Below are 144,179 nucleotides of genomic sequence, written 5' to 3'. Positions count from 1 at the left end.
CTCATTTTGCAAGGGAGATGATGAGGTTCAAAAGTAAAAATTGACAACAATGTCAGAAGCCAGTATGAGACTGAGATCTAAGACTGTATATAGTTACAAAAGCAGCACAATTTCCATAAGCCTTGGTGTGGGAATTAAGTTTCTCTTATGAAGGATATTTCAGAAATATTTATTTTAAAATATGCCATTAGAAATATTTAGACTCTAGTCCTGTTGTGTTTCTAGGCAAATAAAACATTCCTCGGAAGGAAAGTGCTCACTAATGTGGGGTAAATGAACACTTGAAGGGCGTCCGGGGACCACTTAGTCCTCTGGCGTCAGTAGTTGTCCCCAGTTGTGATGTTTCAGGTGCCTGGAAGAAATTAATTTGCTTTGCCTGGATGAGCACTTTATTCCCTGGGAAGGTTTTACTCAGCAGCATGATAGAAATAAAGCCGACTAGGTTACAGTAATTACAGCTTAGTCCTAGATTATGTAAAAACAATTTCTCATATTGTAGAGATTATATTTTCTGTATAATTTCAGAGATTACACTGCTGATGTAGAGTTTTGCCCACAGAGGCTGCAGTGGTGTTATCTTGTCATCAAGTGTAGCTTCATCTGAAATCTGTATGACAGCAGTCATGTCTCCTAGAGGTCAGATTTCCTTGCCTGGAATGAAGCAATGGAGCATTTTTGTATCTCACCATAGGATATAAGCATTTTCTTACTGGCCTAGACGAGAAGAGGTGACATGGTCTCCAAAGAACTATACTATTAAGAAAGATCCCTAGAAAGCCAAATCAGCATCCTAGTAACATTGTATTGACTAATAACTAGTTTTTAGAGAGCAGCATGGTAAATGCTAGTGATAATTGCACAGTCTGAGGGCTTCATATTGCAAACAACTTGATTTTTCTTCTATAATATCGCAGCATGAGGAAAGCTAATGTGAAAGTAATTTGCTGGCGTTTTATAAGCAGTTCTTAAAAAATGAAAAGCTTTGTGTGTCTGCACCCATTGTCTTGGATTTGAATATTCTTAATGTCTTACTTCCTTATATCTAAATTGATTTTCCTCCATACAGCATTCAAAAACTGTCAAGGTTCATCAAAATGTAGCACTCACAGGAGTTGTTGTTGTTTTCAATGAAAGGTTACAGAAGAATTAGAGAAGGTGAAACAAGAGATGGAAGAGAAGGGCAGCAGCATGACAGATGGCAGTGAGTACACTTTCCCTTTGGGGTGAACTCGGGAACCACTTTCCACAGCGCCTCTGTCAAGTAGGACCAGCCAGCAGACGTCTGTGTGTGTCAGCGGTGCGGCTCCATGGGTAGAGGTGCTTGCCACTTAGCCTGGCATCCTCAGTTCTGTCTCAGACCCCATGATGGAAGGAGAGAACCAACTCCTGAAATCTGTGCATACACACAAGTGTGTGAGCACATGCGTGCCTGCACACACTCGCACGCAGATCTATCGAGATAATAGTAGTCTATTGTTGCTTGTTTTAAGAGAGATGTGTGGTACAAAAGTATCTGATCCTCAGAATATTAAGTTCACTATGAAACAACTGAGAAAAACTATTTTTACTGTAATTTAGATTGTGTTTATTCAAGCTAATAACTCTAAGAGTGGGAAATATTTAAGTATGTGCTTTCTTCCAACAGTGTTTAAAACATATTATTCTATTTTCATCATTTTATGTACAAAATGACCTTAATATCCCAAATCACACCAGGACAGTGATGTGATGACCCTTGGGTTTTCCCCCTCCTTCCAGGAAGTCCTGACTGATTAGGGTTCAAACAGGAAAGAATTAATCTCTCAGTAATTATCCTCCATTACAAACTGTTTACTTTGACACAGGCCAATGGTCGTCACCTCAGGCTTGTTATGTCAGTAAGATTGTCTAGGGTTCTGATGCTCTGCGTGCAGACTGGGGATAGAGTGGGATGTGGGGATTTTCTTGCAGTGTTTTCAATTTGTATTTCAAATGTATCTTTCTTCCCTCTCTAACTATTCTGTTCCCTGTTCCTGTGGACAAAACCATGTTGAACACATCTTTAAATACCCACTTAGCACTTCTTTTCCTAGAAAAGTTAGAAAATTCAGCCTCAGGACATCAAATATTGAACCAGTTCCCATCTGCAAAGTCTCAGGTGTTTAAAATACCAGTGCAAAGCTGTGTGAATGTCAGCGAGTCACTGGCTGCATTTTAACCCTACTTCTGGCTGAAGACAAAGTGAGGAAATGTCAGGCAATTCTCTAACAAACCGATACTCCAAAGGAACATTTTTATCCCATGCTGTTTGTCTTCTACAGCTCCATTGGTGAAGATTAAGCAGAGCTTAACCAAACTGAAGCAAGAAACCGTTCAGATGGACATTAGGATTGGGGTTGTGGAGCACACTCTACTGCAGTCCAAGCTGAAGGAAAAGTGCAATATGACTCGAGACATGCACGCGGCTGTTACCCCGGAATCAGCGATTGGCTTCTATTAAAACATGTGGGCTTTCATGCTTCTGATTATTTGTTTTTATATCAGATGATTTTTTTAATGTTGCATGGATTTCCAAACACAATCTATACCTCTCAAGCTTGTTCAGTGGGTGTTTTTGCACAGGTATTGTATCATGGTGATTATGACGGCTAAAGCCTTTACAATGAATATAGTATTTAATAAAGTACTTAAAAATTCTCATGTTTCAAGAAGCTATCATTCCTGGTGCCATACTCCTGCCTGGTAGCTTATTTTCTTAGTGTTCCTTGTGTATGTGACCCATGTATCATATGTACACTGCTACTGTCATATCCTAGACTACCGACACAGGTCTGGTCACTTTGAGTACAAATTAGATAAATAAATAATATAAAGTTACACTTAAAAAAACTTCTACATAGTGAGTTTGAGGCCATCCAGATGTGTATGAGATCCTGTCTCAGAAAAAGCAAAAACCCAAGAACAGTCTTTAACCTGGGGAGAAAGACAGGTGAGGAGATCACAAAGCAAGAAATAGCCTTTGTACCACTGGTGATCTCCAGAGCTGATCTCCCCAAAGTGACCAGTAGTACTTATGTATTAGAGAAGCCGAGAATAGGCGGTGGAATTCTTCATAGGAAGCCAAACTCCCCTAGTTCAGCTTTACAGTTATATGATATTGCCACCTTCTTAGCTGTACAAAGAAAGAAAAATCAGTATCCATGTTGACATGTGCAACCTATTCCTTTTCTAGTTAATGAATAGTTGAGCCCTATTTGCTCAGCTGCTGGAACGAGGGAAAAGATGAGCATGCCTGTGTCTGCATCCCACCCTTTTGTGTGGTGTCAGCTATGCCAGGCAGTGTTCTGTGGAACCTGCCATAATGAGGCTCATGATCAGCTGGTACTGACACTGATTTCCTAGGAACCTTCCTCAGCAGTTTTCTAGACTAGAATTTCTAAATCAGCCAAATAAGCAATATTGAAGAGCAGCTTTTAGGGGCTGGGGTGTAGCTCAGTTAACAGAGTGCATGTCTAACAGGCACGGAGCCCTGGATTTGATCCTTAGCACTATATAAACCAGTTAGTAAGTCACACCTATTATGTAGCACTCAAGAGGTGGAGATAGGAAAGTCACAAGTTCAAATTCATAGACCTGTAAGATGGCGCAGTGGGTTAAGATACTCATTACTAAGCCTGCTAACTGGAGTTTTATCCCCAGATCCCAAAAATTGTCCTCTAACCTCCACACAAGCAACGTATTCCATATGCATTCATTCATACACACACACACACACACACACACACACACACACACACACACTAATAAATAGTATAAAATTAATCTTTTAAAAAGTTCAGGGTCATCTTAGACTACATAGTGAGTTTGAGGCCAACCAAGTGTGTATGAGATTCTGTCTCAAAAAAAAAAAAAAAAAAAAGCAAGAACAAAAGAACAGTCTTTAACCTGGGGAGAAAGACAGGTGAGAGGATCACAAAGCAAGAAATAACCATCGCTATTTTTAGGAAGCAAAAAACACTATTAGTAAATTTTGATTTAAAAAATGTTTTATGTTTCAAAACAACATATTAACATATTATCATTTTAATCCTAATACCTTTCTCCCCTAAATTATTACCTTAACATTTGCTTTCTAGACATATACCCCAATACACACACACACACACACACACACACACACACACAAGCACATCTTTTGTGTTCACTAAACTCTAAGTTTGGATAAGAGAAAATTTATGTCTATCATAAACTACCACCCAAGAGGATGACAATAAACACAATGGCAAGCAAGGCAGTGTATTTAATTTGTAAAGAGGACTAATCCACAGTGGGACCATAGGCAGTAGGAAAGTCTAAAATTCTCTTGCCCTGTGCTCAGTGCAGGAGCCTGGTGGAAAATGTGAAACAGCAGTTGGCCCTGGGAACTTCCTGGCCTAGGTTCTATCTTAGCTGTGGATGCCAGAGGCCAATATGAAGTGTCTGGGTATCTAGCTCATGGGTTTCCACCTTAATTCTGAGATAAAGTCTCTCACTGAACCTGGATGTCACCAATAGCCTAACTAGCCAGTGAGCCCTATGGATCTTCCTGTCTCCTTTGTCTCCCCTGGCTGGGTTTACACACACATTTGATTGGGTGCTGGGGATGTTCCTGCTTGCACAAGCAGTTTGCCCACTGAACTGTCTTTCCAGCCCCTGTTTCCTGGTTAGCTGCTCTACAAGAGTCTAGAGGCCCAACTACAAGTGTGTGCAATAACTAAATTTCAGAACTTGATCCCTAAATTCTCTACTTAGAAAAAAAAAACTTTAAAAATAAAAGCCCGTCCTTTTTGAAAACTCATTCCCAGACTAGGAAGGAAAGCATGTATGTGCCAAAAATATCTGTCTCTGTCGTAAAGAAAATATTCAGAGGATGATGGGGAAATGCCCAATAGACAGCCAGAATCAGAGACAACTTGAGCACCAGAGTGATGAATTATAGCTGCAGCATAACCACCAGCCCATACAGATATAAATAAATGAGTGGATAAATGAGGATATGGGAATGGTCTCCTTACAATAGAATGGCTGATAAGTGAAATGAATGCTGGATTTAGAAAAATACCAACTGGTAGCTACCATGGTAGCTAATTGGAATGAGACTCATCAGTGAATTCTGCAACTCCTAGGTGGAAGTTTGATGAGAAATAGAGTGACTGTGTGGTTTCAATATAGGGAAAATAATATACAAAGAGAGAAAATTGTCAGTTTTTCACTAAAAATCTGGTGCACACCGCTTACATTAAGCTGTTCCAAGGTAACATCACCAGCCCACGGGCAAATACCATTTTTCGCCTGTAGAGAGCGCACATTTGTGTGGGTCATACTGGAGATGCATAACCTGAATCTACTAACAGACTGTCAAGACAGACAGCTGACAGGCTTGTACAAAAACGACTTGATGACAATTGAATGTAATAGTCATTCTAGATTGGACCCTGGACCAGAAGAATATAGGGATGGTAGCTATGAAGTATATTTGACATAACAGAAAAAAGTTGAGTAAGTCTGTAAATTTGATAATTTTACCTTAATTTTGTGAGCTGGATTATTTGAGCTGTGACTATTGAAAATAATTTATGTGTAATAATACACATAATGATTTAGATATAATGGGTCATTTTTGACAACAGCTTAAATGGTTCAGGGAATGAAAGAGAGGTGTGTGTGTGTGTGTGTGTGTGTGTGTGTGTGTGTAGTTAAGCATGTACAGAGAAATATGAAAGTCATAAATCATGACATAATACTTAGATCCCAATTACCTTGATTTGATTTCTGTGCACATTATATTCATGTGTTGAAATCAGAAATCATACACTGTACCCCACTAATATCTAAACTAACATGCTAATTAAAAAAAAACATAGCAGTAAAAATGTTTCTTTCCTAAATGGCTTTGGGTTCTGTTCCTCAAGTCTCTTCCCAGCAGGTGCCTGGGATTGTACTGAATTTAAAAGAATCACTGTGACATAATATTGTTAACTAATCATTAAATGCTTTCACTAAAAAACAATGGAAATTATGATAAATTGTTACCATATTGAGAATCTGGGAAAGGATTTGTAGAAATCTGTTGGATGGTTTCAACTTTCTTACAAATCTGAAGTAATAGTTCTTGCAGGTGACACAGGCTTCATGCAATTTGGCAGCCCCTCCTTCATTTAAATGCCCAATCCATTTATTACAGTATGACATTTCATTGAAATTCTGAAGCTCACTGAGTAAAAACAAAGTCATAATTGTATTCACTGACCAAGCAGAACAAATTCTTGATCAATCCAAGTTTTTTACCAGTTGTCTTCTTCCTTAAATTTGCATGTGGTGCTTAGGTATTATATTGTTGTTGTTATTATTATTATTAGTTTTTAAAATAATGTCAGGACATCTTTCATAAGAATTGACAGAGAACAAGCCTATGTAAATATGGCTATGTGATACCCATATGCAATCTGGTTCCTTCCATCCCTTCATCAGTTCCAATAGCCTGTGTGAGAAGATGTGACACCTGAGGATTGGACTCAGCTCCCAACATGGATGATGCATTCATTCCATGCTCCCTATATGTAAAAGCACAAAGATGAAAGGTATTTGCTGATCAAACTGTGATTACAAGGCCTTAAAACTTTGTGTACAAGGAAGAAAAGTCTTCAGGGGACTGTGGGGATAACTCATTGGCAAAATACAAGACTATCACCACCAGCTGAAATCCTAGCAACACCTCCTTCTGTCGTGTGTGTGTGTGTGTGTGTGTGTGTGTGTGTGTGTGTGTGTGTGTGTGTGTGTGTGCTAAACAATATTATAATAGAATTTTAAAAGGCAGAATATGTGACCCTGTTTGTGGTCAAATTGCAATGATTATCATAGCCTCATTTTTTTTTCAGCATCATGTGTCTAACAACCAAACCACAAACTTTACACGATTTATTTTTAAATTAGAAATTTACTCTCTTAAGTAAAAAATGGTTTGAATTCACATTTTTACAAGCTGTTTTTATCACTTAAAAATTCAGGAGAGGAGAGCATTGATGATCATTCTCATATTAACATATCTAAGTAATGTCTCAAGCATTAGAGTTCTGTAATTATGTGCTTTTAATTCAGACAGAACTCCAGCCTGATTTGCTGCCTCATTTCACCCCACTAGTACCTTGTATCAGGCCTGGGCTGTCCCCTTTGGTAGGACACTGCCACTTTCAAACTAACATCAGACTACACCCTACAGCCATCACTGCCCGAACTGTTGCTCTGAGAAGTTCTTGGACATCTTTAAGGTCCTGGGCATGGTCCCTTTAGTATGATGCAGCAGTTACTGCCTGGCTACCTCTCTCCTGCCCTGCAAGGAATTCTTTTTAATAAGCTGGAAAGTCCTCACATTGCCTGTGCATCAAAGTCAAGTGGGCAGCAAAAAAAAAAAAAAAAAAAAAAAAAAAAAAAAAAAAAAACACCCGTGTGCCCTCATCCCCAACTGAGGAGCTATTGGCAGTTGTTAGCTTCCAGGAGGGAGTGCTGGTTTGCACGAGAATGGCCTCCAGAGGCTCCCAAGTTTGATTGCTTGGTCCTATTGGTGGAAATGTTGGAAAGGATTAGGAGGTATGGTCTTATTGCAGGCGGTCTGTCACTGGTGGTAGGTTTTGAGGTTTCTAAAGCCCACACCATTCCGGTTGGCTCTCTCTTGGTCTCCTGATGGTTGATGTCTCAAGATGTAAGCTCTGTAAGCTCTCAGCTACTGTTCCAGTGCTGTCCTACCTCCTGCTACCCTGATCCCTACCAAGATGGTCACTGACTCACCCTCTGGAATGGAAAGCCCCAATGAACTCTTCATAAGTTGCCTTGGTTATGGTGTCTCCTCACAGATATAGAAAAGTAACTAAGGCAGAGGGGTCTACCATGTTCTAGGAGATGTCCCCACACCAAAAAGTGTTTGGATAACACAAACTGGTCTCAGTGGGTTTAAGAAGAAATCAAGTTTTGGTAAGGAGGTGAAGCAGGATTTAGGAGGAGTTGGGGGAGGAGTGGGTGTGATCAAAATACATTGTATGAAACTGTCAAAGAATTGATAAAAATACTTTTAAAAATACCTAAGTACATAAGTCCCCTTCCCAATTGTACCTCATAGCAGTGTGTGTGGTTTTTTATTCTAATTGGTGGAGGGTTATCAAGGATTTTAAAAAAGCTCCTCAGCTAATGTTGATAGACAATTATCTACAGAATCACCCATCCAAAGATCCACCCCCTACCCCCCATGCCTCTGTACCAGTGAGCAAAACATTTCAGAACCTAAAGTCATTTTTCTTAAAACTTATCCCATGGATTGCATTAATATAACCCCACCTTGGGAAATAAGTATGTTAAAAATGAGAGTCAGAGAGGGAGAGGAGGGAGGGAGGGAGACAGAGGAGAGAGACAGAGAGAGAGGAGGAGGAGGAGGAGGAAGAGGAGGAAGAGGAGGAGGAGGAGAGGAGGAGGAAGAGGAGGAGGAGGAAGGAGGAGGAGGAGGAGGAGGAGGAGGAGGAGGAGGAGGTAAGAGAAACGGAAAAGAAAAAAGAAATCAGCTGCCCATTTAGAAACAAAAGTCTTACTATCTTCACGGTTGCCAAGTAGTTCTCCCAGTTTGCCCCCCTGGGAGAACTTCATGTCCACACCTCCTCCCACTCACCATGTCCCACCACACTCCTTATCAAGATCATACGTCCTGTTTCCATTCATGCCCCTTGGTGACCTTTCCAGTTCCGCCCTCAAAGCTTGTGCATAGAGCACCATCTCAGTAGTCCAGCCACTCAGACTCCAGTTCCAAGTCTGATAGTAAGAAAAAAATACTTTATATTCACAACACTTCTGACACCAAATATATGGACTTTTCCACCCCAATTTTCATAAAGCTAATTGGTGTCCATTCGATTCTGACAGTACATACTCAGAGTTGGCAAGTCCTCTAGAAATGGGCTCATTGTCACAAGCCTGTCCCCACCACAGACACCAGCCAAGAGTCTTTCCCTCCTATACTTCATTTCTTCTGTCTTGCACGTGTTCACTTTCCCTTCTGCCATGTTGTGATTCGGCATAAAGGCTCCTGTCAGACAACAGTGCAACAGACATTCTTGGACTTCTCAGTCAGGACCATAAGCCAAAAAAGCTTCTATTGTCTCTCAGTTACCCAGTCTTTATTGTTCTCTTAGAGCAACAGAAAACACACCAAAACTGTTTTTGTACACCAGCTAGATTGTAAGAAAGGGTGAAAACCCTTTTGCCGTCATTGGGCACACCTCTGTCCTAGCATTTCTGTGTGTTCCCAGATTTGAAACACTCTGAACCCTTTTACTTTTTTGTAGAGGTTTCATTGGGTATGCTTGGAAACCTCCAAGTTTCAGGAAATTGCAACCTATTTGGAAACTCCTGCCAGGAATTACAGGCCACAGTCAAATTTATTTCTTTCCATGTCACAATATCTCAGCTAAGAACTTTCTGCTTGACCTTTGAGCCATCACTCGTCCTCCATTTTCTCCTGCAAGGGGACAGTCATGTTTTCACTCATGTTCAATTGCTTTTCTTTTATCGTATGGAAAATCTTCTACATGGGACACTATACCCCAGGTCCAGATGTGCTAGTGAAAGCACAAAGCCCTCCTTAAGGGGCTCGTAGTGCTGGGATAGTCTATAGGTGTGTAGTCCCCAAAGTGTATGATTTCCAATCTCTTGCCATTGGTGCATCAACTTATAGTTGTCTTCTAGTCAGTTGTGCCTGCCATCTCCAAAGCTCATGTTGGACATTTAGAAAAAAAATTTTTTTTGGTTTTTCGAGACAGGGTTTCTCTGTAGCTTTGGAGCCTGTTCTAGAACTTGCTCTGTAGACCAGGCTGCCTCAAACTCAAACTTGCCTCTGCCTCCTGAATACTGGAATCAAAGGTGTGTGCCACCACCATCCGGCAATTTTGAGAGCTGGGTAATTGTTAATAGTTTACCACCAGCCCATTATGCATGTTTACACCATGGAAAAAGAAAATCACTGCAAATCAGAGTCTTAAACCAACAGCCAATCTACTCACATAACACTGACAACAAGCAACACAATATTCCATAAACCACATCTAAACACAGGAGATACATAACAGTATGTTACACCACACTTTAAGGTAAATTATTATAGTGTTGGTTGAATTAGGCCAGAATTGTAAATTGTTCTAAAAAAATCATTAAGTCTACATAAAGCCACTCTGTGTATCAGATGTGTATCCCCTGAACCATTTTATTGATATCACTTCATGGCCCTGCCTAACTGTCACCTTTTACTGCTTCTCAGATCAATAGGCTAGAGCAGTCCAGGCATCTTCCTATACGATAGATTCCCAAGATCCTGCTCGTACAAACTGAAATAACGTAGAATGCACAGCTAGCCCAATTATTTGACTATAAAAAAACTAATTTAGCTCACTGCATCATTGATCCATTTAATTGTACAGCAGTTTCCTATTGATAACAGGAAACATCCCTGACCCAACTGTCCTGAAAATGGATAATCCAGTTTTCTATATCCACGCATTTAAATAAGGATTCTACCTTACGTGTGGTGACTAAAAAAAAAAATCATAACCAGGGTTTGTTGAGTATTTCTGATCTTACTGCTCCATTTGTCCTGCATATGACCTGATTTCTCACATACAGTCCATAATCATTAAGTGTTAGCCCCTGCTTGTGCTCATGACTGGACATTTTATTTCAGATAGATAGTGTGATGAATTTAAGCCATCATATTCATTCTGCCCTTGGGAACCATTCAGCAGTCCACCAGCATCTCAGAGGTTGCTGGTGACCTAGAAAAACTACTTTCAGTTGTATTCCAGACTCTTGGTTTAGGCAGCTGCTGCTTAGTACATATATGGGGCGCAGATTCAATAAACACTTGACAGATAACCACTTTGCTGAGATACAGTATGAGGTATTAAAGGAGCCAGATACAAATGAAGCATAATCATTTCCTTCAACAGCTCACAGTCCGATGGGAAAGATACATTCACATAATTAAAATGTTTCTAACAGTAAGTTTCACGATCCAGAGACTAATGGTAGTTGAAACTGGGGTGAGAAAAGAATTCCAACTTTATGAAAACAAAGAAATATTCATAGAATTTGTCTTGAGAGATGGTAAGATTCCAGCAGCAAGGAAAAACAGGTACATGCCACACAGACAACAAGACACGAAATCATGAAGGTGGCACCGTGGAGTCACAAGGGTGTGTGTTAACAGAACACTAGAAGAAAAGGGAGATGAAAGGGAGGGACTTGAAGGTCAAGAAACCCAGCAGAAAAAGTTCATGAAAGAAAGGGACACTGGATAATAAATTATGATACTATGATGCTGGAGCTACCTGCAGCAGAAGATAGTTGAAGGAGTGTAGAATTGAGGCTTCTAAAAGTTTTCCAATTGGTAAAGATATCAGTGCCAGGAAATAGAACCAGCATGAGAGAAGATACAAGAATAGAAACAGTGATGATTTTACTGCCCTGTGCTATCCATGTTATTATTATGCTTTGGATTTTAAATGTCTTCTGAAAGCTGTATGCTAAATGCTTGGTCCTCCAGCTGTCAAGATGGCTCACTGGAGTAACAATGCTTGCTGCCGAACTTGACCTCTTGAGTTCAGTCCCTAGGGCCCACATGGTAAAGGGAAAGAACCAGCTCTTCTGACCTCCACATACATGCTGTGGCAGAAGTTGACACCACTACCCCCAAAGTACACACATACAGGGTGGGGGGAGAGATGGAGACAGAGACAAAGGGAATACACAAAAATATTTTTTTAAAAAAAATAAAAGCTTGTTCTGAACCTGACACCTGTATTGGGAGGGGAAAGAACTCCAGAAGGTGGGACCTGGCTGGAGATGTAAGTGTAATGGAGGCTCAGCCTTTGAAGATTGTAGTTGTCCCTGGTCCTAGCATTCTCTGCCTCTCCTTCTGTCTGTCACTCTCTCTGTCTCTGTCTCTGTCTCTCTCTCTCTGTCTCTCTCTCTCTCTCTCTCTTTCTCTGTCTCTCTCTTTCTCTGTCTCTGCCTCTCTCTCTCTCTCAGCATCTTATGCTTTCTGTTTTTCCCTCTCCCTCTCCTCCTCTCTCTTTCAAGGGCTCTGTGACGCTTTCTCCATAACCCCTTCTCCACCATGATATCCAGCCAGGTCTCGGGCTCAAATCAACAGAATCAAACAACCATGGACCTCTGAAACCAAGCAAAAATAAATTTTCTTCCCTATAAGTTGTTTTTCACGGGTATTTTGTTACAATAATGAGAATCTGACTGACACATCTACTGTCTCACATTTTATTGTGTAACTAAGGGAGGTGTTATTTCCATTTGCAAATATGAAAAAGATCCAGAGACGCTAAGCTAAATACCAAAGGATGTAAGCCCATCATACCTCCGATGTGATACATGAGGATAAGAATAACTCCAATTGTTTATAATGCAAAAAGATTTTTCAAGGTATAATTACCTTTTATTGAGTGAATACTGTTTTACTAGACTTTGTATATGTATTGAACCATCACAGCAAACTTAAGTGGGGGAGACCAAATTAGCAATTAGAAATTGTCAAAATTAGAAAATGGTTCAACACAGAAAAATCAGAGGGCTTGGGGATGGGAGAAAGGAATGAAGAATAGCATCAATTATGGCTGTCCAAAGGGGTATAAACTGAGAAGCAGCCAAGAAGTTTGGCGAGAGATTAATGACTACACTCATATTCTATATTCAGTGCTATTGGCTCTTCTTACATAAAGCCCACAGCACGGGAAGTTCCACAGAAAAGGAACCTTGTACACACACACACACACACACACACACACACACACACACACACACACACACACACTAATATTCAGGATATTTGGCATGGGAAGGGATACCCTGGAATATGAGAAGTTGGACCAACCTTCCATTTCTTTAGATGAGGCCAACAGAGCAAAGAACAAATCTGCCCAGGGATGTCATGATTAGCTCCACAATCAAGAAGTGGCAGTACCAGAATTTGAATCAAGGAATAAATGAACCAGGGATCAGAGTCAGCGTGGTACAAAACACTGAGCTTGAGGTAAGTCCAGCATACAGAATGGAAGTGAGATGTGCCTTTGCCAGACCCAGTGCTGGTAGGAAAATAGGAAGTAAGTAGGGATATTAAGGTGGGTATGATTCCCTCATTATTAAATTGTGCATAGCCCTTCGAAACCATTTCCCAGCCAGGAGCTTTCTGGGTGATGATGCTGGTCTAAAAGTGCTACCTTCAGTATTATTCTGACCGCTTGGTTTAAATAGATGTTGTTTAGTAAATTCTCACTGGGGCTGGCTCCAATGCACACCACTTATCCATGAGCATTTAAGCCCCACACATTTACACATGCCGTTGGTGGCTGAGTGTGACAAGGGTTGGCCAGACTTTATGGCTTTAGAACAGAGCCAGGGCTAGAGACAGATTTTTCTACCTAGAAACTACATCTTTAACTAAGAGTGAAACTGCTCAAAAAATGCACCTGGCCAAGGGCTGGGACTCCCTGCTCGTAAGGACTGGTCACAGGAAGTAAAGGGCTGGATTTCGGCAGACAAGGTGAAGAGAACACGGCTTTCTAAGTCATCCTTGTCTTTTCCCCTCCTTTCCTAGGTATCATGTTATTTGTTTCAGCTTTGACTTGTAATTGGAACAGAGCTTCTAAAGGAAAATCCCTTCACTGTAAGACGAGAGTGACGAGCCTCTATCACAGGGAAGTCACATGGGAAAATGTGCACAGTTGTACTTTCGACTTGTGTTCCTTGGAACCACCTCCAGTCCTGGGGCCCTCTTCCTCCTTCCTTGGGGTTACACTTCTTACTCATTGTGGTTTATTAGTCCTTTGATCTTATCATAAAGCAGAAACAGGGTTGATTTCACTGGGTGCAGGTGATTTCTAAATACTCCGAGAGAAAAAGTAAAGAATCGAGCCTTTGGTTCCCAGATCACAATGTAAAAACCATACATTGGAAACGTGTTCTTTGCCTCTGCCCTTTCATGGGTGAGAAAATGAGGCAATCAGGGGAACTGAAATGCCTTCTTCCATTTCCTTCCTGTTGCTTAGCGTTCAGAACATTTCATGGAGGGGAAAAAAACAAGACAATGAGTCGTTTCGTGCTTCTTATCCTTCTAATACTGGAACAAGCCAGAATCACTTGGGAAGAAGTCTGTTGTTTAGCTGCTCAACTTCAGGGCCATTGCCCAAGTGCAAAGGTGGTAATCACCTACCTATTACCTTCCCACACACTAGAAGTAGCTTGGTGTTCATGATTATAGACGTGATCATTAGTTCTGCTTCACAGTCCCACCTTTCTGATAATCTATCTCATGTTGTTTATTTTAGAAACTCACACAGCCTTCAGAGCACGTTTCCATTACACACATTAATTCCCCATAGCCAAGGGATCCAGGGCAACTGACAAACCATAGAGAAGCTAAAGCATTTCTGAAATAGCACCTCTTGTCTACCAGCCCCTAGAAAGGGACAGGTTTTTGCATGATGGCCCAGAAGACCTCCATGTTGTCCCTGGAGGTTCAGATACATCTCCTGGAAAGAAGTGAGAACAGCAGGTAGAGTCAGTGCCACCCTGGGGCTGAATGATAACCAGGGTCCCAAGCTACCTTCTCTCCCCCGCCACAGGGCCCGTAGGTCCCCCAAGAAAGCCACTTCAGCTGGTTACACATGACCATCTGTGATTGCACAGGCACTTGTACACACACGCTCATATTCAGAAAAGGGAAAATTCCCATTAAAATCCAGATCAAGCAAGCAGCTCAATGCTCTGCACTCTACTTGAATCCGCCCCGCTCTCTACTGTCTCCTGGAAACAAAGCAGTTGTGATTTTGTGCACTAAATACAATGAAAGTGGATCATACAAATGCTGTTCTTACTTGTTTTACTGTTCTGCATTCTCTGCCTAGCACTAAAGGTGTTTAAGTGGAATCTGGGGAATTCTCACTTGCCTACTTGACTATAAGCTACACCACAACTACCAGCCAGCCACTGAAGTAAAAAATATGTACATATGGACCAATAGGTTATTTTCCCATTATGTTTCCCTAGAATTCTCACACGAAACATAGTACCAGGCTCCTGAGACCATTCAAAGGACATGGGACTGTTCTCCAGGAATGTAACACATTCAGGCAAGACTCCACTACATATGTGTGTATGTACACATAGTTTAGTTGAAGGCAGGGAGTCTTGGACTAAACATATAGGCCTTGCTTCACATTTCAATTTTCCTTATCACTTGAGAAAATATTCTGTGTAGACATCAATAATAATCTGAATCTTTAAGTGATTCTCCACTGAACACATTTGTGTAAAAAGTTACTCCTCATTGATCTGTGAGTTGCAAGGGGCATGTCCCGTATTTGTGCCGAAGTCATTGATATGATTCACCAAGAAAGGAACTCATGCTCCTCTTCAGATGGTTGAGGTGGAGTCAGAGAAAAGAAACTCCCTAGGCTGGCAGACCCTGGCACTTCCTGAAACTGCTGCATCCACCAGAATTAAGTGAGCATTTAAAAAAAAATGTCTGAATGGATAAACTCCACGGTTCCCAGAAGTTAGCAAGTAAGAAACTAGAGAAGAATATTAAAAATTCATATGCACACTATTGGAAAGTTCATAGATGTTGTGTTGGCATAAGAGGTTTAAAGCAGCTGTCAAGGTAGTCTATAATGAAAAATGGTCATGGTTTGAATGTATTCCTTTATCTCAGTAATTCCATAACCCAATTTTATCAAGAGCTTCAGGCCTGAGGAGCTCAAGAGATATTTGAAGCATCTGTCCTTAATATTCATCACCACACCCTCCAAGGGTGTGGGTGTGTGCCTCTATCTTTCCATTTCACTTGGAAACGTGGCACAAAAAAGAAGCATAGCATGTGTGTCTGGCTTAAAAACTTCTAAGCCTGTTTGGTTTTAGTACTGTCACCCATGTCTGATTTGGCTTTGCTCTCCCTCGCAAGAAGAAATGCTGAGATAAAATGAAGTGGAGACTGTCATTTCAGCCTGATGTCCCCAGAGCCATAGTCTGATCAAAATAATAAGCTCAAAGCCCCAAGCTAGGATGGAGATGAAAGTCTATGATGAAGGAAGGGTGACTAAACAAACATTGTGGATTGGCCTGGATACCCAAATGTCTTGGAAAATATTAAAATCACAAATGTGTAGTGTTCTACGGTAGCATTAAAACCTAAACCACACTGTGCAAAGCCAGCTCAGTGATCCAAACAGGGACCACCCAAGAGCTTGGCTTTCAGATTTGATTTCTGTTGTAATCTTTGCACGTGATCTTGAGTATCCTGGCAGCAACTTCACCAATTCCAACCTGTCACAGCCTTTCAGATGAGAAGTGTCATGCAAGATAAATCTGTGCTTATCTGATCCAGACCCTTACCACTGGCGTTTGAAACATTTGTAGAAGGGGAAATGTTATAGGTTCTTAAAACCTAGTGTTGTAGTTGTAAGAACTTTACTTCACTGATCCAAACATCACAAAAGTATTTATTGTAGTGATGTTTGTAATGGCGAAAACTTAAGAACAAACCAAGTGTTCATGAACAAGAAATTGATTGGGTAGAATGTGGTTCATCCACATGATGGAATGTAAATCAGTTCTTTAAAAAAAAAAAGTGATCTTTTTATACCATTAAAAGTGATCTCTGGGATAGACTGGTAAGTAAATGAAAGAACACGAACACATTCAAGTGTATATGTACTCAACTGAAAGCCGTGAATGAACATTTTCAGTCATTTCACAATAACTTACTAGACAGCTACATCTGTGGAAATGTTGTGCTAGTGGGGACATAACAAACAGCAAGTAAGAAAATGAATCAAACTTCCTGATCCTTAAGAAGTCAATACATATTTGTTCTGTAAGTATTTTCAGTATCCTAGAGAAGACATAAGAAAACTGTAATGGTGATTCCTCCCAAGAAAAGCAGAGACTGGACATATATTGAACTTTTATATCTTTAAAATAATTAAGGCACGGAAAACATAAATTAAAAAATGAATAGACAATATTAAGTAATTTTCATTAATTTAGTATGGAGTTTCATTCACTAGTTTGTTCAAATTTGTCTTGATTAATTTTTTGAGATTATAATATAATTATATCATTTCTATCTTCCCTTTCTTTCATCCAACCCCTCCCATATACCCCTCCTTCATCTCTTTTAAACTCATGTCCACTTTTTAATTTTAATTTTTGCTGTACATGCACATGAAAATTGTATGATTATGTCTGTGTGTCTATGTCTGTGCCTCTCTGTGTGGGTGCATGTGTGTATTCCTAAATGCATAAATATAACTGTACTTGTTTTTGTTTAATCTTTGTGGGCTCACTACCCAGTTCCCAACTATATACACAGAAACTTATTCTTAATTATGAATGCCAGGCCTTAGCTTGGCTTGTTTCTATGCAGGTTTTCTAACTTAAATTATTGCATTTCTCTTTAACTACATTTTGCCTCTGGGCTTTTTATCTTTCTTGATTCTATATATCTTTCTTTCCTTCTTACTCCATGTCTGGATGCATGGCTGTTTGGCTGTGTGGCTATGTGGCTGGCCCCTGTTGTCCTCCTCAACTTCTCTTTTAATGTCTTTCTGTGTATGTTTATCTTATTGGTTGTTGAATAAAGTACTGTTGGCCAATGAAGAAGCAAGTTAGGTGAGACTAGGAATCAAAGAGGATTCTGGGTAATGTAGTAAAGAAGTGTTGTGATCCAGGCAGAAAGTGACATAGCAGGGAAACTCAGAATATAAGCAGGGACAAACAGAAAATCGTCCTCTTGCTGTTCCTCTTCCTCCTGCTTTCTGTTCTGGAGCTGCCATGTGAGCCATTTGGGCTGATCTTCTTGATGGAGTTGCATCAAGCACTATGTTCTATTAGCATAGCTTTTTATGTATTTCCCTGTGGGAATTAAATAAAGTAGGATTCTTCTTGTTTACCCCTTTAGAAATAAATGTTTTTCTAAACCCCCCTTTCATTTAATAGGCTCAGATTCAACAAACGTATGCCTTTTGTTGCCCTCAACCCATGCATTTTTCTATAATGCTTAGTACAATTTTTCCTTTGCTTCCTGTCACTGAAGAGTTTTTGATTCCTGATGACAAATGCTTTATTTCCATCATGCTAGCTACACAAATTGATTTAAGTAAGTTTCCCTACTTGTGACAAAAATGACTTGGATTCTATCCATTCCTCCATTGAAACCATCAGCCATTATCTTCACCTCCAAACTATCTCACAGATTTATTTTATCCACAAACATTTTTTTTAGAAAATATCCATAAAATGATCCTTCTAGTGAGAATTCTCACACCAAATTTTTACAGTTGACCCTCCTTTTCTATTCTCCATTCTCCCTCTATCTCCTGGTTTCTGGACAGCCTCATATTCTCTTTAAATCTACATCTGGGGATGATGATGAGTCTATATATTGCTGTGTAATGTACTCCATCCCAGCTCTTAGGGGTAGCATGGTGCTTTCTTCCCATTCCTCACCCATGCTTATATCTGTGGAACTAAAAGATGTTTATCACATTCTGCCCTTCTACAGTGTTTAAAACTGTCTGGAACCATCTATACCTGTCACGGGTGGCAAGCTATTGTTGTTAGAAGTGGGCTCAGTTCCCTGTTCGCCTCTAGCATGCATTGCCTTCTACATGTGACCTCTAAAGAAGTCTCAGTTCTCATTCTAGTTTGAAAAAATTTCTGCAACCATTGTAGATGACATCATCAAGCTCTACCCACATCCCCTCAGATGGTTTCCTATAGTGACAAAGTATTCCATTTGCCCAGGACTGTGAATTTCCAGAATAATGACTTTGGGAGTTACATGTGAAAACTGTAAAGATGACCAGTATATACTGCCCATCCACCCTCACTGCCTAGGGCACATATCCACCAAAGTCTGTCACGTGTACCCCTGTTAGAGGGCTTCCTTCCTGCAGCCCAACCCTCTGCACTTACTCCTCAAAGAACAAGAAGTGAGAGTCTGTGCATCCCTGGGGTAGCCCTTAACCAATGACCAAAAGTTAAGGTATTTGAGGTTCTCCAGGGTCTTTGACCTTGATGGGGACACAGGTGAACATGGCTGATACAGTTGCCAAGGCTCCCTGAAGGACTCAGCCAAACTTACCCTCAAATTTTCACTTGATACTACTGGGTTTTTTTTTTCCCCTCATGTTGTTGTCACTCTTCCCCCACGCTGCTTCAAGTTTTCTCCAAAAATATCTCTAAATAACCACTTCCTGTTTTCAGAACCAGCCTTTGAAACTTAAACTGTTCTCATCAAAAAAAAATGATCATTTTTTGACCTTCCACAATTTAGTATATTGATTTACTTTATGGGATGTTCCTTCTATGCCATGTGATGACAGCTGGAATCCTGGTCTTCTGGAGGACCAACTGAACTAGAATCGCTAAGACATCTTATGCAGGATGTTCATGTGTTTGAAGCCCTTAACAGTTTTTATTTTACTTAGAGTTCTCTCATATAAGTGTTTGAGGCAGAAGTGGGGCTACAGTCATCTAAGAGATTAACCCCAGGTTGCTGTAAAAAAAAACTGGTCTTTGTTCATTTTCCATGTAGTTTCAAGACTTCTTATTTCCTGAGGAACCACAAACTGGGTTATTTGAAAAAATGGTTGTCTACCCTTTCAGTTCTGAAAGCTAGAAGTCCAAAATTAAGGACTAGCTAAAAATTTCTTCCCTGCTCTTAGCTGCCAGTGGCTGTGTGCAGTTGTAATGTTTCCTGGCTTATAGAGATAGACACTGGACTGTCTATCTCTGATACCGCATGGCTTTCTCCTCATGTGTCATGATGCTGCTTTCTGAAAAGGAAACCAGACATTGGATTTGGGCACATCTATCCCAGTTGGACTTCATGTTAACTTGATTAAATTATTTTTAGAAACCCAATTCCCAGTACAATTGCATGCATAGATAGGTTCTGGATGGTCAGGAATTTGAGGAGGATGCTATTCAATTGAGTACAGCTAAATGGACTCTCAGACAGTCATTTCTACATTTTAAAAAGCACCAGAGTGGAAGCTACCAGGCCTTCTGGAAATTTGCCAAGTGAAAAGAATGTATCTATCACTATACTACTTGCCAAGGTTACCATAGACAACACTACAGGCAGCACACTTGAACGAGAGACAATATCATCAAACATGACTTGTGCCTGGAGCTCTTTGCATGACTTTAGGGCAGTGTAGAAAGAATAATGAACTACGCTTGGCACCTAGACTCTAGCTTTGTTTTGGGTTCCAGACATAATAATAGATAATGCATTCATATCCTTGTTTGATCATGTCCCCAGACCTCTATTTCTTCAGATATATAATAAAAGGTGTGAATTAGACAATCTGAGATTCATCCAACTCCTGATACATCTACTTTTCATACACATGCTTCCCTTTGCTCAAACATCTTCATTAAGTCTTTGGAAATCTAGGAGTTGGAGCACATGTTTATAATGCTAACTTTCAGTAGGCTTGAGACAGTGAGAGCCAAAAACAATCAAAGCCAGCCTGGGACACATAGTGAGACTCGGTCTCAAAAAAAAAATAGATATAAGCAAACAAAATGTAAGTATTTAATACTTATAGGAGATTAAGGCGAGAATGGGAGCTTTAAAATGGGGGAAATTAATGAAGTTCCTGGGTGGTTTCAAAATGTCTGTCTCCTTCCCGTTTTGTGATCTTCAATTGTGATGTTTCCCAAAATTAATAATAGACATCTGCTCAATGTGTGGCTTCCATCTCAATTGACCCATATGGCAGGAGTGACAGGCTGCAAGTTGTGATGTGGGCTGACATCATACGATTTTTTTTTATCTTTTCAATCTCTAGTATATAGAGATATACTATATAGAACAGCAGGTGTTGGTCAACAGATGTTCCTGGATTAACAGCATAAACAGGTAACTGCTCCTCTGTGCATCTTAGAATGAAAATGTAATGATATCTGTTAATACGCCTTCTTGGGAGGGTCCTAGAGATCAGCCAGTGTAGGGCATGTATGCATGTGGTGCCAAGCAAGTAAGCTGAGAAGAAAATATAGAAACGAGTTTTTGTTTTCTGTCTTTTCATTTTGTTTTGTTTTCAGAATATGTTGTTAACTTTGTTTTGAATAAAATTTATCACTGTGGTAGTGTTAGTTCAAGCTGCAATAAAGGAACCATGTATATTAAAGGGACAGGGCTGAATCTGAATGCAGATTTCCAGACCAGTCTCAGAGAAGAGAAACTCATGGGTCATTTCCCCAACATACAGTGAAAATGATTATTCTTACTAACATTTCCTCCCACCCTGTGTAATTCTATTACTCCTCTTGGATTTCAGATCAGATATTCATACCCTCAGGAATTAACCCAGCCATCCATATCACCAATAGTATCCCATCTTCATCAAATCCACTTTCCCCATTCTCACCAAAGCTGCAGGAACCCAAAATCCAAGAGTAAAATAAGAAAAGAATCTTAAGATTCTCCCCAGTCAAGTAGGTCCCAACATGAAGGCAGGAAATTGGGAATCTAGTGATGGTGACCCGGGCCAGCTGCTTCATGCCACCACATGCTGAAGGATATTGAGAAAATAAAAAGGGTTGTAGGAGCCTTTCAGAGAGTTATTCTTCCGGAGATATTTGGAGGATGTTTAAAAGGCCAAAAGGGAAATTTTTGACCCAGAAAAAAAGTTAAATTCCTTGAAATTGAGGATTGTTACTGGTGTTTAAAGACAAAAGCTGCACTCCAGGAGTCCTAACAGATTAGACTCAGCCACTCATCTAACCCACCAATTAAAGAGACCAGCAGCAGTAAGAGACAGAGAAAGAAGACTTATTTAATGCGCTCACACTGGATAATATAGATTAAAGGGCTCAGTGACCTCAATTCTATGTTTGAACTACTGACATGAGCTTCAGGTCGAAACAGAGGAAGAATCGTGCCAGAGCTAGAGGCTGGTCTAGTAGCACATTCTTGGTCAAAGTGTGGTCTGGCTAATTATTAGCTCAGTTCTTGTTCAGCAAGGAGGTCCTGAAGAAGACCTTAATACTTGAGGAGAATACTTACTTCCATGATATGACTGTTCTTGCTGGAAGAAAGTCTAGAAATCTCTGCCATTCCTGGAATCCAAGATAGCTGTTGGTGTAAGACAACGAGCAGAAGCTGCCAGGTGTATTTGTGGGATTCTGGAACAGGTGAGTGATGTTGTTTAAGTGTCTGGACAATACCACCAAATGCAAGATGGCTTCCATTGCTGATAAAGAAAATTGGGAAGAGAACCTGAGGCAGGAAATTGTAAGTTCAAGGCCAACCTGAGCTACAGGGCAAGGGAGGTAGTGTGGCACCAAACCAAACCAAAGAGAAAAGTAGATTTGGAGAGAGGAGTAGACTTTCTCACTTTTGGGTGTGTTTTGCTTGTGTTTCTGAGACATTGGAATACGGATTTTTTGAGGTGACTGAAATCTGTTAGTCCTTGGTTTGAAGATACTTGGACTCTCAAGCGTAACTGAAATCACCTCAAGATCTCTTCACAAATAAATGTCAGTATGCTGCTATGGTTCAGAGTGTAGAATCTGAACTAAACAGCTTGTATTTCTATCTACCATTACTAGTTCCTTGCCATGTGACCAGAAAAAAATTACTAAAATATCATAAATGAAATTTCCTGTATCTATAAAAAAAAGGAAACAAAACACTCACTACTGTTGGCTAATAGAACTGGGAGTTCTAAATGGTTCCATTCATTTAAACTTTTAGCTTGGGTCTGAGTATCTAGTAACTACTTAATCAATAACTCAAGAAGAGAAGATTCTGTTTTCAGAGAGCACCCAGTAAGTATGACCCAAGGCCAAGATATGAGGTGATCCAATGCTTCATAGTTAGTTCAAAAAGGATTGATGTATGCTAAATTGCATCAATAATCAAAGAGTCACAGTATGTACAGTAATGTAAGTACAGATAACAATGATGCATTATACATTTCAAAAAGCTAGAAGAAAGGATTTGAAAGTTTTCACCATAAACAAATTTAGTCAGTCACGTCATGTCTAAAATGGTTTAAATACTACATAGTGTATATATGCATGAAAACATTGCCTAGTGCCTTATAAATATTTTTATGTCAATGCATCCATTAACAAATTTTAAGTGTCTATATCATATAAATTCTGTTATAACAGTATGAAACTTTTATATTTATACCTTGTTCTTATATGCTATCTTTAAAGGTGTACATTCTATTCCTGGTTGTATTATGTTAACTAAGAAGTTTTTATTTGATCTAAATCCCAACCGAAGGAGAAATTTAGACTGTTCAAGAAACGAAATGTTTATTGAGATGTTGATTATGATAGGAGTAGCATCTCAGCATCAACAGTAGCCTAGACAAATGTGGTATCTGGAGAGAGAGAAAGAAAAAGAGGGGGGAAAGAGAGAGAGGGGAAAGAGAGAGGAAGGGAGAGAGAATTTGGAATGACAAGAGAACTTAATTAAAATCAAATTTGGATTGGCATCAAAGTATAGCAGTAGAATTGGCATTAATAAACAAAGTGTTGATATTAGCTCATGTTCCTTGAAGTCTACTCCCATTATTATGAGAGCTTTTATTTTTCCCATTAGATTGATGGATTGCTGAAGGGAGCAAAAAGTGAAAATGTCTTGGTAAGCAAAACTCGTTTTACTGCATGTGAATTTCTTTGGGTTGGGTCCGATGCTGAGGCACTCAAAGGTTGAATATTGAGTGGTCTCTAGTGTAAGTCATTACCAGAGGCAAGCAAGGGGTGAGGGGTACTGGTTTAAAGGCAAAAACAGTGTCACCGAACTATAACAAAGATCTTGAGGAACATTTAAAGAGACTAAAACCACTGTTAATCTGTCTTTTTTTCCCCCACTGAATGGAAATGCTTTTCTGAAAGGTCTTCAGGCTGGCACTGTCTGTTTACTTATTGATTGCCTGATTCCCACTGTGCCAACCATATTGTGGCCACAGGGAACACTGTCAGATGCAGCTCTTTCATTTCCTTAATTAGGACAATCTAATGTGTTAAAGTCAGGCAGCTACGGGAAAGCAGCTCTTTACACACACACACACACACACACACACACACACACACACACACACACACACACACACACACATGTATATTAAGAAACCCTTCTTCCTCGTTCCCAATCTCCTTGCTGTCCTAATTCTTCTCTTCAGAAACCCTTGCTTCTGTTGGAGTTTGGGTGCAGGATAAAAGTCGCTTATCCAGCCATCATGTTGCTTATAGCTACGGACCTGGCAAAAGGAAAAGGCAAATATCAGCTTTACCAATGTTGAAGCTTGATTAGATAATATGGTGTGCGGTCCAAACATAGGATCAGCTGGGCAAAAACACCAGAGAGTGCAGGTCTCTTGCTTAAACCATGCAGGAAAACCAGCTGAACCCCAGTTTCTTTGTCTGCTCATCAGTATCCAAATTGCTCAAAAGCCATGCCTAGTCACCTACCTGCAAGCAAAAAGCAATTCAAGGGATGGAGCTGAAGAAAGTTGACCATGGGCAACTTGAGACAGGCTTATATAACTTCTACAAGACCCCAATAACAAAACTAAACCCAAGAATGACTCCTGGAGAAAACAGATGAGTTACCTTGGAAAGGTAATCCTTTCTTATGTAAGAACCCTGATGATGTTGGTTGCATATGGAGATAATCTTGCATTTTTGTCAATGGAAATAACATACTGTCTTTATTTTTTCCTTTTAATATCAAGTGCTGTTTATAGTGGGATTGTGAGGTGATCCAGAACTCTACAATGGGCAAGACTTTACTGGGGTAATGTTTAATTTTTTTAGGTTCATTGTTTTGGTGGTGTTAACCTTCTTTTTCTCTGGAAAACAAAGGATTTCTAGAGATTGGCTAATTCAGCCTCTCTGTGAAGCTGCTGCAGTTTGCTGTAAATGTGTTTTGCTCTGCAGACAATAGTGCTGTGATGGAATGGTTAGTCAGACAGTCTGTGAATAAATGAATAAATCACACACCTGTTAAATCATGTGCTGAGCAGAATGAGGGGTTTGTGAATAGTTTGGTTTTTTTTTTTTTTTTTTCTTAAGCAAAATGTTTCTTCTCTCCATTTGCCACTCCTTAAACGCTTTCTCAATGCAATGTCTTATGTATCTCCTCTTTAGGTGAAGCTCAAAGTACTTCAAAGTGTTCACATGTATGCAGTCTTTTTTCTTGTTTATCATCACCATCACCATCAATGAGATAACCCCATGCTATATAGCCCTGGCTATCCTAGTACATGCTATGTACCCAAAGGTGGGATCAAATCTGTGGTAGTCCTCCTGTCTCAGTCATCCAAGTGGTGGGATTGTTTGCATATGCCAACATGCCTGGCCCACGCATATGAATTCTAAATTATTGGTTGTCATCAATTATGAAAGTTTCAAGTAAGAATACTAATTTGTCATAGAAGCATATGAAGCGATAACAATGTTCTGATGTTCTGACCCTGTTCTGGATTGCAGATGGAAGAATAGGACCAACAGGATTTGTAGTGGTACCTGAAGCAGGACACTCACCTGGTAAAGTAGCCTATGGAAAGCCATGAGGTATGCTGTGCTGGAGGAACCCACCAAATCCTTGGAACCCTAGACTCCAGTTCAGAAACACTGGTGTGGCTAACCTCTCCAGGCCAGGAAAGTGAGCATTCCATTCAACAGTCAAGAGCAGTCTTAGAAATACACCAGGAAGCTGCTGGGTATCAAAATACTTTAGCTTCTGGGTCCTTATGTATATCTTATAGTTTTAAGAACAAGGTTCTCATTCCAAATTGAGATGTGTCCACCACAATGAAAACATGGACTCATTATCCAAGGCAAACAAATAATACACCATTGAATTCTGGGGATGAGACTCAGTAGTAGAGTTCCCAGCTAGCATGGATCAGGCCTGGGTTCTATTCTCCAGTACCACAAAAAATAATTGTTTGTTCTTTACCTACTGTGTATCTGTTATGTCCCAAGATACAAAAGAAAAAAGGGGGTGGGGTCAGGCTCTGAAACCAGACTGAGTAACTTAAAATTCATGCTCTGTAGTCTAGTAATTTTTCACTGTCAAATCAATTAACCTGAATTTGTTTACTAATTCTAATGACATGGACATGAAATTACTAGAGAGTAAGACTCTTGGGAGAAATTAAGTGTATGTGCGTGTGTGTGTGTGTGTGTGTGTGTGTGTGTGTGTGTGTGTGTGTGTTAGTTAATGTTTCTATTGTTGTGTGAAAATAGCATGAATGTAAGCAACTTGGGAAGGAAAGGGTTTATTTTGTTTGTTCCTCCACATCACAGTCCATCCTCAGGGAAGTCAGGGCAGGAACCTGAAGGCAGGAGCTGATGCTAGAGGCCATGCAGAGGTGCTGCTTAGCGGCTTGTACTGGCTTGTTCCTCAGAGCATATTTAACCTGCTTTCTTGTATTTCCTGCTCCTCCAAGATCACAACCCACACACACATGGTTTGAACCCTCCCACATCAATCACAAATTAAGAAAATGCCCTACAGTCTTCTTTACTGACTTATCTTATGGAGACATTTTCTCAACAGAGATTTCTTCCTCTCATATGAATCTAGCTTGTGTCAAGTTGAGATAAAACTAACCAGCACAGTGTGTGTGTGTGTGTGTGTGTGTGTGTGTGTGTGTGTGTGTGTGTGTGTGTGTAACATGTAACAGACTGAAAGAGAGCTGCAGTTAACAGTTTGCCTGGGTTTTATATACTACGTTATTTGTGGTATACCACTTCTGAAGATAGTTATCAATTGAATCACTGAGAAAGCCAAAAATGAAGACAAAGAGAGATAGAAAGATGGAGGAGGTAGTGATAAAAACAAGAAAGAAAAAACAAGGGTGGGTATCAAAAGTGACAGAAGGCCATTTACTTAGAAACACATACCTAAGCCACAGTTATGCTGCGGAACTACTTGTTACAGACAGCGAAACTCTAGCACAAACTGCAATCTTCCTCACCAGGGACTTGAGAAGACTCCATTGGAGCATTTAATACCACACTGTCTGGTAGGGAACAAGCTTCCCTTCCCTTCTTTATGAACCTTCCCTGCGTGCTCTTGGATGCCAAGTTCATCTTATCCACTCATATTCTAATTCACTTCCCTACACATACACTTAACTCTCTGAGCCAGCCAAAACTGTTGTTAAGGTAAATTCATGCTTATAGTACACTAAGCCAAAATGCTAGGTTTTTTTTTTTTTTTTTTTTTTACCTAAAATACCACCAAAATATTTCTCTGTTGTTCCCACCCCCTGCTGCCCTAAGATTTGTGTTATGATTGTGGGCCATGGGAAGATTTTGCTTTCATTTTTTTTCTGTTTTATACCCCGTTTTGGCAAAAGGTATTATTTCAACTTACAATGCACAGATCTGTCACGGGATAAAACACAGCCATCAAAACACTTGAGGAATATTTTGTGTGTATTGAAGGTGCTTATGCATAGAACAGATCAAGGTTATGTTCCTTAACCATTTACCTCTAATGCTGAGGGGCTTCTAAAGCACTTAAGGGGATCTTGAGATCTGTTATTTTCAGAAGTTCATCAGCAGGACTTTTGAGGCTTATAAAATAACTAAGTAGGAGGCATCAGGAAATGCCATCTGGCCTTGAAATACCGCCTTTCTTTCCCCCTAACCCATCACTTTCCTATATAGTTCCTGAGATGGTCAACAGTGTCCATGTGTTTGTCAAAGATATTTATTAAGATCCTCCAACCATTCAATCAAAGAGCTGGGCAGCTGGAATTAGCATAATGGTATATGTATATGAATACACAAAAGACTGCACACAGGGCTCACAGCTGAACTGGGAGCAGGAACAGTCATACAAGTGATCTCATCCATGGGTACCAAGTGTCTGACAGGAAACATATGGGGGACCCTTAGTGGCAGCCTCCAACCCAGGAGATAAGGGGGTGGGGCTGGAGAATGTTCCTAGAGGAAGCGATATTTTCATCAATCTCATCATGGATTTATTTACCTTTAAAAAATAAATACCATTTGCTAGAAATGCTAGGAGAGCATAGGAATTCTAAAAATATTAGCAAGGGTTAATGTCCATAAGCCAAGTCCCTGAGTAAATAAATATTAGAATCATTACATTTTTGATAGCACCAAGAAAGAGATTAAGCCAAGGGCTCTGTTTAAAGAGCAGGGAGCATTTCTGTGGGTGAGTTTACATCTGAAGAGGTGAGGTGGCCAATGGAACAAATAGGCCAAACCACTGAGACAAATGCTAACTGCAGCAACAGTTTCACCTATGTCACAGTTTTGCCTCCAGCCTGCTCTAATCTTGAGCTTTTCCTTACACTCACACTCAGCAGGGAAAACACTCAGCTTGGTTTCCATAGTGGACGTAAAGTGTATGAGGGAAACGGTTTTTAAAAATCTGATGAAGTGTCTACAGTTGGTGTTGCGCCAAGACAAGTCTGCCTGGAAATTTTCCCATGCTGTCCTCCTTCAGATCATCTCTTGGACTCCTCCTTCTCTTTTCGTATCCTTTGTGTATCTGGAAACTCAACATAAAACTTCATTATCCTCTGTTTGACAAGAGCATATGACAGCACCTCTGTGTCCTCATTCCCACAATGCTTCAGAAGAACTAGTAAGTGAATCCTCTATTTGTTTTATACAAGCTTGCAACTAGAAATCACCACAGTGTAATTATATAGGCACTCGGAGATGTAATATAAAACCTCTAACCCTAATCTTAACCCATGTCCTTTTTTTGATACAATTCGGAACTCTTGTGGAGTGATTGACTACAAATGTGCCCTCTATTAAGCAAGTTCTGGAAGGTGTTTTCATGCAAAATGAAAGGTGTTCACAAGCAATCCCTAATAGAAATTCTCTTCTACTTGGCCTCCTGCTGTGAGAGAGGCCACACTTCTATGAATCAGGGCCTTCTCTCTCCCATCTTCAAGGAAATCCAACTTAGAGTTGACGATTCTGTTGCGCCGCAAAGATCTGTTCATCGTGCCTCAGTGTGGAACTGTGGGAAAATTTCAGTATCACTTTACAGTTTGGATGGCATATACTTTAACCCAACAATAAACCTGTGAAATTTAGAAGATGAGTTACAGATGTTGTTCTGATTATCAACTTTTAGCCTGTGGATGGATGTCTTTAAATAAAACTGAATCTATCTATGAGAAAACATTACATGGGACCGCAATGATATTAGAATCTCTACTGCTCCTTTTTGAGTTGTTCATCATCAGTGCATTCCTTACATTTGAAAACGTTGGTGGAGAAAATTTTTCCAAGCATCAATAACTACATTCGGTCCAAAGTCCAAGAGCAGGGAGATGTTAAAGGTCCTTGTTGAATACATAGTTACCATGGAAAACAAAGAAAGTTTTTAAAACGAAAATGATAGGCTGAAGAGATGGCTTAGTGAATTAAAATGCTCCCAGTGCAAGAGTGAGAGCATGTGTACATACCATGTTTGTCTTTTTGTGACTGGGTTACCTCACTCAGGATGGTTTTATCTAGTTCCATCCATTTGCCTGTGAATTTCAAGATTCCGTTGCTTTTTTTCTGCTGAGTAGTGCTCTATTGTGTAAATGTACCACATTTTCTCTATCCATTCTTCAGTTGAGGGGCATCTAGGTTGCTTCCAGGTTCTGGCTATTACAAACAACACTGCTATGAACATGGTTGAACATATGTCCTTGTTGTATGAATGTGCATTATTTGGATATATGCCCAAGAGAGGAATTGCTGGATTTTGAGGTAGACTGATTCCCATTTTCCTGAGCAACCGCCATTCTGACTTCCAAAGTGGTCTGTGGATCAGTATTTTTCCAGGGTGTAAGAAGGGACTTTGAGAGCCCATCCCACATGAAGGGATGCTCTCTCTCTCTCTCAGCCTGGACACATCTGGGAGGGTCCAGGCCAGGCACAGGATGATGTGGTGGACTATGGGGAGCCCCTATGGAGGGCTGTATCCTCCCTGGGAAGCCCAGGGGAGATGGAGTAGGGAGCTGGCAGGGGGTGGGGGGAGGGGAGGGAGAGGGAGAAGGGATTGACATGTGAAGCAAGCTTGTTCCTTATTTGAACTAAAAAAAAATAATAATAATTTAAAAAAGAGTGAGGATATGAGTTCAAATACACAGAACCCATGGAAGGCCAAGAGAGGTACCATACATCTTCCATCCTAGTACACCTATGACAGGGTGGAGACTGCGGAATCCCTGGAAGCTTGCAGGCCAGGTAGCTGGTGTTTACAGAAGGAAACAACAAAAAGAGAGTGCCTGTCTCACACAAGGGGGAAGAAGAAGATATTGGTAGAGCTGTTCACTAGCCTCTCCTGACATGCTGTGCTCCTCCACACACATATGGTTGAAAGTGGTGAGGAAAGAAAGATGTTTCCTGTGAATGTAGAATGAATTATATGAGAGCAAAATGATTCTGAGAGATAAAATGAAAATCACCCAGCACACCAGCATGCCACACGGGAGCTAATGGAAAGTGCCAGCCACAGGGTGATAGAGGGACAGAATGGAAAACTTTTGGACACTTGTGTATATCGACACTTAGTGGGTCCCAGCTTCAAATTAATTCCAGGAGGGCTTAATCCATAAGGAAGTCAATTGTCTGCCTCCATAAATTTCTATTAGAGACAAATGAGAATGATTTGGAGCTTGGGGGTTGTTATGCATATTCAAAAGAAATAGACTGTTGGTGCCTTCAATATGCTATCTTTTATTCTATAACCTCTAGACACACATGGTGCAGAATATATATGAACAAGAACACCAGCCATGGGTAAGAGCTTTGAGAATTGACTCAGGCTCCTACTCCTGAAATCACATTTAGAGGAACCAACTTGGGGATTTTAGAATTTCCAACAAATGGCTCCACTTAAAACCTACTTTTAAATAGATTTTGTGTTAGTACTCTTACCTGGTAAGGAAATTAGGCAACAAAGGACTTCAGGGGTTTTCCCCAATAGTCAAATGTGGAATGAAAATTCAATTCGAACCAGTGCTTTCTTCAAATACATCCTGGTTAGTTATGATATGTATAGACCCCAAACTCTCTCTCTCTCTGTCTCTCTCTGTCTCTGTCTCTGTCTCTCTCTGTCTCTCTCTGTCTCTGTCTCTCTCTGTCTCTGTCTCTCTCTGTGTCTCTGTCTCTGTCTCTGTCTCTGTCTCTGTCTCTCTCTCTCTCTCTCTCTCTCTCACACACACACACACACACACACACACACACACACACACACATACACACACACACACCGCACAGACACAATGCCCTTTCTTCAGCTCTATGAAGCAAATGTCAGGAGACAATGTCTTTAGCTGTTCTATGGAGGACAAAATGCTTCTCTCAGTAGTTTACTATGTGTAGCTAAACATTAAGTGTCTAAAATGAATGAGCATGCTAGAGTTTCCAACAGGACTTAGTTCTATATTCTACAAAGATCACATAGCACTAAAAGGCTCTTCATTTTCCTATGTGATCCGTTTAAAAATTTGGAAATGTTTCAGAATGTCTGGAAGTTGTAGTAAATACGCTGTATATTTTGAGTGTTGTCACGTGTGGGATGAAGATTTCAATTTCTGCTCTTTAAAGCATAACATATTACTAATTTAACCTTTAAATTTTCTTTTAGTTTGTGATATAATGTTTTGGTAAATTACATGAAGAATAGTAACATACTAATAATAGTTGGGCTTAGAACTACTCATTGATTAGATTTTTAAAACATAGATGAACTGAAAATCAAAATAGGTATTTTTATTAAGTACCTCTCTATAGACTCTACCCTTGTCCAATAACATCCAATAAACACACAATGACATGTATCTCTATCTAGTTTATTTTTTATCAGAAAGTAGGAATTAGTACAAGAATGAACAGAGAAGATTTTCTACCCTTGCTCAAAAGTATCTGAGGGTCATTTTCACTCTAGAATATAATTAGATCTGTCTTTTATTTCTAAGTACCTTCATGTACCAGTTAACTATTCAAACGCTACTCCTAACATTTTCTATATCAGTGCCTTTTACCACAGAGACTGGAAAATAAAATAAGAATTTTATTAATTTTTTAAAGCCAGGACAGTTCTGTGATTCTGTTATGGATCATGAGACCTAAATGGAAGTCCCTTAGGGAGAGGCTGAATTTCTCTGTCACTGGAAACAATGCCTGGAATAGCAGACACCATTCTACAACTGTGAAAGGAGCAGTCACCAAATTGTAAGGATTTGTAATTAGAAGCCTGAACCCATAAGTTCTTGTCCATTATGGTCAATGAATTTTGAGGTTTTCAGGATCCAAACGCACCTTGCTGATGTATATACTGTAGACTTTGCGTATAATTCTTATTACAGAATTGTTTCTAGAGAAAGTTGTTCTGGCTCCAAGCAGATGTATAATTCTCTTTAAAAAGGAAATAAATTTTGTTCAACAAACTCAAGTGTTCGTTTTTTTTTTTTTTTTTTTTTTTTTTTGTTCTGTCACCCCCAAGCTTAAACTTTTGCTCAAACTCTCACACACACAACACAACACACACAGACGGGGGGGGGGGGGTGGGGGAGGGGGACTGACAGGCAGACAGACAGACAGACAGACAGACAGACAGACAGACAGACAGACACACACACACACACACACACACACACACACACACACATCTTGCCCCTCTTAACTAGTGTTAGGATGATAAATTGGTTTCATCTCAGGTGTCAGCATTGATAGATGGGACATGGCTGTCTGGATCACTGTGCTGAGAATAATTTTGAAGCAGACAACACAACTTATAAGGAAGAGTGTTGTGATCAATTGACCAACTCTGCCATGGATATGAAAAATGGAATTTGTGTTTTATAACAATTGGCCTGGTCCAGCCTATTCAAACTTAATTGCACAACCTGATGTAATCCTTTCTCCCCTGTTAACCCTGCAGGTGGGAGTCTGGGGTCTTCAAACTGGGACATTAAGTTCCTATGTGGTCTCCAGTTTACAAACTAGGAAGCAATAATACGCTATCTAAAACAATATCTTACTGATCTATCTCAGTTGAAATTGTAGAGAAAATGTCATGGTTTAAGTTAACTATTCTAGGCTGTGATGCTGTGGGAATATGCCACTTGCCCCTCCCTTCAAAAAAATGTATCATTCATTTGCAACAGGTCAATTGGGTGGTGGCCCAGCAGTTCAGAGTACACACTATAAGCAGAGGACCCCAGTTTCATTCCTAGAACCCAGACCAGAGAGCTTACCACCTCCTGTAGTTCCAGCTCCAGGGGAATCCAATGCCTTTCACTCCCTTAAACACCTGCATTCATGTTTGTACACACACATGTACATACATGCACACACAAAATTTAGAAAGAAGGAAAGAAGGGCAAGGAAGGGAGAGAGCAGGGAAAGGAGAGAGAGAGAGAGAGAGAGAGAGAGAGAGAGAGAGAGAGAGAGAGAGAGAGAGAGAATCGCAGCTAGCTGTGACCTCTAGCCACAGTGCTGGAGAATCTACCTCAGCTTCACACCAAGGCCATGGCTGTGTCTGGAAGAAGCAACACTGAGGTGCTCATGACCTTTTTATCTAGTGCAGGAGAGGGGGAGAGAGGGGGAGAGAGGGGGAGAGCGGGGGAGAGGGAGAGAAGGAGAGAGGGAGAGAGGGAGAGAGGGAGAGAGGGAGAGAGGGAGAGAGGGAGAGAGGGAGAGAGGGAGAGGGGGAGCTCTTTCCCTCTCAGCTGCAGACAACCTTTCTCTGTGACTCTCAGTGTATTGACTAATAGCTCATTAGAGCTACAGCATAACCCACAGTATTCTTAGATCAACTCTACTTCCTTCTACCTCTCCTTCTATAATTGAGAGGTAGTTGGCAGGTGAGCAGAAACCTGACTCACTCCCATTGTAGCTCCCACTCGGAAACCTCTCTTCTGTAGCTTTGGAGCCTGTCCTGGAACTCACTCTGTAGACCAGGACGGCCTCGAACTCACAGACATTCATCTGGTTTTGCCTCCCAAGTCCTGGGATTAAAAGTGTGCCACCACCACCCGTTTGAAACGGTGTCTTCCTATTTTGGCATTTTTATTACAGTAACAGAAAGCCTACCAATGAAACACCCCCTCAGATCTACAAAGCTTTTATATCAAACATTCAACATGCAAATACAGGCCAAGTGCAAGGCAGCTTTGATATTAGCGAATATTGATTAAATCCCAGACATTTGCCATAGAGTGATGTGGAACCAGCATTCTCAGCTTTAAAATGAAAAACACACCAGTGATATTTGATGGAACTCTGTAAGGATTAAGTGAAATAATAGGCATGAAATTGATTTCTAACTATTAGGCATAATATATTAAATTTAGTAATTAGTGTTGCTACTATTTCTTTCCCCCCCACTCCCTCACCCTCCCATCCTCCCATGTTCCCTACCCAACCCACCCCAACCCACACCCCCAACTCCTCCCCAGGGATAGTGAGGCCCTCCACCAAGGACCTTCAAAGTCTGTCATATTGTTTGGGGCAGGGCCTAGCCCCTCCTTGCTGTGTCTGGGCTGCAATAGTAACCCTCCATAGGGAATGGGCTCCCAAAGTCCATTTGTGCTCTAGGGTTGAAGACTGGCTCTGCTGTTAGAGGACCTGTTGACTGTCTTCGACTCCTAGCTGGTACCCACATTCAGAGGGGTTAATTTGGTCCAATGCTGTTTCCCAGCATTGGACCATGGGTGTGGTCCACTGTTTCTGCAGGTCTCTACATTCCCGTCTTGGCTCCTTTGCTCAACCCTCCTCCCTCTCCAAAACTGATTTCCAGTAGTGTGGTACAGTGCTTAGCTGTGGGTGTCTGTTTCTGCTTTGAACAGTAACTGGATGAGGACTCTCCTTCCTCTCCCTGCCCCCAGGCTCCAATTTGGTCAGGGGTTCTTGTCCCCATCTCCTTCTTTGAGGGACTAAGCAATCTTCTCTTAGGGTCCTCCTTGTTTCCTAGCTCCTCTGCAGTGTGGATTGTAGGCTAATGACCCTTTGCTCTATGTTTAAAAATCAAAACTGAGTGAATACATACCATGTTTATCTTTTTGTGATTGTTACCTCACTGAGGATGATGGTTTCTTCTAGTTCCATCCATTTGCCTGCGAATTTCAAGATTCCATTGTTTTTTTCTGCTAAGTAGTACTCCATTGTGTAAATGTACCACATTTTCTCTATCCATTTTTCAGTTGAGGGGCACCTAGCTTGTTTCCAAGTTCTGGCTATTACAAATAATGCTGCTATGAACATAGTAATATATAAGTAATATAAAATATGAGTGCTGCTACTATTTCAAGTAATTTCTTGTGAGTGTGTGTGAGCGTAGTATGCTTGTGTCCTTGGATATGCCAGTGTGCACTGACATGGGTGTATGTGAGCCTGTGCATAAGGATCAGAGGTCAACCTTGAGTTTCATTCCTCAGGAGTCATCCATCTTGCTTTGTGAGACAGTCTCTCACTGGCTTGTAGCTTGCTGATTATGCTAGCCTGGCTGATGATTGAACACTGGGGACCCACCTGTCTCTTCTCTCCAGCTTCCCTCACCATGCCTGGCTTTTTAATAAGAGTTTGAGGGATGGCAATTGGATCCTTGTAAAGCAAGTCCTTTACTGGCTGGACTATCTCCCCAACTCTTTCCAGTAATTCCCAATAGCAACCCCCAGGAGGCTGTTTAGATTCCTTTTCAAATATGTGCTGAGACTCTCCAAGGCACTGGGCTAACTGAGAAAATGGGAAGGAAAAGAAAAGGCCCTGCTGAAATGGAGATTACATTTTCTAAACTAACCAAGTGAACATGAGTTGGCTAAAATTTACTAGTAGGTTAACCATAGGACAGTAACTGACAGCCTTAGTCCTGGCTTCCTTCATTTCTAACAGTAGCAGCCTGGCTCCATTCCAAGATTTATATCTGCTGAGCATTCCAACTGAATGGCCTTGTCTTTCCCTCTATCCTATTCTACCTGATCCAGGAGATTAACAGCCTTGTGCAATAGATTCTTCCCATACCCTCACTTCAGCGGGCGCAGCTACTTGTTTTACTCACTCACTATTTTTCACCTGCTCTCTGGCCCTCCTCCTTGCCTGGATGCTTGTTCCATCTCACTTCCCTACCCTCTTCCGTCTCTTGGCTTCCTTTTGGCTTCTCTCCTTGACCATCACCTTCCTGAGAAGACATTCACTCTGCATCTTCTGGTGGCGTTGATGTCTTTGCACAGAAGATGATACTTCCTGGCATCAATAACAGGAAGAGCCCCTACCCAGGAAACAGGGCCTCGCAGGCTCTAACACCTTCTGTAGACTGGGAGCCTCAAGAACTGACTGGTGTCTCACAGACACTCTAATTAACTCCCAGGTCTTAAGCAGAGACAGATATGCCATCTTTCACTGGCTGTGATCCCCATTCCCTAGGAAAATGGCCAGAAGATGCCCAAACTGTGCAGACTACTTCAGTCTAGCCCAGAAAAGACTCGCCACAGTTCTTATTTATCATTTAAATAACAGATTGATTTGCCTTTGCCCTGATGTCTAGTAGCCTGAAGATCACTGGCTATCAAACATTTTTTACCATCTTCTACAACAAGAAATAAATATATATAATCACATAAATATATACAATGTGCTTATTCATAAGCACTTAAATATTTGCATTTCTAAAACATATGTTACACAGAACATTTTTTCTTGTTATATGCAAGACTCACATTTTTAATTCATTTTAACATATTCTGCTTAACCTGATTAAAACACTAGTTTTGATCTAGAGATATTTTAACCTTTATTGTGTATGTGTATGCCATTTCTAACCAATATGGTAAAGAATGTGCATCCTACTTTGAATGTTTTACATTGTATAAAATAAAACTCAAAGGATCACACAGGGAAATAATTATATTAAAACCCAGTCCTTTTCCTGGGCCTCAGGGAATGGATCAGTGTCAATAGCCCTCAGGTTAAGAACACCTGTGTGACTAAATTAGTTTCACAGCCATCTACAGTTCCCTAACCTGGAGTTTGGATAAGTTAATTGTGAGTAAGGCCTCAGAACACTTTGTGGCAATTAAGTATTTCAGATGTCTATCAGCTTGTCATGGTTTTAACACTTTCTCTCCCTACCTCCTTCCCCCTACTTCTCCTACCAGTCACCCACCCAGATACACAGGTGCACGTTCTTTACAACCCCTACACACATGCATGCAAAACACACAAACTCACATTCACACACACTTTCAAAGACTGGCATAAGGCCGTAGGCCATTACATGTAACCCCTCCTATGCCCTGAGTCATGCTCCCTGACTTCCACTTGGTCCTGGCTCCTCAGACTCCCTCCTTTGGGGCTTATCTCTCTAGGGCAGCTCTCACCACCCTGGTTTCTTAGCTTCCTTCGAAGCATTATGAATTGATAGCTGCCTTCTGCCCTGGAATGATGGTGGAGAATGGTAGTAGCTCAGCCCAAAGCCATTGGCCTTTATTTTCTCAAGCTTCAGTGAAACTTCCTTGGCAGGTGTTTCCCTTTGATAGGCAGTTTCTGCCTCCCACCAGATGACAGTTACTCCATGTGTCATGCCCAGCCTACAGCCGAAGTTCTGGCTTGGCTCACAGTGGCCATGCTGAACATGCTGTGTCCCCAAGATAGGAACAGCTCAGCCAGGGGTTGTGGGAGGAAACACAGTTACTGTCAAAACTGAATTATGCAGATGCTCCCCCAATGGTTTACTATGGCAATTTCCTGCTGCCAGAGCAAACTTCCAGAGTGAATTGTTTTCTCCTTTGCACATAGGAAGAGGGAAGCTCTCTGAACAGATTCCAGGTAATACAAACTGGTAGGAAGTCTCTTTCTTGTGAGTCATGTTATGGTTAAATTGGATGCTTGCCCAATGATATGTTAGAGCCATGACCTCAAATGTGTTCAGAATACAACCCAATTTGGAGGAAGGGCATTTACAGAGGTAATCAAATTAAAATAAGGTTGTTAGGGCTAGTGAGATGGTTTGTCTAAAACTAAGATGGCAGTCTTAGTAGACTAGACAGTCTAGCAAGCTCCTTTAAAAATGATCACATTACAACTGGAGAGAAGGCTGAGCGGTTAAGAGCATTAGCTGCTCTTCTAGAGGAGCTGGGTTCGATTCCCAGAATCCACATGGAAGTTCACAACTGTCTGTAACTCTATCTGCAAAAGATCCTACAACCTCACACAAACATGTATGCAGTCAAAACACCAACGCACACAAAAATAAGTCACTTAAAAAAGATTGTGTTATTCTTGTAGTGTATGCATGTGGAAATGTAGATAAAGGCGCCCTGCCACTGAGCTTGATAACCAAAGTTTGATTACCTACATGGTAAAAATACAGAGCAGACTCCTGTAAGTGGTCCTCTCCCCTCAACCCACAGGCCATGATATATACCCCTACTCCCATTCCCCACCCACACACACACTCACACACTAAGTGAATAACTTCAAAGGAGGTTGTCAGAGTGTCTATCCTACAAAGATTTCTATAGTATTAAGTAAGAGGGGAAAAGGGCAGAGAGGCAGACCCATAAAGATTGGACTCACTGTGAAGATACAGGAGGGTGACAGAGATGGCATCTATGAGTCAAGAAAGAAGGCCTCAGAAGAAATCAACCCTGTTGACATCTTGATTTTGGTTTTCTAACCTCCAGATTGTGAGCACTCACTCAGTCTGTGTTGTCTGACTCTGAGATGGGAGTGGGGAGCAGAATGGCTTGTCCCTCTGTCTGCACTCAACAAACTATGGAATGACAGTTACTTTCACGTCCTCCTGCTCTAAAGGGCCAGGTTTTGTGCAACCATCATCAGCACAGGAAAGGGTGGAAGACGAGTTGCATTACTTCTCCTCCAGGATGGAAGGCGGCTGGAGTATTCTAAAATTGATAGTATTACCAGGATTCCCAGAACACAAACAGAAACAGAAACATTTGCACTCCACCTGACAGTGCTAAAGATGGGATTTCATGGCTTTGACCTCAATGACTGACAGCCTCTAAAGAGAAAATGCTATCATATTATACAGTTAGAAGCCCAAATGTAGCCTAGGACTTCAGGTGGGTTCAATCCCATCATTTCATAGAAGAAGAAAGACACTGAGACCCTGAGAAGGGATGGACTTGCCCAAGGTCACAGAGCAGACATATCACTTCTTCCTTGAGTCTCCAGCACTACAGGCTGCAGGAACATTCTGCAGAAGTCAAAGTTCTGTTCTGTGTCTTTCCATTCTTCTCCCTTCATGCAATGGTTCAAAAGCTCAAAGGTCACAAACACTTCATAAAGTTACTCAAAAGAACTGACAGGGCAAACAATGACAAAATTATTTATTTTAAAGACTCTGGTTTTCACAGGCCACAGGAGGTGGTGGCACACACCTTTAATCCCAGCACTCAGGAGGCAGAGACAGGTGGATCTCTGTGAGTTTGAGGCCAGCCTGGTCTACAGAGCAAGTTACAGGACAGCCTCCAAAGCTACAGAGAAACTCTGTCTGGGGGGGGGCGGGGGAAGAGAAAGGGACCTCTAACAGTGGAGCCAGTGTTTATCCCTAGTGCACAAATGGACTTTGGGAGCCCATTCCCTATGGAGGGATACTATTGCAGCCCAGATACACAAAAGAGGGTCTAGGCACAGATTTTGACGGCCTCACTATCCTTGGGGAGTGGGCAGGGGTGGGGGGGGCTGGTGAGGGCCATGGGAGGATGGGAGGGCCAGGGAATGGGGGATTGATATGTAAAATAGGATTATTTCTAAAATTAAAAAATAAAAAACCACAAAAAAAAGCCTCTGGTTTTCATAAAGCAACCCTTCCCCCGAGGAAAAGAAAAAAAAAAAAAAAAAACTACCCCACACCATGCTCCCATATTTGCCTTGATGCTCCTTTTTAAATGCACTAGAGACAATGCTTCCTTAGTGCCCGTAATTACTGTTCAATAGATCCCTTTTTAGCCAATGAAATTACAAACCTTTTTTCATCTTCACTTTTAAACCTCTTTCTTTCTCCTGTATCATAACTTTCTTTTCCTCCAAAATTCAATGAATTGTACAAGTTATTTTTGGACCTTCCAAATAGTTTGTGAAGACCATAGTTTTCTTCCAAATGAGAAAATGCTTCGTTCACACTATATTGTCATTGCTTTTATTAGTCTTCCCATCACAGTATGGGAGAAGACCGTTCATCAAACAATAAGACTCCACTAGGGAGCTATCCCAACGATCACTATGAGCCTCTGACATTCTGAGCTTCCACCCACCTGAGAGAACAGAAAGGCAGGATCTCCAGACCATGGAGCCTAATCCCCTCATTTCAGAGTTGAGGAGATTTAGGCACACGGGCACCCCCGGCCCCCAGGGCTATACACCTAGCTTTTGCCTCCAACCCACTGGGTTTTCTACTACCCAGGAAATTGCAGAAAATCTTCATCTCTCCTTAAGTTCATTGCAAGCTGGTCTTGTAATCATTTATATTTATTTCAGCAATATGGGGGCATGGGAACACATGGTTCCTGCCTCTACATAATATTGCAGGATCAGTTTGATCAATTTTGAGTTGCTCCAGTTCCAGCACTTAAATGGTTTCACAAGTTCATCCATAAATCAGAATCCAGAAGCTGTAAGCAGAATGGTGCACACATGGCAAGTTATTCACCACCCTTTGCTTCTGTTTCCCCTTAGTTAAAGTAGATGTTTATACTCCTTTAAGATTATATGAACTAATGCATAGAAAAGGCTTAATAGCCATAACAACTCAATAGATGTAAACAAGTCTTAATCTGGCTACAATTAAGAAAATGTTACCCAATAGCGGTTTAATAAATGTTTGCATGGAAATGTAAAAAAAAATGATTATTATAACCCTAATAACTACAGGATGAGACAATAGAAATCTTTGACTATAGATTGAGAAATCTAAGTCACAGATACAACCCTGCCATGAAGGAGCTTGTGACTTGGGAAAAGCATTAACCTTTCTGGGTCTGAGAGCTTAAATCGCCAGCCTTAATGCTAAACTCTCCATAAGAGAGAAACGCCCTGAAAAGTATAAGGTACAGCATGGCTGACTCAGGAAGTATTCCCACCCCACTGAGAGCTATTGTCCTTCCTGAAGTGAGAGAGATGCTTCCTAGGTCGATATCCACGAGAAAAACAGCTCCTGGGCCCTCTTCTGAAGCACCCTATCCCCAAAGCAAGCATTATCCCAGCCTTTCCCTTGGGGGAGCCAGTCTGCCCAATTGAAGCCGGGAGAAGGGAGCAGATGAACAATGAACGTCAGAGCAATTAGTTTTGGCAATTAGGCAGGCAATTAGTTCTGCAGTGTATAGAAGGGCGGAGAAGGTAAATCCGCAGCGTCAGAGGACAGAAAATGTGCATGGGCCTCTCCAGTAACACCCAGGTGAGAGGACCCACAAGTCCCCAGTCTGTTTCCCCGCCCACTGTCAGCACCTTCAGGGTATTGCTTTCCAGGAGCGAGAAAACTGTTCTGGGCTTTCAGCCCCCTGCTCTAATTTCTCCCTCTGAAGGTCACACATTCTCAGTGTTTTCTCCAGTTGAGGTCCTGTTGCCTTCTCCCCAGGAATCCTATCTGCAAAGTTGAAATTCTTCAATGCAATTTCCTGGGGACTCTCTTAGCAAAGAGTTCATTTGTTGTTTTCAAAGCTTAGGAAGTTCTTCTCTAAGGGCCAATTAATTTCTCACTTATCTAAGGGTGGAGGAGAGCTGATATTACATAACTTCATGATACAGCGAGGGGGAACTAAAACAGTGCTTAAAAGGCAAAGTCCTGGGCTTGGGTACCATCTGTGCTTCTTAAAAAGATCTGGTCTTTGGTTTCAACAGCTCCCAAATAGGACTAATGATCGGGTAACCTGGCAAAATGTATGGCACTTCAACAGGTCTTGTCAATTCCAAGTCCGGGAGTGCATGTATTAAAAACTATGTTTATCTGAAATTCAAATTTATTTCTACTTCTACAAATTTATGTCTACTTCTCTTTCTTGTTGCTAAATCTGTCAATCTTGGATTTTAAAAAATAATAATACCCTTCTCAGAATGTTAATGAGGTTAAATCAAACACCACACAGCGTAACTAGTAAAAAATTGGCGGCAGGGGTGGGGGATAGGGGGTGACAATAATGTTTCTTTCTTTCACTTTCCTCTGCCATTATCATCTAATGTGGTTAAAGTTGTTCTGCCTAGTCCAGAGGTTTAGAGTAACCAATGGCAGCTGGCTAGTTTTTCAGAAAAGAAAAACCTTTCTATGAGTTGCCTGCAGCAAGAGTTTTAGGCATGAATAAAAAAGTGTGTCTGGACGTGATGTCACTGTGCTCCCCCGCCGGCAGCCCTCCTTGCTAAAGCAGTGTTTCCAGCTGTTTTTCTTATGACTAAGAATTCCAAACTGCTTAGAAGGCCCAGGAAATCAGGGTATGTGGTGAGGTAAGAAGCACTGGCCACAGTAACATTTTGCCCAGCAGACAGCGATTCTTAGGAAAAGATGGGGTGGGAGCCCATGCTAGCTCTCCAGTTCACTGTGCATAGCTGGTGTTCCCATGACCCACCTAACCAAAGGCACCTTCAGAGTTTGTGAGACATGATACTGAGCCAATTATAAGAACCCTCGTTAAGAAAAAGATGCGGAATTACAAATACAAAATTAGACATGAAACTGAATATTTACTTAGAATGAGAAATTATATCATGACAAATTACAGGAGTGCTGGAGAATTAGGCCTCTTTCTTCTCGAAATCCCTACAAGTGATTTGCTAGAAATGCTGACACAGAAATGTTAGCTGATTATAACCCAGCTTCCTCTCCCCACCCGGGGCCTTAACAACCCAGGCGCTTACACCAACCACCCTGAACAGAACAGGAAGGGACCTGTAACATATACCTTATTAGTGTGTATATATATATATATATATATATATATATATTTCTTGCATTTAATGGAATACCTTTAGGGCCATGTTTGTTATGTGAGCAATATTGTGAGAATGTTGATGGAAAACAAAAGGTGGAAAGAATTCTCGCGCTTCTGCCATCTTAACCAGCCATCTGTCTCTTTTCTCTAGGTTCTTTTCAGTTTTCACTCATGTACACAACTCCTAAAACCATGATGCCTTAGTGCATTTTATGCATCTGTAACATACTGTTGCAGACTGGTGTTTTATTAACAAGAGGGCTTATGGCTCTAGAAGATGGGAAGTCCAGGAACAGGTGCCATCATCTGATTGTTCTCGGGGCTATGTCCTAACATGGTGGCGAGACAAGTGAATGCAACCGAGTAAGAGGGGAAAGGTCTTTTTCCTTCATCAAAAGTCCACTCCCACAAGAACAGTTTTAATGCACTCATGAACAACTTTGTGGCCTAATCGAATCTTAAGTCTGACACCCCTTAACACTGTTTATAGGAGCATCACATATCAGCATACATTTGGAAGCACATACCATTGGATATCTGTTAGGGTGTTTTCCACTTAGCATGGTATCATTTTCCTATGTTTCTCTATACCCTTCATCATGTTGGCATTTCAAGGCTGGATCATTATTTCCTACCCTGTCATGGTTGAGAAATCAGATAAGGATGAGCCTGATGAAGGGAAACTGAATTTTAGGTTACTGTGAACAGTTTTAAACTTAAAACCACACCACCCACACACACACACACACACACACACACACACACACACACACACACACACACACACACATCTTTGAAATGACTCTAACAACATTGTAACTTACATAGGAATAAATAATCTGTCAATATAAAGGGAAAAAATCACTTCAACAATTTATTAGGTGTGGGCAGAAAAAGAAACTATCAGCAGGCTGTCGTTTCACTTTTCAACTAATTTCTTAGGTGAGGTGATTCCAGATCTGTTGAGCATGCCCCTCCTGAGGAGGCAGAAGAATAGAATAAACAGATTGCCATGTGACTGGGTACTAGAGTGGACAATGGTTTCCTTAAGAAATGGTTCCTGATGGAAAGGATTCCTACTGGAGTCACGCCACACCAATTGTACAACAATAATTTAATTACATCAATTAGAGCACACATCCCCCCAGAAGGCATTATGAGGACCCTCTCTGGGTGAAACGTTTGAACAAAACACTTCAATGGTGCTCGGTAGCTTTCCCTTCCTGGGTGAAAATTAGGCATCGAGTACACTATGATTCATAACTTCACAGAACAGTTCCTGTGGGTGGACACACGTCACTCACATCCCCCTTACAAGCCTAAGGCTACACCCTCTTACCTTTTACTTTCTGAAATTCTCCGTGGGGTGCAGCAACCAAACTACCCTGTGCAAATTTGACTTTTAAAATCTCCAGTGTAAAGATCTAGAGCAGAGGAGGAAAAAAAAAAATCAAACGAAACCTCCCATTTCAGACTCGAAGCTCAGAGTGGGAAATGTCTTTTCTGTGGCTTAGAGCTGTCTCCACAGCCCATCGAATTTGTAAGTAAAGGTGATTATGGTTCATCACAACTCACTTAGAGCAGCAGACCAAGATGGATATGAGCTACTCAAGTCACGGTTAAGGCAATTTTAGAATGAGCCTTCACATTAATGGGCATGACTCATCTTATTCTGCGGTTCCTAATCTATCAAAGGTTGTTGAAAGTGTCCCCTCTGGGCATCTTTCATGTTCTCACATACAGGGCAGGAAGGAGGTCGAAGATGAACTGGAAGGTAGTAGGGCCACAGCCAAAGGATGCTCTGTTTCTGCTGCAAAAAGATCAACTGCTATTTTTTGACAGTATCAAGACTTAGACCCTCCCCGGTCCTCAGCCTGTAACAACCTCTGAGATTTCATGGCTTAGATGCCTGGGGTGAAAGGTGGAGTGTGAAGGGCACCTATGAGAACTGCCTGGCACAAAGACAAAAGAGAGAGAGAGAGAGAGAGAGAGAGAGAGAGAGAGAGAGAGAGAGAGAGAGAGAGAGAGGTGTACATTTGTTTTCCCCCCTGATTTTATAAAAGCCAATGACTATGTGAACCAGAAACAAGGGGTGACATTCTGGCCAGCCAATTTTCTCGCTGAAGCTTACACAACGTGAAAATTTCTTTGCTTCCTATTTTTGTGCTGTCTTCTAGTGTTGCTGGCACGGGTAGCGATCATACTTGGCGCTTCTGCCTTGCTTGCCATCCAAAGATTTCAAAGTGCTCTGCAGCAGGGCTTCATCCTCACAGCGGGAGGGGAGAAAGGTCAGCTCTGTTGTGCCTGTTGAGCAGCTAGGATGCAGAGAGGGGATGTGACATGGATGCACGCTCTGCAGAGCGTCAGGGGCAGAAGCAGCCTAGAACACCGGCTTCTTAATTTCTACTCAATCTACTGGCCGTTCATCCTCGCTGATGTGACCGTGTCTTCCCAGGGCGGAACACGAAGCCCAGCACGACAGATATGAGCAGTTTGTTAAATGTCTGACCCTACCGAGAAACTGAAAATCCAAACCAGAGGGGTATGATTTGTTTTTGAGATTTGCTATTTAGGTGTTGGGAACTTGGACAAAAAAGTCTAAGAAATGTTGGTGCAAATCCACTGGGTGAAAATGGCTAGCAGATTTCAATACTTGAAAATATCAAAGTATTGGCAAGGAAACCCAACAACATGATCTTAAAGTCTGCAGTTGGGGTTGTAATTAGTACAACCATTGGGAAGAACTACTTATTCTTGGCTTGGAAAGCAGATCGTGCACACACACTTCAATCCAGTAATATTACTCCTACATGTAGCCTTGAGAGAAACCCTCACTCGTAGGCTCCAAGAATATACAGTCCAATATTTAGAAAATGAAACATTATCTACTGGTGAAAATGTCTGAGCCACACCTTCCCATAAAATATAGATAAACTCTATCCCCATAGAGAAAAAGAAACTATACCCATAGAGAAAAAAATAAGTTGGTGGCACACACCATTAATGCCAACACTTTGGAGGCAGAGGCAGGCAGATCTCTGTGAGCTTGAGGCCAGCCTGTTGTACAGAAAGAGTTCTAGGACAGGCTCCAAAGGTATAGAGAGAAGCCCTGTCTCGAAAAACCAACCCCCCTCCAAAAAAAAAAAAAAAAACAATAAAAAACAAATAAAAACCTCTATACCGATACAAAAAAAAGTCAGAATATGAGAAAAAGATGAATTTTTGTGAAGTTTTTTTCTGAAGCTCAAAATTAAGAAAAGCACATGCATGATTAGAGAAACAAGCATACACACCATAAAACTAGGCCTGGGCATTAGGAACAAAGGGAGCAATAATAGCACAAGTGGCACAGTAGTCCCATCTTGGAAAATTCAAGGGTCTGTGGGCACATGTGGGAGTGTGTGACACATCCAATGTGTTCAAGTTCTGTATGACAGGCTGCCTCCTCATGACATGTATGTGCATTGTAGAACTATTTCAGTCAGTGCTAATGAGCTAAGAGTGCAGGAGAAGAATCTTCTATGAAGGTGTGTTTACAGCATTTAACTCATTGTTTAAAGACTACAAACAGTTAACATTTTTTGAGGGACAGCACTTTTTAAAACGTCTGCCAAACTTAAATCAAGGAAGTGTTCAAAACAAGGATGTCATAAAAAGATTTATTATAGTAAGTTTGTAACTAGTTTACGAAAATGAGAAGCAAGATCTTAAAACTCAATAAAGGTTCTGGGAAAGTGTATGAACAAACAATTTTAGGAAAATTCAAATGAGGAAGACATGAAAGATGTTTGAACTGTGCTAGTAAACAAAGAAATAAAGGCTGTGTGGAGAAATTTTCTTTTCTTAACTCTAAGGCTGCTGAACATGGAAAAACCTAGATACTAGCAATAGTCAAGTGGGCGTTATGTTGTGAGGTACAGCCTTCCAAGAGGGCTCCAGAGATAAGATACAGTGGCTTTTAATTATGCCTCCAAGGCTTTGTTCAATAAATTCCCGGAAGCTTCTCCAAAAGAAATCATTAGAGTCCTAAAAATATTCACAGCAGCATTACCTTTCATAGCAAAAATTAGCCTAAATATTGAACAACTGAAAAGTGGGTAAAGCATTGAGTATCCTCAACGGAGACCATGCAACCATTAGCAATGGGAGTTTAAAGGATGTTTATTGATGGGGAAACGGCCCACAAAATTATTTGCACTGCCCAGTTTTATATTCATAACACACACACACACACACACACACACACACACACACACACACACATACACACACACCTACGCATGCACACAGGGAAGATATGAAAGATTTAAATAGTGGTTGCTACAGTATGAGCTCTGATAGTTTTCAGTTTCTACTTTTTTCCCTGTTACAGTTTCAATAGGCAATTTCTTAGATGAACAATGTCATACAAATACCATTTAAAAGAATAGAAAATATCTTCAGGATAGGGGAAGACACTCCATAGTTAAAAGTACTGAGCCATAAAATGTTCACTGTAGTGCCACCAACTATCCCAGCTTGTCAAGGGCTTTCTGTTTCAGCAAAATTCTCAAGAAAGTGAGGACAGTTGGCCATCATCCTACCTTGGGATTGAGATCCTCATTCAAATAAAAACATTACCCCTCTAAATTCAAATTTCAACTTTCATCTTAATAATTGCTTCAGTCTCCATACAGATGTGGCTACAGTGGCCTTGCCAATTTCTGCATAAGTTATATCTTAAAGTGCTTGTTAATAATGAGCAGAGTACATAAAGACCATCATCCTGGCTTAGCTGTATCATTCAGTCTCAATGTGCACTCAAATAGGTCACTCTGTGTTGAGGAAGAGGAGCCTGTCTGTCTCTCCTTCCGGCATTGTGTATACACTTCCTTTGTGTAGAGGGTGAGTCGAAGTTGCATCCAGTTGCCAGGGGAAAGCTGAGCCCTGGGAAATGTAGTTGGACTGGCAAAGAAAGTCCCACCTTCCCTATACCGCTCTATGGAAGAGTAAAGAATCAGGCAAGCATCACCTTTCCCAAGACAGTCTTACACAACTGCAACAAACCCTCTCCCATGGTAGATCTTAGGGAAGTTCTTCTATAGTGCCCTGGCATAGAAGCAACTGCAGTCACTGAGAGGCACAGTGACTGGCAGGTGAGAGGACTGCAAACCATCAGAATGACTGCCTCCAGGAAAGCCTCTTCCACTTCCCAGTGGTGGGAGTGCCTTGGAACAGCTACTTACCCATTCTCTTGAGCCTCCATTTCCTCGGGATTAAAATGATGGAGGGTGCTATTAACACATATACCACAGGGTTGTAAAGATTTATGTAGGCAGCAAGAGGTCAGAGCAGTGCCTGTAGATGGGTCTGAAGAAAGGTGCCGAGGAATTCATGAGTACCAAGAACTAGGAAGATTAGAAGGCAGGCAGAGAAAAGTGGGAAATTGAGCAGGGATGCAGTCTTCCCAGAACCTCAATGAGAAACTTCCAGATTCTGTCCTAAGCTGGAGTGAGAGTGGGGACTTCCGTGCTTCTGCAAGTTATCAGAAGAGAGTCACCCAGAAAATGAAACGGGGACTTAGTGTTATAGCTGAGAGAGTCACCGCCTGGGTCTCCTCCTGCAGATTGAGGGCAGGGGATGTACAACCCATCTGTATCCAGGCTACTCTTCCCACCACTGATTTCTGCTTGTGGAATGGTCAGGCAGGCCCCTTCCTGTGAGATCTGCTAGTTGACTTTGTTGAAGAAGTCCCTTAGGGTTTTACTACGTCCTTAGACTCTTCAGTGGCCTAGAACCTTCCTTCTAGGCTTCCTTTCTTTTTTTTTTTTTAATTAGGATCAGCCCTCCCTAGACTCCTTTATACTGGTGACAAAGAGTTTAGGTACAACCTTACTCTCCCTTCAGGAACAATGTTTAAAGTTGGCTTTGGTAAAGCCTCTTTCATTTTACTGTTTTAATATACATGATCTAAAAAACAAAACTAAAAAAAGTAAGCAGACAAAATTAACTACACTGAGAACTCAAGTGCCCCTCTAGGAAGGCCAAAAACAAGGTGGAGGAATTGTTCTATAAAAGGGGACTGAAGAAGTAAAATGATCCATTGGGTCAGGAAAACCCTCACAAGCAGGGCAAAATGCAAACAAGCATTAATCTAGCTTAAGAAAGATGTCTTGTTTCTGAGAAACCTATTTCGGGGAAAACTAAAGCACACCTACTGGTTAAAGTATCTCATGCTTAGATTCTTTTTTTTTTTTTTTTTTTTTTTTCGAGACAGGGTTTCTCAGTGTAGCTTTTGGAGCCTATCCTGGCACTTGCTCTGGAGACCAGGCTGGCCTTGAACTCACAGAGATCCACCTGCCTCTGCCTCCCAAGTGCTGGGATTAAAGGCGTGTGCCACCAATGCCCGGTTAGATTCTTATTATTTGAAGAAGTACTAAAAAAAAATTAGGACAACCAGACTGATGGGGATATGGCTTCATTGCTAAAGTCCTTGCATTATAGCATGAAGATCTTAATTTGGTCATCGGAATCCATGTAAGAGCTAGGCATAGTGGTGCACACGTGTGATCCAGAATGGAAGAGGTAGTGATGGATACATCTCTGGGGCTTGCTGGTTTATTTGACAAGTTCTGACCGGTTAGAAACCCTGTCTTAAGGGAAAGGCGAGGTGCCTAAGCAACAATGACTAAGAGTATCCTCTAGCCCCGTAGTTCTCAATGTGTGGGTTACAACCCCTTTGGGGAGGGGTTGCATATCAGATACTTACACTATGATTCATAACAGTAGAAAAATTACAGTTCCGAAGAAGCAAGGGAATAATTTTATGCTTGGGGGATCACCACAACATGGGGAAGTATATTAAAGAGTCACAGTATTAGGAAGGTTGTGAACCACTGCTTTAGCCTCTAGAAGTACACACACACACACACACACACACACACACTCAAAAGCCTGAACACCCTAATTTTTTACAAGGGAAGTAGGAAGCAGTAGAGGTGATTCTGGGAGTTAATACAAGACACTGCTTAATTCTCAGAGTCCCAGCAGATGCAGTTAAGTATGTGATTTCTGAACACTTGAAAAGGACAGTAGTGATCACTAAGAGACAACATATGTTCGTGAAGCATGGGTCATGCAAAACATCCCTTTTTATTTTTCTCCCAGTGAGGGGCACCAAAGGTATCAATTCGTTTAATTACACAGAGTATCTGAAAAGGCTGATCATAACGGCTTTGTGAGTAAGCTGGAAAACATAGCTAAATTATTAGCTGAGTACCATCCTACCTTTCATTCCTCCCTTTGTTCACACCTTCAGCCAGCCAGTATTAATTCTCTATTCTACACTGTGCCAGAAAAGCCACAGCACCCTGTTAAAACTAGGAAGTACATCATCAATTTCAACCTAAAGAAACTTTCTGAAGATGCTTCTAAGATGTGGCCTAAGACCAAAAGCATCAGAATAGCATATGGTGCTTGTTAAAAATGCACATTCCTGGAGTCACGTCTCAGACTCACTGAATCCAAATTTCAGGAAATGAGACTCAGGGATCAAGCATATTGAATACATGTCCTGAATGATTCTTTAACACTCTCAGGTTTGGGAACCATTGTGAAGTCATTCTCCATCCTCCTGTAATAGTCAATGTTTTTTTGTTTGTTTGTTTTTGTTTTGGGTTTTTTTTTTGTTTTGTTTTTTCGAGACAGGGTTTCTGTGTACCTTTGGAGACTATCCTGGAACTAGCTTTTATAGACCAGGCTAGTCTCGAATTCACAGAGATCTGCCTGCCTCCGCCTCCAAGTACTGGGATTAAAGGTGTGTACCACCACTGCCCGGCAATAGTCAATGTTTTAATTTTTATTTTTCTCCCAGTGAGAGGCATCAAAGATATCAATTCTTTTAATACACCAAGTATTTGGAAAGGCTGATCATACTGGTTTTTTGGGTATGCTGAAAAAATGTAACTAAATTATTAGATGAGAATCCATTCCACATTCCACTCCTTCCTTTGCTAACACCTTCATCCAGTCAGTAGTAAGTCTCTATTCTACACTGTGCCAGAAAGTCAGGTAGCCTTTTGAATTTTAATATATACCTGGGCTGGCCAGGTGTGGCAAACACACCTTTAATCGTAGCACCCAGAAAGCAGAAACAGACAGATCCCTGTGAATTCAAGACCAGTCAGAGCCATTTAGTGAGATCCTGTCTCATTCAAAACTAAAAATCACAAAGCAAAACCCAGAACCTTGGCCTATCAAATTCACACACAACTGAAAGTTGGAGGTAAAGCTGATAAACCAGATTAAAGAATCAAACTTAAGTCAAAAGACCTTGAAAAGGAGAAGAATGGAATGAAATTAACAATATGCAGTTAATAGGGTTAAATGTTAAGTTTTGCATCAGAGTTCAAAGAATCAACTACTTAAATACAAGGTAGGCAAGCTTCAGATTGACAGCAGTTCACTTGATAAAGATTTAGAGTTCAATGAGAGTCGAAAAGGGGAATATTATTTTTAACAGAAACTACTGCGAATCTTAGAAGGCATTAGTAGAAATTGAACTTAAGCGAGGGGCCAAGCTGTGCCCTTACTTCATGTACTGGTGAGGCAAACTACTTTTAGATTTTTAAAGATACAAATAGTTTAATAACCTTGCTATAGTTTGAATGTTGGATGTCTTTCACCAGCCATGTAGCACAGACTTGCTCCCCAGGTTGGTACTGATCAGAAGTGGGTTGGACCATTAGGAGGTGGAACCTCTGGGAGGTTAGTAGGGCCAAGGGACTGTTGGCTCATGGTCTGTGTCTGTTTCTTCCTCTTTACTGGAGCGTGGGGTGAAAGTTTTCTTTTGCTGTGCATTCCTGACATGAGGTGTCACCCTTACTACAGAACCCCAAGGGAGGGTCCTCAATTTTGTGCTGGAATCTCCACAACCATGAGCCAAAATAAGTTTGTTTGTTTGTTTGTTTGTTTGTTGTTTTTAGTTCCTTGCCTCAAGTGTTGTTGTGGTGACAAAGAACTGACCAGTACAACCCACTTGTTATTTTTTTCATTATTATTACTTTTCATACATTTTACATTAAAACAGGATTACATAACTTTCCTCCTTCCCTTTCCTCCCTTCTGCGCCTCTCAGTCATCTTCCCTACCAACTTTCCAATTAGCCTTTTCTTTATTAGTATTACATATATATGCATATATGTTTGTACAAGTATATAAATATAACCACTAAAGGCGTGGTTAGGGTGTCCCCTACATATAACCTCTTGAGTCTGTTTTAGTATTTTGTGTATATATGGTCTCAGGGCTGACTATTTTTTATTGCTAACTACTAAGGGGACTCGTCCCTGGAGAAAGCTAATTCTCTCTCCCTTACTAGTTACCTGTAGTTCTTTGTCTAGGGGTGAGATCCTGTGAACTTTCCCCCTCCCGTGTCTATTGACACTGCCATTGTTCTAGTCTTATTTATGGAGCCATTTCTAGGAGAGAATACTTCATAGCTGATTTCCTGATATTCTGCTTCTTACAATATTTTTATCCTCTCTTCCATGATGCTCCCTGAATCACAGAAGCAGGAGCTGTGACATAGATGTATCCATTGGGGCTCACCACAATCTGTTGATCTAGCATTGTGTCCAGTTGTGGTTTTCTGTGATGGTCTCCATTTGCTGTAAAGAGAAGTTTTGTTGATGAGGAGTGGCAGCTACACTTACCTGTGAGTATAAGAATAACGTTCAGAATGGGGTTAGGAATTTTGCTGATCTAGCAAAGCAGTGGCTGCAGATTTTTTTTTTTCTCAAGTACAGGATCTCATTAGCCCCAAGATGTAGGCTAGCTTTCCAGTATCAGACATGATTTCCCTCCTGTTGAGTGCTCTTGAGTCCAATTTGACAGCTGTAGGTTATCACCAATATGTGAGTGTCACTTAGGCACCTTTAGGAATATATTGCCATGTTGGTCATCACTGTGGTTCACAGGTGTCAATGCTCCCCTCCATTGGCAGCTTCCATGGGACTTTCTGGTAGTATGGAAGCTAAATTCCAGCAAGGGAGTTTTCAGGTTAGATCCGGATCAAATAATGCAAACCCCATGTCTTCATCAATATGAGCTTAACTTTAACTTCAGAGAGGCAGCCAAGGGTTACATCAATAGTCCATATTGTTTTGGGAGTCACTTGGACTACCTTGACCAACTGTTGGAAAGGAGGCTTCTCCTGATTGGTACTGGTGGGTTTTTGTTGTTGTTGGTTTTTGTGGTGAGCATTATCAGCCCAAGTGACATTACTTACCTCAAGATACATATAAATATAGTATAATTTTAGGTAAATTTCAAATATTATGATTTCTTGAGGTTTGATTAAACAACCCTGGTGTTATTTGTCCCCCATCTCTCCTCCTTCTGTATTGAATGAACCACAGTTTAACAACCTACAGTTTAAAAATCCATCTTAAACAAAGTGTGTAAGAGAAGATAACTAGATAACAAGGTGTATTCATATAATCCCACATTATATGAAGAACTAGTGATGAAGCAGACTATGTTTCAAATGGGAAAGGGAAAACTCTGGCATCCTGAGAGCTGAATTGATGGAGTTGAGAGTCTATTCTGAAGATGGAGGAAATAGACTTTCTCCATATGGTTTTACAAGAAAGACCCAACATGACTAAAACCAAGTTTCAGGAAAGACATTTTGGTTTAATATCAGAAACAATTGTCTAATGCTTAGATAGTACTTTGTGTGGAATAAGATGATGCCCTTACAAGACAGTGAGTTCTAGGTGTCAGTTAAAATACCCGGGATGCATTTTGTGGAGGGTATTTCTGCCAACCATCAATTAATCATTCAAACAAAGAAGATGCTGTAGTTGGAATGTTTATGTCTGTGCCCAAAACTCATGTATTTAGTTTAATGACTTTGTCAAGAAAAAGGAAAACTGTCCAGTTTCCATCCATTCTCACATCACAGTCAACACAGAATTTCTGTGACCTCAAAACATGAATTTTCCCCAACCAGCAAGCAGTTCTGCTGCAGTGGACACCAGCTGCTCCTCTCTAATCCAGATTCTGTCCACTAATCCAATTTAACTCTGACACCATCTTCCTTAAAATAGCATCGGGCCTCACAGATTGGGGCTCAGTTCCCAAAACTGGCTTTGGATTCCAGTCACACACCAAGATTATTTCTACCTGAGCTTTTGAGTCACAGGGAGATGGTTCCCATACCTCTTCCTTGAATTTGGTTAATTCTACAGAGTCACTCACAGAACTTGGAGAAGCACTGGCTGATATTTGCAGGCATGTTGTTGTAAAGGATACAAATTAATAAATGCATAGGGTGGGTTTGGGATACAGGGCTTCTAAGCCCTCTCCAGCCTCTCTCTACTAATGAGCATGTATTCGGTTACCTGGAAGCTCTTTGAACTTTGGAGGTTTTATGAAGGTTCAGTACATAGGCACTCTGGCTCATAGGCTGGGAGAGGAAACACAACAAGGCCTGTGTATCCAGATCCATCTGAAGCCCTCTGTGCCGATTTCTCTAGAGAATTAAGGGAGGACTCTTCTAGAATGAATTATCCGATGACGGCAGTTTAAAATTTTCTTTATGTCTAACTGAAGGCAGAGGAAGATTAGAGCTTTAATGATTCACCATGGCTAGGAATTTATAATCTGGGAAACTTGCAGTCATTTCCCTTCAGTATATACATACATCCCCTCTCCTAGAGAGGAGGGAGGCTCCTAAGACTCATGAAATGAAAACTTGTACAAGACCCAGGAAGTTTCCAAAACTTATAAGATTTGGCAAACCCTTAGTGTTCTAGTTTGCGTCCCTGTCGCTGTGGTAAACTCTATGATCTGGGGAGGAAATTGTTTATTTCAGGTTACAGTCCATAACGGCAGGAAGTGAGAGCAAGAGGCCATCGCAGGAATTTAGAAGTTGTAACTGACACAGAAACCACAGGGGAGCACTTTTCTGGTTTTATTTCTCCAGCCCATGCACAGACAGACAGCTTTCTTATGGCGCCCAGGACCACCTGCAAAGGAGTGGTAACACCCACAACGAGGTGGGCCCTGCCACATCAATTAGCAATCGAGAGAATGCCACACAGACATGCTCTCCAGCCAGTCTGATGGAGGCAACTCTTCAAGTGAGGATCTCTCTTCCTAAGTATGTCAAATTGACAGCCAAGATGAGCTATCTCAAGTCTACCACTTGTCAACTTGACATACAAATGCATCACTGTTAAACTATAACCTTTTCTTTTTACCAAGATTGCATGTTAACATGACAATATAAGACACAGCACAACTTCACACATCTCATGATCTGTAAATTTTTCAACACTTTAAAAATCCAATTTTTCTTTTTAATCCAAAGCCTCTCACCTGTGGGTTCCTATAAAACCAAAACTAAATCGCATATTTTCTAATTCCAAAAGGGAAGAACCAGGAACAGTTCTAATCATATTTAAGTCAAATCAAATCCCAATAGTATAGTTAGCTCAATATTGGACATCTGGGACTTTCTCATGACCTCCCGACTCCAAGGGCCTTGAACAGCTTTTTCTCTGGCTCTGCTACCTGAGGCACACACAGCTAGGCACAGAATGGCTCCATTCCATATCTGTTACTGTCACCCACAGTCCTTACATCTAAAATATCTTGAGGCCAACATTGCATGAAACTTGGCCTTTGCCAATGTCATCTCCTGGATTTCTTTCAGGGACTCCAACCCATGGTTTCAAGCCTCAGCTTTTTCCACAACCCCTTCAGTCTTGTAGCTTCCATGCCACCTGAGTATCACATGAGAGAATCTTATACGTTGCCAAATTAGGCTGCCAATTTAAGACCTAACCTTGGCCCTACGGCAGCATGGCTTCTGTATGCTGACTCTGCAAAAATACTTCCCAGAAGACTGCCTCAATGATGCTTGTCTCTTATTCAGAACTCATTCTTCAGCCACAGATGATCACATCCATTATTCCAGGGAAGTTCAAGTTTCACTTACACAGAACACCACACAAACAGCCTTGATACAGTTTTTGTTTCCATTAGAAATGTCACAATCCTACCTCTATTGTCTCCATTTTTGCTCAGGGTTGTTTTTCTTAAATTCCCTCTCCTCTTGCCTGCACCTTCCCATTTATTAAAAATAGTTTTTTGTCTCGAAGAAACAATTCTGAGCGAGGTAATCCAATCACAAAAAAGACAAACATGATATGTACTCACTCATATGTTGATTTTAGACATAGAGTAAAGGACTACCATCCTACAATCCACACTGCCAGAGAAACTAGTAAACAAGGAAGACCCTAAAAGAGACAAACTTTGTCCCCTGGAGAAGAGGAAAGGTTCACCATCCCCTGAGCAAATTGAGAGCATGGGAAGAGGGGGGAGGAAGCTACGAGAGTGAGAAGGGAAGAAAAGGAAGGATGCAGAGGTCATGAGGAAGCAGAAATTTTGAGTCAGGTGTAGATTAGAAGAAAGGACATATGACAGGTAGGATTTTAGTTGGGGGGTGGTAGAAGAGGAAGGGAGGGAGAAGAGAACTGGGATCGTCATGTAATTCAATCTTGTTTGTAATTCAAATTATAAAAAATAAAAATAAAAAAATAGTTTTTTGTCATAGAATATGTCATGAGTATGATTTCCCTCCCAGTTCCTCCCCATCTTCTGCACTAAAACCACACTGCCCTTGGCTTGTTGTTTTTGGTTGGGAGAAGTTTTAATGACTGCTTCTATTTCACTAGGATTTATAGGTCTGTTTAAATTGCTTATCTGATCTCCATTGAACTTTGGTAAGTGATACATATAGAGAAAATTTCTCATTTCTTTTAGATTTTCCAATTTGGTGGAGTACAGGTTTCAAAGTATGTCTGTCTGATTCTCTGAATTTCTTTGGTGTCTGTTGTTATAGCCCCCTTTTTGCTTCTGATTTTGTTAATTTGGATATTCTCTCTCTGCCTTTTAGTTAATTTGAATAGGATTTTGTTTGGGTTATCTTATTGATTTTCTCAAAGGCGCAATTCTTCATTTCATTGATTCTTGTATCTGTTTATTTTGATTTTATTGATTTCAGTCCTGAGTTTGATTATTTCTTGCTGTCTACTTCCTTTGGGTGTGATTTTTTTTCTTTTAGAGCTTTCAGGTACACTGTTAATTAGTACGAGGTCTCTTGATTCCCCCCCCCATTTTTTTTAACTTAGGCACTTAGTGATATGAACCAGAACCTTATAACCACCCTTATTTTGTTTTCATAAGTTTGTGAAAGCTATGTATTCATTTTCACTCATTTCATTTCTTTTGAAATTTCTGTCTTGACCCACTCTTTTTCTTTTTCCTTTTCTTTGTTTGTGTTTTTTGTTTGCTTGTTTTTTCGGTTTTTGTTGGTTTGTTTTTTGTTTGTTTGTTTTTGAGACAGGGTTCTCTGTGTAACATCTCTGGCTGTCCTGGAACTCAGTCTGTAGACCATGCTGACCTCAAACTCACAGAGATCTGCCTGCCTCTGCCTCCCAAGTACTGGGATTAAAGGCATGTGCCACCACCGCCCACTATTGACTCATTTTTCATTTAGTAGTAATTTGTTCAATTTCCATGAGTTTGTCAGCTTTCTGTTGTTTCTGTTGTTGTTGATACCAGCTTTAATCTGTGGTGGTCTGATAGGATGCAGGGTGTTATTTCAATTTTCTTGTCTGTTGAAACTTGCTTTGTGTCTGAGTATGTGGTCAATTTTGGAGAAAGTTCCATGTGGTTCTTTTGTGTTTAGATCAAATGTTTTGTAAATATCTGTTAGGTCCATTTAATTTATAACATCAGTTGTCTCCCACACTTCTCTGCTTAGTTTTTATCTGGATGACCTCTTTATTGGTGTGAGTGGAATATTGAAGTCTCTCACTATCATTGTGTGAGCGTCAACAAATGCTTTAAGCTGTAGTAGTGTTTCTTTTACAGACCTGGGTGCCCTTGGTTTTAATGCATAGATGTTAAGAATTGCAATGTCCTCTTGGTTAGTTTTTCCTCTGGTGGTGGATAGGTATTGTCCTTCCCTATCTCCTTTGATTAGTTTTGGGTTGAAGTCTATTTTGTCAGACATTAAAATGGCTATACCAGCTTGCTTCTTAGGTCAATTTGCTTGGGATATCTTTTTCTATCTTTTTACCCTGAGGTAATGTCTATCTTTGATGTTGAGGTGTGTCTTAGATGCAGCAAAAGGATGAATCCTGTTTTCCATCCATTCTATTAATCTCACTCAACCTCCCACAGAGAGTAGCATTAAGTTATGAGCCCCAATGGGTTTTCCAGCTCAATTCTAAACACTTCCTCAAACCTCCCAAAAAACAACATGGTCCAGTTCATCACAGCAACAACTCCACATTGTTTCTGGTGCCAACTTCCATTCTAGTTTGTTTCTGTTGCCATGACTAACAGTATACCAAAAGAAACTTGGCAAGGAAAGGGTTTATATTTAATTACAAGTTATAGTTCACCATTGAGGGATGCCGAAGCAGAATCTCAAGGCAGGAGATCGAAGCAATAACCATAGAGCAATGCTGCTTACTGGCTTGTTCCCAAGATCACAATCAATCACCTGTCTTGTATAGCCCGGGTCCATTTCAGGGACAGTACCTCCCATAGTGGACTGGCTGGGTCTTGTCACATCAACCAGCAATCAAGAAATGCCCCCTCCCCCAGACATGCTCACAGACAAATCTAACTTGAGGAGATTTCTCTATTAAGATCCCCTCTTCCTCGGTGTGTCAAGTTGACAATCAAGATTATAAAAGCAGTAAAGCTATTTCTGGGGAGAAGAAACTCTCTAGCATACAGACCTGGGAGCTCCACGGATGCAGCGCTCCTAAATTGTCACTCAATATGCATGCGGTGGATGTCTCAGTGATAGACCTGCCTCTGAGTCATCTGTGTTTCTCTGAGTAACCCCTCACCCACATTCCTGTAAGTCACTGCAGTCAGCTCACTGCTCTACTAAGCCATATTTGGGCGAAATATTTCTTCGGTCTGTACCTGGGATAAAGAAACATTTGTTCACATTCCCAATCTCCAATGCAATGTAGTAAGAAATGTAGCCTTTGGGAGGTAACTTGAGGGCTCTGGCCTCAGGAATAGGCTTTGATTTCTTACTTTCTTACCGTAGGGCTCAAACTTGAAGGAATCTCCCTTTGGCCTTCATCAACATGAAGTCACAATGTCCTCCCTTCCAGAGAATGCAGTGACAAGCGAACACAATAGAAGCATGGACTTGACTTCTAGCACACACTAAACCTATGGGGTCCTTGATCTTGAACCCCCAGCATGGGGAACTGTGAGAAGTACATTTTTCCTTTTAAAATAAATATTTTAGTAGCAGGCATTTGTCATAGCAGCACTAACACTGTAAGGCAGAGAATTCTATTAGTGGATAGTGGTGGTGAGCTTGGTATTGAGAATTATATTTACCTTACCCCCTGTAACAGAAATTAAAAAAAAAAAAAACTTTAAAAAGAAAAGACATGTAAGAAAGATATTCACAACATACAGGAATCTTCATTCAACTAGAGGTCCCATTCTTCACATTTCTATATAATTTTGGTTTCAGTGTTAAGCCTTATGGCTGGCTCGTCACCTTACTCTGTTACTGAGTCATCAGACTGGGTGACTCAGAACCTGACATCTTCCAGAGCCAGTTGGGAGTCCCATAGCATATTTCCAGTGATGTGCAGAAGAAACATGATCATGCTGCCTCCAAAAGCTGCTGTCCTTAATTCTTAAATCATGGCACCCCAACTACCCAGCGGCCCTTTCCAAAAGCAGCCAGTTAGCTCAGGGTCAACCAGAGTGTAGGCTGGCTAGTCTGCTCTGTGCCTGGCACCAATTCTATCTGAAAATGTGGATAATTGTTGTTAAATGAAGGGATTGCTTTCTCACTTTTTTGGGGTTAGACATTTGACACGTAAATGTGTGTAGACATTTGGAATATGAAATAGGAGCAGAAGACCCAGAGAGAAAATTGACCCCAAAGATATGGGACGTCATTAATAGAAGAGGGGGATCAGCTGGGGGCTGAAGGAGGACAAAGAGTGTGGACAGGATGGTGACTACGATTAAAGTACATCGTGCACATGTGTGAAAACGTTACACTGGAACCCATTTTCTACAACGGATATATGCTAAACTTATAGATACTAAAATTAGACAACAAAGCTGTAAGAAAGCAGAAACTGAAAGAAACTTAGAGTGTGGAAGGATTGTTAGCCAGTGGGCATAAAAGCCGCTGACATTGATATAGAGACACTTGTTGAGTTCTGGAGGGCAAAGGCATGGGGATCTCTGCTGCCTATACCTCTGTTCCCAGAAACCTTCTGTGTTTGAGCTAACAGTTCTGTGCGCAGTATGTTAGTCTCCACATTGGCTTCTGTGGAGCAGTAGCTGCTGTGTTTGTTTCTATGTGAATTCTGAACAAGAATGTCTGACTTTCCCAGTTAAACAAAGAAACAAACACAACCTGTGTGACTGGCAGGCTGGGATAGAGCCCAAGCAGTTTACCACAAACTACACAATTCTTTGCAGTCTCACTGTTGCTATGATCTTTAAATTTTCATGGGAAATTTGCATTCTCTTCCTTTGAGTATCTGTGCTAGGTTTTTTTACACACACACACACACAAATGATGTTTAATTCGTTGGCGAAAAGAAACAAGTTAGGGGATCAGCTACACTCTTTACTCCAGTTGCTTCCCATAATTCTCAGCTTGAGATAAGGGCTACCTCAGTTTGAGAAACAGAGTCTCATAATAAATTTGTTCTGCTTGTGTTCTTTCCTGAGAGCCAGACAAACACAGGAGCTTTCCGGAAACGTGTGTGTGTGTGTGTGTGTGTGTGTGTGTGTGTGTGTGTGTGTGAGAGAGAGAGAGAGAGAGAGAGAGAGAGAGAGAGAGAGAGAGAGAGAAAGAGAAGGAGGGAGGAAGGGAGGGAGGCAGGGAGCATGTGTGGGTGTGAATGCTTTGTACACATGAATGTGTTTACTGTGTTACAGTACATCATCTGATTACAAAGTCAGAAGGCAGGCGTTCTACATATTTTAGCCATTAGCATTTGTTTTGGAGGGGGATAAAATTAAATACTTGCTACAGAAAGATGGGATGTAATATCCAAACCCAGATATGCTAATTTGCAGACATTTCAAATTTTCTGTTACATTAAAAGTAACTATGTTTTTCTTGAGCCAGTAGCATTTACCTAACTTAATTGCAGGCCTGAAGGAAGAAGTCCACTTTCTTCCACATCTACCTCACTAAAAAACTAATAAGGAGAGCCAGAAACAGAAGATACAAGCAGGGCAAAGACAAACAGGGACAAGAATTAGAATGAAAACTTAGCTAAGGGTTTTGTGGAAAGGACTTTTTTCCATTAGATTTTATTTAAAATTTAATTATGTGAAGAATTAAATGTTTTTACATTCTGATGTGTTCTTGATAGTTGTTTAATGTTATTATTTATTAAAATCCTAAAGAGAAATTAGTTTTTTAAATTAAGTATTGACTCCCAATAAATCAAATCTAAATAATTAAGTATAATATTAATGGTGAGAGCATTTGGAGGGAGTAGGGAACCCAGTGTCAAAACCCCTTTTGGTAAAAAGTTGTCCATGGAAATGTTATGACTTTCCGAGCCAGAAACGATGGAAGACCCAGACACACCCGTGCCCTTCAGGAGCTCACAGTACACAGAGAGATGGGGAAACTACAAACACAGCTCTGCAAACACAGTGCTGGATGATACAGGCAAAGAGAGCTGAGAGCAGGACAGGAAGTCAGGAGGTTTGAATGAGTCCTCAAGACAGGAGACCCCTGGTAGTGTTTTGAAGGAAAGCTAGGCAAGACTGGAATGTGAACATTTGAGCAGGAGGATTCTAAACTAAAGCAATTAGTGCCTGCAGAGGTATAAAGCAGTGTGTGTGTGTGTGTGTGTGTGTGTGTGTGTGTGTGTGTGTGTGTGTGTGTGTGTGTGTGTGTTGTTGTTGTTGTTGTTGCTGTTGTTGTTGTTGTTGTTGCTTCAGTGTAAAATGAGGAAAAAGACTAAGCCTAGGAAGCAGGAAACTCAACCCATCTGTTTGCTAATCTTTGACACCCAGGTGATCATAGTGTGCAACACATCTTCTCTAATAGCTACTACTTGTTTTCTTCTCATCCTTGGTGCTGGGCTGGCCAGCCACAGGTTGGGGATTGCACTTGTTCCTCCTCTACACAAGCGTGGTAAATCAGAATATCTGAGTAAAACTTCTCATATTAGTTCTATGGGTTAGCCTCCTGTTCTTTTAAAGAGCAGATACCTTAACTTTACATGTGTGCAAATCAGTGTCCCTGAACTTTGTCCTTGAGCTTGATAACCCCTGTCTCTCCACTCACACTCAGGCAACCACAGAATTTGGAAAATCTAACTCCAGAAGAGTGTGCTCCTCCCCTTTCTTCTACTTCTACTCTGAGTTCCTTGGTTGGAGGACTCATGATTTCTTGACAACACAGTTATAAAAGCATCTTCCCTGGACATCATGCATCCAGCAGGGCCATGTCCTAAGGGGCAGAGGTCTAACATGGCACAGTCCTAGAGTCTTCTAGATGCATCACTGGTTGTGAAATGAAGGCCAAACAAGTTGGGCAAATTCTTGTGTGCTCTGACCCCATCTCTTCAAACTTCACCTCCTACCACATAGCCCTGGATACTAAGTTATCTAGTTATGCTAAATTACCGAGAAGACCTCTTCAGAGCCTCTGTGCCTTTGCACGTGATTTTTTTCCTCGTCAGATTACGGTCTGCCTACACCCCAACACCATTGCATGACAATGGGTCTTGATTAAAAAAAAAAGTAGATACTTGGACTTCCAGCAAGAACCACTAAATGAGTAACTGCATTTTAGCTAGGTCACTAGACAATTCTTGTACATATGAAATACTTAGGATTGCCTAGAATGTTCTTTACTCTAGCTGTGCCTGTCTTACTGACTCCTTGTTAACCAGTTCACTCTCTTAATGTTAAAATTAATATAACCTGTCATTACCATCTTGAAAAGTTATAGGTAACATGAGTATCTATAGTCATACTTTAAACCATCAGATAGTGATTTAACTACATTGAATAAATGGGCAAAAGCAAACCGAGAAGATGGCTCAGGAGAGGATGTCATTGCTGCACAAGCATGAAGACCTGAACTGGATCCCTGGCACCATATAAAATCCAGGTGTGGTGGTGTCTCTGTAGTGCCAGTACTGAGAAGGCAGCCACAGAAGGATACTCTGGGTTTGCTGGCAGTCAGTTTGGCTGAAGTAGTGGGCTTCATATTCAGTGAGGGTCCCAGTTTCAAAGAATAAGGTGAAATGCTTGAAGAACAATAACCTCTGCCTTCCTATGACCTCTGCACATGCAAGCACACACACACACACACCACACACACACACACACACACACACACACACACACACACACACATACACAGTACAAGAGGGAGAAAAAGGGCAAAGGGCAAGTAACATATTAAATAAAATTCCATTGGGTACCATGCTGGCATGATAGCCCAAGCCCATAATCCAAGACTTTTGAAGGTGAATGCAGGAGGATGGCATGTTCTAGGCTAGTCAAGGCTACAGAGTCAGTTCTGAACCAGCTGGGGCTGCATAGGGAGGCCCTGTTTTAGAAAAACAAAACAGGAGGAGAAAAAATAAAAAGACAAACAAGATATAACAAAACAAAGTAAAAAAAAAATGTTTCCCTAGAAGCACCGAGGTTTGTCAGCTACAAACAGAGGCCAATTCTGATATACTATGCTGGGGACATAGATTCTAAAAACAATGTGACAGTTATGGAAATGTTTAAGATGATGAACAATTCCTGGCAAGGTTCCAAAGACAGCAGGACAGAATATTCTTTTTATTCACAAAGAAATCATTTTCCGAGAAAATGCAGTGTTTTCTAAAGGTGTGCATACATGACCTGGGTAGGTGTTGGGCTGTGAAAATGTTCAAACCAGATATTATTTGTTATGATAAAGCACGTGGGGAATTTTGGTGGATTCCATAGCAGGGTAGGGTGACGAGGTGGGGGACAAACATGCTAGGCAAACAGAGCTTAAGTGAGAAGTTTATTAGAAAGGGGAGGGGAGCCAGGAGGTGGTGGCGCACACCTTTAATCCCAGCACTCGGGAGGCAGAGGCAGGCAGATCTCTGTGAGTTCGAGACCAGCCTGGTCTACAAGAGCTAGTTCCAGGATAGCCTCCAAAGCCACAGAGAAACCCTGTCTCGAAAAACCAAAAAAAAAAAAAAAAAAAAAAAAAAAAGAAAGAAAAAAAAAAAGAAATGGGAGGGGAGGGAAAGAGAAAACACGTAAAGAGACACAGAGAGAGAGGACAGAAGAGAGAGACAGGAAATGTCCTGTCTGCACCAGGGGAACAACAGGAAAGGGTGGGGAGAGCCTAAGTGGGCGGAGGTCTTCCTTTTAAAGGGGTCCTTTGCACCTGCATGCAGACCAGAGTCCTGCCTGAGTGCATTCAGCCAGATGACAAGGACAGGCCAGCATAATGTCTGAATCCTTACATTATTCACCTATATGACTGACTGGGCTATGTTTACATCTCATGCTAGATTCAGGGACATATGAATTAAACCAAAGAACATATATCTCCAGCCTTCACCCACTGGATGATAGACTTGTTCTCCTGTAAGTGACCACAGTAAGGCCATCTAGAATGTCCAAACTGTCCAAAGGGAGCCATTCTGCCTCCACTGATATTCTGCATCTCCCTCAAAGCTTCAACTTACACAGTCCTGGCTCCACCCTGGCTCTTCCTCTCCAACTTGTTCTCAGGGCCCCACTTGACCCAGCACTCTGTCCAGCCTACTGGAAAGCACAGGTGCCTGCCCAGCAGGAAAGTCTCCTAATTGTCTTATTGTTCCCAAGCAATCGCCCAATCTGAATTGAATAAATGATAAGATTGTCAAACAAATGCTAAAAGGAAAACAAACACAACACCAGAAATCAGAACAACTTTGAGAGTAGATTGGAGATATTATCACCCACCCCCAAAGGAAGCCTGTTTAATAGATCTATTATATGTGAAGACACTATGATTAAAAAGGACATTGGATGATCAATCTTTCCATCTACTCATATAACCTTACATATTTCTCTACAGTCTTCAGCATTTTATTCAATGAATTCAGTACCAATTGTGTGCCAGGCACTAAGCTATACTTCCCCTGACAGATTCACAATGCATCATGAGCATCAGCTAAGAACAAAATGTGGTATATTTAAATGTGACATTATGCCTTCCTCGTGGTACCATTGGGAAGGAGTGATTAATTCTGACTAGGGCATTGGGTGGCATGGGAGGATGGGGGCTACAGAGGATGGAATCCATGCCTTCCATATATAATGATAGGAAGGTTCCTCCAGAATCTCATAAAAGGGCACTGGGAGGAAATACATGATTTACTCACTTCACTTCTCAAAGCCTCTCAAAACATAATGGAAGGCAAGCATCACACAGAGGTTTACAGTTCTGGCCTAATCTACTGGCTTTTTTTTTTTTTTTTTTTTAAGTGACTTTGAGCACGTCTGCAAAGCTGAGATCAACTGTTAAAATTGACTTTGCCTAACAGAATGGCACAATCGTAGCGCTTTTCTCAAGCAGACTTTTTAAAAATATTATCTTTTTTCCCCCTCTCCCTTTTTACCATTAATGTATTGAGTTTGGTACTTGAGCCCGGAGGACGTTCACCACTGAAACATACTTCTTAGTTCAAATTGTCAATAGAGTAGGCTTTGAATATATTTATGCTTTTAGGGTAAACTGTGAGGAGGACGGCAAAAAGAAATCAAAGCTGAAATCCACTGACATATCCAATATTTACGAACCTCCATGAAGAGACCTGCCTAATTCCTGGTCTCAGAGTGCTCTTGGGTAAGCACACAACAAATGGCTGTCAGAGAATGAACGTACACGTACTTCAAGTAAAGTGATTTCTATTTCTATTTACTTTGAGCTCCAGAATGTTCCTTAAATTGATTAGGTTTTTAAGAAAGTATATTATATTAAGGACATCAGTCAGGAAGTTTTGCTTCCCCACTCGCAGTGAATACTGTCTTTCAGGCAGGGAGGACTCAAGGTCAGGGAATGCTGTGACCTTCCGAACCTAGCACAAAGGTGGCTTTTTCCACCCTCCTTTCTCTTCACTGGTTTTATGAGCCGGTGCCAGCTGAGTCTAGATGGTGCGAGCTTTACACTTGAATGAAACACTCCCTGCCCTCGGTTCTGGGAGCTCCACTCTGCTGCCTCCATCTGCTGCCTCCGATAAATGCTCATATTTTAAATATGTTACAATCAGCATACGCCCAGTGTGGTTTTGCCTGCTCTATGCTGCAAGCAGCCCCACAGAGACGGGTGGGGGCCTTATGCCCATTGGCTCAGCGGCTGCTTGGGTGCAAAGAATCAAGGCAGAGGGAAGATGGCTCTCGGGAGGAAAGAAGAGAGTGGGAAAGAGGAAGAATATGTAAATTGTCTGGAGAAGCTTCTGGCAAACTTCCTGCTGTGTCTTCCTGGTGCAAGGAGGCTATCAGAATCCACACACAGCTCAGAAGGAAGATCTCCTTAAGAAGGTGAATGCATCTGAAGTGTGCTCATCTTGACCGCATGGCGGAAGGAAGTGAAATTTCCATCTCCTTCCCCTTTCTCTAGTCAGCATAACCACCAACTGCTTTTGGGAAAGACAAAGTAAGACTGTGTGCAAGGTCTTTCTAAACAGCAGGGCGTTACTGTCTCACAGCCATGTGATCAGAGAATATGAGAACCAGAGGGGAGTCCGGGAACACCCAGCCCAATTCCTTTATCTTAGAGGCATCTTAAATTCTCAGGACTCAAGTTGATTTCTAGTAGCTCTTATCCTGATTATGTCCCTTCCTTGTTTTCCTCAGCCCAGCAGAGCAGACTCTACCTCCACTCAGGGCCAAATACCACAGAAGGACATTCACCTCCTGAGTTTCTCTTCTACCTCACACTTGGTCTGACAGCAAATGCTATAGGTTCTCCTTTTAACAGGCAGGACTTGGCCCCTGCTTATTATCTCCTCTGCTACAGCTGCAGTCATATATTTCATCTTTTTTTAAAAAAAAAAAGAGCTAACCTTAGACTTGGGCAGCCTCTCAGAGGGCTCATTCCTGAAGAAAACTGATTGCCCTCTCTCAGCAGCCATTGACTGCTTGTATTTTTTCCTGTGGTATATGGAACACAGAGGTTTTTGTGCTTGCACACATACACTAGGAAACCCGGACTGTCAAGTACACAGGGTTCCTTCTAGGGAAAGGATGCAAAACCTGTTTTCTGCCCAGAGGTCTGGAGATGACAAGACTTCTAGCCTGGTGGGTGACCTTTGTGCAAGCTGTGTGGCTGGAGATCCTCTTCCAGACCCTAATTATATAAACTTAATTTTCTCATTCAATATATTGAACCCATCTTTATGGAAGATGTCACGGGTATTTTACAAAGACTCTCCATGTCTAAATAAAAGTTTTACCATGTATTTACAATACTTTGTTACTCCAGGAGACTTACATAGGCTTTGCTATACACATGGGATTGAGTTAATTATCACAAGATTAGTTTTCAGCAGATGGTGATGTGTTTAAAAGTGCCTAAAATAAACAACTTGGGGTCAGACTCCTGAAGTTTGGATCAACACTGGCTACAGAGTTGTGTTGTGTCAAATGCCTTCTTGCCTCCTGCAGCTCATCACTCTGCTGCTCATGAAGGTGTCAGAGATAAAACCCCCACATACACAATGTAGGAGACTTGTGACCTTTCCCCTCATTATGTTGGTATATCAATTGATATAGTCTTATGCAGGTATTTGTGTGACACCTATATCGTTGAGAGTTCATGGGTGCAATATTCTTGTTACGTCCACAAGACACTATCACACCAGCATTTGTCCTGTCCTTTGGCTTTTGCAATCTTTTCACCATTTTCTTCATGATTTTCCCCCGAGTCTTAGGTGTAGGAATTGTATTGCGAATGTTATCAGTTGGGGCTGGGCACCCCAGGGTCATTTTGACCAGTTAAAGAGCTCTGCAATAGTCCTCATCTGCTGCCGAAAGAAGTTTCTTGATGAAGGGTAAGAGCTGCATCAATGTATAGATAAAAGGATAAGTATTTAGAAGGCAATTGGAAATCGTATTTAGTTTAGCAAAATGGTAGTTCTCCTGTAGGGTCTATGACCTCTCCAGCCATAGGTTCTTGACTAGGCTTACAGTGCCAAGCCTGAGTTCCCTTTCATTGAATTAGTTTTAAGTCCAATGAGAGATCAGTTGGTTACATAAGATGTAAGTACCACTATTGTACTGTGGGTAATAAGTTGCGGGACTTGTCATTATTGTGGTTCTTAGGATTTGCAGCTGCATAGGACTGCTGATACCTTTTCTCCTTTGACGGTTGTCATAACAGTTTCCAACACTATGAGAGCTAGCCCTTAGAGAGGAGACTTCCTGGTCAATACTAGTTTAAAGTCTCCAAGTCTGTGATTGTGATGTGTCTTCATCAATAGGATCTCACCATCAGGCTTTGGGAGGCAGCCAAGAGCAATGGCAATAGCTTACATCTTTTTGTGGGCCTCTTGGCCCTCTGACCAACAATTTAAAGAACTTTATCTCTTGCCTGGCAGTGGAATTTTTGTTAAATAATCTATTGCTCCTGGGGCATATTATCTGTCTGTGTAGGTAACTCCAATTAATTTATATACATATATAACATATGCATCTATATGTATTGCATATGTGTCTTAAGTAATCTTATAAAATAATAAATTTTTCCTTTGTACCATTGCAGTGGCACAAGGTCAGTAAGTGCCAAATATAATAGCTACCTGTTTTGGTGACTGACATTTTATTGGTCCGTGGCCACATTCATTAGATGACTTTGTTAGTGCAAAAACAGAAGATTCAATACACTGAAGAGACATCCTAACTGAAAATATTTACCATCTCTGTCTCTTTGCTGAGTTTTCTAACATGTGCAATAGGTTTTTAGTATTTTTAAACAGTGTCTCGTGTATCCTAGGATAGCCTCATATTTTCTATGTAGCTGAGGCTGCCCCCTGATCCTCCTGTATCTACCTCTTAAATACTAATATTACAGGCACGAACAACTATTCCAGACTTCTAACTGTTGTGCAAGTTAGAAGATGGCCACTGTTGGCCTCAAAACGCCTCATTAGGGTAAGAGGTAAAGTCTAAAGACTAGGAAGGTCCTGTGTGATCTGGAGTTTCCATTTCTCCTTGACCTACTCTTCTCATTTTTCTTCACTCTGATCTACTTGATTTCATGCTGACCGCCATTCTCCCAAACCTAATCTTCCTCAAATAAGCCAGGTGTGTCTGCATCCTTCACACAGAGCCTTGCATTTTTTTTTTCCCCTTCTGCTTTAATGGACCTCAGGAAACATTACAAAGGCATCTTTTTTTTGTCTGTTTTGTTTCTCCAATACACCCATAGGACCTGGGAGCTAGTTCTGGGAGGCAATGATGCCACATTCCAGGTAGCATTTATCCACATCCCAACAAAAGTTCTGTAATGGTCTTGCCCCAAATGCTAGGAATGCCAGGCATAAACAACCTATAGATTTGTGAAGGCATTTTGATGTCCATCTTCACACTTGCTTCCTTCATCTTACTTCTCTCCTGGTCACCAATGTCTCGTGCCATGCCATGAGTCTCTGGATATGTTTCTGCAATGCTTTAGAACTTACTCTATAAGCTTCCACCCGTCATTATTAAAACATATCTCCTTAGTTTCTATTACCTAAAGACCCTAGCACATTCTCTTCTAAGCTGATAAACTCATTAGAAGCCAAATATTAATGAATAATAATGTCTCTACTGCCTAGAAAATAATTTGCATTTAAACAACTTTTAGTGCCTGAATGCAAAGGGGTAAGTGATGGTGGGGGGGGGGGAGTCTCAGCAGTCCCTAGGCCTGGGCCAGCTAGGGCAGCCACAGAAAGGTCCCCGAAGAAAAATCAAATCACAGCTCATACCTTACCTCGGTAAGTTGAGCCCAGCCATGTATATTCCTCAGAGCATGCATGCCACTGCTAGGCAGGGAGCCAATTAGAGGTGCTGGGAACATCTTAACTTGACTAGAAATAAGCCTGTCGTTTGTGATATATGTATGCACTTACATATAGTACTATTGATTCTTCCCATTAGAGCTTTGATAGCTTTTCATCTAGCTTTCAATCCTGCTGGCACAAAACACTTCTTGGGAGAGAAACAGAAAAGTGTATAAACACAGGTTCAGTCAAAAAAGAAAGAAAGACTGGTTGGACAGAGGGTCAGATATTGGATCACAAATGGTAAGCATACTCCTCAAACAATGTCAGACAAGAGAGTCTCCTGAACAAAGAAGAGGGATTTATCCACACGCAAGCACAGTGTCTTACTCCATCTCTAGGGGACCAGTACTTACACTTGACCTGTCTAGAATGCTCCCAAACTTTCCAAGACAGGCAGGTTAGGCCAAAAATTTTGCCTAGTTTCTCAGAACCAGCTCCAGGTGGTAGGCCCCCCATGATTGTTAAGAACGAGCAAGTTTCCTTTCCAATTATAGGAGAGTATATCTTTCTTCCATTCTCATCCCCACAGCGCCACACAGGCTTCTGAGTTTGCCACCAGATGGAATGGGTATTGATCTGCCCTTCCTCCGAGGGATCCTGGCTTTCATTTATTTCATTCTTTGGACATGGGTGCTGCCTATAAAAGCTTTCCAAGTGTCATCTTCTACTGGAAATTCAAGAGACATCAGTGCAGATTTCAGACACTCCGTTTCTTGATGAACACACCAAAAGGTACCTTGTAACTACGGAAAACCCCGCCTCCCAAACTGAGTCTAAACTGACTACAGAGAAATCACAAGGATTCTTCATGCCCCTTGGAAGTGCATGTTGGTTTCTGTGAGAACAGACATGGAAGCCACTCCTTCAGCATGAGATGTTGGAGGCCCAGCTGTCCACAGCGTGGCCTCACTTGTGGCTAACGTGTTTCATCTAGTTCTGCAAAAGGTCAACTGGCATCCACAGCCTGCCAAAAGTACAAAATACTCAGAAGACAAAAAGAGCTGAGGTTCTGCCCCCGCCCCCCACTACAGGGCTTTCCTGAGTACATTTGAGCACTTTGTATCCCTCTGAACGCATGATGTCTGCCTTCTGAGGTTCTGCTCTAGGCCAGAGATAGTCACAAGTTTGGATGTAGAATCCCATGGTTGCACGGAAACTGAGACTGCTGCCTTACCGCCCCGGGTGTCTCACTTAGAAGGCTGGGTGCAGCCCAGGAATGGCATTTCTAGAAAACTCTCAGGGTGGCCATTGATACAGGTGCCACCCTGGGGAACCACATTCTCACATCACACTGTCTGTGACTGACCACTGTGGTTAGGAAGCTGTGGTGGGTGCAGAGAGGGGATCATTTTATCTTCTGCAGTAGCAGCTGGCATGTGGGGCCGCCAAGCCCATGTCCCGTTTAATACAGATAAGAAAGGTTAGAGAGACGTGGGCCCACCAACCTTTCTTCTACTTCTAAATCTGTAGAAGTCTCATCAGCAAGTGTGGTCCCAGTTCATCCACTTTGCATTCACAGTGACTGTCTGACAGATCTGTGTGGCCCACAGCCACTGGCCCAGAGTTAGAGACGGAATCAATCCATCAGTAGATGTACCCAGAGAACTCACAGGTGAGTGACCTTAGTGAGGTGCTGTTTGTGATAGTTTTTGCACAAGTGAACGCAGCAGGGCAAGAGGGACACACCCAGAAAGCCTTGAGGTAGACAGGAAAGAGAGTCCTCTACTGACCTTCCTATCTTCTGATGTAAGAATTCAGCAGAAACTGGAAATGGGAATATCAGTCCAAAATGTAGCCAACTACTCTCTAGTCAATTACAAAGAGCACTTGGGATGGTTTGAATGACTGTGACCCTTAAGTGCTCATATGTTTGAATATTTGGTCCCAAGTTAGTGGAACTATTTGGAAAGGAATAGGAGATGTGGACTTGTTGGAGGATGTGTGTCACTGGCGATAGCTTTGAGGTTTCAATAGCCCATGCCATCCCCAGTTAGTCACCTCCCATCTGCCTCCAACTCTCAGATAAGATTCAAGCACCCAGTTACTGTTGCAGAGCAATGCCTACCTGCCTGCTATCACGGCCCCCACCATGAAGGCTGAGGACTAACTCCCTGAAACTGTAAGCTCCCAACAAACCTTTTATTATAAGTTGCCTTAGTCCCTGTCTTAGTTAGGGTTTCTATTGCTATGAAGAGACACCATGATTACAGCAACTCTTATAAAGGAAAACATTTAATTGTGGTGATTCGATTACAGTTCAGAGGTTTGTTCTGTTCTCTTCAGAGTGGGAAGCAAGGCAGCATGCAGGCTGACAGGGTGCTAGAGAAGGAGCTGATAGTTCTAGATCTTGACTCACAGATGAGTGAAAGTAGCCTGTTTCACTAGGCATTGCTTGAGCATGTATGCCACCTCTACAGTGGCAAATTTCCTTCAACAAGACCACACCTACTCCAACAAGGCCACACCTCCTAATAGTGCCACTCCCTTTGGGGGCCATTTTCTTTCAAGTCACCATAGTCATGGTGTCTCTTCTTGGGAGAAGAAAAGTAACTAAAACAACATCCATGCTGCTTGTCCTGGAGAACTTGACCCTCAGCAGTCTCTAAAGTCAGAGTTTTTCTATATCTTAGCCTTAGAAGAAGAGCTTGCCTGAGTAAACTAAAAAGGTGCCTTGGTTTGGGTCCATTGAGGATTTTATGTGTAAAAAGAAGGAAGCAGCGAATTATATTCAACTGGGGATATCTCTGAAGAGCAGGACTGCGGTTGAACATTGCATGAGACATCTGTCAGGAAAGATGACATGTTTATTTATATTCTTGTGCTTCCTTGACAGGTCAGCTGGGTTCCATCTTCTGATTCATCCTCACTCCAGGACCCAGCCTGAAGTTGCATCAGTCCTCGGTGTCTTGCTGATTGTCGTGGCAGAGGTGCACATTGGGACCGAAGCTTCTGTTCAGAAATAACGCATTTCACTAGCTATGATTAACTACTGTGCAAGTTCATGTCCACCTAGAACCTTAGACTATGGCTTAACTTGGCCCTTTGCAACTGTATATGGTTAAGGGTTTTAAGGTGATAGCGGAATTAGAGTGATCTTAAAACCAGTGACTCCTGCCCTGATGTGAGGAAGAGAGGACATGGAGACAAAGGGCATGCACAGACAGGAGCAGAGACAGGGCTACTAAGAAGCAAAGGGGGGAGGGTTCCTCTCCAGCTCTCAGGGCATCAGGGTCCAGCCAACACCTTGAGTCTGGACCTCTAGCTGCCAGAACTCCACACAATGAACTCTGGCCTTATACCTCTCCTTTGGGGTAATTTGTTTTGCCAGCCATAGGAACCAACATCCTTGCGACAGTGAGGCTGTGTCTTCGCCAGTGCCAAAGGAGTTGCTACTGTGGGGTGATCCTACAGAGCTGATGGCTTCCTTCAAGCCTTTGCTGTATCCCTCTGTCCTGTACCCTGGACCAACAAAGCTAAACTTGATGAATTTCACCTGCAGAAACCTCTCTGGTTTCTGTTTGAGACTTGCCAGTAATGGGAATTGGGGACCGAGAAAGAAGTCTTTGTTGCAACCCTTCCTCTGCAGAGCCAGGCTGGCTCTGTCTGCTGTGAAGGTCATGGTGCCTGCCATACAGCCTGTCTGCAGTTTCTACATTTTCTCCGATGTCTACTGACTATTTCTTCCCTGTGTCCCTCCACAGCGAGGGTGCGACAGCTGGTGCCTACAAAGGTGACTTGCCTGTCTTCTTGGTGTTCTGTAACTCTACCCACGGCCCTGTCAACAGTCCTGTTATTAATCTCTCAGTAACTTCATTGAAGCATGCCATCTGTTTTCTGCTGGGACACAGAAAACACACGAACGATGTACGTCAGAGGTGATTGCGCATCCCCAGTGGACAGTGACAACCTTGCTGAGAAGTAGCACCATTGAAGCAAAAGAGGTAAAACCACTGTCAGGCCTGTAGATCCCTGGATTTCACTCTTCTCTCGCTCTGACTGAGACAGGATCTAAGCTCTGGGGCAGGATTCAAAGGCCAGCTGGACCAGTTACTAGCTGGGATACAAAACTCCCAGCACCTCACTTTCTGTTTACAACCAGTGGGTGTAACTATGCTCTTTTCGGGGAAGGGATATTGTGAGAATTAATTTGGGACATAAATGAAAAAGAACCTATCTATAATGAGCATAATAATGTTCCTGCAAAGAATTCTAAGCCCAAATCCACAGGAATATATGAATGTGTTATCTGGTAAAGAAAAAGAGGCCATGTGGATGAGATGGAGCTTACAGATCTTACAAAAGGGAGATTATCTTAGATTACCAAGTGGGCTCCTTCCAATCATTTGAGGACTTAAAAGGAAAAGGAAGAAAGTGAGCTTAGGAATTAAAGACCTGGGAAGAAGAAGGGAGACAGAGACAATAGGAGACCCTAAGGAATAAGTGTACAGTGTGAGTTCTGAGATGTTTAGAGATGGAAGAACTCCAGGCAGCAGTAAACAAGGCAGCAGGAACCCCGATCCCACACATGCTGAAGCCTGCCTGTCACCTAGGTAAAACTGGAAACAGATTTTTCCACGGAGTCTCCAGAAGGGCCAGCAGCTCAGCCAAGGCCTGGATTTCAGCCTTGTGAGACTCAAGCAGTGAGACAAGCTGAGTCCTTTGGGGTTCTGTTCCATGGAACTTCCAGATAATGTGCAATTTAAAATCCCTAAGTTCATTGCTCTTTGCTACAACAGTAATGGAAAGATACTCTTGTATACATCATCTACATGTATGTTATCTACCTTCAAAGTGTAGAGTTAGATGCCAAAGGGATTCTAGACCACAGATGCTATCAGCTCTCAAAGCCTGTGTGCCCTTGGATCTTAAATCTACCCGGAAGATGACTCTCTCCAGTGATTTCACACTTGTACAACTATGGACTCCCTGCATGAAGAGTACCAGCATCAGGAAGAGCATAGGAAGGAGTATGAATCATTACACTGCTATAGCCAAGGAAGAATCAAACATCTGCCAGTGTCTGTTGTGCAGAGGGAAATGAAAGAAGATAGACCACAACCTTTGTGGCAGGAGGGACCGCTCCCTGTCCTATGGCCTTGTGCTGAATCTTCTTCTGCTCTTACTAGTTTCCCTTTTTAGAAGAGACTGACATGCAGGTTGGTAGATAGAGTGGACATCAGCTGGGAACCAAAATCCAACAAAAAGGAAGAGAAAAGGTTTCTGTGTCTCTATGTGTCCATGGCTCTGCATTCACACATTCAATCAACATTGTGTGGAAAACATTCAGGAAAAGATATTGTGATTTTGCAAATAGGTACAGACATTTTTCTTCCCATTACTTTTCTAAAGAATACAGTATAACATCAATTTACATGCTACATACATTGTATTTACTATTATAACCAATCTAGAGATTATCAAATAAGTTACATGCAAACACATCATTTGTGTTGAGAAACCTGTTGCTGAGCAGTCTACAAGGTTGCATGTTTTAAGAGCCCCAATCTGGCACTGAAAGCCTTGAGGATTCCTGGAGAGCTTCTGGTTTATAGTCCATTTTGGAAGACCAAGGAAGTGGGTTCTGATGAAGTGAAGGATGGCAGCAGCAGCAGCAGTAGTTAACAGTAGATGCATTCACCAGCAAGGAGCAAAAGCAGGCAGGCAAAGCACCACTGTTTTTTCCTGTGATCTGTCTATAACTGGGCTGTAGTCCAAAGGTGCTCCCCACTCTATAGGAGGGTCCTCCTTCCGTAGTCAACCCTTCTTAGAAATGCCCTTACAGATCTTCTGAGAGGTGGGTTTCTAGCTGATTGCAGATCCAGTTCAGATGAATCATCATAAATGTTATATTTCCATATAGTTCATACATGCATTTTTGGCTACCCTGTTCCTATCATGTGAGTCATTCTAATAAATCTCTTTTTGGAATGTATTTATCCTGTTGGTTCTGTCCCTTTAGACAACCTTGACTAATACATCATTTTATATAAAGGACCCGAGAATCCATAGGTTTTGAAATCCTGTAACCAATTTTCCACAAATACCAAGGTATAAGTATATGACGGAGCCAGTCAGGTCTGCCTCTCTGCATAACGCTGCCTACTACAGACATACAAATATACCTAGGACAAACTCTTCTGAACTCATATGGTGGAAGATGAGACACACATATAGAAATAAATATTTATTGACAAAGTGAATGAAGAGTTGGGACAAGTAATTGCATCTGTAAAGAAGAAAGACTTCTTGAAGGCAATGTTTAATCCCAGCCTTGAAGGATGGTTTGGAATCCATTGCATGAGGAGAGAAGAAAACATAGGAAGAACACACAAGTAGAGGGAGCAACCTGAGTGGAGCACAGAAACTAGGAAGTACAAGAATGATCCAGTGTTGCTAGTGTAAAATGCCTGATCATAGAGAGGAAATGAGCTGGGATGACATTGGCCGGGCTGTTAAAAATGCAATCCTCCTTTGAAAAGATCAGATGAGTTGTGGGGAGAGCCGTCACTATAGTACTTGCAAACATGAGGACCCAAATCCAATCTCCAGAATCATCATCTGATGTCTAATCTTGGTTGTCAACTTGACTACATCTGGAATCACCTAAAACTCAAGCAGCTGAGAATGTCATCAGGGATTTTCTTGATTGCACTTTATGAGCTAAAAAGATCCACCCTAAATCTGGACAATACCTTCTGGTGGCAGCCCACATAGAAGGACGTGGAAGAAGGAAGCTTTTACCTTTTGCCTGCTTTCCCTCACTCATGATGGCAAGTTCATCTGTCACAGACAATACACACACATATGGGAGGGTCTTTGCAAATGTCACAGCTGGCAGAGTAAGCATCTGTGTGAGGCAAACGGAAAGTATGGTTCAATAGGACTCAGTAGCCAGTGTTGGCCCAAACTTTGAAAGACTGACACTGGGAGTTTATTTTTGGCATACTTAAGTACAGTACAACCTGGAACAAAGTTTCCTGGTGTACCACAATCCCATGTGCACAATGGGGCATAATTACATAGAAACTCTTTTCAAAGAACATGTCACTTCTTCCATGAAGATAGTTGTATAGATAGGCTACATGTGTTATCTTAAGGACTTGGGTGGAGGATCTGGTGTGGTTTCAGTCATACATATAACACAGAGGTCGCCTAGTCTGTTAGCCACCTCCGGTTCTGCTTGTGGGAACTTAAGGGAGCAAGGTATGGCATGGCCCTACAGACAGCACAGCAGCCACCTAGGCTACTGGCCAACTCCATTCTGTTTTCTGGGTGGAAAACAGATTATAGATTTCTTTGGAGAGACAACTCTGCTTGCTTAACATCCCAGTTTTTCCTAGTGATTATCTGGGAGTACAAGGACCTTTGTATGATGTCTTGTAATTCTCACATGGAGGAGGAAGAGGAGGAGGAGAGAAAGGAGGAGGAGGAGAAGGAGGAGGAGGAGACAGGTCGATCCCTGGAGTTTACTGACCAGCCAGTTTGTCCTACATAGCAAATTCCAAGCTAGACATGTTAAAAAATATAGCAATCATCATTTGAAAAAATAATCAGAATGTCTGGGAGGATGTCTCATCTATAAACTTTTTTAAAAAATAGTTTCTGAGAAATGACACCCCAGGTTGTTCCTTGGTCTCTACACACAGGCGCAGACATGTGTACTCCACCCCTACATGCATGAGCATGCATCATCCACACATACATAAGTAATCAGAAGCATCAAGACTAAGAAGAAAGAGAACACAGTCACGAACTGCAAACAGCAGATAAATAGATAACTAATGAGCCAAATGCAGGAACTCGATGATGTTAAGAAGGCCTGAGGCCAGGTAGGCTACAAACTTAGTGCACAAATTGGTTCACAGATGTTTATGAACACCCCTTCATTCTTTCAATGAGCATTCCTTGAGCAGTAACTATGGGTTGGGTAATGAGACTGGCAGTGTAAATGACCCAAAGGATCTCTCATTTTGTCTAGGAATGAGTTTGTACTCATGCAAAGGACAGCCACATTAGCAGATCATTTTAGTGGTAACAACATGGAAACTAAGAGATGGCCATTTGACTTATGTTGGCCTTGTCTAGGGCTTTGGTCTTCTGTGAGATCCTAGAATGTCCATTTGGGGAAAAAACAAAAAAACAAAAAACAAAAAACAAAAAACAAAAAACTGCATCTTGTCCTGCCCAAAACACATGAGTGTCTTGCTAGGCACACATGGGTCTTCACCTTGCCTTCAGGGGAACCTGAGATAGCTCTGTGTCTCTCGTGGGCCTGTGCACCTCACCTAAATGGACCAAGAAATTTGTTACATGAAAGGCAACAATAGATATATTACTATATCACACAAGATTTTAGCCAGCGTCAGGGGTGCATATAATGCAGAGAGGAAAAGGAAAGGAGATGTGTGGCTGAGACAGAGTGTTCGAGAAGGGGGCCTAGTTATCAATTGGGAAAGAAGGCTGTGACTATTCCACCAGCCTTGGGGGTAGCCAGATTTCTGATCATAGCCCCTTCTCTGACCTTGTAACCAAGCTCCCCATTCCTCATCTATAAGGTCAGAAATGATTTGTTGTGCACACAAAGGGGAAATCAAATGTCTGGTTTAAAAGAAACTGAAGAAAAAGGGCACAGGATAGACCTACAGAGAGCACCAGAAAATGTAACTACAGGACACCTGCCCATTGTGCCTCTTTCCCTGTTTCCTCATCTAAACTCGACATGATCACACCTTTTCCAAGGCTTGTGTGAGGCTCATTTAGTTAATATAGTTAATGTGCGTTACCCATGTTCAAAATTTCTAATGTGTACCATCCTTTCCCTCCCAGGCTGAGCTCAAAGCCTGGATAAATGCTTGGATCAATTGGAGGAGAACTTTCAAGGACTTTAGATTCTGGAGCTGGAGTTCAAAGTTATTTCAGAGACAAGTTATCAAATCTGAGCAAGTTGCTATGGATCTTTTCTGGGATAGTTCCCACCCCAACCCTAATATGTCCCATCTTAAACGCCTGAGAAGACGGTTCTCACCCAGGTGGCTCTGATCCACCTGGTTTAAGCCCATTCTGATTTCTATGCAAAAAGAAGTAAGCACATGGCCCCAGTATCTCCTAGCATAGCACAGAGCATCACTGGATCGCCACCTCTGCAGGTTGGGCACAACCCTTTCCAGTCACTCTTCAGTTTTACCCGGTTAGTTGCTTCCAGGGACAGCTGACAGCCTTTCCTAGCCAAGCAGCTGCTCTCTGATACACAATGTCCCTAATGCTTAAAGTCTGGTGGGTGATGATTGTTTTGTATCCTTATCAGCAATGCGTAGACTAGAATCAACCAGTTCCTTTGATAGCCTCAGGACGTCTAGGCTGCCATTCAAATCATTACCATCATAACTCTAACCCTCAAGTCACAGCAACACATTTATTATATACTTATTGTATAATTTCCATTGCCCAGATTAATGGAAAGATGGGAACACTTTCTAGTTTTAAGGAATTGATAACATGGAAAAAATGCTTATCCTCCCTCTCTCCCCCACTCTTTCTCTCTCTCACACACAGAGAGAAAAGTTATATACTAAAGGATGGTTGTTGAGTGCTATTCTCTGAAGATAACAGCCATCCTCTTCTTCAGACATGACTACTTGTGACTCTTGAGATAGGGTCCACTGACTGTGGATGTTCCCTCATGGAAGGAGGATGTGAGGAGGGTCATTGAACCTTCCCTTGAGATTCCAGCCACCCCTTCCTGCACCTCTCAGCCAACACTAAGTAGGTACTAGAGTACACAGACTAGGGGAAGGGAACAGAAGAACGAGGAAGGCATCCATATTGCCGTGAAAATTTCAGGTGTGGTTGCTTTGAGATCATACTGGACCGGAAGTAACCCTTACAGAAACCTCAATAAACATTTTTGTTCAAGATCGAGTGTGGTGGAATCCTTTAGTTTGTTATTGGCACCCTATTTGGAAGGAGCGGGTGACTCCTTAGGAAAATATGAAATAAGGACACACTGTCACAGCATCATAGACAGTGGCATTTTTTTTTTTATCGTGAATTGTTTTACTGCCACACTGGATAGTTAGAAGATGTCTCTGGTAGAATATTTGAAGAAGTGAAATAGTTAAATGACTTTTGCTTCCGGATGAAGGGTGTGGCTTAGAGCTACATTTTTCTTTTTTAAATTTAAATTAGAAGCAGGCTTGTTTTACATGTCAATCCCAGTTCCTTCTCCCTCTCCTCCTCCCCTGCCCCCCACCGACCCCCTATTAGAGCTACAATTTTTTTTTTTAACCCACTGTTCAAGAGCTGAACCCAAACAGTGCAGAGGTCTACACAAAGATGCAGACATACGCCAGGTTCTCAACACTGTTGGTAGTGTCATGAATCTGTCCACTCACATTCGGGCCTGTCTGCCACAGTCATTGAGTCTGCGCCCCCGTGCCCCTCTCCTCCCCCTCAGTCCCCCGTGGTTCTCATGGTTCTGCTCTTCACATTTTAAACTACTCATCACGCATGGAACTTGTTTGTCTAACCCTGAATGGGAGATGAAAACATTAACCAACAAAGTAAGAGGAACGGACGTGGACCGCTTCTAGAACAAGTCAGGCCAGGGAGAGCGCAGGGCCAGCGGAAGCCAAAGAGCTCCTTGGGGGCCTGGACCAGGTCACAGCCCCAGCCCGGGGGCTCCAGGACCGCAGAAGAGGAGGCGGTGCCTTGGGAGGGAAACACCGTGAAAGCAGAAGCAGCGCCCACACCCGGAGAGGAGGGGGACTGGGGCTGGGCGGCTCCGAGGTCGGGGTGAGCTGGCCGCCGAGAGGGGACGGCCCGGGGGCACAGGGGCGCGTGCCGTGAGTCCGGGCGAGCGCGTGTGTCCCACGCTCCGTCTTCCAGGCCGGCCCAGGACACGAAGCCGGTAGGGAGCTGCCGAGGGGGGCTGTGAGCAGAGAGGGAGTCCAGGTCGCTCAGCTCGGGAGCAGGCTGGGTCTTGGCGCTCTCCGCCGGAGCCTGCCCAGAGCCTGGGTGTGAGGCTGGCGTCACGTCAACGAGCAGAGGCGGCCAGGAGGGGCGGAGTGCGCGTGCGCGGCTCGTTCGCGCGCTCGCTCGCTCGCTCGCTCGCCGGGTGTGGGAGCGGGCTCGGGGCGGCGGGCATGCGCACGCGCGCTCCCCGGGCAGCCTAGGCGGCCGCTCCTGCCTGTCACTGCTGCGGCGCTGCTCGCCGGTCGTTCCCTTGAAGGCAGCGGAGGCGGCGGCGGCGGCGGCGGCGGCGGCGGCTCCAGACACCTGCGGCGGCGACCCCCGGTGGCGGCGGCGGCGGCGGGAGATGTGGCCCTTGGTGGCGGCGCTGTTGCTGGGCTCCTGCTGCTGCGGTGAGTGGCTCGGGGATCCCGGAGGCTCTCGGGCTGGTGCGCTGCACCCGGGCGCCCCCGCAGGAGTGTGGGCTGCACCCCCGCCGGTCAGGCGGCGCCCGGAGAAGAGCGGAGAGGAGAAGAGAGGGTGGCGGGATGCGCGGGCCCTGCGCACCCCGAGCGCCACCGTGGGAGGGCCCCGCGGGGCATCGGCGCCCCTGCCTCCTCCCTCCTCTCGCCTTCCGTGGTCCCTTTTTCGCCCCCCGGGGGAGAGCGGGCTGAAGCTCCTCACTCTCCAGTGCGCACACGTAGGAAGACTGAGAACAACCGCAACTGTGCAAAGCTGAACTGCAAAGAAAGCGAGGGGGGCAGCTGCCAGGGACCCCCCCTCCTTTCGTACCCCTCTCCGTTCTCGGTGCTTCCACGCAGCATTTGGGGCTGAAGGACTGGAGTGGGAGGGCCGGGCCTCTTGTGATGAAGTGCGCATTTTGGTGAAGTCGACCAGAAAGGCTTTTGCCCTACCGCGTTAGCTCTGGAGCAGAGGGGACGCGATGAACCTAAGTTTCATTTCCAAACCAGCATTTTTTAAAGATTTTTTTTTCTTCCTGGCCGCGTATTTTGGTGGTGGTTGTTTTGAATCCTAAAAACAAGCTTCCTGGAAACACTTTCTCCTGACACCCCCGCCACCTCCACCCCCCCCCGCCAGCACTTTAATATATTCAATATATTCCTTGTTGTAGATTAAAGTTTTTTTTTCTCCTTTGGGGAAACGTTGTTTTTTTATTTTTATTTTTTTATTATTATTATTTTTTTTTTAGAATTTACTCAGCTGTTGCCAGTGATCTAAGGACAGTAATAACGAATCAAAACATATATGCAGCAGACTGGTCCTTAGAGCCAAAGATACACCCCCCCCCCATCTTTTGTAAAGTGGTTTGCTGTTTATTAACGTGTGCCTCCTTTGTAAAAAGCTGAGGAAAGGATAGGAATTTTTGTGACCATATACTGTCCGTCAAGCTTCATATCCATAGATTCCTTTGTGAACTTTTTTGTAAGTATCACAACAGGCTTGAAGCAAGGATAACAGCAAATGTTAAATTTGACTTAGGATAATGAATTAATTCAACGTTAAACTGATGGTTAACCTCAGTGTGCCATTGATAAAGGCCCGTGTCTGGGAACTATTTCCAAGATGCCCTTAATTCCCTGCTCACCACTTTCCCCTCCCCAAGCATCCTGCATGTTGTAGCTGATAATAATAAAGATCTGTGTTATCTGAATTGTTGGAATTAGGTGCTTTCCGATTTCAGTCATCTTTACTATGCTTGTTGCCATCGCTATCATTATAACACTGTTTTCAAATACCTGTTGTATAATCAGAGAGCTTTCATATCGAGCCAGGTATAAATTTGTAACAAAACACCAGTAATTCAGACCGTGGACGCTGAAGCTTGTTTGTCTGAAAAATAAAAATATAAACCGTATACTGATTTTTTTTTTTTTAAAGCCCGATTTTTCAAGTAGGTTAAAAAACAAAACTGTTTGAATGGTGGTTTTGGTGCTAGGAATTATGTTAGGCCTTTGTTAGCAATAGTTATGATCACATTAATTAATGCTCATTTTGCACAGTGCTAACACATTTGAATCCACAAGGAGTTGTAAAATTCAGAACTTGCACTATCTTATTGTACTTGTTATTAACTAGCAAAAAAAAAAAAAAATCAGCCCAAAATGCAGGCATTATACTTGAGTTGTTAGACATATGTAAATCAGGAAATGAATGTTTGTCTGAGATAAAATGAACTTTTGTGTGTATATCATATGTATGTTTCAAAGAACATGTATGAAAACATGCTAGCAGTCTGAGAACACAAGCAGTTATCAAGGGACAGGGAGACTAGGTTTAGACACTAGAGTGAGTATGAAAGTCATGGGTTTTTAACATTCATTTCTGCTGAAGTTGCTTTCATTTTCAATTTCATTTATAATGAAACAGGTAGCCAGGGGCCATGTCATTGTACTCTCTACAGTTTCAGTGACCTCTGTGGTAAAAGGGGAGTGTGTGGGGACTTCTAACACCCCCCAGCCAATTAAAACCAAATGCAGCCCTCTGTAATGGTTTACAAGATATGGAAGGAATGTCTGTATTCCTCCCCCCCCCCCCGCCCGTATGTCCAATTACACTTTCTTTAAGAGTATGGCAGTTTCCAGGTAGTCACTAACTAGTAAATGCAGCCTTAAATAATGTCAGTCATATATATGAACCAATGATTTTTTTTCTCCCGATGGTTGAATGATTTTTCTTTGTTCAACGTGACTTTTAAAAGTCAGGCATGCACATGATTGAGTTAAAAATGTTTTATTACCTAAATATAGCAGGCATGTAGCTGCTCACGTAAAAATGTTTTCTTCTTCTCATGAAGAATAGATGGTTTTAAAGCACAAGTTGCCATTTTAAAGGAATAAATGCCTCTGTATGTGCCCTTGTCTATGGAGCTGCAGCAGCAGTCGGGAGCAACATGCTTGTGCACTGCATTCAGTGTCTACAGTGGGACACTTCTGCTGTCATCTGGGTTTTGGCAGATAGCTTAACTTCATCAGTAAAGTGCTAATAAAAGTTTGGAAGGTCATGTCCTAAAGGCAAAAAAAAGCTATCTACCCCCTCTGTTGATACATGTTCTAAATACAAAAATCACCACAATTCGTGTTTCCATTTCAGCAATGTTCTTTCCGTGCTAGCATTTGTAGAGAACCTTTTTACCTGTCTTTGAGGTTTTTGCTGTCAAGATAAAATATAAAAGTCTACATTTTTATAGCTTGTGTCTTCAGTCTAATATAAAGCATACTCGATTATAAAGTTACTTTTACTTTGCATATGAGTGCAGTTACTCATTGGAAAAAGAACAATATTGTAAATTCAATTTTGCTAAACTCATTGTAGTGCAAAAATAGGGGACAGAGCACCCAGCAAATATGATTCTTATTTCCCTAGACCAACCTTCCTAACGCTGCAACCCTTTAATACAGTTTCTCATACTGGGATGTCCCCCCACCCCCAACACGCACACATAAAATTATTTTCATTGCTACTTCACAACTGTAATTTTGCTACTGTTATTAATCATAATGCAAATATCTGATATGCAGATATGTGATAAGTGCCCCCCCCCCAGGGTCGAAATCCACAGTTTGAGAACTAGTGTCTTAGACAGACTCCAGATGTGGAGTTTCCCTCTTTGTGGTTGGCTACAAGGAGTTGAAATTGCAATGAGAGGCTCCACCCTTCTCTGGAATATTTCATTCCACACCCATGGAGCTCTGCATAAGGTTTAGAGTCTGTTCAGAACAAGACTGTGTAGGGGGTGGGTAGTTCAAGAGAATTCATGTGCAGAAAAAAAAATAATTTTTTCATTTTCAGCAAGTGTGAGCTTATACTGCACTCCACTAAATTCTCTACAAGACTCTTAAAGGCATAGATAGAGACATATTTCAAATTTCAAATTTGTGTGTAACTTAGTAACAACTTACTTTGTAGCTTATGGAAAGGAAACAATGTTTATCTTTCCGTGGCACTTGGTGAACTTCAGGTCGTGATAAAGTCAGACTTCAGCATGTTAATACCAACTTTAAACTGCCCTAACCCCTGTGACTCTAGATTGACTATTTCGATTCTTATGAAGACACTTTAAAGCCAGTGTACAGGGCAGGGTTGCTTTGAGTAAGACGGAATTAAGTCTCCACTGAACCCCTGACCTTTATTTTAGCATCTACCAAGGAGAACTTGGACTCTGCCCTTCTCCTGTCCTAACTTAATTTTAGTCTCAGACCCAAGTTTTTCCTGCCAGGGGCTGGTTCTAAGGGCAGAGTTGTAGGGTACCATTCTGTCTCCCATGTCTTTCATCATGGATGCATCAGTTGCCTCAGTAGCCACTGGGGCTTCTCAACCCATTGGTGAACACCACTCCAAGCTGCTAATTCACTTCTTATTCCTCTGTGGAAAATGGCAGGGTAGTGTTCACCTCCCAGCTTCCCTTACAACACTACTAAACCTTGCTTCAGAGACAGTCTTCTTGCCCCCCTCTTTCAAGTAGGTCACTTTCCCAAGGGCATGTCATCCTCTCTATCCCTCTTCATAACCACTCCCTTGCAGACCTGTTCCCAGACTTTATTCCTCAGTCTTACAGTCAAGATCTTGCCCTTGCCGTTGATTTCTTCCCTTTCGCTTACTGTCATTGTCAAGTTTTACCTCATAATAAAAAAGAAAGCCAAACCCTGAGAAGATCCAAAAATCCTTGCCCTTGTCCTCACCTCAACACTTGTTGGACTTTTCTCTCTTCTTTCTGACTGAGGTTTATTTAAAGGCTCACAACTGTGGCCTTCTCATCATATCCTGGGTGCAGTTCCATGTGGTCCCACCCATCCATTGGGTAGAAAGCAGCTACTTTTGAGTCCTAGTTTGGTTTTTTCAGTGTTTAACATCCGGGTTAGTGTCTCTCACCCTGACTTGTAGTGTGCTATATTAACATGGTGGCTTGTTTTTGTCTGCTTCTTTCACTTCTTTCTGTCCCTTGACTTAACTCTCTTTGATTATTATCTCCATGAATATTAAAATTGCCAAGCTTTTGTTCTCCGCTGTTTGCTTTACAAGGACCCTACGTGGTCAATCTTCTCTATGCTGACAATCTCAACTACCATCCATGTTCCTGCTGATTCCCAAGTCTTTATAGCTCTGACCTTTCCTCTGAAATCTGAAGTCATACATCCTGGGATCTACTGGACATGGCCACTTCACTGTACCACTGGCGCTTTTAATGCTTAGACGGAAACCCTGAAAGGATAACTCCCATAAATCTTCAGCCTCTTTTCCATATAATTAATCTACAACCAGCTAGTTCCACAGACTATTTTAGCTTCCAATTTTCATTTTTCCTTTTTTATCTCCCTCACCTCCCACATCTGACTTCTGTTGATTTTGCTGCTTTGATTTTTAATGCCACTTTTTAAGGCCTTCTTTCTACTGTCATCTACCTGGACTGTTTCAGTTGGTTCTAATGGATCTCTCTTCTCCCCTTCTTACCCTCAATCCCCCTTTCATGCTGCTGTCAAATGTTATCCTTCTTAACGTTGAAATAAACCTGAGTTGAACCTTCTCTTGTCAAGTCTAAACTGTTCAGCATGACATTCAAGGAAGCCTTTGCAGATTTTCTCAGCCATTTTTCCAAACACCTTTCCTAGAGCTCACTTGAATAATTTTCTGCTTTCAGTTTTTTTCTTCTTTACATACTGTCTAGGTAGTTTAAATAACTTGTCCTTTCTTTCCCAAAACATTCCTGCTCATGTTTCAGCCCCAGTTTTGATATCCTTTTGTATTTACTTATTTATTTATTTATTTATTTATTTATTTATTTTCGTTTTTAAAGACAGAGTTTCTTGTAGCTTTGAAGTCTATCCTGGAACTCACTCTGTAGACCAGACTGGCCTCAAACTCACAGAGATCTGCCTGCCTCTGCCTCCTGAGTGCTGGGATTAAAGGCGTGTGTTACTGCCTGACTTCTAAGGCCATTTTTAAGCACATGCATGTGGCTTTTTTTGAGAAATTTTTCTATCCATATATATGCAGTTGACTTGAGAGTTTTGTATTATAACATACACTTTGCAAATCCATAAACAGGATGGTATAAGCATTGGGGATTCTCCTGACATGTAAAGAGTACTTCCTTCCTTTATGGTTTATAAACTTTCTTTTCTTCCTTTATTTTTTTAAATGTTTGCTTTAAAGTTTACATTCATAAGTTTACATTTCTGGATGCTTCAAAGACCCTTAGGATACCAATGAAGTCATCTTCCTACCTTCTGAGAGTAATGCAAATATATATAAAACAGTACCATGAGAGTATTTGAATAGGGAGCAAAGGTCAGTAAGAAAGGACACGAGCAGTTGAGTGATGATTGATAGCAGGCAGGGGACAGGAATTGTCATCTCAATGATGCTATGAAAAGAAGAGTGCAAGTAGGCAGGATGTAGCTACAGCTTTATTATGTATTTGCTAAGCATGTGAAAGGTAATACAGTAAGGCCTTCATGTTCATCTTCTCATTAAATCTTCTCAAAGTCTCTATAGAGTAGATGATACTACTACTATTCACACTTTGTAGATGAGGACACTGAAGTCTAAAAGTTAAGCAACTTGCTTAAGGTTCTACAGCTACGATGTAGGATCTGGCTCCAAAGTGGATGTGCTCTTAACCAAACTACACCACACACTCAATGCCCAGAGAAGGTTGTGGTCCCCCCATGCTGAGGAATCAGTATGTGGTAAGCCGTGTTTGTAAGAACACATTTGCCTATTCATGGGGTTCTCGGAAGGTCATTGTGATGGGAGATTACTTTGGAAATGAGAGTACAAATGTGAGGCTGGAAAGGATAGCAGAGGACCTTGTTTGTTTCCCATGCTAATGCACTTAGAATTTGGCTCAAGAACGAGGGTGGTGGGGTGTCACTGGGCAAAGGAGTACACATTTGCATTTAGAATGGTTATTTTGAGGACTGTGGAAAATGCATCGGCATTGGAGTGAAACAGTATGGAAGACAGAGGCAGAGAGGCAGTTTGGAGGTCTGGCAATGGTTCAAGGGAGAGGGGTGACAGTGTACTTCATTCATTCAAAAGGCTTCGGATTTAGAAACTATTGACTAGGTTGACTTAACAAGATTTCTCTGTGACTGAAGAAAGAGCTAGGCATCTAACTTGAATTATGGGTCCAAGTCTGATTGACTAGTAGATAATTGTAAAATATTTTAGGGAAGTGAAGATTGGGAAATACAGTGTTATATAATCTTGGGACATTGTTAAGTTTTAATTAATTGTAGCAACTCTCTCTGTGTGCATAACAGACCATTAATTAAAGTCTACAGTTTAGAAGAAAGGTGGGGTCTGGTTGAGTTAGAAAATGTGCTGATTGTTAAAACTATTGGGGTAAGGGGGGAAGGAATACTTGGCGGGAGGTTACTGTCCATGAAACACCTATGTCTTAGTTACTGTTCTTATTAGTTTTAAAAAAATGTTTAGTTGGAGCTTGCTTACAGTTACAGAGAGTGAAGCCATGGCCATCACATCACGGTGGGGACATGACAGCAGTGCAGGGCAGGCATGGTGCTGGAGCAGTAGTTGAGAGCTTACATGTTGACATCAGGAGGAAGAGAGAGAGAATCAGCTAGAGTAGTGTGGGTTTTTGAAACCTCAAAGCCCATTCCCAGTGGCATACCTCCAGTTAGGCCACATCTTCTAATCCTTCTGAAACAGTTCCACCAACTAGGGACCAAGCTTTCAAACATAGGTACCTATGGAGCCATTCTCATTAAAACCACATTAGGAATACTAATATTTAATAAGAGCCAAAGACTAGTGTTTAAAAGGTAGGGCAGTGTGGAGGAAATTTTCTAATCAAAAGCATTATTAGGGGTGGAGGGGAAAAATACGGCAAAAAAAAAAAAATGAGGAAATGCTCCCTGGCTCGAGTATTATAGAGAAGTCAAGACAAGATGAACTGTGTGAACTGGTTTATTCATATGATGTCATTGGTGATTTGAGCAAGAGCTGTCACAGTGGTAGAATAACAGGGCACATAGTGAAGTCCTCTTGACACAGAGTTTGGCAGTGCACTGAGGTCACGAAGTGCACACTGATCATTATCTTAGGATGCTGGGAAAGACATGAGTATGTGGGGCTTTTAAAATTTGGTGCATATACAATTATTGAAAGATAACTTAAAAAAAAAAAAAAAACTCCATAAATGGAATCAGGGGGTATGGAGGCTGGCAGCTTGTGAGTCCTCTAGATGATGGTCTAGAGTCAGCCACTGAAACAAGCTCGGAGTGAAGGAATTAATTTCTGGAAGGGAGGAGGAAAATCTATGAATAAAAGGGAAGAAAAAAAAACCCATGGATAATGGAGGCTGCAGGTAAGTTTGTGTGGGAAGTGTTCTGAACTTCTGGCTTCCTGGAAGGACTCAATTTGAATTAAGGAGTGAGAGTTGACTGCTGGACACTACAGGCTGAGAAGCAGAAGGTGAATTGTTTAAGAGTCATTAGAAAGGAAGAAATTTTACAAGGGATGTCTAAAAACATTAGGAGCCCAGGTGAGCAATGACTATAGGACAATCTCCTGTTCTCTGGTAGCAATGTAAATTTTCTTAGAAACCTGCTAGACGGGTTGATTTTCTGCCCTCCACAGCACTTTGTTCACGCAGAAAGAGCCACACTTGTGACCTTGTGTTGTATAACCTGCTTACATTCCCCATAGGAGAATTCTAAGTGCCTCCAGATAAGTCCCACTTATTTTTTTTTTAATTACCATATCCTTCCATCGAGGCAGAGTTTTATCAAGGTTACTCTTAACAACTGCTGATTGCATCTCTAAGTTTCTGAGGTGAACACACATGTACTGTAACATATGGATCAGACCTCTGCCACTGCACAGCTGTGCTCAAGACCAACTTGGGAGCATTCTGTTGGCACCGTATTCATGGAAGTTGTGGCATCCAGTATTTTTGGCATTTGATATAAGTTAATCCTCCCAGCTTCTTTGGTAATTTGCCTGTAACTCCAGCATCATCTTTGGCTAAGTTTCCCTACTCTGTGGAATAGACTGTTACAGTGTATGTTATCTATATGAATTTTCCTATGTTCATTATTTATGGTCATTTACTCTCTGGATTAGCCAGTTTTTCCTCTCTTTGCTTTTCCATCAAGAGGCAATGGGCAAAATATAAAAGCCCATATCAGATGATGTTACTTAGTGTTTTTAATACAATGTTTGTATATTAAAAAGTTGTATTTAATATTTGGAGGGACCTTTTGAGCTACTCTTGTTTACTAGTTATTAGTATAAAGGTTGCCTTGGTTAGCCAGGTCAAATTTACTTTTCACTTTATTGACAGCATGTATTCTGTATAAACTGCTTCAGTTATGAAATGTTTTTACTGAAAGAAGTAATACAGTACAGTGTATTCCTTGAAATATGTATAACAAGTTACAAAATTGTAGAGTGCTTGCCATCCACTTCCTTCTTACCTGGGGTCTTCTGGGGAAAAAATATCTCATAGGATAACTGAGCCATCCACTTGTGTCTTCCAGAGAAGAATAATTTTGAAATGACTCATATGAATATAATTTTTAAACTTTGAAATGATTCATGCTGTTATAAAATGGACATCAAAGTTTTAATTTTAATCCTTAAAGAACAAATCAGAAAGTAGGCAATCACTTTTGAAGGCAAATTGGTAGAGCAAACATATTTATAGGCAAGCAAGAATGCTGAACGAATTTATTAATGGATGCAAAATTGGTCAGTATCTTCAGTTTTCTTTTTTAAGTGATGTTGTTTGGAACCCTCTTCCATGAGGTATAAATTGCTTGCAAAACAAATTTCTGTCTCTGTAGAAAAATCTTGTTCATGACCCTCAATTCCAACAACTTACACAGTTGTAGGTACCCAAGTTGAAGTCAGTAGTAGCAGAGCCCGTCTAGAATCTGATGATTGCAGAAGATCTGCTAGGTAGTTCCCAGCACCCACTGACAGGACACTCTGGGAACCTTCTGTCCATTTCAAACTCTTCACAGGTCTTTTCTAATCCCCCCTTCCTTTGTAGATGTGGCATCCATCACCCCCTCCTCCCCAATTTCTCTCTGTTCAATATGGTCCTTGCCTTCAGTGGCTCTTTTTCCAGGGAAATAATTCAAAATTCCAAGGGTGTAGAAAACATAATTGGCCATTCAGGTTTTGCCTGGGGCTTCCTAGTATGTGGGTGGCTAAAAATCTAGAGAACTGGGAAAAGTTAGCCTGGATGCCCCAAAGGCTGCTTCAAGTGGCACATTCTCAAGAGCATTCAGAAGGCCCAGCTCATGACAGTAGATGGCACAGTGTCCAGTATCATGCTATTGCCCTGTGTTTGTGCATCATAGTGTTGCTTAGGGAGCACTTCTTAGATGTTTTTTCCTGTGGTGCTCCCCAGTGTCCTAGGAGGCCTCCCACCGTTTGCTCTGATCCTCTTTATAAAACTATGCTCTAGAAAAATGAATTACTTAAGACTACACTCCAGAGTGTACCAGGCAGGGAGCTTGGTCTTGAATTTTCTTGAACATAGTCCAGACTGTATTCTGGTATATGTCCTTGTATTCAACTTGATGGGTATTTATTAATAATCAGACTCTTACAGTAACATCTTATGTCCTTGATTTTATTTCTAGTTTACATGGAAGGAGGAAGTATTAAAGATTAATGGAGTTAATGTTTTATATTCCTTGGCACTTTGGGTTTTGAAAGAAAAGTCAACAAGCTACTTAGATAAGAGCTTGGATAAATGGCCAAGTTATACAATACAGCTGGAGTATTTCTGCATCTTGCAGTTTGAATTGAATGGTGAGCCTTGCATTTACTCTAGTCACTCAGGCACCCATGGTAAGTCTGCTACTCATGCCTTATGCCATTAAGAAGAGCCAATGAGTATACTCTACTCGTTAGCAGCATCTGCTCCTGGTTTCTTCTTCCTTGGCTTTTTGAGTAGTTTATGGTTTATTGGAGGAAGAAATACCTGTAATCTACATTTCAAAATTGTCCTGTAGATTCAATGAAATGTCGGGGTAGGAAAAATGCCATTCAATTGTGTGTAATCCTTTCTGAGACTTGCATACAAAATGTCTATCGCTCTCTCTTTTGCAGTGGGAAATAGCCACCGAGAACATTTTTTTTTTCCTCGTTAGTATTCTAAGACTTTCCATCCTCTTGGAAAGATAAGATTTGATTCATTCGAGTTGCTTTGTATATTAAAGTATAATAGAGCTGGCCACTTTTTTTTTTGGTTATGCAGCCTGAGTGTAGAGATAAATTTCATATCACTTTAGCAAGTTCCATCTAGAAGAAGTGTATAGAAGTTGAGCCCAAATATACTTGGCTTTTTTGTTCAGAATGTTTCCATATTATACATATACATATATATATATATATGTATCAGTAAGTAGATATGGTGACTTCAGAGCTTTCAAAGCTAGATATCATACCTTGCATTTTCCAACACAGTTGGTGAATTTATTCCCAAGATGGATGGTAATGTATACCTTGTATTACTAAGACTGAATAAAGAACTTACAGTCTGCTGGTATACAAATAATTTATTGCCATTTTCACTTTGTTCCTATATTGCTTGTTTAAATGAACAATTGAAGTATTTTACTTTACCTTAACGGTTTATAATACACCTAAGATAACATATCACATATGCAAATTATAATGAATTATTTTTGCATCTGTTTTCCAGGTTCAGCTCAACTACTGTTTAGTAACGTCAAATCTGTAGAATTCACTAAGTGCAATGAAACTGTCGTCATCCCTTGTATCGTCCTCAATGTGGAGGCACAAAGCACTGAAGAAATGTATGTGAAATGGAAGTTAAACAAAACATATATTTTCATCTACGATGGAAGTAAAAACAATTCTACTGTAGAGACTAACTTTACCAGTGCAAAAATCTCAGTCTCAGACTTACTGAAGGGTGATGCCTCTTTGAAAATGGAAAGGCAACAAGCTGTCTTGGGAAACTACACATGTGAAGTTACAGAGTTATCCAGAGAAGGCAAAACAGTTATAGAGCTGAAATACCGTATGGGTAAGTGATGCAGTTTGCCTGTTCTGAAACCTGTGTTAAAAAATGATTGCCACTGTGGGAGTACTTTGAGGTGGGACCTTGTAGAGGCCACAATGAGAGATTAAGGCATTTATCAGGTGGGTGGGTTTATCATCCTTGAGAAAGCAAGCCTGACAGTCTTGTTTTTTTTTCCCTTTCCCAGACACACACTCGCTTTTTATCCTGTCCTTACATTGTGTTGTGTGTAGCACAAAGACCCCTACCAGAGGTTGGGAAGTTGCCAACAGCATGTCGTGGAGCCTCTCAGTCCCAGAACTAGAAACCAAATTAATCTGCTTATAGATCACCTATCCCAGTACTGTTAGAGCAGGAGAGCAAACTGAGTAAAAAAGTGGGACTTACCTAGAAGCCTCCTATGTCCTGATGAAACTCACCCTATTAGAAAGAGAGCACAATAGTAAACAGATGGCTTGGCTCACAGCTGTTAGCCCATCACCCAGGAGCAAGACCAGCCTCAGCTATCTAACAGGTTTGAGGCCAGCCTGGGTAACAGGAGACCTCTCTTTTAAAACAACAGAAAGTGGATGGAAGAAAGAAGAAAAGTAAAATAGAAATTCCTTTGAACCAAAGAGCTGACCATTAATAAATGCTGACATACTCTGTCTTACTTACTTCTCTGTTCTTCCCAGAGAAATCCACTTGCTTTTTCTTCTCTTGTATGTTGTGTGGCTCCCCCCTTGGTCTTAGCATTCTTCTATTGAGGTAATAGGCAGTTTGGTTTGTTGTCATCAAATGTACTTCACCTTGATTGTGGTAGCCCAAGACTAATCTCAGCACTACAGAGGCTAAGGCATGAGGATGGCTGCAAATTTGAGGCAAGCCTGGACTATATACTGAGTTCCAGACAATCCAGAGCTCCATGACATGGCCCCATGTCACCAAACCAAAATAAACTTTTGCAAAAAAGGTATTTTTTATTATTTGATTAATTTGTATAGTTCCTCCTGGTTATTTCATCTTTTTGTGGTCTTATAGACTCCATCCCAGACCAAGGATCAGACTGTTCTTACCACACTACCCCTACCCCTGCAGGGGACGAGAAGGAGAAAGGAGGTTGCAAATTAGGTAATCATGCTGTTTCCAGAGTGGCCAGCCTTGCTCCACTTGCCAGCACAATGGGGAAATGGGGACCCAACCTAATGGAATTGAATTCAGTCTTGGTGGTAGAGCCCATGGAAAGAGGCTCTTTTCATGAATGAGTTGGTGAGTTGTGGACAGCAGTGCTGTTACTTGAAGTAAACACTCTCCTTTTTATATATGTATATTTTTTTGCTGTGCTGGCTTTTAAAAAATACTTATTTATTTTAATACATACAAGAATCCTAACAGTTTTAAAGAGTGTATCTTGAGCTCTGTTAAACCACCAGATGTATAACTGATCTCAGGGTTGATGACACTTTCAGAACCAGCTCTGGGTGGGATCAGGATGGCTGAATTAGGTCAGCTACTTTCCATCTGTTCCCGCTTTTAAAATTACAAAATGTCTGCTAGCAGACCAGCGGGAGGGGGCTAGATTGATTAAATATTCTGACATAGGATTAGAGATCAGGCAGTCTGAGTTACACACCCAGTTCAGGACTCACTGCTCACCCGTGCCCTGTGTCTTCACTGATACCAAGCTGCATAGCTCTAAAATGAGGGTGAGAATCTTGTTTTCTTGGGATGTTTATTCTGTGTGTTTTCATCTTGCTGCCTGGAAATCTGCAGGGAAAGGAAGGAGTGGCTTAGGAGGCAAGAAGTACTTGGAAGATCTTCTGCTCAGAATCTCACATATACTGTTACTTTGGGATTGATGTTAATTTAGGTTAAAGAGCTTTCTTTTCAAACGTCTGCCTTTCAGGACAGTCTGTTCCGTCAGCAGTGTGCACAGGAAGAGGTCATCCAATACCTAGTTGGAGATTTTCTGAGAGAGTGGATAAGTTCATGGGAATAAAAGGGCCAGATAGACATAGAACAGTGATTTTTCAAGGCAATGTGGGTCACTGAAAAGAAAACTGATAAAACCCATGAGCTTGAGAGTGAAAAAACCAGAAATGGAATTGAGGTGACTGGGAAGGGAGTCCCAGTATTTGAGATGGAGATAGAGTTATTTTGTGTGTAACTGTCTTATCCTTGTTTTGAAAATAGCCCTACCAAACTAAAAGACAGCCATTGTTTTGTGCCATTAAGATGAGAAAATTTTGTTGTAGGGAATGTAGAATTTCTACTGGAAATTAGAAGTTTCTGACTTTGTACCCATTTTTGAAAGATACACACACACACACACACACACACACACACACACACACACACTCTACATGGGAAGAAACAGACACACACACGTTCTGTATACCCCTAATTCGGCCTCTCTCCCATTGGTTGCATCTTATATAGCTGTGCCATGCTATCAGAACCAGGAAGTCCACAGTTGTCCTGTGTGCAGGAGGTTTTCTGTTATTTCATCACACTTGGGTAACTACCATTGTGACTGCCGTTTGCAGCCTATCAGCACAGCATCCCACTGCTAACCCTCCAGGCACTCACCATACTTTCACTTATTCCTGACTGGCAGGTGCTAATGTTCAGACTGTGCACACTGTGCAGACATCCATATCTGTGACTTGGTCAATTCAATAAAAAATTCATCAATGAAATTGTTAACAGATGATATTCTAAGGTGTGCACACTAAGCATGATGCCCTTGAGACAGTGGGTTTCTTGTGTTTCACTGTGTTTACTTGTTTGCTCCTTTGACAATGTAACACATGCCCATGACACATATTAACCCAGTGGGTTTTTCACTATGATGTATTCTGTGGAATTCTCAAAGCCCCTCTGCAAAGACATTGTTACTGTTTTCAGTTTGGGATTACCCATTAAGTGTATGCCTAGTTTTTAAGGAAACAACCAACAGGTTCACAGAGTTGGTGTTCTTTACACTATTGTCAGCAATATGAGTAGCCTAATTTCTCTGCATGTTTGCTGTGATCTAGTGCCACTGTTTTTACAACATTTTCCCTTTTTAAAAGTTGTGGGGTTTTTTAGTTTTTAAATTAGCATACAAGATATTAAATATCACCATGGCATTTTCAAAGTGCGTTTTAGTAGATTCTCTTGTCCCCTCATATCCCTACCCTGTTATCCCTGATCCTTTCCTGGTAACTCCTCCCCCAGTCTTTTTGCTTTTTTCATGTCTCCTGTGTCCTTTTGCCTACTCTCCATCTTTTCTGGTCACCTATTTTCATCATTTCTTGGTCTCTCTCTCTGTCTCTCTCTCTCTTTTTGCATTTTAGGGTTTACTCATACCCATATACCCCACTACACACACAAACCAGGCTATGATCTGAATTTGAAAAAGAACATATGTCTTTTGTCTCTCCTGAACCATCGATCTTCCTGCAAGCTTCATTGTTTTATATTTTACAGCTGAATAAAATCTTATTGTGTATACATACCATGTTTTCATTATCTACTCATTATTCATTTAGGCTGGTTCCATTTCCTTGCTATTGTGAGTAGTTCAATAGTAACATGGATGTACAAGTGTCTGTGTTAGGTAGGATATGGAATCATTTGGATATATATCTAAGAGCTATAATATAGTTGGGTCATGCAGTAGTTCTTTATTCAAATATTTTGAAAAACTTCCATGCTCATTACATAATGGCATTACTTGTTTGAACTCCCACCAGCAGTGCATAAGGTTCTTCTTTCTCTTCGTCCTCATGAGTATCTGTTATGAGATTGCTTGATGATAGCCACTCTGACCAGGATGAGATGCTGTCTCAGAGTGGCTTTAATTTGCAATTCCCTGATGACTAAGGGTATCATAACACTTTAAAAAAAAATACTTGTTGGCCATTTGTGTTTCTTCTTTTGAGAACTGTTCATTTAATAGCCTACTTATTGATTGACAGGTTTTTTTATTTTTTATTTTTCACTCTGTAAATTCTGATATTAGCTCCCTATTTGAAGTATAGCTGTTAAAGATCTTCTCCCGTTCTGTAGGCTGTCTGATTCCTTGGCTGATAGTTTCCTTTTGCTGTGCAGAAACTTTAATTTTATGTAGTTCCATCTGTTGATTCCTGGATCTGGTTCTTGCACTATTAGAGATCTGTTCAGAAACTTCTTACCTAAACATTTATCTTGAACTGTATTCCCTACATTTTCCTCTAGCAGTTCCAATGTTTTATCTGTTAAATTAAGGTCTTTGAGCCACTCCTCCTAGCCAATTTTTGTACAGGGTGAAGGAAATGGATCTGAAGAGTCTACAGGAAGATGACCCATTGGTCTCCCTGTCTGAGTTGTTTGCTATATTTTTCACTATATCTCTATAGTAAGATTTGAAGTCATAACCACAATACCTCCAACAATGCTTTCCTCCTTAGAATTTCTTTGGCTGTTTGTAGTCTTCTGTTATTCCATGTGGACTCTCAGATCATTTTCCCCCTAGTTCTTTGAATAATAACATCAGATTTTGATGTGAGTTGCATTGAATCTGGAAATTTCTTTTTTATAATATTGACATTTTATGGAACTAATTTCATCACACCAAGAGTATGGTCCTTCCATCACCTAGTATTTTCTTTGCTGTCCTTCATCAATGTTTTAAAGTTTTCATTGTTGATGTTTTTCATTCCCCTGGTTAATTCTATTCTTAACCATATTGAATGACAGTAACATTTTTTCCCCTAATTTCTTTCTCTGTAAATTAATTGTGGATATTTGTTAAGGCTACTGATTTTCATTATTTATTTTGCACCCTACAACTTTACTAAAATTGTTTATTAAATCTAAGAATTTTATGATAGACTCTATCAGGACTTTCAAGTATATCTTCATGCCATCTGCAAACAGGAATAATTTGGCCTCTTCATTTCCTGATTTTATTCCTTTCATGTCTTTCTCCTATCTGCTTGCTAAATCTTCCAGCACCACATTGAATCAGAACAGTGAAGTGTATATCACTGTCTCATTCCTGATTTTAGAAAAAATACTCTCAATTGTTATCTGTTTACCATAATGTTGGTTTTGGGTTTGTATATATACCATATGTGTATTCTTGATGTCTCCAGTACTTTTTACCATGAAGGCATGCTGAAGTTAGTCAGGTATCTGTTCTGCATCTTCTGAGATGATGACATAATCACTGTACTTAAGTTTACTTATATGCTATACACTTACTGATTTATGTATGTTGAACCACCTTTTGCATCCCTTGGATGAAACAACCTTTGTCATGATGTAGGATCTTCTTAATGTGTTCTTGAATTTAAGAAACTGGAATTTCAGAAATTTGAAGTTTTGTACTTAAGTTCCTCAGGAAAATTGCTCTGCAGTTCTCTCTCTCTCTCTCTCTCTCTCTCTCTCTCTCTCTCTCTCTCTCATTTCTTTGATACCAGCATAATAATGACTTTCTTGGGTGAATTTGGTGGTGCTCTTTCCCTTTCTATTCTGTGGAACAAATTGAGGACTGTTGGAATTAAATCTTCCTTGAAAATTTGATAGAACTCAGCAGTGACTCCGTGTTATCCTGGGCTTTTCTTTATATGAGACTTTTGATTACAGCTTCAATCTCATTCCTTGAAATGGGTCTATTTAAATTGCTTATGTCTTCTGTCTTTAACTTTTGCAGATAATAAACATTTAGAAATTCATCCATTTTGCTTAGATTTTTCTAGCTTTTTAGAGTATATGTTCTCAAAGTATTCTTTAATGATGTTCTGGATTTGACTGGAGTCTGTTTTAGTGTCTTTGTCCTATTGAATTTGATTGATTTGTTACTCCTTCTTTGTTTTTGTCCGTTTAACTAGGGGTTTATCAATCTCACTAACATTTTCAAAGAACCAAGTCTTTGATTGACCTTGGGTATCGCTCTTTTAATCCCTATATCAGTACTTTCTTCCAGGGTCTACTATTTTCTGCCATCTTTGTGTTGGGGTTGTCCACTTGCTTGTCTAGAGCCTAGAGGTACATTGTTATGTTATTTATTTGAGATGTTTCTAGCTTGTTAATGTAAGCGCTTATCACTGTGTACAGCATAGTCATAGGACTGACTACCTTGCCTGTGTCTCAAGATTCTGGCATGTTGTGTTCTCATTTTCATTTCACTCCAGGAATTTCTAAATTTCCTCTCTGGTTTCAAAATGCATTGTCTTGTCTATTTTTGCAGTTTCTCTTCCTGTTGATTACTATTTGTATTTCCTGGTTGTCTGATAAGAAGCAAGGAATTATCACAATTTTTTAGTTAAGATTTGATTTGTGACCTGTTACCCATTCAGTTTTGGAGATAATTCTGTATGTTGTTGGGAATATGTATTCCTTCTGTTTTTGGGTGGAAGAGTGTGCATATCTGTTAAATTTGAAATGCCTTTGCTTACTTTTTAGTTTGGAAGACCTGTCTAACTCTGGCAATGTGCATTCACATCTCCCACTGTCATTACATCAGGACGTATGTGGCCTTTTGTGCCTTTTAGTGTTTGTTATATGAAATTGGGGGTCCTAGCTTTTGATCTATAAATGTTTATAATTGTTTGAACTTCTTGATGGATTGTTCTCTTTATCAATATGTAGTTTCTCTTTGTCACTTCTGATTAGTTTTTATTTGGAGTCTTCTTTATCATGTATAAGAATAGCTCTGCTTGCTTGTTTATGAATCCTACTTACCGGATAGTTTCTTCTCTATACTCTGATAATCAGTTTCTGAACTTCTTTTGCTAACTGCATGTGTTTTTTCTCCCCCACCCCCCCTCACTTGGGACACAACAGATAGTAGGTTCTTGCTTTGTAATCTATTTGGTTAGCCTGCATCTTTCTATTGGTGAGTTGAGGCTAATTATAATTGAAGGTACTACTGAAAGGTGTTTTCTATTTCCTCAGGATTTGTTAGATGATGTTCTGTAGTGCTCTATTATTGGCATTTCTTTTCCTTCTGCCTATTAGTTTTGGGAGTTTGCTGTATTGGATTTAGTTAATTCTTTCTTCACTCTTCCTTGTTCATCTTTTCCTCTCATAGAGCTGCCTTCCTTATTTCTCCCTATGTATTCTTCCTTTAAGACTATTCAGCAGTACTTGCTTCATGTCATTAATTGCCTTAATTTGTGTTTGTTTTGAAATCTCTTTATCCATCAAATTTAAAAGATAACTTTGATGGGTATACAGCTCTTGGTTCACAATTACTTTTAGAGCTTAAAATTTATCATTTTTGCTTTTTTTGTTATTAGGGTTTCTGAGGAAAGGTCTGAAGTTATTCCAGTTTTCCCATTGTTGGATTCTACTTGGTGTTTTTCTCTTCCCACTTTTAGTAGTTTCATCACTCGTACTTTTAACATCTTGACTATGATATGTCATGGAGAGGGTCTTCAATGGTCATGTCTAATTGGAATTCTACATGCCTCTTGTGTAGTAGATGTCTACTTCATTCTGTAGGTTTCACAAGCTTTCTTCTATGAAACTTTCTACATTAAATAGTCTGCCTATTTTAAAGCCTTTTGGCTTTATCTCTGTTTCTGTGCACTATGAATTTTTTGGGGGGGTGATCTCTCGAATGTATCCCAGACTGCCTGGAATATTGGTCAATTTTCTTAGTCTTTTCCCTTTTTATTGACTTCACTTTGTCTTTCATCTGTGAAAATCACTGTTCTGAATAGTTTTGTCTATTTGATGCTTTCTGATGTTGTTTTTATTTGACCATTTCTTTCTTTTCCAGTGTTTCAGTTTTGTCCTTTGTCAGTCTATTTGTTTCCTTACTGAACTTTTCCTCCATTTGTTGGACTTTCTTCTCCAATTTACTAACTGTTTTGTTCACATTAGAGACTGTCTTGCAAAGGTCTTGGGTAGATTCCTTAGACTGTAAGTTGTTTGTTTGAATTTTTTATATGATAGTTAATTCTTTTAAAAAGTAAGAGTCTGAATTATTTTTTTAGACATTTCAGTTGTCTGTATGATTTCAGATTCTATTATATGTAGGTTGGGATACAGTGTTGTGGGTAGTTTTGTGGGTAGTTGCATACTATTCTTGTTTCTTAGTCATTTTTTTTTCCATTGCTAGAATGGATTAGTCTTAAAGCTGTAATTCTCTTCCTTCCAGTTCTGTTTGGATGTTTTGTTTTCTGTGTTGATTCTCAGATGAAGTTGCTGAGAGTGTTTGGGTTTCTCTGGATAATAGAGAAATCACTGATGAGACCACACACCAGGGCAACCACATGTATTAAACTTGATTATGTCACTCTGAATTCTGTAAACTGTTGGGGACTGGAGTCAGAATCCCAGTTGCACACTATTGGGAGCCAAATATTTACAATTACTAGAGCCAAAGGCTTTGTCCCCTGTTAAATACTGAAGCCAGAGATTCAGTCCTGTGCTGAACTTGGGGAATGTAGGAATCAAAGCCTTAGCTGTGCAAAGAACTTTGGGGCTCTGTCATTGATGTGTAGGTCTAAACAACCTTTATAGTTAACATACAGAACATTGCATTTTTTACTATAGCATTTTTGTACATTCATGCCTTTATACTTTGTTCTTATTTGCTCCCTTACTGTTCTCCTCTGACCTCAGCCTCCTCTTGCTGGTACATTTCTTCCCTGCAATGGTCTCCATTTCTGCTTTCATGTCACATATAGTTCATCATTCTCTCCTTTTCCTGCCTCTCCCTCCCTTTAGACCTATTTCTCCTTTCTCATAGTCTTTTATTTTCATGTTTTATATATTCATATTTAGTTATTTACAAATATATGTGAATCTATGTAAAACAAAAGAGCATGGACTATTTCACTTAAAATATTGATCCCTGGTTCTAATTTCCCACAAGTGTCATAATTTTATTCTTCCTTTCCACGGAATAAAACTCCATTTTGTATGTATGTGTGTAACACACACACACACACACACACACACACACACACACACACACACGCACGCACACATTTCTATCTGTTGGTGGACATGTAGGCTACTTCCTCAGCTTAGTCATTGTGAGTAGTGCAACAACACACAGATCCTTCAGGTTTACTTAGGACTGGTATGGATAGATTTTATAGTAGTTCTACTTAGTTTTTGGAGGGACATATTTACAGATTTCCATTGTGCCTGTGACAGCATTGTATTCTCCCACCCACATATAAAGACTCCATTTTCCCTACATCCTTAGTTATGGTTTGTTTTCCTAATGGTAGCCATTCGGATTAGAATGAGATGGATTCTCAAAGCCAAGGATATTTAGTATTTCTTCAAGTGGTTTTTAATTTCTTTGTAGTTCTTGCTTTGAGAAATGTTCGGGTCTGAAGCTCATTTTCTAAGTGGTTGATTTGTGGTGATTTGTTGATTAGGTGGTTTCTCTGAGAGTTCTGTGTTCAGTTCAGTAGCCCATTTATTGACCAGATGAATTGGAAATGTTTTAGTTTTTAATTTTTGGAGTTATTTAGGTTCTTGGTGATAATCCCCAGTCCAAGTATGTATTTGCAAAAGGTATTCTCCCATCCTGTAGGTTGTGTCTTTGCTCTTGCAGCCATTTTTTTGTGGGGGGAACTGGTCAATAAAATAAACCTTGGCATGTAAAATTATTTTGGAAAGAATATATATATATATATATATATATATATATATATATATTTGTTATTACAATGATGCTTGTTTTGTGGACTTGGAGATTTAGGTATTAGAAGTCATTTTTACTGAGGTGTGCTTTTTTTGCAAATGTAAACATAAGTGAGAAAGAGAAATTGTCCAGGATGTAATTGAATTCCACTCAGTAGAACACAGGTAATGGTGACCATTTGTTGCTTTGGAGCACAGGGGCTAACTATCTGAAAACACTGTATGACATTCATGTGTTTCTAGGTCAGTGCCTCAGGACTTCAGTTTAGAAAGAGATTTTTATTTTCATTTTATCATTTCCCAACATAAAATCTTAAGAGGCTCAGTTTACCTGGTCTTTGGGGTCTTTTAAAAAGGTTTTTACTTATATGTATATAAAATGTCATAGTGAGCTCCATTATGATGTTTTCATACATGTATTTTCACCCCCATTACCCTCCCTGGCCTCCCATTCCCACTGATCATTATTCTTCTCCCCGCGTAGTCCCCCATCTACATTCATGTCCTTTTTTAGTATGTGTATTTGATCCAATGACTTTTATTAGGTCTGCTTATAGAAACATTAGTGACAGATTATTTGCAACAGCAGGAACAGCCTGCCAGTAACTACACTGTAAGGAGTGGTGCACACGTGAGTGATGAAGTCTTGAGTGAATATGGGCTGTTGATATGGTCGCGGCCCTATCAAGGTCTGTAGCGTCAGACTCATAGGAAAATGGCAAAACCTTCATAACCTATAGGGGTGAAACTCAGAATGATGGCAAAGCCTTCATCTGGTCCATGTGCAGATGCTGATAGTGTGAACAGAAAATATCCACCCTAGCTTTCTCCTCTCCTCCTGGTCTATTACGACCTGAAGACTACTCCCCTTATGGAGACTGCTCCTACCCAGATTAGCTAAACCTACCTCTGTGTTTATCTGTATGTAATATCCCTGCCTCCTTGTTTAGGTGTGTGCAATATCCTTGCCTCCTTATTCAACTTCATAAAGCAAACATCCTGAGCTTCCATACTGCTGAGGTTTCTCCTTCGGAGAGCCTATTCCACCCAACCCCAGCATCTTTGTCTGTGTGTCTGTCTCTGTGTGTTTGTGTTTTCTTCATTCTCTTGCCACCCCAGTCAGGTCAAGTCCCTGAGGTCATGTTAAGGATGTGATACAATACCACTAAAGAAATTATCTCTCCCCCAACTCCAGCAGCCTTGTAGATTCTTTGAGATGGGTGAGACCTTTTGAGTCCCTCTCCCCTCCATAGCAGGACATTGACAGCTCCAATCTTGTGCATGGAATCATAGCTGCCGTGAGTTCAATAGAACAATAGCCTTGTCATGCTTAGAAGGCAGCATGCCATTTTTGTACTAGGGGTAAATACAGATCCACTACCAGAGGCCCCATAGATTGTCCAGACTGCCAAACTGACCTCCTCCTTCAGAGGGTCTGGAATAGTCCTATGCTGGTTTCCTAGCTATCAGTCTGGGGTCCATGAGCAACCCCTTGTTCAAGTCACCTGTTTCTGTGGGTTTCTCCAGTCTGTAACTGGAGAGTATCCACATAGAGGGATACTCTCTCAGCCTAGACCCATTGGGGAGGGTCTAGGCCCTGTTCCAAATGATATGACAGACTCTGAAGATCCCCCATGGAAGGCATCACCCTCCCTGGGATGCAGAAAGGGGTTGGGGTAGGGGTCAGTGGGGCGTGGGGTGGGCAGGGCAGTAGGGGAGGGAGCGGGAACTGGGATTGACATGTAAAGGACGCTTCAGGATTTTGGGAAATTAAAGGGAAAAAAAAAGAAGAAGAAGACATCACACCATACTAGGTCCTGTCCTCCTGATCTTAACATTATTTTTATTCCCTCTTCTGAGCTGGTACTGAGCTTTGGAGATAGTGATACAGTGTCCCATTTATGGCTGAGCTTTCAATAGTCACATACTCTCAAAACCTTTGGTTCTTAATTTTTTTATTGGCAAAATGAGGGTACCATCTCCAGCACAAGAATGTCTGAGTTAGAAATAAGGTTTCTCCTTAACAAAGATTTGTTGGGTACTGACTGTGGGTCGGGTACTGAAATGGGTGGTATGGGATTCAATAATGAGAAAAATGCTGCTTCGAAGTTCTAGGTAGTGATTGCAGTACAGATGACAAGAGTGGAGTGACCTACCATTTATCTGAGTGCATCCCAGATACATTATTTATGTCATGTGCTGGGCTTTTCTCAGAACTCTAGGTCACAGATGTAGGTGTTAGTTCTTCTCAGTAAAGAAAGTAAACGAGATTCAAGCCAAGGTCCAAGGTCAATCGCACATCCAGGATTTTAACCTAGATTTCCCTGACTTGAAAAATATAATAATCCCTCATTACTATGAAAGTATTTTATAAATATGGAAATAATTATAATTACAATTAGTTATTAATACTTATATTATCAGTGGTACAGAAAACTTAGAATAATTATTTGCTCTAAGGACCTAGCTATTTCGATTTTGTGTTAAAAGATCAGCCTAACACTGTTGTCATCACCGTACTATAAACTCTGTTCACAGGGATGACATGAAGGAACTGCAGGGTTCTTTTGTTAGATTTGTTGTGCTGGATAGCAAATTGCCATAGGCTCTGATGGTTCAAGCAATACACACTTATTAGTTAGTGGTTCTAATCATAATGTGACTATGCCTTATGCTCAGTTGATGACTAAAGTCAAGATATTGGCCACAGTATGTTTTCATTGGGATTTTGTGGTCCTGTTTCCAAGCTCACATAATTGCTGCAGAACTCAGCTCCTTGACACAGCAAGACTGAGCTCTCAGCTTTGCTGGGTGTCTGTGTGGGAACGTCTTCCCTCCACTCCTGAAGGTTCATTCTCCTTCTTTGCTATATGGCCCTGCTCACATGCAAAGCCAGGGAAAGTGACTCTATCTCATTGAATCCTTCTAATTTAGAGAACTTACGTTTCCAGGAAGAGTCCAAGGCCCTTTAGGCATCATTTGGTTGGACCAACTTCTGTCCTTCAAGGATAATCTTGCATTGTTAATGTCAACTGACTGGCATTTTTGTTGTGTGAGCAAACTTACTTTTCTAGTTGTAATTGTCTTAGGGAATCTAAGGCATGCAGTCTTACATGCATGGGGAGAGAGAGAGAGAGAGAGAGAGAGAGAGAGAGAGAGAGAGAGAGAGAGAGAGAGAGAGAGAGAGAGAGAGAAAGTTGCATGGGCTAGTATGTCAGGGATTTGGGAGATAATCTTAGAATTTTGAGTTTTTGTAGACACACCAGAAAAGCCATAATAATCCTGAAGCATTAAGTCAAGACGTAGCTAGAATTTTAATACTATAAATTTTATTATGATCTTTTGCCAAAGCTCATTTTCTATGTTTTGGAGAATTGCATATGTACATTTTATAATTTTTTTTTATTTCTTGACATTATATAATTTCCCCTTCCCTTTACTTCTTCCAGCTCCTACCATGCATGCACCCCCAATCTCTCTAATTCAAGGTCTTATTTTATTTAATTGTTATTGCACACCCCCACCCCCATACTTCTAAATACACAAACACAAACTGCTCAATCCATATAATGTTACTTGTATCTATATGATCTGGTATTGGATAAAAGTTGAGGGACTCTTCCCTGGGGAAGACTTTCTCTCATGATCAGCATTTTCTGTTTCCAGTAGTTCTTTGGAGTTAAGGTTCCATGAACTTTAGCCTTGGGGTTAGCATGTCCAGTGGTGTTGTCTTTGTTTAGGCAGACATGTTGATGAGACTTCCTGGGCATAGTCGCAAAAACTTCCTGTTTCTCTGGCTTTTAACAATCTTTCCACACCCTACTTCAGCAATAATATGAGGCTCACGTACAGGAACTGTGTTGTATCTGCTGGGACTTGGCATTACACGATCTCTTGTTTTTCTGCATTTTGATCAGCTGTGGTTTTCATAATGGTCTCTATTGCAAAGGAAAGTTTCATAGTGAGGAGTCAGAACATTTATTTGTGGACATAAATATAAATATTTAGAATGTTTTCAGAGCTTATACTGGTTTAGTAAAATAGCTATTGTAGGTTTACTCCAAGATTTATGGTGCCACTAGCCCTGTGTATTTGGTTAGGTTTCCAGGCAGTGTTTCCCTCTTGCTGAACTGGCCTTAGGTACAATTGAAGAGCTTTTGGTTACCACCAAGGTATATACATGCTGCTACTGTACCCCTAGGATTATTTGCCTGGTTGTTGTAGTAGTTCATGGTTATCAAGGATTCATTGCCTCCCTCCTTTGGAAGTTTGCATGTACCATGATAGTTATCCTCAGCAAGGAAACTTTCAGGCAAGATCCAGCTCAGGTCCTCTATGTCCTATGTCTGAAGTTCATGATGTCTTCAGCAGTAGGTTCTTACCTTCCACCTCTGGGAGGTGATCAAGTGCAACAAAAAAGAGCCCATAATATTTTGGGGCATCTCTTGGACAAGCTTTACCAACAACTAAAAAGGGGGATTTTCATGCCTGGTGTTGGTGCTTTTGATACATTGTCTATGGCTTTTTTGGACAGCATTGTCAGGCCAGAAGGGAAATTTTCATTTAAACTATATGTTTATATGTGTTATAAGTGCATTTGAAGAAAATGAATGGTCCCTTAGCCCTTTTAGCCAGGTCCATTTTGCAGAAATGGCATCCTGGGTGTCAATAACAGCCAGATTGGAAGCAAGGGTTAAACACTTACCTGCAGACCACACCCTCCTTAGTCCCATCTCTGTCTTTTTAGTAATAAGTTCATTTTTCTGGGTGTCATCTTCCTGATGAGGAATGGAAGCTTGGGAGCATAAGGGGAGAGTTGCTAGCCATAGCTTGTGTAGAATAAAAGTGAATGCCCTTGGAGTATCTTTCCCAATACCGAGATAACTGTTCTTAGACCATTTTATGCTTAATTAATTTCCTTAATGCCATAGAAAGTCAGAGCCGAAATGGATCTTAGAGAAGTGCCTAGTCTTTCACTCCCCTTGGGGAGGAGGAGGTAATGGCACCTGACACTTTTGTAAATCAGTAGCTTAATGGACATCTAAATGGGTTTATATAAAACATTGGAGGTTTCCCCCTAGCATTCTTTTGACAGGGACTAGCTATATAGTTCAGACTGGCCTTGAACTCATGATCCTCCTGCCTCAGCCTTTTGAGTGTTGAGATTATAGAATTGTACCACCATGTCTAGCTCAATTGATTCGAGTCAGCTCAGTTTGGTTTCTAAATGTCCAGTTCAGTGACTCAGCATTTCCCCCATAACAGATTAGAGAAAGCTAACACATTTGTGTCAGTGACAAGAGCTAGACTCCAGCAGAAATCTGCGGCCGTCATTTTAAACCGAGTGGTAGACACCCCCCTGACACCCCTTCTCATACTTACCACCAGAGAACATGCTAGCATCTGGGTGTGGTAATGAGGGCAGAGTGCGGGAAGTTTTCATCAACCCCTGGGAAGTTCTTATGTGTTCTGATTGAGAATTTTAGACCTTTATTTTTTTGCTGTGTATCGCTTTCTTTCTGTCATTGAACTGTCCTCTTCCATTTCTCATTATTTCTTCATAGAATCTTCTAGTCCTTGAGTAGTCATCGACTCTGTCACAGCAACTCATTCCCAATTTCTCTTGTGCCAGGCAGCTTGCTTGTGACATTCCTTCCAGCTTGCTCCCTAACTGCTTGGTGTACAGAGACACCTTACTTCCCAGGGATCTGCTGGGGTCGCAGTTCAGGCCTTCCTTCAGTCCAGCTGGGACTTGCTGTGCTGTGATTTCTCCTTGCTGGGAGGGCTGTAGCTGTTCTCCCAACTTCTTCTTGTCTGTGGTGGAGTCCAGTTCACTCAGCCATTGCCAATGCTGTCAGGTCCTCACTCTTGTCACCTTCCTTTTGGTCAGTTCTCTGTTTCAACTTCAAATGTTGCTTGTTGGTCACATGCTTCTCTCTCATGCATCGTTGAGGCCATGACATTCTGACAAGTCGGGTTCCCTGTGATCCTGTTCTCCATCCTGCAGGACTGACAGACATTTTGATTAGTGTGGGGTATCGAGATGGCTCAGCAGGTAAAGACACTCACTGCCCAGGTCTCAGTACATGAACTTAATCCCCAGGACACGTGGTAAAAGGAGAGAACCAACTTCTGTAAGATGTTATTTGACCTACATACAATACACACAAAATTAATTTATTACATTTTCAAGGAAATTGGGTAATTTTCCTTCACTAATTTGGAATACTTGTGATCTTCAACAGCAGATATGTTGACTCTACTGTGGATAGGACAGAGCATTAGATTCTGAAGCACTGATATTTCCAAGATAGAATTTATAATTTTGTCATGTTATAGGGGTTAATATAAGCATTTCACCTTTATTTAGTCTGCAAGCTTAATATAAGAAACACATGGCTGGCATTTTGGAGGAAAGCCCATGAACTTCCACATTGACACCAAGGGCAGAAAGGCTTCATGGGGTTAATCTCAGAGGAATGTCAGTACCTGCTTGAGACAGAAGGCAGGAGCAAAAAGGCCCTTGAGCTAGCACACACGCCTGTATAGGCACACTTTAAAATTCTTTCACTGTGTGTACTTGGCTTTGTTGTCAGAGAAAAACAGGTCTCATACATGAAATTCCAGTCTATAGGATTATCAATGGAAGTCAAACATAACATTTTAGAAGTTCTGAACCAGTCTTATTTTGAGTCTTAGTATGCATGTAAACAGCTTCCTTAATAACCTGAAGTCCCTCTTGTTTACATAAAACGATCTCTTTGCAGTCTGTGGCTTATGAGTTAAGTCTTCTCTTCGAGAGTCAATTTGAGAAAAGGCCAGAGACACCTGTATTTTCCTAGTCACAGTCAACCAAAGGGCCTAGTGGTTACAAGAGCTTCTTCACCAGTCAAGGAACCCTTGTCCCTTGATGGTGGTTTTGACACTGTGCACACACAGGTATTCCAAAAACAAACACACAATACCTGTAGTTCCCAGTTACCAAGCATGTGCCTTAAGCCTTTTAAATATATAATTTTCATTAGTAGTAGAAATCCTCCAACAAATAGAGTCTGTGTCATTCAAGGGCACTGGAGAACGGAGGTGTTCAGACATTGTCTACAGTCACACAGATTTTGAGTCAGAGTTGACTTTCACACCTGGCAGTGCAGCCAGAGCCTGTTCTCCACTGCCACCTGCCCTTCTCCAGAGCACAGGACAGGGGAGTGTGGTAAGACTCATGCAAATCCAGTTCTGGGGACTTCCTAAATAGCATGCTTTGTTCTATGGGACTGGGGCAGTAGATCAATGGGTAAAGTGCTTGCAGTACAAGTTTGAGGGTCTGAGTTCAGATCCATAGAATCCACACAAAAGACGGGGGCCCAGCACTGGAGAGACAGGGTCAGTTCTGCCCCTCGAGCTCAGTGGTCACAACAGAGTCTAATCAGTGATCTCCAGGTTTGGGAGAGACCCTGATTCAAAGAGCAAGGTGGAAAGCTGTTTAGGAAGACATCACATCAGATGTTAACCTCGACTCCACACAGGTGCACATATCTACATATAGTCAAAGAATAGGTGCTGAATAAATTATATATGAAATGTGTTTTGCCTCTCTCTCTCTCTCTCTCTCTCTCTCTCTCTCTCTCTGTGTGTGTGTGTGTGTGTGTAAACAGTTTTGTTTCTATCTTCTACTAGAATAATAAGGATATATTTGAGACCATTAGCAATGAGTGTGGTAAACACTAATTATGATTTTGTTTCCTTTCTCCACAGCTTCCTGGTTTTCTCCAAATGAAAAGATCCTTATTGTTATTTTCCCGATTTTGGCTATACTCCTCTTCTGGGGAAAGTTCGGTATTTTAAGTAAGTATTCGAATGCACTTTTTCATTTATGCTTTAATGACACAATGGTTATTTCTAGGGAATTACCAGTGGGATAGTCTATCTCACTAGCCTCTATTGGGAAAAGTGTTAAAATGGTAATTAAAAATAACCAATTTACATGTAGTTTTTTAAAGCATATACTGCCATCTCCCCATATTTTGCTACAGTTCATATTTAAGTTTAAAGTGTTTAGTTATGTGTGGTATTTTGAGATCTCTGTGGGAGGGATGAGTAGAAATGTTAGTAACAACACCTTAAATCCTGTGACATGGTTATTTACAAATGTTGTTTTATTTGGTAAACAGATGGTCATAGAGACAGATCCTTTGCTCTGGGGCCCTGAGATGCTCTGCCTCATTTCCCCCAATTTAAGCTTGTCTGTGGACAAAGGCCTGTTTGTGCCTGTTGTCCAGATCGGCAGTTTGACAGCCACATAACCAAGTCTCTGAAGGTCAGACCTGATGCCGTGTCTCATTTGCCTCAGTAGTATAGAATTGTCATCACAGGGTAATCTGTTATATGCATTCTAGTTCAGGCTTATACTTAATAGTATCTACATACACTGTTCCACGAGGAACATGCCAATCTCTCCTCAGTGTTTCCATTCCAATGTAGTAAGAGAAATTGACTAATTTTGAAGTTCTGAGGTGATAGACTAAACTTGCAAACTTGTAAAATATAAGATCTACTCCCCTTCTGAGTCCCCGGCATAGCCATTGAAGACCAGGAAACACCTCTTCACATAAGGAGCAAATGGTGCGCACTAAATTTGCTCCCCAGTCTTTAAGAGGTGAACACTAGGGAGTCAGTGCAGAGGACGCCTGCTGGGTAGTTCCTAGGAAGGGTGAGGCTGTGTGTTCTCAGTGAAGCGGACAAACAGAAGAGATGTGACTGATGGTTTATTTGAAGAGCTTTGCCCAGTGCATGGGGCTCTGGAAATGCTTAGTGACTTCAGAAATGTCTCTGGGTTGTGTCTCAATGGGAAAAGAGAACAAGGGCTGACATTGTAGCCCTTACCTCCAAGACAGTGAGGTGCTGTTGGAAGTTATCTCAAAATTCCAGAAAGCCTCTTATTTTAAGGAAGGAGCTGATATGGCCTTGCCTCATAATCACTGGAGTTAAGGAAAGCTTTCAGCCACATTAGCAGAGCCAGGCTTTCAGGGCTGAGTCACATGATCCAGGAAGAAAATAGTCTTTTAAGGATCAGACAGTGATTTCATAGCTGTGCTGTTGAATTTAAGTTGACAGAAGTTTCCTGGTTATGACATTATCATTAGCAACACCATTTTCAGTGGAATGGATCAGAAATGAATCTGTTTATGATCAGCCACATTAATACAGAATAAGACTAATGGGTTTTTTTTTTCTGACTATGGAATACATTATATAAGAAGTTACCAAGAAAATAAGTCATCTCTTGGCTCTATATCTAGGAATAAGGGTTGTTTCGGGTTTTGTTTGTTGTTTGTTGTTTGATTCTAGTAACCTTCCAGCTTCCCTTTCTGTCTTTTCCTCCTTTTTGCTGCTTATCTCCTATGAAAGGAAAGTGTAACTGTGCTCATACAGCTTATGTATTTGTGCATCCTTGTGTCCCAGTTGTCTTCAGAGCGTTGCCATGGCTGCTTGTGCTCCCCTGTTACGGCTGTGCCGTATTTTATTGAACTTTTGTCTTAATGGGTATTAAGAGATACTGTGAAACTCTGATGAAAGTGTGTGAGCTTTTGGGCGTCAGTGGTATTTTTAAGTCTACAGATAAATTCTACCAACACGTGTTCCAGACCCACCTTTTCAATTCCTGCTACCACTGATGAGAATGTCCACCATTCATCTCAGGGTCCTGACAATGTTATCCTTCTAAAAACCTTCACTAATTTGATGTGTGGAAAGAAAAAAAAAAGATTGTCAGTGTTGTATTAGTGATTTTGGACAATCTTTAAATGTTTTTATTATACCAGTTGCATTTTAAAGAGTTTATGTATGAAGCTAAAAAAATATTTAAGGGAAATATTCGATTTTGGGTCATCTTAAACAAGGGAGGAGTCTGAGGGGAAGAGTATTAGTGGGCATGTGGAAGATGAACCTCTGTATTTGTCTTACAGACAGGCCTCACGCTTAAAGTTGAGTTGTTATAATAGCGGCTGAATATTTTGCGGGGCTCTTGCTCTGAGGAGCGATCACTCACTGTGCCAAGTGCTCTCCACCATTTATTTCCCACAGGGACTCTGCCAGTGCTGTGACTATTGTTGCTCCTATTTTGAAGATAAGAGACAGGCAGTTTGTCCACAGTCACCCAGCAGTTTCCTGGTAATCCTGGATTTGGACAGTACTGTTAACCACTAGATTGTCTGCAGGAAAGATGCATGTGTATCTAGCATACCACTTTGAGACTATGAAACTCCTAGTAGTAGAGTAGAATTTTTGTCTCACATGTGGATCTTTTTCCCCCCAGTATCTACTGGCAGGCTGTCTGGTGACTGCGGGGCACTGAGCTAAAGGTTTGAGGTGTGGAAGTGAGTGTCCAAGCATGTTGGCTTTGGGGCCACCACATGTCTATCAGTGCAGTCAAAATGGTACAGCTACCTATCTTGTACTTGGCCTCACTCACTCACTCACTCACTCACTCTCTCAATTAATCACTTTCACCCTTTATGTAAAAGGCTCCTTGGTTATGTCTTGCTATCCCACCTGTGAGGTCATACATTAATGGTAACATAGACCCAAGAATTTCCCTTTCTGATTTTCTAGTTCTTTTTACCTTTCCACCCTGGTCTGTACTTGACCACAGTTCTTTTTAACTTTCCACCCTGGTCTGTATTTGACCACAGGACATTCCTCTCAGTGGTCTTTCTGGCTCTGCATGTCAATCTGTTGTGCTGCAAAAAAAAACCTAAACCTTTAAAGACAGTTCTTTTACCGAAAACAGTGTCTTGAACCACAGCCCAGGACAACTATGACCTTTGGTTGGTGATGGAGTGTGACCTGAGAGTTCTAAGCTGAAATGAACCCTTTCCTTCACAAGTTGCTTTTGGTCACAGCAGTAGAAACCTTAAGACAGGTCCCTTATCTTGTATCAACTCAGTCATTCATGTTGTTGACAGGCTCCTGCCTGATTTTCAGGGTTCTCCATCTACACGGAGGTAGCATAAGTTCTTTCCTATATTTAGCTGACTGATAGGTGCTTTCAAGTGCTGTGCATAGTATTGTAGTTTTTTCAGGCTTAAGGCCCACCTATATATAAAGAGCTGGCTGTTGTCCAAGGTTCTTTGTCACAGGCATATCTGTTCTTTGTTTTCCTTTCCTTTAACCCTTGTCCTACACAGGTGATCCTTTGCTTTGCACTCAGCTGCATGGCCATGAACCTGACCATGGAAGCTGAGCTCTGCAAAACAGTCTTGATAATAGACAGGAAAATTGCTATCATACAGTGGCCTTCAAAATATGTTGTCAAAACAAGCTGGGTTGGTGGTGCAGTCCTGTGATCCTAGCACTACAGAGCAAGTTCCAGGCAAACCAAAGCCTGCCTCTGCAAAGTCTTTGACAATATAAAATCTTTCCTAGTTTTTGGAAAATTAAAATGTTAGTAAAGTTAATAACTACTGCATGGAGAGTCAGACTATTTAAAATTCAGTATTTACAGCGTCAATATTAAGGCTTGAATGATGCTTTTGGTCCCCTGGTAAAATGTCAGGCTCCCTTCTTAGTTCATATCAACTTGCAACATTTCATCTTCATTCTTTCAATGAAACATCTCTGAGTTCTATGGTGTGTTTTTTTTATTTGATATTTTTGTTGTCGTTTGTTTACCAGACTCACATCCTCAGGGTCATTGTTGTTGTCACATGGTCCTTACTTTCTCATTCATGTCAGTGAGTTCACCTTCCCTGAGCTGCTGGGCTGCCTCTTGAGCTACCTCCATTATGATCTTGTCACCATACCAACAGTGGCTCTTCTGGTACTCTGTTATGGTCTGAATTTCACAGCCAGTGCACACTTGTCATTTCCTGGCTCTATCACCTCTCTTGCCCAGTTTCCTGTAGGTTTGTCACTGAGAAATGAGGGGACATAACTACACACTTGGCTGTCTGTGCATGCACCGAAGAATACATGCAGTCAGTGACTGTCACCAACAGTCTTCAATAGTTGTGACATGAAGCTCAGGGCTTCTGGGATTTATTTCTGTGTATTCTAGACATTCTTCATTTCCTTTTCTTTCTTGTCCCTACTTAATATTGCCCCATGGATATTTTGGTTATTACTTGGTGGTATTTGAGCAAATGTTTCTATGAAGATCATTGTTGGGCAACTCAGAGAAAACAGTTGTCTATCACAAGAGCCATGAGGTCTCACTAAGTCCTTAGAGCCTAGCTTATGAAAGTATCAAGGCCTTGGAAGCACATGTAAAAGAAGTGATGGACAGGGAATAGGAAAAATAATTCTGAAGAAATGAGGACAAATACTAAATTGAAGTGGAAAATTCTACCCAAGCAAGAAAACAAAACATCAGTCTGTGACCTGGTTGGTGGGCCCTACTCTTAAAAACTGAGTTTAATTTTATTCAATAGTGTTGAACTTATTTTTTCCCTAGAGTGCTCATAGGATCCCTAAGTCATTTAGTTATTCACTGACTTTACTATAAGAGGAACTAGACCAAGCTGTAGCACAGCATTTTACTCTTATAGGAATGTAGTCACCAATTCCTTTATGCTTTCAAAATCCAGACATAACTGATCTTGAATATACTCTGAAATTCTGGAACCTTCCATTGAACCAGAGTTATTTCACATCAGTAGATGTCTGCTAGACATTCCTCTCTGTTGTGTTCAAATATTTTCCATAAAAAAGCTTTTTTCTCTAGGTCCTACTGACAGGGAGTATGATCTTTAGTAGTATTCATCTTGATAAACTTACTACATCAGAGAAGTTGGCTAGGATGTGGAATCTATTACAGTTATCTTACTCACTTATGGCAAGTAAACACTTTATACATGGCAGTTCATTTTTCTCCAGCACCATTTCCACAAGGCCTTCATCTATGCATGTGTGTTTAAAAATTAAATTTTACTTTGATTTTTAAAATTATCATATGTACTTTATCAAATTATAGTGAAAATAATATTGGTTTACAGCCCAACGGATGCCAAAGGATTCTAAATTACTTTGCCAGAGTTATCAGAAAAAAACAACACTATAATAATTAAATTGATGTTTTCTCTCCCTTTATCATTTACTCTTAATCTGATATAGATTCTATGTTGGTAGTCTACCTTCTGTCTCTTCACCATAGTCATGCAGCTAGGGACTGTCTGAATGTTATGTCTTTTTAGCAAGCATTTGGGTTTTTCTAGGTAGTGTACAGTCTTTATGGGCCTTTGTGTGTGTTCTGTATCTCATTTTTAGAGTATCATAAAAGTTTAGCATGATAGATTTTATTTTTAAGTCTAAATTGATTTGGTTATTATATTAGGTTTTATTGGCCACAAGTCAGATGCCATCTTAATATGTGCTCTGTGTCATTGGCAGAGACCAGGAAAAATGTGTCTGTTCATAACATTAGCCCCTCATTTAGGTCCTCTGGAAGAGAAGGTTTAGAACACAAGAAACTAAGACTAGATCTCTGCCTTCCATGGGTTGGTTGGGTTGGAATCACTTAATTCTTGTCGAATAAAGCAGTCTGCTATTTGTTCCTTGATATGGACTAGTAAAAGGGTAAGTTACAGAGTACCCACATGAGCTTACCTAACAAAATGTAGCTTGATATAGCTAATTGTTTTATATTACATATGATGTGAAATTATACAGTATACATTTGAATTAGGAGAATACCTAATGTTATGCTTAATACTATCACATTGTGCCAAGCAAAGTGGTGCACTCCTAGGGTGTCAGCATTTGAGAGGCAGAGGCAGGAGGGATGCAGATTCAAGGCCATCATAGGCTACATGTTGAGACTGTATCACAAAATAAACAAAATCATACTATATGGTTTCTCCTGGTACTTTGTTTTCCTGAATCTGGTGACAGTAAAGTTAGAAACTTTTCATTAAAAATATAAATTCGGGGGGGGGGGGTGTGGTAACAGACACTTTAATCCCAGCCTGTCTGCAAAGTGAGTTCCAGGCCCTCCAGGGCTATATGGCAACACTCTGTCTCCAAAAACAAAACAAAACAGTGTTAAGTGCTATTATTTCTTATGTATTTTAAGTATTGGTTTAAGTAGTTTTAGCTGAGGGGGATCTTAAAAAGCAGGCACATTATTAAAATCACATGAATTATTTTGCTAAGTGACAAAATTATACTAGGAAGTTTGATAAAAGCCTGCAGTTAAAAATATATTAAATTAACCTGGGTATAGTGGTGCACACATTTAATTTTCACAACTGAGACGCAGAGACAGGTGGATCCTAGTTAATGTGAGGCCATCTTGGTTTTTATAGAGAGTACCAGGACAGCCAGAGCTACATAGAGAGACTGTATTTCAAAAGGAAAACAAAAAGAAAGGAAAGAAAAAGAATTATTTTTTATCAATTATTTTATCCCAAATGTCTTGGAAATTGCTTGCAACAAGAAGAAATCACCAGCAAAAACCCTTGAATTGTTGGGTTCTGTGGAATCTCATTGTCGCTGAGAACACTGACAACTGGGTCAACCAGGTACCTTCTCGCCCTGCTGTGGGGCCTGTCTGAATGCAGCCATTGTGAGCAAAGAATATGAGCCAGAAGAGATTCCCTCTGAGCGTTTGCTCAAGAAAACACAGATGTTCTCCCATTGGCTGGGATTATTTAAGACCCAGTAATATATTTGCTACAATTACTGTTTAAGAAAAAATAGGGAGCCTGGAAAATAGTAGATGAATCAATCACCAAGAACTAAGGCTACCAACACACAGATTGCTTAAAAGACCTTTTGATGTAACATTTTGTGGTGTTATATTTTTGTTGCTGTTGTTGGCATTATTTCCCTTTCGGCAGCCCTGCCTAGTAAGCCTGAAAGGGCTGGAGTTTATGTGTTGTTTAAACTCTTATTTTTACTTTTAATGCTCTTTATTTATATTAAACCTAGAAGAGTCTCTATTGAATGCTTGACTGGTTGCCTGGCACATTTGAAACAGCTTTTATGTCGCAATTTTTTCCAAGTTTTCATGCTCTGTTTAGATAACAGTATATATGGGATTAAATGGAAAAGGAAACATACGACTAGAGAAACATGTGTTTCTGCCTTTCTGAAATAGGTCTTGGTCTTTTGTGACCCAAACACTCAGTCTCTTTCTAGCTGGGATTTGAGATTTGAAAGTGGGGAAGCTGTGAAAACTCCTCCTTCTGAGGAGAAAGGCATGGCACTGAGCAGTCATCATGTGAGCTTCAAGGTTGGATAGATGTCACCAGCCACACTAGAGCTCAGGGATTTTACCACATGATGCACTCCGTCTCCTAAGAATGTCAGTTGCTCAGCTTTGTGGACTATCATTGCTTTGTGGACTGTCACTTCTCCTCCTGAAGTGACTAGAACTGAGATTGTAATCAAAAGAATGGGTAGGAGGCTGCCCTAGTTAGCTTTAACTGTCAGCTTGACACTGCAGCCTAGAGTCATCTGAGAACGGACCATTGAAGGATTGGCCAGGTCAGATTGGCCTGTGGTGAATTGTCTAGATTGATAATTCATATAGGAGGGCCCAGCCCACTGTGGACAGCAATGTTCCCTGGTTCTGGGCTGTATGAGAAATCTGGCTAAGCATGAGCCAGCAAGCAGTGTCCTTGGTGGTTTCTGCTTCAAGTTCCTGCTTGAGTCCCTGCCCTCCTGTCTCTCAATGATAGATGGTAACCACTAGGCTTAAATAAGCCCTTCCCTCTCCTAAGTCATTTTCTGGAAAGAGTGTTTTATCACAAAAGGAAAGAAGTTAGAACTGTAGAGCAATAAAAGTCCTCAGGTGTCTTCATGATAGATTTTTATTATGGTCACTAAGTACTTTTCCAATTTTGTTATGTTTAATCTGTTCATCATTTCAGTAGGAGAAAATTAAAAGCAAATACAACATTTAAAATAATCTCCCACTGTATTAGTTCCTTTCTTGTTGCTGTGATAAAATATCATGACCAAGCAATTTAAAGGAGAGATATTTATCTTGGCTTATGGTTCTGAAGGGAAAGTCCATCGTGGCAGAAATATATGGCAGCCATGAAGCAGAGAGATCATACCTTCACCCTCAAATATAAAGCAGAGAGGGACAGAGAGAGAGATGGGGGGGAGGGTTGGAATTAGGAGAGTCTATAATCTCCTAAAGCCTGCTTTTAATGACCTGTTTCCTCCAACAAGTCTCCATACCCTAAATGTTTCATTACCTTCCCAAACAGCACCATCAAGTGTTCAAATGTATGAGCCTAAGAGGGGCATTTCTTATTCAAACCAGCACACCCCTTTGGGTGCCAAAAAGCAGGACATCAGTGGGTAGGTGGCACCAGCAGCATGCCAGGCTCACATCTTGTAGCTCTCTTCTCTTGTCTGATCTCATGTGACCTTTAGGGGTCTTCCTTCCTTCCTTCCTTCCTTCCTTCCTTCCTTCCTTCCTTCCTTCCTTTCCTTTCCTTTCCTTTCCTTTCCTTTTTCTTTCCTTCCCCTTTTCCTTTCCTTTCCTTCTTTCTTTCATTTTTTTGGTGAAAAAATAATTTCAACATTAACCAAACAAAACGGCCAAAAGATATCTTATGACCTCAGGGAGGGTAGCGGCACCTAGGATAAACCTGCATCAGGACCAGTGATGTCTACCTCTTGAACCCTACCTCTTGGGGTGTTTTTATTTCAATGTCTTAGCTGAGAATTTTAGGCATTTTCCTCCCTAGGAATTTTACAAGGATGTGATTTGTTTAATGTTTATTATATCTCCATTTTCAAATTAAATTAACCCAACTTCTAGGTGTTTTACTAAGTTTTAAAAATGGATATTCATTTTCTTAGTGCTGCTCTTGAAGTAGTTATATCTTATCAGCATTGTGTGTCCTTTGCTGTGTGACAAATTTGGGGTGATTTTTACTCCTCTGGGGACATTGAAAAGGTCTGAAAACACTTTGATAGGTAGGGGAGTGGGGGGACTCTTAACTGGCATCTAGAATGTGGGGTGCAGGGATTCTGCTATACTCCATGCACAGATCCACTGCTAGGAGAGAAAATGAAAAGGGTTAATGATGCTTCAATTTAGAAAGCCTGTTATATGTGGTTTTATTGTATCAAGGGCAGGGAATAAAACGTCACCTTCACCTTCAGCATCCTCATTTACATAATGCATGACTTATAAAAATGCACTGGTTAGGGGGTAACTTGTCGATAAGGAATTATGCTTCTGAGGTTACTCACATATGTGAAGTTGTCAGTTTCTCTCTCACATTATGTGTTACCAAAATGGCATCACGTGTGACTGGGTTATGTAATTCTTTGTTTTTCTTTTTAAGCTCTTAAATATAAATCCACTCGAACGAATAAGAGAATCATTCTGCTGCTGGTCGCCGGGCTGGTGCTCACTGTCATTGTTGTTGTTGGAGCCATTCTTCTCATCCCAGGTAAGATGCTTGGGTACTGGGATCAGGACTTCAGGGTTGATGTGAGAGGCATCCCAAGAGGCTGTGTGTTGGTTTATAGGGTTGTTGTGACAGATTGTGACAAATGATGTGATCTCAAGCAATAGAAATTCCCTGGAGGACCTGGAGTCTCTCAAGGGCTGTAGTTCCCCTGGGGAAGAACCCTTGCTTTGCCTCTTCTAGCTCCAACTATTTACAGGCAGTCCTTAGAATTCCTCAGCTAGTAAAGCAGCCCATCACTGCTACTCCTGCCCTGGGTCCACTGTGTCTGTGTGAGGTCTCTCTCCCTTCTCCTCTCTCCACTGACAGGAAGTAGGCATTCAGGCACTCATTCAATTCGGGTAAGATCTTCCTTCCACATCTTTGGCTTAGTAGCCTATCTTTTTCACATTCAATATTCTATTCCCATTCTGCCACATGAGGTGGCACCAATAGTTTCTAGGAACAGGAAGGTGGGAATATAACCAGGGCCCCCAGTAAATCCACTATGGAGGCAGGCTTCACTGGCTAAGGTGTGGAAATGGGCGTGAATATGGGAGTCATATCTTTCTAAAGTAGTCAGTGCCACTGAGAGATTGAAGCATGAGTAGGAAAAAGTGGTTGGCTGCAGGTGGGAAGGAAAGCAGAGGCCAGGACTCACCATGGCAGCCCACAGAAGCCCACTGCCGTCTCTTGGGGAGACTTCCTCATAGGCAGATATTTCTAACACAGATTTGGCTGCATTTGCATCCAGGGCTGGGGAGGTGATGAAATCAGGAGACAATATGAAAGAGCATTTGGTTCGGGGACAGGCTGAATGCTGAGAATGAATGGATGGTGGATGGTAAGGGCAAGTTTATCATCTGGAATTTCATAAGGCAGTTAAAGAGTTAAAGCCAAATAAAGAATTCAACATATTGAGATACAAATCCTTTAGCTTGGCCTTAAATGTTAAAATAAGAATTACTTGTTTTGTGTGATTTTGGGGAGAACATTTTAAGCCTTTCTAGTGTATAATGTACCATTGAGGTTAAAACATTTAGTAGAATAAGTATGTAACTTCACAAAGAAGTATATAAGAAAATATTTTAAATATTTTTATTTATAACAGGAGAAAACCCTGTAAAGAGTGCTTCTGGACTTGGCCTCATTGTCATCTCTATAGGAACACTAATACTACTTCAGTACAATGTGTTTATGACTGGTGAGTATTTTTGTTTTGTTTTGTTTTGTTTTATTTTGTTTTTCAAGACATGGTTTGAGTATTTGTTCTTACAGTCTGATTTTTGCCTATTCACTTAAAAACCAATACCTTGGTGAAAATATTCTTGTATGGTTTTAACAGTTCAATAAAAGTTGCTTTATTAGATTGTCCATTGTATTCTTAGTGACATTTCCCATACAGATAGATTCCTAGGTTGTTAGATCTTCTCAACAATTATTTTATGAAAAGCAATTTTCTTGCATATTTGATGGAATTGGTATAATTTTAAAGTATGCTGTATAATTTTTAATGGTTATTTGCATATTCTAATTTTAGTTTTTTGTAGCTTTAAGTCAGTTTTCAAAGACTTTTTTTCTTATTTTCCTTAACCTTTTGCAATAAAAAGATTGGTTCTAGAAGATGGGGGTTATAAGTCACAAATTTTAGAAACATAGTTTCTTATTATTGGCAACACTGAAAAACATGGCTATTCTAACTATAAGCAATATCATTTCTGTGCATTTAGGTCCATTTTTGTTATTGTTAAAGAGTCTCATTTAGCACTGAGTCTTAGATCCTTTGGCTGTAGTTAAAGGTTAGTTAGAAAACCACAGATCCTGTCTACACACAGAGGTTATGTTTGTGTGGTATCTGCCCCTTGCACCTCGAACAGTTGTGTGCCTGTGGATAAGCCATGCATAGCAAGCCATTCATACCATACAGTTTATAAATGTAACAACAACATTATTTTGAGAATTTGGTTTAAAAAAAAAAAAAACCTGCCAGCCCTCTGAGGTGACTGATAATAAAAGCTTGCAAATGTGTGGTGAGTCTGGAGCTGACACTCCTGTGGAAAGGTTAGCTGGAAAACATGTCATCTGGTGAGGAACTGCAGTCCATCTTTGAGTGTGTCAAATGCCAGTAGGAGTAATTGCTTCATCAGTGTTCTCGACACGTTCCTATTGTGTCCTTTTCCTCCCTCAGCTTTCGGGATGACCTCTTTCACCATTGCCATATTGATCACTCAAGTGCTGGGCTATGTCCTTGCTTTGGTTGGACTGTGTCTCTGCATCATGGGTGAGTCACACTCTTTTGTGTTTCTGATTTTTGTTTCAGTTAAGTTAGAGCTCTTGCTTCCTCTTCCCTTTATTCTTATCTTCTTAAAAAAAAACAAAAAACAACAACAACTGTCTGGCCTTTTCTTTTAGAACAGTTGTGGATTGGTAGAGAAACCTAGTGGAAAGTACAGAGATTTACCTATGCCCCACCCTGTTTCTATTCCCCATCCACCCTCAGCTTCCCTCACCATTTCACACCAGAACAGTGGGTGAACCAACATGGAGACATCCTTACCAACCCAAATTAATAGCTTCCGTCATGGTTGTTGGTGTCCTACAGTATATTCTGTGGCGGTGACGGATATGCAGAGACATGTATGCCCATTGTGGTATCACCTGGAATAATCCCCCTTGTTCTGCTTGTTCGTCTGCCCCTCTCCCTAACCCCAGACATCACTGACCTTTTAACTTTCCACACAGTTTTGCATTTTCTGAAATGCCTTAGAGCTATATTTATAGTGATAGCGCAGGTCTTGTCTCCACACAATACAGTGTAGCCAGCCCCTAACAGAGCTTATGCTTGTGCCTTTTCACACAGGCTTCCTTCCTTTTTAAATAAGTCTTAAGTTTCCTCCATGTCTTTATATATATATAATATATATATATATATATATATATATATATATATCTTGATAGCTCATTAGTGCTGAAAAAAATATTGTTGCCATAATGTGTTTAGTATTTTGCATTCACCTACTGAGGGGCCATCCTGGTTGCTTTCCTCTTTTTGTGACAGATGAATAAAGCTACTGTAAACATCAATGAGCATGTGTTTGTGTGGATATAAATTTTCAGCTCTAGTTGGCTAAATACCAAGGGCTGTAATTTTTGCATTGTGTGGTAAGGTACAGCTAATTTTTGTAGCAAACTGGCAAACTCTTGTTTGGTAACACTATCAGGGAGCGATGATTTTGTATCTCTGCATATTTTTCAGCATTTGGAATTGTGAGCCTTTCTTTTTCCACACCGCCCCCCCACACACAAATACACTCACATACACCAGTGTGAATAGTATTTTCCTCTTTGCGACAAGAATGTTGCCTATATATGGGTTGTGGGATAACACTTCTAATAGTCCAACTATTGTGTCCATATCTGTGGGAGAACTTGTCAAATGACCAAGCTGTGCTGGACTAGCATCTTGGACTTTACACACTATTTTTCACTAATCTTGATATGGTAATGGTGCACTATGTTAAAATGTTTTTTTTTAATAATTAAGCTATTTTTACTGAGTTAGTAATAGAGATATTCTTATATTGTATACATGTAGGCGATGTTTTTACTGATCATCAGAGTAAGAAATACTATCCTTAAAGCTGGTATATGCAGGGTGTAAATGTGTACATCAGTGGTAGCACTATTTGCCTAGTATGTAAGTCTACTGAGTTGGGAATATTGCACCACCAAATACACCAACAGAAAAAAAATTATATTATAGTTATTGTTGATTCCTTTAAATTAAAATTTGTTTACTTTATATGCATTTCTAACAAAATTCCATTTGTTTTACAGCTTGTGAACCAGTGCACGGCCCCCTTTTGATTTCAGGTTTGGGTATCATAGCTCTAGCAGAATTACTTGGACTAGTTTATATGAAATTTGTCGGTAAGTTAATCTTACTTTTTAAGCCTCTGCAAAGAATTTCAGATACGTAACTTTAAAAAATGAGTTTTGTTAGGTCTTCCAGCTGAGGGTAGAAATCTACTGATATCTCAGCAATTAACAAGGGAGGAGGCATGTGTATTCATGCAGTTTGAGTTGCAAATTAAGAAAGAAAGTGGCTTTGCATACTACAAAGTATAGAACTTATTTTTATAAGCAAAAGAAGGCACCTTTGAAGGTTCCATTTTAAATTAGTATGAAAGATTCATTCCTTATTCCAGGATCCCCTTGTGGAGCTCTTTGTCCCTCTGCTCTTTGTGTACACTGCTTACACACACAGACACCCCTGCAGAGACAGGAACTGAAAATTAAAACCTGTCACATCTGTAATTTAATGTGCAATGACTTCCAATGCACTACTTTGAAAGCACTTCCAGTGAAAAACCAGTATATTAAAAGAGATCTTTAAATTCAAGATTTTATTGCAATTAAAACAATCAGTTTTTGGCCCAGCGTTGGTGGTACATGCCTTTAATCCCAGCACTCTGTGAGTTCGAGGCCAGTCTGGTCTACAGAGCGAGTTCCCGGGACAGGCTCCAAAGCAATACAAAGAAACCCTGTCTCAAAAAAACAAAACAAAACAAAACAAAAATTAGTTTTGGTAAGTATGGGCTTGCACGCGCCATTTGGTATTTAACCTGCCAATCTCAACTCTGGGATTCTGCATTCTTATTGTGGACATGTATACACAGAGACAAGTGTTTTTTGTGGTACCTGAACTAGAATGTACCTTACCTAAGCCACACCTGTCCCCAGCCATATTTATGACAGTCTCCCTTAAAAGAGGTACTTTGATGTGTGTGTGTGTGTGTGTGTGTGTGTGTGTGTGTGTGTGTGTGTGTGTGTGTGAAATATAGTAAACTCTTCACTGTGTGACAAGAAAATCAAAATTTAAAAGTCATTGAAACAAATCAGTATTTCCAATGTGCTTTCAGATGAATGCTTTCTAAAATCTAATAAAAAAGTTGATTGTAGTCAATAAATTTTTCATACTATTTATATAAGACTTTCAAGGAAATTTTTCCATTATTTCCAAACTTGATTTCTTAATTTCTGATCATGAAATTTGACCTATTATATTTTATATGCATATGTGTACATACATATGTTATTTTCTTTTAGCTAATGTTTTTATGTAAACAACTAAAATACTCCAAAGTCTACTTGCCTTTAGTTTTTGTGTCATAAGTATTGGTTGTTGCTTACTGAGTTTTCCTGACACTATACCACATAAACCCACAAAACACAACTAAGACATCTGTAGCAGGCTGGCACTCAGGAGCTGACTCTGATGCCTTGAATTCTGATGCATAGTCTATTTTTGTTAGTCTTCCAATCAGCCTCTGTCTGGACTTGAAGGCTGACACTGCTGATTTTGTTCCTCCCATGAATGCTAAGAACAGTATGTGACCTGCAGTATTCATGTAACCCCAATGTAGAGGGATAGGTGTGTCTGGCTGATGGTCAGCTCTCTGCTCTTTTTCCTCTGTGTCTGGAATGCATCCTTTTGTTCCCCGGCTTCCATAGCTGGTCATAAGTGATGTTCAGCATAGCTGCCATGAGAATTGTCATCATCCAGTGGCTGACTTCTGCCTCTGCTGTCGCATTTACTCCATGGCTTAAGTCCCTGTGGAGCCTTAAACCCATTGTAATTGCACGTTATTGTGATAAAAGTGAAATCGAACTACCCAAAGATTTTTCATCATTATGATAGTGTACTAGATGAATATGCTGTATGTAAGCTAAGAATTGAGTCTAGTTGACATTTTGAGACTATTCTAAATTAACTTTTCAAATCAACTTGTCTGACCCCAGAGTGGAGAGAGACACCTTCGGTCAGTTGAAAGGCAAGAAGAAAAGGTACAAGATGGCTGCTTTTTAGATACTGTGGTAGACTAGGACAATGAATGTGTTTTGCTTATGTGTTCTGACTGCATATAATCTGAACATATGCAGATTAAGGTTGCAAATTTGAGCATTTTTATGAGGAAGTGAAAGTTGTGTTTCCAAAGTAATTCCTGCTCATTGAAGGCACCATTGTAGAAGTGGGGGACTTTTGATTTAAATGCAATGAAATCCTCACATACTTTAAAAAAATTTCTCTTTCTAAAGGGAGTTAATACCCCTGTGTGAATGATAACTTTTATATTTTTCATTATTTCTGAGTTTAAATTTGTAGCCTTAATTGCAATTTTAAGGGATATGATTTTAACTTTTGCTTTCTATGACAAAATAAATTTTTTAAATTACATTGTATTTTTCCTTATGAGAAGGATTTTAATTTTATGAAGTCAGAAAATTATAATAGCTTAATATGAGCATATAAGAAAGATTAATGGGAACTACTACACTCGCTAAAGCAGAGGCTGTTTCTGTGCAGGGCACCTGAAGTCATTAGTCTACGTGGCACAAGAGTTGTTTCCAAAGCCATTACCATCCAGTGCAATATATGAGCAGGTACAACCGTTCTGGTTCAAATCAACTTGGTAGCAGTCAGAACCATGCCTGCTACCACATCTCAGATATTCTGAAATGATACAGAAACACACATATATTATGTATGCATTTATTCAGATATATTTTCTTGTCCATTGTTTATAAGATAGATAGAAATCACTGGAAAAATCGTTCTTGAGGAATTGAAAGCCTGAAACTATATTTATGTCATGTAGTCAGGTATTTGAGAGTGAAAACAACATACCAAGAATCATTACAAGACTGCAAGCAAACATGTGTGGAATGCTTAAAGCTTTTGATTTAAAAAAAAAATAGATGACTACCAATGCCTAGGCTCCTGACACATGATAGGGACAAATCATCCCCATTCTTTATCACATGACTTATATCCCCATTAGAGAGAATTAACTCGGGTACAGCTAGTTCTATAACATCCAAGGATGGTGACTTACTAGTGTCCTTCATAGCATACAGTGTGCCTATAGTTCTGTTTCAGAATGAGCTAGGCAAATCAGACTTGAAAATAAGAATTTAGCAGCCGTCAAGTGCTCATGGAGAGGATGGTAGAAGCACCACAGAGCACTTCTTGGTATTACTTACAATGAACGCATTTATGAGCGTGAATATAACTTTACAATGTTTTGCAGTACTCCTGGGGAGATGAAAAGTCTCCACTTCCCATAGAAAAACAATGGCAGATAAAAGCACACAGAGTCTCCAAAAACAATTTGGTGAACCAGTGAGTTTCATTGGGGTTACTTTCAGGATCAGAAATGTCTCAAAATCAAAAGCCCACTCCAGCATGGGTGACAAACAGCCCATGAAAACTGGAACCGTATACAGCCTTCAGGTAGCTTGGTGGGTTGGAGTGTGCTGTACACTTAGCTCAGTTGGTCCAAGCTCCTCTCAGGCAGCAAGGATGACCTGTTTCTTCCAGGTGGCTTGTTTGGTCAGAGTCTCTTGGAGGCAGCTCAGTCTGTCTTGAGAGTGACTCCCAGCAGTCTTTGCTGCTCATATCAGCTTGGCAGAGGGAGGAGCCTAGTGAATTTGGTCAGTTTCATGGACTTCCAGAGCGATTTTGATTTTTTCACTCCTTGAACTAAGGAGCTTCTCCATGGGTTGGTGGAAGTTTTAAACTTGGGAGGGAACTGCTATACAACACCCTTCCTATTACCAGTCAGTTATTTAGATCGCTCTTTTACTTTATAAAACTTAAATATAGGGGATGGTACCTGTAAGTTGTAGAGCCAGTGTCTTTGATAGTCCTTTAGGACATTGGGGTGGCTGCGGTATACCTCAATCTGATTCACTCTCTACCTCTTTGAAAGGAGGTCGGATACCTTTCTGTTGAATGCCTTTCTGTTTGAACGCAAGGAACAAACCCTCCCTGGGTGCCACCACAGTGAGAGTCATTCGTTTAGAGGCACCCCTGGCTCTCACACAGACACAGGGCTCATGAGGGCAGGTACATACAGGGTTTCACAGAGTAGGGTAGATACGTGGCTGAGGTGTTTGTAGGACCATCGCTTCCCTCTCAGTAAATAGCAGTGATTGACGCTTTTTTTGTCCTTTACGGTCACTGGAACCCTGCCCTGCCATCTTCATTGTTAGCAGCTACCTTATCTTTGCCGCTAAAGGTCCCTATTTTATATTTCCAAATTTGATTTATATTTCACTTTCAGTAGTCAGGCATGTACATTACATAAAACTTAGAGCTCAGCAGTAATTTACAGTATCATTGCTTGTGGTGAGTGAATTAAGTTAGAGAAGCTTGGGAAGAATTTCTACTGAGATATTTATATATTTATCAGAGTCAAACATTGCGTGTGTGGGTGTGGGTGTGTGTGTGCATGTGCGTGTGTCTGTGTATGGGCATGTATGTGTGTGAGTATTGTGTGCATGTGTGCATGCCCATGTGTGTGTGGGTGTGTGTGTGTGTGTGCATGTGTGCATGCCCTGTGTATGTGTGTGTGCATGTGTGTGTGCGTGTGTGTGTGCATGTGTGTGTGAGTGTGTGTGTGTGTGTGCATGCCCATGTGTATATGTGTGAGTGTGTGTGCCTGCCCATGTGTGTGCATGTGTGTGTGAGTGTGTGTGTGTGTGTGCATGCCCATGTGTATATGTGTGAGTGTGTGTGCCTGCCCATGTGTGTGTGTGAGTATGTGTGTGTGTGTGCATGTGTGCATGCCCATGTGTGTGTGAGAGTGTGTGTGTGCATGTGCATGCCCTGTGTATGTGTGTGTGCATGTGTGCATGCCCGTGTGTGTGTGTGTGTGTGTGTGTGTGTGTGTGTGTGTGTGTATGTATGTATGCATGCCCATGTGTGTGTGTGTGAGTATGTGTGTATGTGCATGTGTGCATGCCCATGTGTGTGAGAGTGTGTGTGTGTGTGTATGTGAGTGTGTGCGTGCGAGTGTGTGCGTGCGAGTGTGTGTGTGCATGCCCATGTGTATGTGTGTGTGTGTGCATTCCCATGTGTGTGTGTGTATGTGTGTGTGCATGTGTGCATGCCCATGTGTATGTGTGTGACTGTGTGTGTGTGTGTGTAGTTTCTCATTTTTTCCTAAACAGTGAACTTTAACTCAATGCCCCTTCTTATATCAACAAACAAATTTCTTGAGAATCCGGAGTTACTCAAATCTTGCAGTTGTCAGTGACTTCTTTTTAAGAAAAACAAGTTTTAGTTGATTTAATTCTCGAAGATGCTTACTTACTAGTAGGAAAGATTAATTGCTATTCAGTTATCTGTGGGTCAGAACGTTTTAGCATTATCATCTTAACAGTCCACACCAGCAAAGCCGAGGATACAATCCATTCCTCTCTCTCTTTAAGTAATACTGTTTCATTTTATATGCGTACTGACTGTATTTACATCATATCTGCCCTACCTCTCCTCCCTCCAACCCTCTGGTGCCCCTCCTCAAATTCATAGCTTCATATGCATTAACTATTATTGTTAGACATATGTGTGTGCACATGCATGCACACACACACACACATTGGTGTAAATTTATAAGCACAGCCTGCTGGGTTTATTTAGTGCTGCTCACGCATATATGTTTATGGCTGACTCCTAGGGATTCGATCATCTAGCAGGAGGCTTATCCCCAGAGAAGACTGATCCTCCCTCAGTAGTCATGAGTTGCCTGTAGCTCTTAATTTAGAGAAGAACCTCTAAGATTTCCCCCATCCATGTTGTCATGTCAACCGATAGCTGTCTTCGTTCAGGTCCAGTTAGGCAACCATATTGTTGTGATTTCATGGGTGCAACTTCCCTATTATATAAAAGACACTATAAGCAAGTGTCATTACACAAAATGGTGCAGCAAACATCCTTGTCATCTGGCTTTTACAGTCTTTCTGCCTCCTCTTCTTCGATGTTTACTAAGCTGCATACTAAGATGTAGGCATAGGGATTATGGTGTAGATGAATGAATCAGTAGAGGTTGAGCACCCAATGGTCATTTGTTCTCTGCTAAACTGTAGGCATAGGGATTATGGTGTAGATGAATCAGCAGAGGTTGAGCACCCAATACTCTCTGCTAAGATGTCGTTGTAGGGATTATGTTGTAGGTATAGGGATTAAACTAAATTGTTCTCTGCTAAACTGTAGGCATAGGGATTATGTTGTAGATGAAACAGTTGAGGATGAGCACCCAGTAGTCAATTGTTCTCTGCATGTTGACCATTTGTTTCTTTCTGTAATCACCTCCATTTGCTTCGGAAAGAAGGTTCTTTGGTGAGAGGTGGGAGCCAAATGGTTTTGCTTTAGGAGAAGTGGCAATAGTCGGTTCTCTTCTGGATCATCAGTCTCACCTAGCTATGCTGGCTAAGCTTAGCTTAGTCAAGTATGAATTCCCTCCTCTTCAGCAGGCCTTAAGTCCAATTAGACAGCCGCTGGTTACCCCTGGTATGTAAGTGCCACTACACCTGCGGGTATATCTTGCTGTTATGTGGCTCATAGGGGCTACAGCTAGGCAGAACTGTTGGTTACTTTTCTCCTTTGGCAGCATTCATAGCTCCTAACTGTACCCTGAGAGCTTAATCTTTAAGAAACAGGCTTCCAGGTTTGTCTAGCTTGATTCCTTCCAGTCCTCTGTCCAGTGTGTGTTGTCTTCAACTATAGCATCTTAACCTTCAATTTTGAGGAGATAACCAAGGGCCACAGCAACAGCCTATATTGTTTTGGGAGTTCTTAAACTCCCCTGATGAACAACTTGAAAGGAGATTTCTCATAGTGGAGTTTGGAGTACATAGTATAGCTTTGGGGAGAATATTATTACTGTTAGACCCCCAGAAAACCAGGTATCCGGGGTCCCAGGCCACCACCGCGGTCACCCCAATCACCAGGCAGATTCAAGAGCTTGCTGCAAACTGCATGAGGCTTTATTGTTTTTTAAGGAGCTAACCCCATGTCAACTCGGGTCTTTCACCCACCCGTCATGGCGGATGGCTCGCAAAAGACAGCTCGAACTGGCTGCAGAGAGAGATCTTGTAGGGCATCATAAGGGGAGTGTCATGGCTGCCAAAATGGGGAGCTGGTCCCTTCGTTACCCCAAGTGGTATGACTTCATTTAAACTATATGCGTGCATATACACATACATAATTGTAATAAACATAAAATAATGATTCCCTATGGCTTTCCCAAAATCTTTATGGTTACTGATCCCTATTAATTCTTTGAAAATTTCATACATGTTCAATGTATGTTGATCATATAGACCCCCCCAACTATCTCCCTTGAACTATACGTGGGACTCATTAACCTATTTTTCTCCTGACTCCATGTCCTCTTTTTTTTTTACCACTTTAAAATGATAAAATAAAATAATAAAATAATAATGATAATGATAATAATAACAATAACGATAATAATAATAATAATAATAATAATAATAATAATAATCTCCTGAGTCCAGTTCTTGCTAACCAAATGTGCATGGGCAATATTTTTGCCAGTAATAATTAATGATGATAATGGTAGTCTCCTGAGTCCAATTAGTGGAGCCACATCCCCAGAGAAAACTCACTTTCCCCTCCCTCAGTGACCATCACCTGCCCATAACTCTTCATCTAGGGGTGAAGGTCCTATGAGTCCCTCCCCAACCGTGCTGGAATTCTGGCTGGCCTGAACTCATGAAGTACTTGTGTAAGCACTGCCTCTGCTGTGAGTCTGTGTGTCTGTCAGTGCCATCAGAAGGTAGCATTTCACAGCTGTCCTGTCTATCCTCCAGCTCTACAGTCCTTCCTGTTCACTCCTCCAATGTGATCACTGAGCCTTGGTTGGAGAGAGGTTGATATGTGACTGAGCACTCCCAGTCATTGACTCTCGGCACTCTGACCAGTTATGAGTCTGTATTAACCCCTATCAAATAACTGCAAAAAGAAGCTTCTCTGGCCAAGGTTGAGAGTGGCCCAAATCCATCTTCCAAATGTGTTCTCAGCTAAACATCCTTTTTTTCTATTGTTTTTGAATATCTGCATACATTACAGTGCTAGCTCACTCTTTCAATTTTATTATTGAATGTATTCTATTACATTTTTGTACACACACACACACACACACACACACACACACACACACACACACTGCATTCTGATTGCTATCACCTGCCCCCATCAGCTCACTCTCCTCCCTGCAAGTTTCTTTGCCATATTCATCACCAAGTTTCCAGTTGTTTTTATTTATCCTCTTCTAATAGTAGTGGTAATGGGATATTTGGTGGCTTGCCAGCTGCAGTTTTCCTGTTTGAGAAACTCTGATCCCAGTCATCTTTAGAAGCTTGCTGAGTCTGCATGGGCAGGGTGGGGGATTTTGGCTGTCCTGGGCCTGCCTTTGACTGCTAGCCAGTGGGGTTTTGGTGGAACCTTACAAACCCTAGCCCTGTGTCTCAGCAGTCCACATGACTTGGAAATGATTCTGCTTCACTCCCATCTTAAGACCTCATTGTGCATTCTTCTGTTGCTCTCTGAATGCTTGTACTGTAAAAATTATCTTGAAAAGTTTGGATTTCTCGAATTGAGATAGGTGGTGGAGTAGGAAATTATAGCCAGTGAGTCATTGAAAGAATGTTGCTGGTCATGTTTCCCTGTCTTTGGGATACTGGCCATGAGGGAGAGACTGGCTTTGATTGCTTTATCTATGGTTTCCTTGCCTGGTTTTACATGGAAGTTTTCTTTCTTACCAATCAAAGTTGCTCTTTTCCCTCTTGTCATTTAGTTCATGCCCCCTATTCTTGAATCTTCATTAGCTAATCTTTTCAGAAGCAGCGAAGGGAGCAATCAGAATGCTAAGGAGGAATATACACAGAAGAGGCCCTGGTTGGTCTGAAGCTAACTGTCTGGGATGACTCTAAGCTTGGCAGGATCATCATGCTTTCTCTGTTAGTTTGTTAGCTGCCTAGAGCTTTGAAGACTGGGAAGGAGAGAAAGGAAGAGAAGGCTGCTAGACTAGGAATGAGAATGGTGTGCTAAAGGAGATGGTCTCCAGAGGAAGTTACTCATTGCCACATTCTGTCCATCCCAGTTGAGAAATAGGCAGAGACTGGACCCTGGTAGGAAAGAATAGTTGACAGGATCTTCCAACACTATGTACAACAGGTAACTGACATGAGAAAGACGCATGCACATGAGCAAGTCTGTTTATGTTGCTGTAGGCATGTTACTCGCTTCCTCTCTCCTATCAGTGTGTGTGTGATCAAGAGTCCTCTGTAGTTTTCAAACAGACCATGAAAGCTAGAACTCCTTCACTAGAGTATTTAGCACATTCTGGTTTTAGCCCTGATCATGTTATCTTAAAATTAAGTATTGTATTGCTTCATTTACTTTATTTATTGAATTTATATTGTTATTTATACCAGCTTCCAACCAGAGGACTATACAACCTCCTAGGGTAAGTTCAAGTTTATTAAGTGACCTAAGAATGATTGTGTGATGAATTAAAATAAGGGGTTGATAATTGGAATAATGAACTGTTTTGCTCTCTACTCAACGTGACATCCAATTAAGACAATGTTGAAGCCATCTCACGGCCTGTGCCTGAATGAGCCTTATTCTATTGTAAGACTTACCTTGGGACATTTAAATACCTATGAGATAGGAGAAATGATCCCATAAGATTGTACTCAGTTTATATATCCAGAATTGGGAAGTGTCTGAGAAGGAACGTTGCTGTCTCTTCCATCAGAAGGAAGCTGATTCCAGTATATCTCCTGACATGTTGGTTTTGCTTGACTTGAATTTATAGAATGACAGTTTCAAGCATGACATTAAGGAAGAGAAGTTTGTGCTAAACTGATTTCATTTAAAAATATAGTTTCTAAGGTATATGTTGTTGAAAAAAAAATCTGTTCCAAATAATGACTCCCTCGTTTTATTAGCACTTTTCTTTCCCAAAAATATACTACAAGTCTCATTGTATCTGCCTGCCTTCATAAATTCTTTGGGAAACTTCTAACAAAAACAGCAAATTCAGGAAGAGATGTATGAGGGGAAGGAAAAAAAGCCGGAAACTACTGTATTGACTCACCACAGTGACAGACCTGAGAGTTCTTACCTGGAATTAAGATCCGAAGGGGACTGTGTTGTAGTCAGCTTCCTGTAAATGACAACTAACCGATAAATCTGGCAGCCTCAAAGGACACACCCAAAGGACAGGCAGGGGCACAGTGTGTTAATGTAGTTCAGCCTTTCAGCCTGAAGAGACTGGTGTCATAGCTACATTAGTCACAAGCAGTCAGCAGTTTTCCTAGTGCCTCTTAGAGATAACCTGACCAATGGACCGTTAAATCCTAACAATTTCTTGCTGCTACTGAGTTCAATTTGCATGATGTGAAGATGATTTGGCTTCGCTACCATCTCTTATTTAACTGTATTTTCTGTTACTGCAATTTGCATGTTTGTACATTAATACTTTCATGAGATTTCTTGAACTAAGAATAGTGGGTGGAGTGGGAAATTTTTCCAGAAAAACGACTAAGAGAATAATATGGTTATTATTAGACTATTAACTAGCCTAGGGAAGCCTTGTTTCATTAGCTTTTGCTGTCTTGTTTTGCTTTTAGACCATAGGAGTCTCTGCTTATGATAGTGTAAGTTCTTAGCATAAAAGACAAAATAATGTTTATTTTATGTAAATATATTTTAAATATTTTCCAGAAAGCTGTAGAGGAACCCCTTAACGGTATGTGATTATTATAAACTTAGTAGTTTTGGTCAATTAGCAGATCATAATTTAAACTGATCCTCAAAGACATTAGAATGCCCACCTGTACCTTGGGGAAGAATCTAATTTGGGAGTGTTGTTTGTTTGCTTGCTTTTTCGTTCATGAGTTCTCTTGCCTTGATCTCTTGATTCTCTCTTGATTATTCATCAGAAACTGGTAGTGTTGCTTTTGTAATGTTCTCACTGTCCTATGCTATAGTAGTTGCTTACTTTAGCAAAGTGACATGTGGGCAAGGGGATCATTGACCTCTCTACACTGGACAAGTTGAAGTGTCACACCCACAGTGGAGGAAAATCTCAGTGGCTTCTAATTTTTAATTTTTAATTTTAGAAAAATACAGGTTGCTACCATCGAGTGATACCAAAATGTTTCCCTTACTTTCTATGTAAATCTAGATCTGTATTCCCCAGTAAGTCTGCTTGCTTTTATGGATGCTGTGGGTGTGAGGCCTAGAAATACATCCCAATGAATGATAGCCTCAAATGAATCTAGCTGTCTATTTGAGGAATAGTGTTGTTGCATATTTGTTTGTTTTGAGATTATTTCTAACTGTGAAATCATACTAACTTGCCTTCTTACTAATTGCCTGCTTATTACTAATCCTTAGCATTTAAAGAGTCAAAAGGAATGATGAATGATGGTAAGTATAAAATTTACCTGTCGTTGTACACTGATTGATGCATGGACATTAGAAAGAAAGCAAAGAGCTTCTCGAAATTACAACTTTTTAGAAAATAAAAGGGACAAAGATGATCATGAATGTCCACATTTTTTGATGTTTAAAACAGATCTAGTTTGATATTGTTTTCTTTCTTTTATCTACCATGGTGTCATTTTTCTGTAGGTGGGTAAGAACAAAAACTTGCAGGGTCTCATCAATAGGAACCTCCTGATTCCTCAGCCAAGCAGTAGCTGCCTTTGATAAACATGTTTCAAGTCATGCACCTGTTTATTGAACCTTTTATGGGGTGTGCAGACACTCTGGCATAAGTTTGTCTCACCTTGACAAGGTTTCTTTTATACTCATGAGTATGATTGTTATCGCCTGTGACACTGGGAGTGATATATCCACTTTTCCAAGCAGGACCCTAACTCCAACCTCATGGGAAAGGATTAAAGAGAAAGAGACTTCCTTACTCCCCAGAGCCTTTCCCTCTTTTTTGAACACCAGCTCAATAGCAACATAGTTTCCTGAATATGCCCAACATATGTACTTGTTAATTCTAACCCAAGAAGCCTGTGATCCTTCAACCTAATATATACACTTTTTCAACCTTAATATACTATGATTCTCTAGCTCCATGAGCATTTAGGAACTAACTACATTTGTATTTTTATCCTGTTTTCAAAAGCGTCTTCACACCATTAGTACTTGAAACCATTGCCTGCTCCACATTTTGCTATTGTAAAGTCTGTGACCTGCAGATTCACCTCCATAACAAAGAACTAACACAGTTAGTTCGGGTAACACAGGAGGCCATCTTCCCCAGAGCACAATTAACTTCTACATAAGATTAAAAACACTTCGAACATGGGTTGGGTGAGCTAAATTTAAAACGGTGCTCAGGCATGTGTTTAACGGGAAGTCCAGAATGGTCCCATAGTTACAAGCTTTTGTCATAGCTTTCAAATGTGTGTTTCGATACATGAGCCACTGCTACCTAAAAATAGTGTTTGTAATGGGAATAAGTGTAAAGAAATGCCAGGATTCCTGGCATGGTTTTATCATGTTTGCCCTGTGTGTCTTGTTTTCAAATATTCAGTTCTTTCTTTTACCCACCATGCTGTCATTTTTCTGTAAGTGGATTTAAAAAAACAACATAAACTTTTCTCCATTTGCAGAAAACCAGTGTAAAAACCTTCAGTGCCTCTTTGTTAATCTTCTTTAAAATGTGACTTTTTAAAAGTCACTGTATCAGGAGATAGCATAGAGAACTATTGTTTTTTGTTGTTGTTTTTTCTTTCTTGTTTGTATAGCACATGAGGTCTGTGATGACCTTGGGTACACCCTGAATTTTGGCCACATTTAGCTGATCACAGTTGGTTTTTTAAATATCTGGTGAGGGGCTCTGTCTTCTAACATCCATTCAGGGCTCATGGTGTGCCTTGTCATACTGAATGAAGTTCAAGGTGCCATCTGCTTTACCTACGCCAGATCACAAGTCTGTTTCACTTATGTTAACTGAATGGTGTAAATCGAAAGTGAATGTGATAGAATATTATTCTTGGATCAATAACTTCTGCTTTGAAAAATCAACATCTCTTGCCTTTTGTCAAGTTAACCCAGCAAACCAAGATTATCAGTCTGTGTTGAATTTATTTTCATTTGTCATTGGCATTTTACTTAGCAAAGCAAAAAGGCTAGTGATTTGCCTGATTTCTCTCTGTGACCTTTACAGATATATTCCCATTAGTTTTGATATAACATATCTGAAACAGTTTCATGTTTAGAAACAGATTGTGACTTAATACATAGGAAGTAGACATCAGGAGTGATGAAATGTCAACGTTTCTATTTTCCAGAATAAGTGAGGGGAAGTGATGAACTGTTCCTGCAGAGTCAGAAGTAAAGGAATACATTTGTGTTGAAGCACCATGGTCTTGCTGACTCAGCTGGGAAGAAGAAAACAAATAAACAACAGTAACTGACTTTCTCATCTATGAAAGAACATGTCATTGACCCATAGATGATTATTACAGTTAAGTTTATATTCAAAGCAGCTGTGATTTACTTAATAAAAGAATCATGATTGTGTTGTGTAACCAATTGAAATCCATTTTTCTATTGTTTCTACTCAACTAGGGGCAAAAGTATCAAGGGCAACTTCCAAGAATGATGCTCGCTAGATCCTTGAGTCTCTGGACACTGGGTTTAAATCAATTCTGGACGAGACTTGCTTAGCATTAACCTGATGGTTATCCAGAGATACCTACGAAAAACAGTGGTATCCAGCAAGCCTTAGTAAACTCAGGTTCCCAGCAGCTTTGTCACTTATGCTGCTTGCTGAATAATGTGACTGCCACTGCCAGGACCTACGGATAGAGACTGAGGTAGACAAATGAATTTGGCAGACAAATCTTGTATGCCCCCTATGTGTGCTATGATAGATGGCACTAATGTCTTCATTCTTGGGGGTTGCCTCCATTTACACCCCTCCCTTTGACACCCCAATTTTGGATATTTTTTTATAGATGTGCTTTTTTTCTTTCTTTCTCTCTTTCTTTCTCTCTTTCTTTCTTTCTTTCTTCCTTTCTTTTTGTTTTTGCACATGACTCTTTCGCACCCTTGTCCTGCCCTGCTACTTGCGTTTGAGGTATAAGATGGAGTACCTTTGCTCCTCTTCAAACATGGGCCTGTGACACAGTAGTGTCAGTTGCAGAAAGGAGCCAGACTTATTCTCCAAGCACTGTGCTCACTCATACTTTTCAGCAAAAGAAAATAGCTATGGTTGTAACATATGTATTCCAGACCTCTGGTTTGAAGGCCAAATCTGAGATGTTTCTTCCCATGTTTTCTGATCGGAGGCATGACAAAGCAAGACTGAAATCTGATCTATGCGTCTCCTGCATGGCAACATGTGTCTCCATCGGGCCCTAGCAAGGCCAGCGGAGGAGGGTTTACGCCTGTTGTCTCTTTGTTGCATGATGAACACTCATCACCTTCCTCCTGTATCCTGCCTCCTGCCTCCTCCTCTTTCCCTAAGTTTGAAAACAAAGCCACCCCATTCCCTACCCGGTTAGCAGAAAATCAACGTCCTGACAGTTGTGATCGCATGGAGTACTTTTAGATTATTAGCACTTGTTTTGACCTCGTTTGTGGGCGTGTTTGTATGTGCACATGTATAAGGTAGGCACATGCATCTTCTGTCCCCCCAAAGTGAGGCCTCAACAGAAGAGCAAATGCTGACTTTGTGCTTTTAGTAAATACATTTACAAACAAAGGTCCTTATTGGGTGGAATTATATTTGATGCAAATATTTGATCAGTTTAAAACTAGGTAATGTGCCAAGCTTTTTTGACTGCTCACCAGTGCCCTCTTAAAAAAAAAAAAATACCAGTAATGTTTCCTGTTTGTGTAACAAGGCATTCGTATTTGTGTTTGCATTACTAGTGGTTATTTCTTCTTAGTCCACTGAATGTTTCCATGTGCCTCTTGTATGCCAAATTTATTGTCATCTTTCATGTAGGGACCAAGTGGTTTGTTCATGGCAAACCTAAACTTATGACCTGCTGAGGCCTCTCAGAAAACTGACCACACTACCAAGATAGTGCTTCTAAAGAAAAGTAGGTTTCCTCCCTGATTTTGTAGCTGTTCTAAATATTTGTGTAAAAAGAGGGAGCTGAATGCCTTTATACAAAACCGATGGCTCCCGATGCTCTCCTTTCTCCTTCTGAAAATATTTAGACTTTGCTCATATTGTCGGTTACTTTGAAATCAGTTTTGATAAAGAGAGCAAAAAGCAGACTTGGAACAGATCCAAATTTTCCTATTCTCTATTAAGAGAGTCAGGTGTGAAAATCTTTATAGTCATTTTTTTTTTCAAACTAAAGTTGTACCTTTTAATATGTAGTCAATGCCCCTCTGCTTGGGCTTCAGTCCTGGGTCTTAACCAGCTGTCATGTTGTCTTTGTTGCCTGCCATTTGAGGCATTGAGTGCCCCAGACAGTGCCACTGGTGATAGCCAGGGAAAGACAAAATGAATTTGACTCTTGTTCTTAGTTATCAACTTCTCTGTATAAGGGACTACAGCAGCAAAGAGTCCTCCTGCCTGGGCATTATTGGGCCAGTTCACCCTCTTTAAATCAAACCCGAAATGGCTCCCGGATCTTATCCTAGCAGATTTAAATTGCTAACAATATTGTGGGCTGCATGCATCCGTTTTGCCCCACAATGTGTTTTTTCTCTCTGATCCCAATTTCTGCTGTCATTATCCTCTATTCGGTTTTTATTTATTATCCTCTCTCCATTTATACAATAGTATGGAGGGATGCCATTTGTCATTTTCCAAAACACTTTTTCCAGCCTTTATGGCTGAGTCCCATTTTTCTTCTCTTTCAAATCGTTGTGCTTCAGCCTTTACCTGTCACTGCCTGTACTTTGCAGCCTGTCCCCATCAGTCTGGGGGCTCTCTCATCTCTCACTTACCCTTCCTGGTGCTTCATGTATCCCTGCTTAGCTCTGTTGGAGTTTTTGTCTTATTCTTCTCACTGGACTTTAAGAATTCCTTCAACAACAGAAGTGTGGCTTTCCTTTCTTCCTTTTCTGCCTGCAGTGTTCTGCATACATAGTAGACACTCAGTACAAAAGTTTGATGACAAGAGTTGCCTGCACTTAGATTTCTCTTTTTAATAGGGTGAACTAGAGGTTTTCTTTCTTTCTTTTTCTTTTATTTTTCTTTCTTCCCCTGACAAATTTCACATGTTTTGAAAATTATATGAGATTAATTATAAGAGATACACCTGAAAATTCCAAGTCTGGTCTGTTGAAATCATTGAGAATATCAGACTAAAAGTCATGGAGCTGTATCATAAATAATAGGCTCTCTTTCAGGATGTTGTAGTCAATATAGTGGCCAAATTGTATTTGAGTTAATAAAACTGGAAAAGTGGTGAATTCACTCTGCTATTATCTCATTAATAAGAGTTCAGTTGTATATCCTTGTCTAGGTTTATCTTGTCTTACAGTGGGTATTCAAAAATGGCCGCCAGAGGACATGTATAAATACAGGCACCTGTTTGCCCAGGGTTGGGAACTAGAAAAAAAAAAATGTCTGGCTACACTTTGTCTTTTTACTTTATTTAACTGAGGGTTTATTTAGAGATGAGTGTTAAAAATCTCTTAATCGCCACACCCACTAGACGTCTTGTTAAATCATCTTCTGTGGCCAAAAGGGATGACCCAAGATAACTTTAAAAAGATAAGCGGTACCCAGGAAATTGTCCTGCCTATGACTTTGATCGCCCTTCATTATGACCGTTTAATAGTGAGTTTTCCACCTGTCTGGTATTTGGAGGAAAAGAAAGGGCATTTTTAGTAAGCCTCTCTGCAAGATGGTATCAGTGCAGTCTTCAGGGTGTCATGACAGATGACAGAGGAAAACATTTTTGATTTTTATTAAACAGAACATTACTTACAGAAAGCCATTGTTGAGAATTAGTTCCCACATCATATAAATATCCATTAACCATTCTAAATTGTAAGAGGACTCGGTGTTGCTATGTGCAAGGTACTCTCCTGGGAGCCTTTCTGCATAGCAATTAAAGGTGTGCTATTTGTCAGTAGCCATTTTTTGCAGTAATTTAAAGACCAAAGTTGTTTTACAGCTGTGTTACCCTTAAAGGTTTTTTTTTATGTATTAAATCAATTTATCACTGTTTGAAGCTTTGAATACCTGCAATCTTTGCCAAGATACTTTTTTATTTAAAAAATAACTGTGTAAATACTACCCTGTAATATTATATATACTTAATAAAACATTTTAAGCTATTTTGTTGGGCTATTTATGTTGCTGCGGCGGCAGACCACAAGCAGATTTCTGAGAAATTTTGTTTTTAGTACATTTTTCTAGTTCTAAAAATTCTATGTAATAGAAAGGATGATTTTTAAAAAGAATTTTTTACTTAATAGTTTAAGTGTAGTCAATATAGGAATCTTCAGAGTTTTAATTAGAAGTTTAAAACAGATTTGTGTTATGGGTATAAACATCATGAGAAAACAGAGTCCTGGGTTCTAATCCTGGCAGTACTACTTCCTAGCTAAAGACCCCAGCCAAGCATTTGGCCTCTACCTCTGAAGGGCAAGACTAGCCCCTGCCCAAAATGAAATGTATGGTTTTCCATTTTAATTTTTCCTCCACTAAGCTGTTTTGATTGCAATTAAAGAAAACTCAAATCTAAGTGGGAGGTTCGGATCTTTTGGCCAATGTAACCTGAAAATTCAGCTACTATAGCTGGAATCTGGACCTCTGAGCTAGTCAAGGGGCTGGGACCCTGCCGTGTTTCAGCTTTCCTCTTGATGGACCCTGCCTTCCTAGTTCCATGTGAGACTGAAGGGCCTAACAGCCAGTTGAAAAGAATGTACATATTAGCTGTGTGTCTTATTGCTGTGATGAAATGATTAACTCAGTTGAAGGATGAGAGGGTTGATTTTTGACTCACAGTTCAAGGTTTACAGTCCACCCAGTGGGGAAGTCATGGCATCAAGGTCTTGAGGAAGCTGGCATATGGAATCTATAGTCAGGAAACAGAGTTATGAATGACTGTAGTCAGGAAACAGAGTTATGGATGACTGTAGTCAGGAAACAGAGTTATGGATGACTGTAGTCAGGAAACAGAGTTATGGATGACTGCTATTGCACAGCTTCCTTTCTCCTTAGTCTTCACCCAGCAGTTAAGATGGGTCTTTCCATCTCAGCCTAATGTAGATAATCCCTCACCGAACAGACACACCCAGAGTCTTCTCTACTGAGTGCTGTTAGATCCAGCAAACTGGTGATATGAACTGTCACAGTGTACCTGTCTCTAAGCCACTGAGGCCAAGCATGTCTTGCTCTGATTTGGCCAGACCCTCATCCACACACAGCCTGGAACAGAGGTTGTGGGCTGTCTCCACGGTGCATTAACCCAGCTGGGAGTTGGAGAACAGAAGGTAAATTCTCTTGAAGCAGAACTGGGTAGTTACCAGACAATTGGAGTCATTAGACTTGAGGCCCAGGTTCCCAGTCAGTGCCACATCCCTTCAGGTCCTTCTTACAAGTCTACATTACATGTGTGATTGTCGACCTTTTAAATGGAAAATAATATTTGGCAGCAAAGTACCATCTTGTTCCCTACATCATAGGCAATTTAATTTCTATGCACTTAGGAGGACTTTCTCATTCTCAGCAGGAGTAACTAATGGAATTCAGAAAGCATTTAATGGCCTGCCTCCTGCACTGAAAGCTGCTCCGTGAAGCCCAGAACTGTACTCAACCTGATTAGAACTCCCACTGACGTGTAGGCTTCAAGTGTAACGGGGCTTCACTTTTGCATGGCACCCTTCCACCCAAGGCCTCCGGTTTGACAACTTTACAAAACAATGGATTAGGGTAATATCTGAGGTGGCCCACTTGGCGATATTTGCCTTGTGGGAACTCACACAGCAGGCTCTTTGTAAGCATCAGGTTCGGTACTCACCTCCTACATCAGAGGGGAATGAAGTGTTGAACCCGAGGCACAAAAAACTGGGCTGCTTATTTAATGTTGAAGACAGCACTATAGGCCACATTGAACTCTAGTTGTTAATCAGTTGTGTACAGTTGGTGAGAAGGTAACAGGCCTTCATCTCCATAGTAGCCAGGTGTAGGGAAGCAGATATCTTTACCCAATTTGGGTGATAGTAAACATTCCTCAAATTAATGTTCTGCAAATCTGAAGGCTGAGGCGTGGTGACAGCATACCACTTTTGCAGTTTTTGTGATATGTGCACTTGCTCTCTGTGGACAGGTGGTGAACACACTAGCATTGCAATAGGCTTTCTGAGAGCCTATACTTAAAACAAGCGCATTGTGTCATAGAGCCATTATCCAAACACCCTTGAAATACACTTTGTTCTTTGATACAGAGTCTCACTATCAAACTTGCTGTGTAGACCAGGCTGACCTTGACCCTCATGATCTTCCTGCTTCAGCCTCCCATGTGCTAGAATTGAGTACCCACACCCAGCTAATTGCTAGAGATTGCTTTCTTCTTGTCTAGAAATCCCTTCAGTTTGAAAGGACAACCTAGATGCTATTAGGCTTTTTCAATAAAGGGTAAGAGGACTCAGCCTTGCTAAGAGCAACTGATCAGTCCCCAGAACTTTGACCTCCAATGCCTCTTTGCAGGAATAGCTGCCAATCACTTAGGTGAGAGTCCTGTGTGGACTACCCCTGAACCCCACTTCCTAGACAACCCTTTCTAGGAAGGCTTCTCATGCTCTTCTGGGAGTTCCACCCCCAGCTCAATTGGGAGTTTTCAGAAAGTGATGTTTATAAGCCTTCCATTTGCAAGTTAGCAAAGGTGTGTAGTTAATTACCTGAAGAAACCTTTTTTCACTCCTGTGTTATTATCTTGATGGTCTCACAGTTGGATGGGCTGGATACATGTATAATCTTTAGTGTGATAATCATAGATTCAGTAAAGCCAATGTCCTTCATCATTTGCCTATTGATAGAATCGGTTCTAGTAGCAGTTATTGCTTAATGTCACAGAATAGATTATCCTGGATCAGGCTGCAGATACCAATCCAGTATACTTCTCACCTACGATGTATAAGAAGGTCCAAGGTTTAATTTAATCACCTCTT

At 40.9% G+C, this 144,179-nt stretch overlaps 2 protein-coding genes across 11 annotated transcripts in view; both read left to right on the top strand.

Moving 5' to 3' along the window:
* Nucleotides 1–2,673, top strand: part of Ift57 (intraflagellar transport 57) — a 54,544-nt gene extending 51,871 nt beyond the window's left edge. The window contains exons 10-11 of the mRNA XM_027412548.2: nt 1,135–1,201; nt 2,301–2,673. Coding sequence (XP_027268349.1) covers nt 1,135–1,201; nt 2,301–2,479 — 246 coding nt within the window. The 3' untranslated portion in view covers nt 2,480–2,673. The remainder of the gene's footprint in view (nt 1–1,134; nt 1,202–2,300) is intronic.
* Nucleotides 2,674–80,951: 78,278 nt separating this feature from the next.
* On the top strand, nt 80,952–140,974 carry Cd47 (CD47 molecule). 10 transcript variants are annotated; one of them, XM_027412540.2, is made up of 13 exons: nt 80,958–81,525; nt 92,817–93,164; nt 94,179–94,268; nt 110,529–110,618; nt 120,080–120,187; nt 121,296–121,388; nt 122,373–122,465; nt 124,022–124,114; nt 126,552–126,628; nt 133,490–133,521; nt 134,787–134,811; nt 135,462–135,494; nt 137,378–140,974. In XM_027412540.2, exons 1-11 carry the CDS (start codon nt 81,480–81,482, stop codon nt 134,794–134,796), a joined length of 1,080 nt encoding a protein of 359 aa, XP_027268341.1. In that variant the 5' UTR covers nt 80,958–81,479; the 3' UTR covers nt 134,797–134,811; nt 135,462–135,494; nt 137,378–140,974. The 10 variants fall into 10 exon arrangements, with proteins under 10 accessions (XP_027268348.1, XP_027268341.1, XP_027268342.1 ...); XM_027412541.2 differs by lacking the exon at nt 126,552–126,628; XM_027412539.2 differs by lacking the exon at nt 135,462–135,494.
* Nucleotides 140,975–144,179: the final 3,205 nt, after the last annotated feature.

Source organism: Cricetulus griseus, chromosome 4, assembly GCF_003668045.3.
Source record: "Cricetulus griseus strain 17A/GY chromosome 4, alternate assembly CriGri-PICRH-1.0, whole genome shotgun sequence".
NCBI classification, from domain to species: Eukaryota; Metazoa; Chordata; class Mammalia; order Rodentia; family Cricetidae; genus Cricetulus; species Cricetulus griseus.
This window is presented reverse-complemented; position numbering and strand designations above follow the sequence as displayed.

Bases quoted from the DNA above. Each gene is read 5' to 3' on its own strand.
- Cd47 (XM_027412538.2), top strand. From the start codon at position 81,480: ATGTGGCCCTTGGTGGCGGCGCTGTTGCTGGGCTCCTGCTGCTGCG. The intron at 93,165-94,178 runs GTAAGTGATGCA...GTGGTCTTATAG, and splicing joins AGAGCTGAAATACCGTATGG to ACTCCATCCCAGACCAAGGA. The intron at 126,629-133,489 runs GTACAACCGTTC...TATTTATACCAG, and splicing joins CCAGTGCAATATATGAGCAG to CTTCCAACCAGAGGACTATA.